The sequence below is a fragment of the Colius striatus genome, chromosome 14 (genome assembly GCF_028858725.1).
Source record: "Colius striatus isolate bColStr4 chromosome 14, bColStr4.1.hap1, whole genome shotgun sequence".
NCBI lineage: Eukaryota > Metazoa > Chordata > Aves > Coliiformes > Coliidae > Colius > Colius striatus.
In genome coordinates, this window is record NC_084772.1 from 19,483,530 (window position 1) to 19,627,708 (window position 144,179).

The window sequence follows — 144,179 nt, forward strand, 5'->3', positions numbered from 1 at the left end:
ATGTGAGAAACCTTGGCAGTAAAAATGCTTCCTCCAATAACACCTTCAAGCCTGGCATTGCTTAATGGGCTGTGAAATCACATGCAAGCAGCTGCTTCTTACCATTACAGAGGACATGTTACTCCTCTTAGCCAGTTGTAGTACAGAGACCACAAAATAAGAAAAAAGCAAATCAAGGCTGAAATGTGACATTTCCGCCTCCACGCACAGGAAACGAGAATAGTTTGGTAGTGCTGGCATGAAAAGGACTGATCTCAGCTTTATCATCTTGGGAAAGTAATAAACACCCATATTAGAAGAGCTGTAGGTCACTTCATCCTTCCTGCACACCCTCTGTGGTCTTCCTGTTCCCTGCCTCCTGCCATCCCACAGAGGAGGTTGAATAACACGAAGGATGTACTGTGTTACATGCCTGCACAGGCCAGAAGGTTGCTGAGACCTGGAGCTTGTTTTCTCCACAGTACAGTCAAAAGAGGCAGTCTGTGCTCCAAAAAGCTCTTTAACCCAAAGGAGCACTTCAAATAAGTGCTTGTTCCTGGTAGAGAAGTGCCAGCTGGAGGATATGGACTAACCAAGGAGAGCACAGTTCCCTGGGCAGGGTGTAAGTGTGTGTAACTGCAATAAGAGCAGCTCCAACTGTCCTTTGTGTCAGCTAGAGCAGAACAACCCTTAGACATGACCTAGGACATGCTCAACAAGTGCATAGGACAGAATCCCAGAATAAGGGGTAAATGATCCACTAGATAACTTTCAAGCTTAAGACAATGGAATTTTTTCAAGTGACACCTGACAGAGGAGAGGCTGCCTGAGGACCAAGCTCAGCATTCTGTTTCCATGTCATATTCATACCTGAAAAAATAAAGAGCAGGTATGGAGCTGAGATTTTAATTTTGGCAATCAAGATACCAGGGATGTAAGAGCTCAGATTTGAGCCTTCCATTTCATTCCCAAAGGAAATATTCAATGCAAGTTATGCCAGTAGGATAACTCTGACACGTTATACTAGACCTTACAGAAGGGACATCATCTACTCTTCTTTTTGCCATCCCTGGGAGAAACTCCCAAATAGATCTGATCTCATGTTGTCATTCCTGGAATGCAAAAGTTTTTGGAGAAACTTCTTCTTTTACTGTGGTAGAGAAAAGGAATTGTGCATCCTGTGGCTGGCAAGAGAATGTCTGAAGTGGGCACCTCTGGAGACAGAAATCACCTATTCTTCCTTCTTCTGAAGCCAGAGATACTGTCTGTGGCATGACTGTGGTTTTGCTGCTCATCAGGGCCCATTAACAGCGATTCAGATTTCAGGAAAGGCAAGGCAAGAATTTCCTTCTCCTTATTGTTTGTTTTTCAGGATGGAAGTGAGTGTCTATGTGTCCTGCCTTACTTTATGGGTAACTTGTTTCCTAGAAGTGTTGAAATAGATGATCTGGAATAAACAGATCTTGGCTTTTGCCTCCTGCAGCTGGGAGGGATGGGAATTTTTCCCCTCCATTGATATTGCCTGGAACACACACCCTTATTCTGAATCAGTACCTTCAGGTTAAGAGGTCCAGATGCAGGTCAATATACTGGTCATAGCTAAAGAAACAAAAATCCTTTGCAAATATAGAGATCTAACTGGAAGTGGAGGATTTTGGAGACATTTAGCCAGCTCTGAAGATCTGGCCTGCAATATACTATTGGATGAATAGGTTCTTTTCACATTCTGTGCTTCAGCTGAAATTTGGTTACTTGTAATTTATAGGTCTTTGTTAATACTGGGAAAGAATGAGTGGGATTAAAGAGACTCAGATGTTTTTAAAGTAGCCTTTCAGTAAAACAGGTCAAGCAGCAGATGTAGCAATTGCAGCAAGCATACTCACTGTCCATAAGATGTTTGGAAATCCAACAAGAAAAAAAGAGGCTCCACAGTGTTTTTTGGGTGGGTCATTTTGTTTGTTATTTCTAAACATAGTGTTCTGGAGCCTAACACTTCCAGCCAGTCTTTCTTGTTTGTATCATTAGAGCAACAGCTAGTACAAACAGAAGATCACTGGTATCTTTGTAATTGGGAGCATGAAAGTTGATTCTTAGCTTCACAAAGCGTTAGGTGTGACCTTCTAAGAGCTTAAAGTGTCTGTTGCTTCTTCACAGTGAACAGGGGCATGTCCTGCAGGTCACAGTGTTGTTCTCTCCCTGTTGCCATTCTGTTAAACCCTGGTTACCTGAATGTTAGATTGACCAAAGACCTAATGAGACCTGCAGAAATACTCATGTTCCTTCAACAAGAGGAGCAATGGCAGTGTCAACCTCTGTTGATTGCATCTAGGTTCAGTTTGTTTTGCCGTGCTTCTGAGCAACAGTAACTCCTAATGGGGTTCTCATCTTCAGCACAGCAGGTCCCATCTGCAGCATCTTCCTGTCCAACTCAGCTTCTGATCCTGTTGGAAAACAGTTTGTTTGTCAGCAGGCTTTACAACAGGATGCTTCTGTCAGTAGTGATCTTCCAGGAATGTTGCTTGAAGAATATCCTGAAAAATATCAGTAAGTGGCAAAGTGCAGATGCTAATCATTTTCCCTCCTCACTGGAATGAACTGGATGAATTGGGAGTGGGTTTTGTCTAGAAAACTCATCCTCCCTTCCACCACTTCCTTCATATCTCCTTCTCTTGGACCAAACCTCATGGCAGGCGTGTCATAAACAGTTAAAACCAGCATGTCACTTTGCTTCATTATAGTTTGTTGTGGGATTATTTTATGTCCATCCATCTGAAAGCCATTGCAGTCAGACACCAAAATCATAACATTGCTTAATGTTTATTGAATGATTTGCTTCTGGCTTCTTGCCCATAATGCAGCAACTAAAAGTAAAAAATAGTATGCACTTAGCTTGCACTTTCCCCTCATGCTGACTCTCCCTTCTGTTTTATTTCAAGGTTGGGGGCTTTCTCTAGAAAGCAAGTTTGAGGAAAGTATATAATGAAAGCTTACATGGTAGTCCAGCTTTCCAGGATACAGTAGTGCTGTAGTTTATTCAGTTGTCAAGTGATTCCAGTTTGAAACTGCAGTTATGCTTCTAACTTCTAGGGCAGTCAAATTAAGTAGGAAAAATCATCCTCAAGGGCAGGGAGCTCTGTAGTTTTCTGAGAGATTTTAATGCTATTGTGCATGATGTGGGGTCTAAATAGTGTCAATAGGGAGTTTGTCTTTCCTTGTACCAGGTTTCTGCCAAGTGTGGGAGACATACTGAGCTCCCTGTTTTTCTATCTGTTGCACAGCTGGTGTCAGCCAAGCTAAGCTAGGGTGGAAGAATTAGTCCTATCTTACCACTCCTAAAGTGGTTTAATTAAACTTTACAGCTTCAAACCTCATGCTCAGCCACCAAAGAAGCCAAACTTTCTACCAATAAGTGTTCTTAGCTAAATATCTATGCCTGAGACCTTGAAAGTGCTTAAAAAATGGCAGTGTTGGTGAGCTGGAAGTTTTAAACTTAGTAACAGGATTATAAAAGAAGTCTGTCTCACCTGCAGGTATTTCTTGGTAGATCCAAATCTGTTCCATTGGCACTGGACTTTTTCAGATTAGTACAAGAAGTGACGCCAAATGGAACACAGGTGAGACATCCCCATTGACTGTGTGCCCAAACATTACAAGGGAAAAAGGGTACATCAGCCACGTGTTCCTTTCCAGAGAGGAGGAGGAGGACATCAGGAAGTGTCTCAACCCTTGCTAGGCTGCCAAATGATGGAAACTTGAAAGATTGCCAGAGAGAACTGGGATCAAAGGCATTAGTGTTCCATTTTTGGGGGATAAAACTACCTATCCTGTGAAAAAGAAGTGCTGTAGCTCGGTGATATATCTGTCTCTGAAAGATATTTGAGTTGAGTTCTTAAAATACTCCCTTAGTCAGTTTCTGATGACAGTTTCTGATGTTCTTTCAAGTGGTTCTTTTGAAGCTCTATTAGATAGAATGAGACAATTCACACTAGTCTTGGAAACTACCAAGGAAGCCCAGGCTGAGAAGCAAGAGGATGTAACTCAGAAGGGGCTTCTCCAACCACTGCAAATCTTAATGCAAATCTTACCTTTTTCTTTAAAAAAAAGGAATACATTGTTATTCTGGAAAATGATACAAAAGGATCCTGACAACGTGTGCTTACAAGAATGTACTTTGAAGAACAAGTTGTACTTTCACGCTGAAGCATTTCACTTTCACTGCAAAATATTTTGAAATGGAGCTTTCTTGCAGGAATATTTATCCAGCCTGTGTGGTTTAGGAGCACTGCAGAGGGTTTCAGGTGTTACCTCCCTCCCTCACAGGGACTTGGGATGATAAGCTGAATCTCAGTTTAGGCAGTTAGGGCTAAAGCCACAAAAGGAAACGGTTGCTCGATTGTGGCTTAGCTCAGCGTGTCTCAGTCCAAAGTATAGATCTTTAATCTCCCCTTGTTCAGCTTCTGCCCAGGTAGAAAGCCCCTAAAAGTCCACTGGCACCTCCATTTCCACAATGAGTATCCTGAGGCATTAGGATCTTCCCTTCTGGGACCCTGCCTGCTGATGTCTCTGGGCAAACTGCCTGTCACTGCCTTCAAGAGAGGTGAAAGCAGAAATACAGATATTCATCTCTCCTCATTTCCATCCTTAGACTTTGACATTCCTTCATGAAGCGTTTGGGTCCTCCTCTATTTGACCTGCCTTCTTCAGAGGCATCTGGCTACAAGGGGAGGGTGTTCCCAAGGCCTTTGTAGTCATCAAGCTCAGTCGTGGAAAGCTTACTGTGTGCTGAGCCAGAGAACAACCGTCAGCAGGACTGCACTGCCCAGCCAATGTGGAGACAAGAGCTGTCATCTGGGATCCAGCACACAATTAGCACAAGATACTGAAGTAATTCTTGGCTCAGGGATGAGAGAGTTGTCCCTGCCTCAAAGGTGAATCCTCTAACAAGGTAGCTCAGTGAATGCATAGGTGAGGCCTGGGATTTGGGTGAGGAGTCTGCCTCAGGGAATTTATCCAGCCATGGAGACTGGGAGCCAGCAACTGGAGCACCTAATTCCCTGAGAAGGCTGTGGCTGAAGGCATTCTTCTTCCCTCGGCATTTTCCCTTGGCCAGCAGCTCCCTGCTTCCCATGACAGCTATTTTGGAGCCCAGCCCCAGGTGTCTTGCTGTCTCCACAGACTGGAAAAGGAGCCTTGGCAGCTGCAGTCTGCTTTGCACCATAGGATGTCCTGTGTATTTTAAACACTGCCTGATTTACCTGAAGCTATGTATGACCTCTGGTCTTCAGCCTGTTTCTCAGCTGACCAGAGGAGCTCAGCTCCCTATTCATGAGTAAATTATTCTTGCCAACCTTTCCATCATCACAGAAAACTCTAAAGAGAGGACTTGCTGTTTTTCTCCCCACTCTTTATCCTATTAGTTTTTCAAGTACAGTGCAGTAAAAAGATCTGCTGTAATTACCTTTACAGCTAATGAGCTGTGAAGGGGTAAACTCTATAAAGCACAATAAGCTTAATAAGAGAAAATCTACTCCGAGTCTAGGTGATGTGTTCACAGCATCTAAGGGAAGAAAGACAATCCCAAGCAACTACATGACTAATTTGTCCTATGTCATTAGCTATGTTTTATCTCAGCAGGGAGAATGGAATTCACAGTGCTGCAGAGTGTTTTCCTAATAGCTCATGCTAAGAAAGAGGAATTTGTCTCTTGGTTGTGGAGAAAGTTAAAAGAAGATACCCAGCTTCCTGACTGGGACAGGAGGCTGATGTGTAGGGATTGCTACTACCTCTGTAATATACATCTTCAAAGTGGACTTAAGTCCTCTGCATTGGTGAAATGACACCTGTATTGCCATTACTGTTTCACTGGCTCCAGCTTTTTCTCCAGGGCTTCCATGAGGGACGTCATTCACTGCTGTGAAGTCCTCAAATGCTAGCAGGGCTTTGGCCTCAAATATTAGTGTGATTTATTGACTTTACTGCCCATGGAAGAGCTGTGAGAAGTTCCTGAAACATTGACCACTGGCCTCTGGCAGGATGTACTGGGGAAGGACCTTGCATATCTACCCTTCCTTACCCCACCATTAACTGGGGTAGAAAGGTGGGCACTGAGCTGGGTGAACCTCTGCTCCAATGCCAAAAGGCATTTCCCAGAAGCAGCAAACCAACATCTGACAGGCACTTCAACTGCAGCTCATCATGCTTTATTTTTCCCTTTGTTCTCTGGCTTTTACCCTTTGGTGACTTACCAGGCCACCCAAACCAGAAGAGATCCCCGGGTGCTCAGAGCAGGCACTTAGCAGCATCTTGTGCAGTAGCACATTATCAAGGGAAAGAAATGCTGTCCTTATTTCTGGGGAAAAGACCAGTAACAATTGTCAGAAGGTTTATTCAAACATGGCTGTTTATTTTTGCTGGAGATTGAGTTACCTTCCCTTATAGCAGTAATGTTTTTGGAATCCTCCTGAGTTAGCCTATCATAAATCACAGTTGTCTGAAGAAAAGGAGAGAAGCTTTTTGTCATTTTTCTATGCTTTTCCTCCATCAGGGAGTAAAGGAAATGCCCCAAGAAGAATAATTTATTATGGACTTGCTTTTGACACTGCTGGCAAGTCCTTGACATGTCAGCAAGGTAAATTACTGCCCTGTCTCTGAGCAGCTTTATTGTTTCTAATTGTAGGTTGGCAGGACCTCTACTATCAAACAACACAGAGAATAAAGAAAACAAGAAGAAAGGCTCCCAGCTGGATCTCAGTGAGGGTGGCAGGAGTGGAGGGAGAAGACCCCAGGTCCTGTTATGACTTCAAGCCATATTTTGTCCCAGCAGTTGCCAACAACCACATGGACAACATTTTCTTGCTGGTATTGTGGCTTCTTGCAAATAACGGGTTTGATTTCTCAGTGTGGGCAAACAACAATGCAAAGTTGCACCCAGGGCTCTCTAATTCTCTGTGAGAGGATGGCATTTGGGCTGAAGCACAGCAAAGGGACCTCAGGGAAGAGGAGACCAATGGTGAAGACTAAGACTTCAAAGAAGTTCTGAAATGGCTCTGACTCTTCCCATCCCCTTTTTTCAAGCAGCTTTTCATTGAGATTTGCTGCTGTGGGCTAAATTGCTTGGAAGTGTTTGGCTGATAGAACAGCTGGAACTGGTAATCTCCAGCATCTGACAGGCTCTGCTATGATGATTATTTTTTTTCTGCAATCACTCCTTGGTTTTGTTCATCAAACTCCAAAAAGCTTTTGCCCAAAAGTACCCAACTCTTTTTTGCATGATGATAAATATGTGCTGATAGATAAACTGAAGTTGCATAAGTAGGACAAGATCAGACAGTGCATCAGTAAGTGGGAAAAGGGAGAGTCAAAAAAGAGGGTGAAGTCCATGGAACTTGTGTGATTTAAAGTGTTTTTTCCTAGAGAAATTAGTCTTACAGTAGCCATCTCTTTAGCCCTGATCACTTCTTTAAGGATTGAGAAGGAATAGTCCTGGGAAATGTGACACAGCTGCAAAAGAGTTAACGCAGGGCAGCAGAAGTGGAGATATTTTTCAGGAAAAAAGACACCTTCCCAGCACTGATCACCATTAATGTGGTAGAAACAGCTTTACTTGAGAGCCTGACAGGCCACTCTGATGTAATTGAGCTAAAAAATAGTGAAGATTCAGTTTTTTCTGCTGGGTAATTTTGCTTCAGCTGCCTCTCTCTGAGCTCTCAACGTTATTAGACCTTTCTGAGTATCTTGGCATCAAGTGACATCCATCCATGAGAGTAATGTATATTGTCTTTTCCTGCAGTATCCAGGTAAACTTTGAATGCAGCCATACTGCAGAGCTGAGCAAACACTCCAGAAATAAACCCAGTATGGTTATTTTAGGCTTTGCAAGACAGGAAACAGGGAAAGTTTTCCTCATTTTCAGCCTCCATCTCTCCTCAGTGGGGTTTAGGATTTGCAAGAATGTGGAGGGTGTATATTTCAGCAAAAGCACTTCCCCAGATTAGATGATGCTCATTCTTTGGTCTCCTTTAAAAAATATTATAAGAAGACGTTTCATCAGACCATGAAACTCAGAATGTCAAATTAGAGCCTTACACAAATAATCCAGGTTTTAGGGATCTTGTCATGCTAAGTGGGGTTTTTTGGCATCGACTGGTTTTATTATGGATGGAGCCACAGCAGAACCACATTAGAAAAGGATATTGTTACAACACTTTCAGTATCAACAATGCTGCTTGGAAAGGAATAATGTGTTCCAGATGGCAATTAAGAACCTCTGTCCTTTTAAGAAGGCATGTTTTTTTCTTAGCTAGTTGATTAATTCTGATAAAATTTGGGATAACTTAGATTTCTGTCAAGCAGTAAACATGAAGATAATGTTACTCACAGAATGGGCAGTCTGAAAGGCTGTTTTTATTTAACTAAATTGTGTAGGTTTTCATCCTGCTTTTATTTCTTATGTCTCAAGTATGGTAGCTAATTTTTCCTCAGGAAAGAGAAGGTAGAGTACAGCTACTGCAGACATCAAAACTGATGGATGATATGCAGGGCTTTTCCATACCACTGTACAAGTAAGTGGGTTTAATAACATCCACTGATGTAATGGATGACATTTCGAGGTGCTTGAATGAAAAACTTCTCAATGTGTGATGCATATCACACCAAGACACATTTCTCACGAGGCCTGTGTGTAAGTCAGGCATCAAACCAAAGCTGAACTGTTTGAAATGAAATAAAAATGGTATTTTGGGCTTGCTGTAATGCTAAACACATCTGAGGGAAGACTGGGTGCTGTTAGATCTGTTACCTAAGTTACTGTGAGCTTACAGGGGCTTGGATTCCATAGACTAAATTGTCATGTCTCTGTATGCTCCCCCTTGGTCCTGGACCCCTGGTAACACTGATGGTCTGTATAACACTGATGAGGACACACTTAGTATCTCCCTTCCATCACTGATGTCCTTCTGTGCCAAATGATCCCACACACGAGGAAAGGCCACAGAAGGCTGATACTGTCCCTGCGTGGTACCAAGGAGCAGCAATGCAAGTAAAATATCACCTGAGCAGTCTTGCAAGGGACATCTTTTTAGTCCTCCTCTGTCTTTCTCTTGGGCAGGGATTTCAACTCATGGTTTCATGCCTGTCCCCAGGCACAGCAGAGTGAACAAAAGTTGTTGTGACGTGTCTCAGCTTTTTATTGTCTGTTCTTCTCCAGTTTTGCGGTGCCTGGGCTCTCCCAACTTCTCCTTAGGCCATTGCTTAGATCCTCTGAATCAGGTATTCACAGGCCCCCAGGGGCACTGGGAAATGTGAGCCATGGGGACAGCAGCAGGGTTTGGGCTGGGTGAATCTGGATGTCTCTTTTGCTGTGCACAGTCCGTGGTGACCTCTGCTGATAGAGCTGGATGTACATCCCTGATCCCTGCAGCTCCCTCTCCACCATTCCCAGCAGCACCCACCCATCTTTCCAGCCACTGCCTATTCTCTCTGAAGACTTCATTTTGCTTTTGTGTGTTTCTCCAGCAGGCATTAGTTAAGCTGCTTACTGAAAGGCTTTTGAAGTTGCCCTGCAGAGCTGGGGGCTGCTGAGCATAAGGCAATGGAAGGGTTTGAGGAAGTTTGTTAGCCCTGGGTGATCAGAATTCTGTTTCGTATTTGAAATAGATCTGCAGCCAGTTGGTTAACAAAATATTATGCTCAGGATAACTACCTGAGCCACCTTGCCAAGCCAAAGAGTCATAGTGAAGTTCCAGAAAAACCAGTATTAAATCCAAAGACATCAACATTAGTGAAGTAGGACTAAATTATCTCCAGCTGTCTCTGGCTCTTGCCTAAGGCACAGGAATAAGTAGCTCGCTTGAAAAGAAGTAAAGATGAAGGGTGCCTTAATGAAGACCATAACAAAGCTCGTACCTCAGGTCACATTCTTTTTTCCAGTCCTATCAGGTTCAGTCAATGACAATTTCTCAGCTCTGGTCACTTGTCTGCCAGTCACTTCACCAAAGCCAAATTTCCTTATCGGTCAGAACAATCAGTCTCACCTTTGGAGTATCACAGACACGAGCTGCTCCTGCTTCCAGGGGTGGCTTGTTGTAGGTAAGAAGCAGATATCTCTTGAACTTTATGTTGTTCTTGACTCAGGTGGTTTTAACTGTTAATTAAATGTTGAGCACAATCAGAGCTCACTGACCAGCATCACTGAGTGTGAGTCTTGAAATGTACCTGGAAAATGATGGCTAAACATTGGCCACTATTTAACTCTGTTAAACATGGTTTAGAATAACAATACATAAGCAAATTGAAAATCAGTCTTAGCCTAACCTGGATATTCAGAATCCTTCATTATGTCTTTCTGGTTAGTTCTTATGACAAAAGTGGTCTGAGAAGAAACAGGGTTTTCAGAGATGAGCTGCTTAGTGCTGTGACATGGAAGCTCTACTCTCACACATACCATCCTGATGCCACTGTTATTTTTAATCAGCATCTGTAGGTTCTCTGGAAAACTCTACTTGCTGTATGAATTTATGTAGATAAGTAACCACATTAAAAATTGCCTGTGTTTACTACTACTTCACTTATGATCAGAGACCTTTTTCTTTCTTTTGAATGCTTTGGGAAACCAAAAAGTGCAGCTATGTGCAATGCCTTGGGGCAAGAGCTATTTGAGAGGTGTTCCTTTTGAATGATGCCATGAGGAAAGTTAGGGAAAGCTTCCTAACTGTACATGGAGATAGCTGTTTATAAAAACTTTGGTAGGCTTCGTTGGGCAAAGTGGAGATGGGTATAATGAGGCATGGGAAACATAAATTCAGTTGGCTGGGATCGTGGGGTGAGTAATTATCCCTGTGGGAAGATAGCAGGTGGATTAGTTACCGGGCTGCATCTGCAATAAGGAACTAAAGGAAAACATCTGTTTCACATCACCCATTTCTTCTTTTCCAGGATACTCCTCCAATTTGATACTGCAACCTGGAGACAAGTCTTTAATGAGGCTGTGCAAACATCATGTGTTCCTCTGTGGAAAGAAGTGGAGATGGCCAGGAGCAACAGGACACAGTAAGTAACATCCGGAAACATCTCCTGACTCTCTCGGTTTATTTTCTATGAGATTCTACCTTGTTCCAACCCAAAATGTATCTGTTTCCAGTGACTTGAGAACAGTCCTATTAGAGGTGCAGAATATCAATGCAGGAGCCAGCTCTGCTAAGTAACTCATAATATCTCTGCTGCCATCTTGAGTAAGAGGAAAGTCTGAGCATGAGATCAATCTTTTTCTGTTTGACCAAGTGGCTTAAAGTCGATTTGGTTAAATTAGCCAGGCCAAACTGATATCTGGTGTGCAATGTGTTGTAAAGTCTCTGTTTGCAACAGGAAAGGTTACCATGTTCAGTAGAGCTCCAGGGTACCCATAGCTGATTCTCAGTGTCCTTTTGCAATGAAAACTGATAGCAAATGAAATGTAAGTGCTGCACTTTGCATGCTTTTTTTTGTGCCTGCCTCATGTATTGTTACAAGCACAATTTCTTTTGCTCTAGATGGATTTAATTGGGTTGGATTCTGTTCAAAATTGTGGTGAATTCAGAATAACTCTCCTTTAGGCAAGCTGATTTCAGTAGTGCTGCTGTAACTCTACATATGTATGTAAAACAATGTTTTCCCCCCTAGTTTTGGCAGTTTCTCACTGGGGTAAGCAAGCCAGCAGCCTGAATCAAGTTGTCGATAGATTATTATGATGTATAGAGATCTGGCTGCTAATGGAACATAGACTTCATTACTTAATTTATCCAGCTTGTGATTGTGGCTGAGAAAGCATTGCTTTCTCCCTCTTCTTGCCTGGGATTTCTTTTTCAGGCAGGGATTAGACTAAATTTCTGTTAAAAATATTAAATACCCTTGAGCAGAAGTGTGTGGTTTAGCAATGCATGTCAGAATGTCAGCTGCTGTGCATACAGCAAAGGTTGCTTGGTTTCTTAATATCTCAAACTCAACCCATCTATCAGTTATGTCAGTGTCCAACTGGAATAACTCAATTGATGGAGAAATGTATCTGACCCTCTTTATCATGACAAAAAGTAACAAACTGCACCCTTTCTTTAATTTAAAGTGCAATTAAATTGTCTCTTGGCATGAAGTGCTTAAGCAATATTAGAACTCTCTTTGCCTGATCTCTGTTTTACAGATTAAAATACAAATATTTCCAGTGCAATAAGAATTCGTTAAAGCAGGCTATGACCTGGGGAAATATGCTTTTTGGATGTGTTTCTGTCATCTCTCCTGGAAAAAAGAATGTAATTAAAGTTGCATATTCTTCTAAGGAGAAAAATGGACTAAAAGAACTATGTGCATCAACATAATATAGCAACTATGGAGTATAAATTGCTTACTGCTGTCAGACTGGTAATTCATGGGGGCCAGCGTAAATTAGAAGTTCTAACTGGAAGTTAGATAGTTCTAACTGGAAGCAGGCAGCATGTCCTGGAGAAAGATGAGATGATCTGTTTAATGAAATTGGTAAAACAGAGTTCTAGAGTGATAATTATCCTCTTTTATACACATCTTCTTTTATACACATCAATGACATTCTGTCTGAAATGGACTGATTTCAGTCCAGGGTGATGGTGTTCCACTTTAAGTTCATGGACAGTCTCTTGGCTCCTAAAATGTTGCTCAATAATTTTCAGTAGTTGCCACGGTATTTCTTCTTTTGCTTAAAGGAATCAGTGCTGGGGATCAGCTCTTTGGTGCCTCTTTCAGTTAAAATGATTAAATGTGTGATTAAACTCTCTCATGCACTGGGAGATCTGGATTTGGGTGCCTTTCATAACACAGTAGCATGATCCAGTGGGAAAAGACATGTATCTGGGACTGAAAAGACCTGGCCTCTCTTTTCAGCCTGGACAACAAATAGTGCTCTTCAGTATTCTTTCCAGTTTCTTATCTACTTTGTTTATAATAAGCAGGGACTGGTTTATACTGAATTTCTGAGCAGCACTTGGTCTAGAAGCATCCATCCTCAAAGTGCTGCTGGAATATAAATATGAGCAAGAAAAAGCCTTTTCCTTGTGCTAATATTTCATTGGTGTTTTTATGCAGAATTTTGGCCTGTAGCAAAGTAGAACTGTCAGGCAGCTTTTAACTGGGGAGGCCACACTGACCTATTCCAGCAAGAGACCACAGAATAACAAATCTATGTTATGCTCTAAACATAACTGAAATCAGAAATGAAGGTTGGGTTTGAGAGTTCCTGCAGAGTTTAAGGCTGGTTTTCCCCTGAAATATCTGGGGAAAAAACCCAACAACAAAACAAAACCCAAAAAGGAGGGTAGAGATCAGGTTATTCCACATGGCAGTGGAAAAGCAGCTGTAGTACTGGAAGTTTGAATTCATTACCTGGTATTGCACTTCAGCTGTGTCCCCACAGGAGAAGCAGATGACAGAGAAATTTGGTTCAAATCCACAAGGTCATTTTGATAAAATGAAGATTTTTGTGGTGTTTGTCAGTTAGTGTGTCCCTTTAGACTAGATTTAGGCTAGATCTTAGTTCTTTTAGAATCGATATAGTCTTACTGAATGAACTAAGTGAATCAGATTATGGTGTGCAAAACCTTCTTGATTTCAGTGCTATTCCTTAATAAAAGGACTGGTTCTGTGTGACCTCTGGTCACATAAATTGGTACATGTCATAAAAATGCATGTCAGGTCTGTCCCCTGAGGCTGTGCCACTTACCACACATTTGGGTACTAAAAACTCTGCTTTGAGGGAGTTTTGACCACTGTGGCAACTCATGAATGACAAAAGAGGACTGTGTCATTGGCTAGTTATCTCCAGCTTCTGAACAATTCAGTCGATGTCACATACCCTTTAAGTTCTTAAATTGGCCTAATGAAAGACAGATGTGCAAAATATAGCCTATATGATGGATATAAGGAAAACATACTTATCCATGTGAGTGGCAAAGCCCACAACCACAAATACCTCTCCAGTTTGGTAGCCTCAAAAATGCATCCACAAATATTATTCATCTTAGTGGCCTGAGAAGATTTATCAGGGGTTGTAGCTTCCTGAAAACATCTGTAAAACTGAGGGGTTTGTATATATGTGTATTTGTCACTCAGTAAACAGTCACTTTCTTTTACTATACCCACTAGTCTAAGAGAGCAGCAATTATGAGTAAGACAGTCCAGAAAAGACTGAAGCCTTCAAAAATGGATCTATGGGGAAAATATAGGTGGATGTTTGTAATAATTTCTCAAATGTGAAGTCATAAAAAGCATCTTTCCAATGTGTCAATATGTTTACTTACCACTTTTTTTTTTGGTAGGAGAATCTTTTAGAAAGAAGATTCTCTCTGAATTTGCCCATAAAGCTTTTAAAATAGCTTCTCATTTTGGATGGGGAAGGCAGAATATATCCACCTACAGATGAATGTAGTAATCCTGAAACTCCAGGAGCTGAGGTGTCTGGTATTCATTGATTTTGGTGAACAATCACTTCTTGGTTTATGGATGTTGTCGAATCACCACCTTGTGTGATTTCCTCATGGTCACTAAGGCATTTTTAAGAGATATGCCTACTAGAAATAAGAAAAACAGGACTGATGGCTTGTCAGAGATGATAGGTACACTGGAGTGTGCTAAAGTCTGTAAGGGTACAACTTTGCACCCCAGTCAATACCAACATTTCTTCCCCATGTTCACAGAAACTGGAATGGCATTAATGATACTCAGAGCTTTGATCCATGAAGGAACCACGGGATAAGCTGCTGAGGGGCAGTGGCAGTGCTGGATGAAATATTGGCTGATGATTCTCATTTTCTATCTTGATGTCTAGATGAGATGCAAGTTTCATAATGACTGCTTCTGGGGGATATAGCTGTAGAATAGAGACAGGCAGTGGTTCCTGGGAACTGCTGGGGTTTTTTATCTCCTGTTTTCAAAACAGAGGTTGCCCCTATGCCTTGGTTCTCTAGACTAAACTAACTCTTCTTATTGACTTATGGCTTTGATGTTATTCATTAAGACTCACAGACATTGTCCCCAAAGCCTCATTAATTTGGATACAATAACCATTTCAAATAATCCATCATTTAAAAAATATATATAAATCAATCATTCTTTGGGTTTGTGCCAATTTCAGATTTCAAGTCTCTTTTATAAATGGAAGGTTTTTCTCCAGAGCACTCAACACATGTTGGCTGAAGATTTTTCTTTCTAATGCTGAGCTCCAGAAAGGTTTTGATGAGTGTGCAAGAGCTGCAAGATAAGTCATGCAAATATATAATAGATTATTGCAGCTAAAGTGGACTTGACCTCAATTTCTTTGTGCAGTGGTATGTCTTCTGTCCTATCTGAGCTTTTTGTACTTGCACTTGGTTAACTTAGAAGGTAACTCTGAAAGGAATAATTTGGAGGAACTTCACATTTATCCTGAACTATGAATTTATCTGAACAATGGCAAAGCTAGAAAATCTAGGGGATGAGAACAGAAATCAAAACTACCCAACAAAATACTGCACAGCCTTTGCTTTCAGCTCCTCTGATTACTGTAACACAGATGACGATTCATGTGACGTTTCATATGATCACAGGCAAAGGTCAACACATTCTTGATGATTGTCTGGAACTGAGACAAAATCTGTTGCTTTATCTCATGTAACAGCAATATAGTGTGAAGATAGAGATGAGAGTGGCTTACAACTGAAAAAAAAGGTAGATTTTGGTGACATTGGAATACTGACAGTGGTAAAACTGGACCTAGGTTTCACCACAGATGGCTTAAAATACAAAAGAAAGCCAAGGAATGAGGTAAATGCTGTTACATGCAGAACTTGGAGTTTATAAGATATGAGCCAAAATCTAAGTCCTGGCTTAACCTTTGGGAACGTGGGTGATTACATTTTTAAATGCCTGACCATGGCTTTGATAGAATGTCTTAACAAGAGTGCTTTAGATGATAGAAAACAGCTTATAACATAATACAGGCATCCCCTAAAATAGAAAGGACAACAGCAACGTAAAACTCTCATCATGCTTTCAGTGTGAAGTGAGAATTTACACTCCTAACCTCCCAAGTTGGATCTGGGTCTTGAATAGTGTTTCTGTCCTCTCTTCAGCTGAGCTAATGACAGATCTGAAGTGTCAACACCGCAACTGGAAAAGCCTGAAGCGGCAGGAATGTTGTTTGCGGGGGAGATGCGAGTCATAGCAAATACTCTTTTCAAGGTTGGTTACTCCTTCCTAATGGTGTGTCATTTTCAGCAAGAAAAGCCAAAAAATTGCCCCCAGGCAGCAGAATGATTGGGATGAGCAGCAGTGGGTGAGGTAATGCTGCTCTCCTCTCCCTGGCTCCCCTCTCCTCTCCTACTGCCAGCCCCGGTTCAAGCTGGTGTATTTGCTTTAGTCAGAGGTCTACATCACCTCTGACTGAGGAATCCAGCTTAATTCTTGATGTGACTTCACCTTCCAAAATAATTGCAGATTGAGTGTAAGTCACCTACAGGCCCCATGTGCTCTGGTTAGAGAGATCAGCATCACTGTGCGATTCATCACCGGCCCCTTGAAGACCTGTCATAGTCTGGGATGAATCACCCTCTGGACACAGGACAAGAGGAAACAGCCTCAAATTGTGCCAAGGGAGGTTTGAGTTGGATATTAGGAAAAATTTCTTCACTGAAGGGTTGTCAAGCCCTGGCACAGGCTGCCCAGGGAGGTGGTGGAGTCATCATCCCTGGAGGTATTTAAAAGATGCGTAGATGAGGTGCTGAGGGACATGGTTTAGGGGTGGACTTGGCAGTGTTAGGTTTATGGTTGGATTCAACAGTCTTAAAGCTCTTTTCCAACCTAAATAATTCTATAACATGGCAATTTTTGTTTTGCTGTCTGCAGAGATTCTGATGTTTCCAATGCAGATGTGAAACCTTAGTCTGGGATGGTGAATATTAGGAGAGCTGAGTTTCTCAGTATGTTAGACAGTAATCAGCAAGCGGTCTGCTTCAACCCTTTGTTTCTCTGGGGTAAATCTGCATATGGGCAACAAGGGCAATGAAGTGGATGAGTGAGGGAAGGATTCAAAGGTTGGATGCTTCTTGATTTTCTTCATATGTTTTGATTCTCTGAATAACATGCCTCAATGTGTGTTTTCTGCTTTCTATTCAGTATTGAATATGATGACAGTTTGGAGGAGTTTAGGCTGGATTGATCTAAGACACAGCAGAGCTTGGCCAAAACTCTTTAGATTGTTTGAATCTAGATTTTTCCATGTAAGCTCAGACTAGGAAAGACTCAAATGGAAAAGAAGTGGATCTCATCTTTGTAGGAAAGAAGTGGAAACAGAGCATTTCCCTGCCAGAGAGTGAAACATTGCAAAAATTCTCCCCTGTGAGGCACTGAAATAAGTTAATTGAAATAAATTGCATGTTAATTTTGATGAGTGAGCTGGAGCTTCACAAATGTATTGATGCTTTCATGAGCTGATGGTATCAGATGTGACCTAGTCCAAATCTCTTATCCTTTCAGAGAAAATGTGTTCCCCTGGTTTGATGGGTTTCTACCTAGGATACAACTCCTCTTAGCTATAGAAGGTAAAATAAAGCTGATTATGTCTTTTGCAATCTCAGTCACATGCACTGGGCAGAAAGCAAGTTGCGAAGGGTCTCAAATTTAAGCCAAGTCAGAAGCTGGTACCATGACTGAGGTTTGCAAACAAAAATCAGAACTAAAATGTTTTGTTTCTGTCCTTTCAGTACTTTTCATTTTGCCACTTATGAAAGATTTTAATTTTCCTCCCTTCTTCTGTGGCTTTCAAACTTCAATTAGAAATGAGAAATCATTTTGAAACCAACTCATATTCTTTTCCCCAAAAAGCATTTAATGAGGTTTGTTCCTCTTCTTTAACAATTCTTTCAAGTGTTGATCAGCTGATCTCCTTCAAGAAAGTAAAAGAAGCAAGGAGTTCTCTGAAATATCCCCAAGGAATACCCACTGGTAGAGGTATTTGTTGATGTGAGGAGAAATATGCTGTTTCAAAAATATTGCAGGCATTTCCTCTTTCTGAGAACTCACTGCTGCTGGTGGAAAACAATGACAAGACATTCAAAGTAGTGCACACAGACATCAGGTGTGTGCTGTGAAGGGGACAGGTTTGCAAAGGGCAGCAGACTCCAGGAGACTGGGAAATGAGGTTTTACTCACATTTTGCTCAAGGATTTATTTCTAAAACACCAATGACCTGTGGCTACATGAAGGTATCTTTGCAAATGCAGTTATTATTCCCAGTGGGAGCTCCCATTTCTCAACAGATCTGAAATTCAGGCTGTTTCATTATTACAAACCTAAATGAACCCTTAGTGCTTCTGAAATTCTGGCTTGGCCCAAATGCATGGTAAGCAAAAATGCAAGTTAAATGAACTCAGAAAGACCAAGCCATTAGGTTAACCTTTGGTCATCAGGAGAATGTAGAACACCTTAGATTTATTCCCTGACTCTAATTCAGGTTTCATCTGTGCTGAACAGTCAGTACATCAGTGAAATAAGTGGGAATTTCCTTAATTAACCAACCTGAAGTCATTGCTGGCAGTAGGGTCTTTGTGTGATTTGTCCTTGGCAATTTTGTAAAGACCAGAATCTGTCATTTAAACTTGATGGGGGAAAAAAAGGGGTTTTCTAGGGGGTTTTGTTGGATTTTTTTGGGTGCTTTTTAAACATATAGTGAGTTTAAACCAGACAAAATTAGTTGGCCTGATGGTTCTTGAAAACATGGATGCTACCCAAGCAATTTCTTAAACTATTTTTAGTTTATGAATAACCACTATGCAGAAAGAATGGGTGTTTGAGGAGATGCAGGTGGAAGAACAAGGAACTCCTTACTGTACTGTGAAGGTCACAGCTCTGGAAATGTGATATTTATTGTAATAACAGATACCTGAAAATGTCAGGAGAGATTTTGCTGCTAATTGTATCACAAATATCCTTCAGTGATATATACCATGAGGAACTGCATCCAGGAAAGGAGGGAACTGATTTAACAGACATCTGGTCTAGATGAATTTGTCATGTCTGCCATTGTAATTATGTGCTAATGATATGATTTCACACTGCTTATAAACTCAGGAGCATCCTGTTTCTAATTATACATCACCCAGAAAAAAGGCCTTACTGGCTTTTGTCTTTCAGTTACTGTTTTTATCCAGACAACCTCTCTCTAAGTGAATAACTTTACAGTTGCCATTGCTTCTGCTGCCTGAGAACCACCTGAACATTGGTGGGTGGATTGTTGCTCACTGATCCCTGCAAGGTCAAGAAAGAGTGTCATTATTGCTGCATTTCAAATGGAGAAAATCCTCAAAACAGTGGTAAGGGCTTTCAAGTGTGCTTCTGAGACTCGAAGAAGAAAACTTCTGTGCCAAAATACAGTTAGTGGCTTAAGTCTGCCTCATCATTTTGCATTGCAACAAGTATTTCCTCAGGTTTTAGTGTCTCAGAGAGCTCTCACGATGTGCAACATAGTGTTGCTTTAAAACCCAGTCTCCAGAGACTGATGTGCAGTTGCCATAGCTTGCAAACATCTTCTCCCATCATTTACCTTGCCAAAGAAATGTTGCTTCTAGTGGCTTGCTCATGGTACTTTGTGTTCTCTCTTAATCAATCAAAGAGTTCTTATCTGTTCTGCACTTCATCTTGTCTAACAATTATTCCCAAAGGCATCCAGATTTCATTTCTAGGAATAAGCTTTTTGTCTTATTGGGACCATGTGTTTGTCAGAGCTTGCCCTCCATCCTCCCTGCAGAATGGATAAGAAACCATACTGATTCATTCCCAGAGCATCATCTTTGAGCACTCCTCATATTTTTATTAAACAGAACTCTGGGGTTTTTTTCTTCCTTCTCCCCTGCACTCTCCAGCTATATCCAGCCTTGCTGAGTCAAAAAGGAATAGATGGAAAACGTATTCAACCCACTATTCTGGTGTTTAATATCTCTGAATCAATTTGGAGTAACCTTTACTTGCGGCCAGCACTTGGCTTATGCAAGGACCTGAGCAGCCCCATCATTTCTCTGCACTGAGAAAAGGTTAAAAACAAGTAGTGGAGGAAGATCAAAGCATAGATTTGGTCCCACCAGGTCTTGTGCCAAAAGCCAGAAGTTTCTCCCAGAGCCTCATGGACTCAGTGCAGTAGCCTCTGTTTGATCTGGTTGTCTCTTCTCACCACTGTCACATTGCTGGGAGTGCCACATCATCTGCAAGCAGACAGCAGATAGAGATGTAGCTGAAGTAGCTCCTCAAAAGCTGCCATGTCTCTGCCCCAAAAGGAGCTCAGGCCCTGGGAAAAGTGTCTCAGCAGAGAGCTGTTGGTCAACCCTACAGGTCTCTCCCTTACCATTGCCCTGCTCTGTGGAGGATTTGAGATTCCTCCTGTCCTCAAAACGCCTCTTGTGTGCTTGTCACATATTTCCACCAGAGATGACCAAGGCTGATGCATGTCCTGTGGACACCCTGGGAGATGCCAGCAAAAAGAATGAGGGAACTGCAGGTTTGCTGTCCTTTGGGGTGATCTCAAAGTACTTAGAGACAAACACCAGCCTTCTCCCAGCTGTCACCAGCCTGTTTCCCACATCAAAGGGAGCTTTTCAAGTGCTGAATTTTATATTTAACACTTGAGCTCAACTGGAGAGAGGTCTCTCCCTGGTCTGCTCTGTCAGGTTAAATCACTGTGAGGTAATGAAGAAACCAGCTAGAGATTTCTGGTTCCTGGCTGACACAAGTGTCCACTTCATTGCACTAATGAACAATGCTGAGTGGATGTGAGGTCACCTCATAGTGAACTAGATTCCTCCAGATGTTAATAAAACAACCTCAGCCTTGAAAAGATCACAGTTCAGTCACAGCTGTGACTCAGAAAGCAGCGTTAAGAAAGCAGGGAAAGGAAAAAGAAGAAACTGTTCAGCCCTCAACAAAGTTTTGTTACTCTTCAGGGCTGCTTTTCTGCTGCAGTGGTTTGGAACAGGGCGCTGACATCTGAAACAGATAGAAATGTTGCGTAGTCTCACTCCACCAGCACCTTCCATAACAAGTCAGCCCTGATTATCAATATGGGTGTGATGTTGAAATCTGGTCCTGAACTATGAGACTTGCTCTATAACCTTTTCTCATTCTCAACGCCCTTTTCTCATTTCCAGAATGAAAATCATCCAAGTGCACCCTCATCACCCAATTTCCTTTGGAAATACATCTTAACCCTCAATTTGGGCTGAGAGATTGAGAACATCAAAGGACCTTTAAAGCCAATACCAGGGCAGGAGTCCAAATTTCTGCTTTCTGGGCCACAATTGATCAAAAGCACAGTGAACACCAACATGACTAAAACCAGTGAGAAACCCATCCAAACCCCATTGGAACTGTAGGAAACTAAGAGCTCTTAGTGGGTACAGTAGCAGAGTGCTGAGAATCAGGCAGGATTGTGCCCATAGATCAGGTTCAAAAGGAAATGTGCCATATTAATGGGCATAATCAAGACTGACGTTGAGTAAGAGGCAAGAACGAGTAATCAGATGCTAACTTAGCTGATGCTGGCATTGCTGAAAGCCTAGGGGCAGAGTCCAAGGATAAAAGCATAACATCTTATCTAACCAAGGAGTCATTTGAGCACCAGTAGTTACAACATGTTCTTAAAAAGGGAAAGAAGGAAAAAAGAAAATATCTATGGCACATGAAATTATTTTATGCCCCAGAAATGATAAGAAAATAAAGCTAAGTGTTGCTGCACCCAATCTTTAGAGGAGAAAAGGCTATCTGGAGTTCACCCATTGCAATGTCCACTGTGAGTCCCCATGGTGTGGAAAAATACGTCAAATAATAACAGTAAAATGAGGATGAAATCAAAATCAGTGTATCTAAGACATTTCAAAACTTGGTTTTGGCAGATTTCTTGCTGTTTGGAGCCTGCTAGGATACACTGGGCCACCCTGCTCCTCGGTTCAGTGAGAGTTCAGGCGGTCTGGCAATCCTCTTCTTTTGGCCAATGCTCCTTTTCTGGCAACACATCTCCCTGTTTCTTAAGACTCTTCTTTCCCTCCAGATTCAACAGGATGTTGAACTGGATCTCACAGAACAGCTCATGGAAAGGAAAGGCCCTCTGACACAAAACAACGTCACTGGAGAGGGAACTGTAATGTCAGGGAAGGCATCTGGAAGATGAGACCAGGAATAAACTGAGCACTTCAAGCTCCGTGGCTTTGCATGGCTGTGTTTTATTTCCAGTCTTTTGCAGTAGAGCTCTTAACAAGGACAGAACTCCTGTGCAAAATTCAATCAATTGAGAAAAACAACCACAGTCCTGTGGGGGAAAACTGGAATTGTGATAATAACACAGGCCTTTCCCAGAAAAGCCAGGCATGGGTCAGTGTGACATGCAACACTACACATCTGTAAGGGAGTCTGGCCCCTTCCTTCCAGCCTTTTCCATTTTCATCATATGCCATTGCTTGAAACCTTTTGCCCTAACAACTCCCAACCACAACCGAGCTCTTTCTCAATGGGAGCTCTGGGAGACAGGGGCTGCTTGGAGTCAGAAAGAGGAAGACACAGGTGACAGGGACAATGGGTGGGAGAAGTCACCTCCTCTCTGCTTATGGGCCAGGTGAAACCCTGTGGACAGCTCTAACTAAGCCTCGTTTTCCCCTTCCAGCCAAGGTGCGATCCGGTGTGCAGCACTGTTGGTATCTTGATGGTCTTCATCCAGTGGTGACACTGACTCATTGTCTTCACCAGCTTCAGCTGACATCATTTGGTCTTTTTCCAAGAGCTGGTAGCCAGGAAGGTGACATTGGCACGGGTGTTATTTGACGTGCCCACTGCTTTGCCCTGGAAGAGCGGCTCATGCGTGTGGCTGCCTCCCCACAGCCCTTTTCAAAGTGTTTGCGCAGGAGCAGCCATAAAACGGGCTGTATTGACCCGAAGATGCAAGCCAAGCCGTTTGAGTCTAGGCCTTATCTACATCTCATTATCAGGGACCGAGAGAGAGCAAGAGCACAGATGCACCCCGGGAAGGGAGGAGACTGCGTGTGTGAGAGAGGGAATGGCTTCATCCCTCTGTCCTGGCACGGGGAGGGGACTGTGGGCAGAGCTGGGTAATGATTTGTCATCGCCAGGGCTGGGGTGTCTCTCTCTGCGGAGGAAGCCTTGGCCATGATTGACAGCAAGGCTGTTTTTTGCCGCTTCCCTTGCTGTTGACAAGTAATAATGAAGCTTTGTCAGTCCATCATGGACATGGATATGCCAGATTATGTCGACTCCTTGGACTCCTCTTATACCATGCTGGAATTCGACAACCTTCGGGTGCTCCCCAATAACACTGGTGAGCTTTCTGTTTGCTTCCTCTTCAATAACCTCCACTACTTTTGTTACAAAGCTGAACTCTCTAGGAGAGGCGGGTAGAAAGTGGGACAAAAGGTGGAAGGGGTAATACTTAAGCAGCTGACCCGTTAACTTCTGTTGCATCTGCAGATATGTTTGGGCTGTAATGAGACCCTTTCAGTTGTTGGTGCTCTTTCGGATTACTCTTTTCCTTGCTGGGCTTAGCATCAATGTCCTGAAGAGCCCACAACGTATCACAGGTGTTGGTAGAGCTCCTCATGGCATGCCATAGATTTATCCCTCAGTGTGACTTATGAAAGGAGTTATTACCAATATTTCTTCCTTAGAATGTGTGTTTCATTCCCATATATGACACAGGTTCATATTTAATCCTTGGGGAAAAAACGCTGTCTCAAAAAACACTTGTCAATTACTCAGACAATGCACCATGTGTCAAATTTAACTTGTTCCCAGCTACTTAGATTAAGAATTAATACCCCAATTTTTATTTGGCTGCTAGAAGAAAGAAAAAGATGGACTAAAAGCCTTTACAGCACACAAAGAAGGTGGCTGCTCAGCACGTTTATATGCAAAGACTTCCGCTTTGCTCACAGAGGTGAAGCGTACGGCACGATGTTTAGGTTTGAGTGGTCAAAAGTACTCAGGCATAAGACAAGCACTACTCTGTGAAATTAACTGCTCACTCTGGGAAAAATCCAGGACAGTTTAGTCATACAGCATGAGACCAATCGTGTAGCTGAATGAGATTCAAGAGCCATTGGAGAGTTTGGGCAGCGTGTAATGTAATTCGTTAAGAAGCTTAGTGAAATTGGGATGGGGTTTTCAGAGCCTTGTGTTTGCTCATTAGCTGTCCCATCAAAAGAAAACAGAGTTTCAGCAGGGCTATCATCTACAATATGGATTTATTTGGCTTATTGTGAGACATGATGGGATGTCAGGCTGCGAGTAACACGAAAAGGCCCAAAGAAACTTGGATTTAAAGTTGACTTCAGAAAATCCCTGCCTGTCCCCAAATGAATGATTTCCAACATATTCTTTTTACCAGCTCCAGATAGACTAGATCTTAGTTCTTATTCTTGCAGAAAGGTTTCCATCCGCCTTCCTACTCCAAAAATGTTATTTAACACAGATGTTTCTCCTTGTCATTTGCTGATGAACACTAAGATACTTTTTACTGTTTAGAGTGGTGCAAATTTCCTCAAAATCCTGTATCATTTTGAATATTGACGACCAAAAGCTCTCTGGGGCTCTCTGTTGTTTCATGCAGTGTAACTGACAGGTTGGGGTATTTTTTTTCCTGAAGTTTATCTAGATCAGTATTGTGTTATTTGTCTAGCTGTTAATGAGTAACAGGTTCTCTCAGGAACTAGCTGTTTTGAAATTAGCTTGTTTGTCTTGGGTAAGTGTCCTCTTCTACAATTTGTAACAATAACTTTGAAAAAGACCTGAAATGTCCATGCATGGGAGTGTATTGCTACCCAGCTCAGTTCAGCTCCCATAGGTAACTCAACAGTTGACACAGGTACTCTGTAGTTTCAGAAGTATCTTTTAAATTGTCAGAATCAAGAAAGAATCTCCTTTCAGGTATTAAAAAAACATCTACATTATCTTAAGCCAAATCTTTGCCATTACACAAGATTTATCTGTATTATTCTCCCTTCTAAACCTAATAGTTTCATCTTCTATAAACATGAACAGCAAGGGGGGCAATATTTATCTTAATGGCCCCAGGACTGTTTCTCACATTCAGAACAACTTTTAACTAAGGCCATGCTTTGAAACCAACAGTTTTCTTCTTTGGAAAATGATTTGATTAAGGTTTTGGGTTAATGACATGGAGCAACTCTGGTGCTAAGCTTCCTGCTCCAGGAAACTGCTCTGAGTTTTGCCTAGACATGGATTTTGGATTTTCAACCTTCAAGCAGCCCATAACTTGCCAAATATTTTAAGACTAATTCAAAATAAAGAATAGAATCCGTTATGGAAGTGGAGGGGGAGTATTTTTAAGCAGAAAGAATGGCAAAAGGAAATGAACCAACAAACCAAAAGAGCTAATCCTGCCTTTCCTTTATAAAATACATGTTGCAACTGCAGAAATGTTCCCATTCTGTACAAATTTGCTTCCTTTACCTTGGCTGGCATTGCAGGCCATATTCTCACTTGGTTTTTATGGGCTGTTAATACTCGTTTCCTCACGCTCTTGTCAGAGTTGTCATTTTGCTTAAAATATGAAGCATCATTGAAATATTGCACTAATTCTTTAGTCGAGTCTCGGTGAGCACTTTCTCCCACGGTGGTGCTCATTTTCGTGTCTCAGCACTCAAACACCACTCTGATCCTCAGTACAAGGTTGACAAAACACCTTTTCCAGCTCTGCTGCAGCCTGACCCAATTCAGACCATGAAAAAGCCATTAAAGATATTTTGACTATGCCCTGACCATCCCTCAAGCATATAAGGAACTCTGGCCTTTCTGGCTGGCCTCTTTGTAATTGTTACTGTAGGATTTGGGAATGTTAAATCAAAGCCATGGTTTATATCTCAAAAACTCCTCCTCTATTTGCTAAAAGTTGATGTAGAAAGCAGCTGACCTGCACATGGTCAGGGCTTTAGTGCTAGCCACTCTCCAGCCCTACATTTGTATGCATAGGTTTCGCAATGCTGGCTTTGGCCACCGAGTTTGACTCTCTGTGTGTGCCTCAAACACACACTTAGGATCTCTTTACATCCTAGCCCAGCACATGTAACTTTGGGATTTGTTAGCATGCAGCAAGACTGGCTTGGATTTCTGGGTAGATAAAAGTTAAAGCCATCCTGGAAAGCATTGCAAGGCAATTCTTTTCCATCCAATGTGCATCTAGAAGAGCTGCAGCCAGCAATATAACTGAAAGGAAAAGCAGTAAAAGAGATCTGCAGTGGTTAGGTATCATGCAGAGCTCCATCTCTGAATGAAAGCCAGATACCATTCCCTGACAGCATCCTCACTCAAACCATCCTCATGGTCATTTCTCATCCCTGTAAAACTTGGCATCTTCATTTCAGGCCTTGTGGGTAATGACTAACATACAGAGGCAGCAGGTAACAAAAATTTGTATGCATTTCAGTTGCAGGCTTGGTTGGCCCCATGCTGAGGAAGTCACTGGGATACTCTCATCAGTATTAGGTGGGCTGTAATTCCCAATCTGCAAGCTCCTTATGTGTAACTCACAAAAGATGGTTGAAACTTGAGATTTTTCTGCCAGTGAATGTCAGGGAAACTCCTAGTGAGGAGTCTGGTCACAGCCATGACTCTTCAGCTCAGCACAGGACCTACAGATGGTCAAGATGAGTTATGGTCTCTTCTTGGAGAACACCATCAGTTTTATCTCTCCAGTAGAATATTCAGAGTACCCGTGGCACAGCTCAGTAACTGATCAGTTACACCACGGTGCTGAGTGTCTATAACCAATACATATCTCTAAACATCTCTGTCCAGTGTGGTGAGGACACTTTCAGTTGTGAGGCAGCTGGACTCTGACCAGATCCATCCTACTAGCCCTCGAGCCCATCTCAGTGCAGCGTTGAGCTCCAGGTAGCAACCCCTGCAGAGAGGCACAGCATGTTCAGTGAAGCTCTGAGCAGATTGTATCACCTTGTGTCTGAAGTGAACAGTCTCTAGTTTTTCAGCTGACTTCACAGGCAGGGATCAGCCCAGGGAAACCCCAGACATTCCCCAAATGTTGGGTAGGTTTGAAAGCCACATTGAAACAGCCTTCTGATGCACGCTACATCCATTCTGCCTTTGCTCTTTGAGCAAATTCTCATTTGGGACTAATCATTAGTTGGCAACAGGATTTTGTAATTTAAAGTTCTGATTGTAATTTACATGTGTGCACTGGCTTGGGACTTCCCTTTATTTATTTTAGTTTCTATTCATCTTGCACCAAGATGAAAAGGACACGTGGCTGCCTGAGAGGAACTAAGCATTGAGCTGTGTATCTGCCCTAGCATCGAGACACCCAACTCAGCTGTGGCCCATGGGCTTGTCTGTGCTGGCAAGGGCAAAATTTGCTTTGCTAATTCTCACATGCTCAGTGCTGATGGTCCTTTCTCCAGTAATAATTGGTTTAAGGCCAGATTATTAATTTGTTCCTTATATCAGCACGCAGCTCTTCACATGTCCTACTCACATAAAGGGAAACAAAGTCTTCTCTGGTGAATAAATACTTTCCAGCATCAGGAACATTTGCAATCTGGACCCAGTTGAAGGATGAACGGTCCATTGGAGATTGGAACCGTGTGACCTTGGCTTGAGTCCTCTGAAGTCAGTAGAGAAAATAAGAGTGGAGTGAAGAGAAATTTGGCCGCCTTATCTTTATTTTTGTTGTGCAACTTTTTAAATGGAATCCATTTGTTTATGGTCATGAGTTCCTTCAAAACAATAGATGGAGCAACAGATGTATGAATGTTTAGCAGTATAATTACCCTTGAAGGAATATGGTAGCACAGTTCATTTAATACTGAGTTATAGAGAGAAAGAAAATGAAGAATCAATGTAAAAACCCATTTAAATCAATGTAAACTACCATTAAGCCCCTTTGACACAGACGGTGTTCCCAAAGGACCCAAGTGCCCCTTATTGACAAATGTCAGAGCTGGGAGCAACATGCATGGATTTTGGGAACAGGTAAACCTCAGTTCATGTCATTATGACCCCAGAATGGTTTTGATGCTGTCATTCTTTCTGTCATGTTACACCCACCTTGCTACAACCTACTTGCTTATTCATCCCTACATTAGAAGGTGAAATATAGATCAAAAGGGGATTTGGAAGGGGTGAAAGGAAGTCTGACCTTTGCAGCTGTGAAATCTTAGCTAAAAATGTCTTAGGCTTAGCCTTAGGTAAAAAACTTTCCAGGTTTTGAAAAAACTAAAGCTTTACTGGCTTTTATTTTCCACTTTTGATTACAATGTTCATTGCAGAGCAAATATTTTCACTGTGATTCTTTTTCTGTGTATCCAGGTACAAAAATAGCCTTCTTGCTCTCTCTCTGTGTATATACATGTTGTGTGTGGATTACCCAAAGCTATTTTTATGCATTATGCTTTAGAAAACTTTCTCTAGACTGTCCAGATCAGATGCCAGCTCCTCTCCTTTGGGTAGTGTTCTCTGTGATGTGTCATCGCTCAATAAAACAGCAGCTGAGCTTTTCTCATCACTGCCTGTCTCTTCCAAGAGCTAGGACGTATCTTGTGCCAGAGCCTTTGCTGAGGTCACTGTAGCACGAGATTGACACCCCTGGAGTGAAGAACGTGCTCCCAGAGAAGAGATAAATTCATAAAGCTGTCCTGCAGTGAGTACCCAGGTCAGGACAGGCTGCACAAACATTCCTTCTCTCAGCAAGATGTAAACACTGTCATCTGCTTCTTCTCAAGTGTCTTTTTTTTTCTCCCCTCCCCAAGCTGTGCCTCAAATGAGGAGGATTAAGAGGGCAGCAAGTCTGGTGGTTAAGGCTGAGGGAGAAGTTTAAAGGGGAGTTTTCCCACAGTGTATACACAGGCCAGGCAGGGGCAGAGCTATTCCTGCCCCAAATGAGAGGGTGCTAACAGAGGACATGACAGAGAGCATTCATATGACCTAATTTTAGGTCCCTAATTTAGAAGTGATCTTCCTGCACCTCTCTATTGCTTTCCAGTGGAAAGCAATGAGCCTCTTCAGAGGGCAATTCAGAGCAGGACCAGATTTGAGAGAACTAAAGCAACTCCTGGGAGAGCTGCTGTCTCTGTCTTCCGGCTGCAGAGGAGCTCTCAAGAGCAGCCTTTTATCTCCAAAACCTCTGTCATGTGCATGAAGTAGTTCATCCTTCCTGCTTTTGCTGTCTTTTCTCCACTTTCTCCTTAATCAAATTAATGATATTTTTTCAACTGTCTTCTGTGGGCACCAGCTTGGAACCATGTTCTCCAGCTGTCTAACTGGGGAGGTGGCTCCCCATCCCTCAGAAGCATGCATCTGACATCCAGGCAAAGTTTCTCTGCAGTTGTCAAGAAAAGAACTGATAATTGTTTAATTCTCATGAGCATGTTGGGTTACACAGGTTGAAATCTCTCTGTTCACTGAAGGAAAGGGAAATAGCAGTATCAGAAGCAAAGCAACTGAGTTAGTCTTGGTTGAGGTCGACAAGATCATGGTCATCAATCTGGAGGCTTTACTCACTGCAGATACTGTGTGTACACACGTGTGTGGGGCTGGGACAGGGCATGCTTTGCTTCAGAAAAGCAGTTTGCTGCCAGCTGGCTCTGCTTTCCATCACAGAGGGGTCTAATGGTCCCAGCTCTCTGCCCACAGAGGCCATCGCTGTTGAATCAGCAAACACCAACCTGCTCAGCAACGGCATCAGCTCCCTCTGCTCCATCTGTGGGGACAGGGCCACCGGCAAACACTACGGGGCATCCAGCTGTGACGGCTGCAAAGGCTTCTTCAGGAGGAGTGTCCGTAAGAACCACGTCTATTCCTGCAGGTACCTGTCCCTTCTGCAACAAATACATTCCATTTATTGACGCTACAAATAATTTTGGGTGAAGATCAGGTGGGATAATGAAGCCCCTACCCCAAATGCTCAATTACTGTGCCCTGCAGGCTAACAGTAATACTGCAGTTTAGTTTGTGGCTGGAAGATAGGGAGCTAAGGAATAAGTGAGGTCCTATCTCATCTTGGACCCTTGACACCTTTTGTGACACTGAGCAATCCATTTCATGAGTTCACCATCACTGCTTTCCCCACAGTGTGAATCAAAGGGAACTTATTGATCTGAGGTTTGCCTGGGGTGTATAATACGTCAGCAAATACAACTTTTGGGTGTGGAGTGACACTGCAACTTTACTGCAGCCCAGCAAGAGAAAGCCAAGGTGGCAAAGGACCAAAGGATCCAGAGATTTCACCTCAGACTCGGTGTTTCTTGATTTTCCTGGTAAAAGGCAATAAGAATCCAAGAAAGCTGCCAGCTCCAAAGCCTCCCCCTCCCCACAGTGTAATCTCCATTTTTGTTTGAAATCATTAAGCTGTGTACACTGACGTATCACTGAGGATGTTAGAGTCATTCTGAGAACCTAGCATGGACCAGTTGATGATTCACATCCACTTTGGCAGGCAGGTATGTCTTTGAGAGAAGTTTTTTTACCAGGAGGAGGCTATAAATTCTACAGCAGCTATCTTGGTTGATCTTAGAAAACTGGTGCTAATTTTAGCACAGGAGGAAGATGAAAAAACAAAACCTGAATATGCTCAAGCCCTTCATCTCTATTAAAACCTGGAAGTTTTCTTTCTGTTACATAGCTTTTCCTTCTTTAAGGGTGTTCCAAATTCTTGTGATGTGACTCACTCTGTTTGTTCAAAATGCTCCTGAGGTCCTTATCGCTCCAAGACACACCAGCCATGAAAGATCCCCAAGGTGACAGCAGTGTCAACCTGCTCAGTGCCCATCCCAGGAACTGGGGGATCTCTGAGGGAGGATGCAACAACTGCTACTGATGTCTTTGAAATTTCAGCTATGGGACTCCTGGGAGCAGAATTGTTGCCCCTACCCAGGAATCCTTGAATCTCTGTGATATTTGGCAGCCTGGGGAAGATCCACAGCATCCAATCCAAGCGAATGGCAAATGCTTGCTTGTCTGCAGATCCTTATTTGGTGAGCCACGCTGTATTCAGCCCAGCTCAGAGCTCTGTTGTTTATCAGAGACAAGAATTCCTTGGAAAGCCTTTGGGTCTTTATACCTTTGGCTTTTTACCAATCTGGGGAAGTGCCTCAGCTTTTATAACCTGATGATGGTCCCAAAGCAACCCACACCGTCTCCTTTTTGTGTGGCAGATTCACACCCACCATGGCAAAGGCCGCCAAGTCTACATAGGCCACTCCTTGGAACAGTACATAGGTTCCTCAATCACCTATTGACATGAACAGGAATTAGGAGGCCACATGCCTCAAAACTAGACTGAAGACACAAAAGAATTTGTGGTCCATAGTGTAATCACGCTACACAAAGCTGGGCAGTGTTAACAAATGGGATCAAATGAGTCCCAATGCCAAACACCCTATAACTGACTGAAAGTGGGAGATGGAGTTCCTGCACTGCCAGGCACTGTCATAACTTGAGTCACACTCATGCTTTCACAGCCAAAACCATCACAGTCCTCGTGAGGTGGGTGGTCTGGAATCGCTGTGCTCCCAGATGGCAGGAATGGTGGTGGGGAAGATGAGGAACCTGGCCAAGCCAACGTTGATTCTATCTATTTCTTGCGAACCTTTGGCTTTTCTCTGGGTTCAGGCAATGCACAGCTCAATGAGGTGTTGGGCTATATTTGGGGCTGCTCAGGGGGAATGGAGTGCAGACCCCTGACTGATCGCTCTGTTTTATTTGCCATGTCCTCCCAGGTTCAGCCGACAGTGTGTGATAGACAAAGACAAGAGGAACCAGTGCAGGTACTGCAGGCTGAAGAAGTGCTTCAGAGCTGGCATGAAGAAAGAAGGTAGGTGCAAAGAGACATTTTAAAACTGCCTGCTACTGGTTCTATCCCTACCCTCAGTGCAGAGCATGGTGGAGAGTGATTGCAGCCCTGGCCAGGGGAGATGATGCTCATGTGTCACTGTCAGAGGTTTCTTGTTGTTGAAGCTGAAAGTCCCATTTCATGTTTCATCTGATGAGGATTTAAATCAGAGCACTTGCAGTATTCACTCATCCTGGGAGGCTTGTCTCTTTGGGATATTTTTGTACTGGGAAGCGGGTGTGCTTCCTCAAGCTTTTAGTCTCTAATCATTTCACAACAGGAATTCCCTTGCTGGTGTGACCCATAATCCTTCCTTTGCTGGTGTGACTCCTAATCCCAGCTGTGCCAATCCCAGTGAGGGATTGACCTGCCCTCCCCAGTCCCATAAACACCAACAGCTGACTGCTGCACAGCAGCATTTGGTGGTTAGAATCATAGAATGGTAGGGGTTGGAAGGAACCATTAGAGATCATCTAGTCCAATCTCCCCTGCCTTCGTTGACTTGGTTGATGTTCATGTAACTTGGTGCAACCCTTAGGGCAAGGTATAACCTAAACATGAACATGGTGCCTTATGGTGTGAGAGAGGCTCCTCTATGGCACAGGGCACACAGAGGCAAGTGACTCCTGTGTCCCCTGCACTGAGACCTGAGTTATTCAAACCCTTTGGTAGTGCAGTCCTCATAGTGCAGTCTAGAGCTGCTATTAGCGCTAGGGCTGAAGGGCTGATCCAACACTGACTGAAGCCTTTTGGGGCACTTCACATTGGCTGTATTAAGAGAGAGATGGAGCACTGTAGATCAATGGGTACCAGTGACCACCAGCAAGTGCCTTTTCAACACACTAAAGACAACAGTGAGTGTTACAGTGTCTAATGCTAAGCAAGAGAAAAACCCAGCTTGTGTTAATCTACGCCTTACCTCCCTACAGCCAGCTTCCTTGGGAAAGTCTGGGACCTCTCACAGCACTTCTGATCTCTGCTCATTTGGTGTTTACATAATGAGAGAGCAGGGATGATACTATTTCACTCACTTTAAGCTCTCTGAGCAGAGACTCTCTTTGTACACTGAGTGCTCAGCTGGTGCCCAGCTCACAACAGATGGTACACCTGCAGATGTGCAGGTAGCTGGGTGATGGTTTCAACACTCTTCACCCATCCTTTGTGCTGTTTCCCAGCCCACTGGAAGATAAATTGAAGAGAGTTAGAAAGCAACTCCAGAGTTTCTTTCCACATCACCGAGTTAAACAGCCCCTACCCAAGAGGTGAAGTCATGGTCCCATTGAAATCAAGGGGAAATTTGCCACTGATTTCTGGTAATTCGTAAGATTTCACTGCTGGTGAAAAAGTCTTTCCAGCCCTCTGACCGTATGTTTCCCTGTAGTAAAGGGATGTCTTCAAATTTGGCATAAGCCACGGATGTGGCAAAAATGCCTTCTGGTTTAATTTAGAAGGAATGGAGTAAATAGAGCAGATGGAAAAAAATAGCCTTCACATCAACAAAAGCCAAACCAAAGCTGATCTGGGGATGAAACCAATTGTTGAAGCCCCTCAGCTTGGAAAGGCTGAAATCTTGTTATGGACTCCATTCTCTGAGCTGAAGCACAATCTTTATGGGCTTTATGGTAAAAGTTATAAAACCTTGGCTCATGTCTCCATTATTGATTGCAGCTCGATAGAAGATGACTCATTTCAAGTTCCACATAGTCACATTCCTTGAAGCTTTGTTTTATGAGTGCAGTCAGGTTGTGTTCTCACAGACTGCTCATGTGTTCGGGAAGGAAGGTTTTAAAGCACCTTGAGTAACTGCTTTGCAGAAATTAGCTTAGCTGACCAGAGCTATATCCAAAGCATGTGTGCAGAACTGGGAAAGAAGTTTTCTTGCACAATTGTGTCCACACAAAAGAACACAGTTATTTGCTTTAGGGTGGTTCTAGATTAATATTAAACAGTATTGCGAAGCGTTAGGGGAAAAGGAGAAGTCATGTCTTGGGGTAGAGCTGTATGACAATGACACCAATGTTTGTGCACAGTTTTTTGATGGCATGCACTAATTCATGTTGGGAGGCCACAGCTGTGACCTCCACACTCAGTGTGTCCCGTTGTCCCAGCACTGGCACGCAAGAGTTTGGCACCTTCTTTCTCTGGCACACGGCTTTTCAGCCAACCCCTATAACAACAATCAGACTTTCCAGGGTGTGGTAATAGTGTTGTTTATTCACAGTAGAGGGGAAGAAGCTGGAAACCATCCTTTTCCCAGCCTGTCTGTGACAATACACCTGGGGTGGGGTTAGAAGGGCCGTGTCACCCTCACACACTCCCCACCGCTGGCACCTCAGTCACTCACTGCTCATCGAGTGTCTGTGCAGTATTGGAAAACTTGCTCTTGCCCTAAATGTGCTCATCTCAGAAAAACTAACTGATAAACCAGAATTTGGGATCCAGAGTGATTCTTTTTTCCCAGTCTTTCTGTGCTGTAAGATGTGACACGGCACATTTGGAACCTACTTCCCCTCTCTTCCTCCCCTGTTGGAAACAACTCTAGTGCTTATGAGATCCTGTATTGCCTGGCCTGGTAGAAAATTTGTGCCTAAAGAAGAAACCATATGATGGAAATGCAGGAGGTAGCTTTAAACTGGCTGTCTGTAGTGGCAGCAGTGTCAGGGCAGGGCTGAGAGTGTCAGCATGGGCTGGTCCTGGGAGCACAGTGAAGCTGGGCTATAGGTTCATTATGGGTTTTGGGCAACTGGGAAAAGAGTGTTTTGAAAAGCATCAGTATGGTCCTTTAGATTATTTGTACAGCCTGAACTAGATCCTGCATTCAGAAAGGACCAGGACTGTCCTACTCATAAGCCCTGTGCCTCCAGGCTTGTGCGTTAAGGTGGGATCCAGGCTCCATCAGTACCAGGGAGAGAAAGAATGGGCCAAAACTTGTGTCTTGTGGAAAATTCAGCCCCTAGATCTCCTAGAAACTAGCTCATTCAGAAACACTCTCATCCCAATTACATTTTTGGTATCAGTAATTTACTTTAATAACTGCAAGCAAACAATCATTCAAGCTGGGAGGAGGAGAGGAAAAGTCTTGCTTGAGCACAACCCCCTTCTCATCTCCAGAAAGGCCACCATGATAAGGATTTCAGACTTTTACTGGAGATTCACTCTGTTATTCTTGTTTTGTGGTTAAGGCTGGGGCTGTACCACAGGTTGGTCTGGGTGTTTTGGGGATTTTCTGGTTGTTCTCTCTGATTTTCTCTCTTTGCATAGCAGAGGGCTCAATTTCTGCTGTTTTGCACAGTGCTACCAGACAGGTTTATGACCACGACAGCATCAGGGGATGAGGACTGCACCAGATACTTAAACATCCAAAGAAAACAGCAGCATACTATTTGTAGCATCTTACTGAGCCCATGTTTAACCTTGATAAATTAGCAGGGTGTGATTTTTTTCTTAAGTGAGCTAGGTCATCCACTCACATGGAGTTGAGTGTCTGAAAACCTGGGAACCTTTTGAAATGCCAGCACTGCACTGTCAGGATTCAGCCTGATGGTGAAAAAAAGAGAGAGGTTAATATTTAACCTCTCATCTCCTTTAAAGTATTATATGAATGTACCTGAACTCCTTTACTTTTACACAGAACTAGAAAGAATTATTGTATCACATCCACAACAGAGTGTGAGGGTTTGAGGCTCTTGTATATTTACTTTTGTTAAATTGGGCAGGTTTATAGGACAGTTTTATTGGTGTTCACAGGACCTCTACCTTGTTTTGCACCTTTTCTTTGCTCATGTCTTCTGCCAGCTTTTAGAAGGCTGAGGCTGCAGTTTATTGCAGACAGATGGAAAAGTTGAAGGATCTTCTCCACTTGGTGACAGTCATAAATCAGAAGAGGATCCTGTGAAAGGATTAAATGTGCACATGCCATTGGGACTTGTTTGCAAATAAAATACACCACGTGTGCAGCATCAGAGGCAGCTTGAGGGAAAGAACAGTGATTTATGCATCTAAATTGATGAGGCAGAAGGGGTAAATCTATCAGTGGAGACAGAAACACTATGAGAGCTGGTGAATGCCAGCACTGTGCACTCACACCTCTCTCCTCCTTCTTTCTCTTGATGCCATGAAATCTTACGTTTCCAACTCCACCAGTGTGAAATGAGGATGGTTTTAGTGGAATAATGATGGAAATGGTAACTCCCACATAGGCAGGGCTTTAACCTTTGCAGCTACTGTGGAAAATTACTGGTTTTCTGCTGTCCCCTTCCACTCAATGCCTGTGCCTGTATTTACTGCACTCCCCAGAGGTTCCTCATCACGGGCTCTGGACCGATGTGGCAAGGCAGCAAGGACAAAATGTTTGGGAAACACGGGATTGTTGCAATCCCACAAACACACTGCTGTTTGCTCAAGAGTTGCCACACGTGCCCTGCAGCTTGCCCAGCCACCAGCATCCTTGATGCAGCCACAGCAGAAGGGCCCAGCCTTGTTCTGAGGAACAGAAACCCTCTGATGGCTCCTCTAGGTCAGATGGAGAATGTGTTTGTTTTCCCATCCGCTTCCCACAGTCGGGACATGCCGTAGCTGTGGACAATTCCCTCGAGGGAGATGCAAGCATCATCTCACCCTTTCCTTTTTCCCTGGGGGAAAGCCCTGGTCAAGGCCACGCTGTTCCTGGCCAGCAGCTTCGTGGGGACTCGCTCCCACTGACGTCCCCTGCTCCTGGGCAGCAGTGGCCCTTCCCGGGGTTTATGTGCCTTGGGAACTGGAGTGCTATGCAGAGGACAGGATTAGAGGAAAAAATAGGCCAGGCATATACTAGAAATAATAGTCCCTGGGATACAGTGGGATCCAGCAGTGGGATTTTAGTCTTTCCTGTGTGTTTGTTGAGTTTCATTTGACTCAACAGCACGTCTGAGCCCCAGCACTCTCGCTGCCAGCACACCCCTCGAGCACTCCCAGTGCCTCACCACAAGTGACCTATCCCTTCCCTTTTACAAGCACAATAAATATAGCAATATAATTACCACACAGTAATAGATTAATTTTGTGGCAGGTAAAACATTAACTCCCTTTTGTATCTAATTCCATCACAACTTGGGTACTTTCAGAGATAACACCCAAATCACCTTGAGAAAGTCAGTCTGTACCATCCACTTACACTTGAAGATTGAGCTTATCAGAGCATGAGGGAAGCACTCAAGTATGTGCCATAAAAGGACCGGGGAGAAAACCAGGCTGAGACTTCTTAAAGGAGTCTGTCATTGAGGACTGGGCTCAGGTCTGCCTGGGTCTGTAGGACTTACATAAAAAAAGATGTGGAACTTGGTTGGAAAGGTAAATTTGTACCTTTTCTTGTAAATGGGGGGAAAATTACATGGGGGAGCATCTGACAAATTGATACCTCAAATACTGTGATCAGTGTTAGGCCCCTCACTGCAAGAAAGACATTGGGGTGCTTGAGCATGTCCAGAGCCGGGCACTGAGCTGGGGAAGGGGCTGGAGCACAAGGGTGCTGGGGAGGGGCTGAGGGAATGGGGATGTTGAGCCTGGAGAAGAGGAGGCTGAGGGGAGACAGGAGCCCTCTCTGACACTCCCTGACAGTAGCCTGCAGGGAGCTGGGGGTCAGTTTCTGCCCCCTAAGTGACAGGACAAGAGGAAACAGTCTCAAATTGCACCAGGTGGGGTTTAGATTGTAGCTGAGGAAGAACTTCATGGAGAGCGTTGTTAAGACGCTAGCACAGGGAGATGGGGGAGTGCCCAGCCCTGGAGGGATCTGAGCCATGGAGCTGAGGTGCTCAGGGCCATGGGTTAGTGGTGGGCTGGGCAGGGTGAGGCCAGGGCTGGGACTCCAGGAGCTTCACAGTCTTCCAACTGAAATGATTCTGTGACTCTATATGACTCTGTATGAAACCAGGCATAGCAGGTTGGGTGGGGACTTTCCAAGGACATCAGTGATGACATGGATTCAGGTGGGCTTGTTTTTACTCAGTATTGGATGCTGCTGTTCAACTTTCTGGTGCACCAAAAAACCCATGAAGGATTAATCTGTTAATCTACTAGCCATAGATTATGGTTCCTATGACTACCTTTACCTTTAGGCTGGTGGGGATCCCGGTTGAACAGCCCCTCCCTTCACCCCCCATGCATTTGGAGTAATGTATGCTGCTGTCTAAGGTGGGTTAGCAGAGCTTCATAAGGGCTGTAGTTGTTTTTTTTCTCTAAATTGGTGTTTAATTGCCCCTATGCAGTATCCATAGGCTGCAAAGGCTCCAATAGTATGAATGTGTGTTGCATCTTTTACAACTCATTGTACCACTCCAACCCCTTGCAGCCATCCAGGCAAGGCTGGCTCTGAGATGCAAAAGGCCAGACCCTAGCAGATCTCCCCAGGCACACCCAGCTCAGCACCAACTGACAGCAAGGCTGAGCCCCAAATCCTGGAAAATAAATACTACGCTCCTGCTGATAACAGGAGATATTGACTTTTTGTCACTGGTGCTTGTTTTCTGCCCTTTCACTTTGTTGGCTTCTCATCAGAGGCTGATTAGGAAACCAGATCAGTGGTTGGACCCAAGCTGACAAAAACCCCACCTTCCCACCCTGTGTGCCAAATGGTGCCTGGGTCTCTTCCTCTGCATGATTTCAGACAGATGGAGCCCGTGCAAGTGATGCTTCACGTGATGCAAGGCCCAGCAGTGAGGCAAATTCTCCTAAGAGGGATGGCAAAATAATTTTGCTGACTCTATAAAAACAATGTTTCTGGAAAAATCTTCTGCAGTGGCCACTTTTGAGACAAAACCACACAGTTCCACACCGAAGGGGTTAAAGCACAGAGCGAATCGCTCTCTGGCAGCTTGGCTGAGCCATTCCCTCTAAACAAAATGAAAAGGAGCCTGGAATTGCTGTATGAAGGAGGAGGGATGTGTTACATTATCACCACATGCTAAATCTTCCTGCTTCCCTTAAAGGACCTGACAATTGCCTTTCCAAGCTGTACTAGTCCAGACACATGAGCTGTCAGGAAAATGCTGAGTCTGCATTCAGGCTCCTTCCTCCAGCCCCGTGTGGGCTTGTTTGTTGCTGGATGGAGACAGTAGGGCTTGGAGGAGAAGCTGATGCTGAAAACAAGCTTGGACTAAGTCTAAATGCTGCTTTTTTTTTCTCTGGTGCTGTTTGATTTGATGGCTGCAGTGGAGGCAAGTCGGTTCTTGGAGCCTGTGTTGCAAAAATGAGCTGCCAATGTGCAGTAAATCCCTGATGTTGAACATGCAGAGCTGATGGAGCATGGGGCTAGATGTAGCTTGTGCTTCAAGGAAAAAAAGCTGGTTTAAAGGGTGGAATGGACCTCAAAAAACAATGTTTTGTTGTGGGTTTTCTGTTCAAATTCACTATGGCAGGTATGGCATGGCCATACCTTTCTGCTTACAGAAAGCCCAGGGCTGATCTTCACTCTGTTATTAACAGTTCAGGACACCGTGAGTTGATTAGCAGCAGTGATTTTTAAAGGGTGCCAGCAGAGCTGGAGACAAAGCCTGGCCTGGCTTGTTCCCTCAGCTGTGTGCTGGTGTTGCTGTCAGGGTTACAGGCTCACTGAAACCACAGCACAAAAGGCAAGGCTGAGGGGATGGTTTTAAGGAGGTATTGGTGAATTTAAGCTTCCTTTCTCTGGAGCTTCTTTAATGAGATGAATCTTCCTGCTCCCTGTGAGTAGTGGAAATGTCTCCTGGAGACCAGCACCTGTCATGCCTTAGGGACAGGGAATATTTCAAGGTTGCTTTGAGGTGGTATCAGAGGGTGCTTTTGCCAGTGCTGTTATAAGACGAGATGCAGCCTCAAAAGCATCCCCGCTGTATCAGGAGCTCAGGAAAGAGGTCGTCCATGCAGGCATGGCACAAAGGCTATCAGAGCAGTGTGAGTGCATTGCCAAGTGAAAAGGGTTGACACCAAATCCCCAAACTCCATATGAGCATCAAACCCAGTGGGACCATTTCACATCCCTCAAGAGCTGCTTTGACTGCCAAATGGCCTTATCTTCCTCTGTTGCTCCTGTGCTTGGTGTTCTCTCTCTCTCTGATGGCCTTTTCCTCTTGCTAAGGCCTGTTTAATCTTATCCCAACATCCAAGACTGGAGAGTCTCACAGGCTCTAAAGCCCCATCCACTCTTGTTTGGGGCCCACAAGTAACCACAGCCATGGGTTGGTTGTGTGGGAAGTGTCATGCTGATGCCACGTTGCTCACTCTCATTTCAGCTGTGCAGAACGAACGTGACAGGATCAGCATTCGCAGGAGCAGCTACGAGGACAACGGCTCGCTCTCCATCAACGTGCTGACTCAGGCTGAGGCCATGGCACAGCAGGTATGAAATGTGGGGACAGGACAGCCCTCCAAATGAATGCATGACCTTCAGCTTTTCCATATGAGGTTATGAACTTGCTAAACCAGCCAGGGCTGGAGCTTTTCCTGCCCTTGAATGGCTCCTGCACAAAGCCACAGGGGAAAAAAACAACACATTAGAGGTATCCAAAAGCAGACAGCAAAAATCCTTGGTGTGTTATCAAGACAACATGTCCTGCAAGGAGCAGATGCAGTCATAGAATCATCATACAATCATTACAGTTGGAAAAGACCTTTAAGATCATCGAGTCCAACCACTAACCTCCCACTGCCAAGCCCATCACTAACCTAAACCATACCCCTCAGTACTTCATCTACATGTCTTTTGAATATCTCTAAGGATGGTGATTTCACCACCTCCCTGGGCAGCCTGTTCCAATGCTTAATAACCTTCTCAGTGAAAAAGTTCTTCCTAAAGTCTTTGCTGTGGGACATACAAAGCTGAGGGATGTTACAGACCCTGGATCCTCAGCCTATATTGTTGCTGCACTCCTACACATTCATTGCATGTCACGCAGAAGTTTATCTCTCCTTGCTGCACACTCTGTCCTGCCCAGAACACAATGTCCCCATCATGCTTTACAACTTTTCTTGTAACTTCTTTACTAGGTGCAACAGTTTTAGGGGAGAAAACTAAAGGTAATGAGACTGCTGTGGTTCAGCTAAAAGCAATTGCCTCCTTATTTCATGTTCCACAATGAATTTCACCCTGCACGTCCTTTAAATTCTTATGCAAATAGCCTTTCTCCACTGAAACATATGGTCCAGATGTTGCATATCCCATGCAGCGAAGTTTCCACTTCCCTTCCAAATATTATGATGCTTTAACCCTCTCATGCAGCTCTTTGGAGATACAAATGGACGTTTCATGTCTCAGAGAGTAACTTGGGGGAGAAAGACTGGATGTGTTTAATGCATTTGGCTGGCTTAAGTGATCGATGGGAAGCTGAGACCCAGTGCTGGTGGCTACTGCTGGGAATAGGGATATTAACCAGATTCTGTCCTGAGCCAGCCTGGAGTGTGGGGAAGGAGGTGGAGGAGGGAGGGGGGTGTCTGTTGGGACCGAGCACCACCTCGTGGAGGCTTCACCACGGGCTGTGCATTGGTCATTTGCAGGGCAAATAAGTGTGTAACCACAACAGCAAATGTCTTATCAATGACCTGAGGGGGTTAAAGTCTGCAAAGCCTCCCTGTGTTGTCAAAGAATCGTTGCAATCGAGGGTGGCAAAACAGCACAGATCTGACTGTTTCTCTTTCAGTACTCATCACTCAGTCCAGTGCACAGTGCAGACATTGCCATGAAAAAGGTTGCAACCATCAACGATGTGTGTGAATCCATGAAACAGCAGCTTCTGGTGCTGGTTGAATGGGCAAAATACATCCCAGCGTTTTGTGAGCTCCCACTTGATGACCAGGTAAAATGCAAATGTCTCTTCCCTGAAAACTCACTGCTGCTGCTGGGAAGTTCCAGCCATACCTTTCAGCAGGAGAATCTGACATTAACATATAGATCACTCTATGCAGAGCAGTAAATTAGCAGTAAGGAAAGAATAATAAAGGACAAGGAATCAATTAAAAAAGAGTAGCCAAAGCCCCCAAAATACAGAGGAGCTGGTCACTCCAGTCTGCACAAGGACCCAGTCAAAAAAGGCTGATTTTCCCTTTATTAGGAATAGTTGAACATAAAAGCCATTTCTTTCCCAAGAACTCCAGTTACTCCAAGAGCAAAGATAAACTAACAATTTCTAGCATTTTATCTGTAGATCTGACACATCTAAGCAAACATCAGAAATCTAAACAGCAACAGCTCATCATTGTGTTCTCTGCTTTTCTAATGCAATATTCTTTCTCCCTTCTGTGCCATCTCCAGGTTGCCTTGCTCAGAGCCCATGCAGGGGAACACCTGCTCCTCGGGGTAGCCAAGAGATCCATACCATACACCGATTTCCTTCTATTAGGTGAGGTTGTGAAACACCTTCCTGCTCTTATAATTCCCACACCCAAGTCATTGCCAAGTTGTCCTGCCTGCCTGAAATCCTCTCTGTGCTCCTGGGCACGGTCTGTACATCTGCCTTGGGACTAAGTGCTTGAGAGGTGTAAAAAGGAGCAAGCAAATTCACTTTTACAACTGCTCCCTTACTGCATTGAAATTGTGGGTGAGGAACTCCCCAATATTTAAACAGCAGGTTTTTGGATATCAGTGCTCAAAAACTCAGCAGAAAGGTCCATTCAAAAACATGGTGCAAATAGATATTTCCTTTTCATGTAGCTCCCTGCCACCAAACACAAGGGTGGGATTACTCTGGGTAAAAGGAGAACACTGACTTCTCAGTCGTGAGTCTGAGTATGAAGCTGCACTGGTACTATCTGGCAACGTGCCTTGGGGTGTCTCCTGTATGAGATCCTGTCTGCAAAGGTAGAGAAAAAAATCTGATGGTGTATTTCTCTTGTGTCCCCAGGGAATGACTTCATCATCCCAATGCACTGCCCAGAACTGGAAATCGCTCGTGTGGCCACCAGAATCTTGGATGAGCTGGTGAAGCCCTTGAGGGACATCCAGATTGATGACAATGAGTATGCTTGCCTTAAAGCCATCATCTTCTTTGATCCAGGTAAGCTTCCTTCCTGATTGCCAAGCATGGAGCTTGCAAAGGAGGCTCTCCAATAACCAGGAAAACCCCTTGGCAGCAGCTCTACGTTTCACCCTGCCTCTGCTGTAATGAGCAACACTGAACAGGACAGCAAGGACATGTTAGAAGTGACTTATTCCTGAACATTTTACACTTTATCAAGTACTAGCTCCAACTAGACTCATGCAGAAATGCAGACCCTAGAGGAGCTTTGCTGCTTTTGCAGCTTGGCTTCAGGAGACCCATCAGCCTGAAATGAAGCAGATACATATATGCTTGTATTGAATTATGCACAAGCAAAATGAATCAACTGAGCAGCAGTGTGGAGCATCCATTGGAGTTCAGAAAGCAGCATTAAAAACCACAGAGAGCTGTTCAGTGTACCAGAAATACCAAGGATGCCTGTTAATGGATCTTGCTGGCAGTCAGTACTGGCTGAGGGCAGGGCTGATTGGCACAGGGTGGGGAGCAGGGAAAAAACACAGAGGCAAACAAAAGCTTGTTTTGAACCTTTGCTGCATTCTCATTCCAAAAACATAGAGGTTTCTGTCTCAGCCCCACAAAGCCCCATTTCTACATGCCTACAGCACACACACTACCTCCTCTCAGTATAATACTTCAATATATCTTGCCCTGTAGCTTGCAGAAGAGGTGGGGGAACAATCTCAAGTTCAAAACAATGCCCTTCTGGTTTTGGCATCTATTAGCACAGAGAAATTAGAGTGTTTTCCATTAGCTATTTCTTTTTTTGCTGTGCTCACTGATTTGAAATCAAGATACAAGGATTTAACAAATGTCATGAACTTTGGCTCCCCAAGGAGCCTGCTGTAAACCTGAGTAAGGGTGGTATCATCAAACTCAGCTGCACAAATTACCTTCTTGGCTGATGAGTATCTCAGTGAAGCTTTAGATCATTGTGACAGTGAGACACTGTCATTTCATCTAAAAGGAAAAACCTGGAGCTCTGCAAAGTGAAATTCATTCCTGCTAACAAGCAAGCATGTTTTTAGAGTGATGTGCTGACACACAATCAGTTGCTAACCACTTTACCTAATCTCTTGGCATAATCATCCCTAAAATGTGGTGTTTATGGATTCTTTGTAGACACAGAAGGAAATGGACCAGTGAGATAGAAACATCAGTTTTAGCAGGAGAGGCAGGAGTGGAAAGCTGTAAATCCTGGTACTTACTGCAAGATATAGACACAAAACCTGAGTGGATTTAGTGTCAGTACTTGAGGCTCAAAGTTTTCAGGGAAAAATTCTGGGCCACTTCCTTGGAAGGACAAGTATGGTTCAACTTCTAAATCCTTCCTCTTCACTAATGGCAGTAGCCAGACACAGCCATCTGAGGCAAGCTCTCATTTTCTTAGTTTCCCCTCAAATTCCCCTTACTGTTTTCCTGTTCCATGTAATGTATGAAATAATGGCAACCCCATGCTAATCTCTCAGATAAACTTGGAGACTGACAGATCCTTTTCAGGGGATCTCTGCCACCTCATCCTTTTCCCTCTACAGACCCTGACAGACAAGGCAACACTTTGTGGTTACACAGGTGTCCCCTGCCCACAGGGCAAGGATGGCAAGCTCAGAAAGCACAGCAAAATAGCATTTGATTTTTACACAATAATGATATTATAAGAATTGGAGATGTATTTTATATGGAGCCTTAATCAGGATAAAAATGTAGGTTTTCTGGTTTAGCAGGCAATGAGGAACTTTAGTGGAAGAGGAGCAACTACTACACAATATTAGTACTGTAGCTACTCATTATTAATTGAATTAACAGTTTAAACCCAGCTTAATGGTTCCTTATTTCATAGAGAACGATGTCACTTACCCATATCAACGACAGGAGGTGATTCTCTTTCACTCAGCTCCAAAGGGTGACCTTGAGGGACATCCCTGCTCAAGGGAGAGACTTCCAGACACACTCCAAAGAATCTGGTTTCTAGCAGCAATGTTATCTTGGAGATGTCAGCTTCACAGATCACTGGCTCAGGAAATTTCTTATCTTCCCCAGTTATTCGTGGAGACAGTTAAGTCAGGCTGCTCTGTGATGGCCTTTGCCACTGAAAAACAGCGTGACCTTCAGCTTGTATCTTTTCACTTGGCAGAGTGCCTGGCTATAACAGGTCAGCAATTAACTTCCTTGGGGTTTTTTCTAACTCTTCCAGACTGCAAAGGCCTGAGTGAGCCCGGGAAGGTGAAGAACATGCGCTTCCAGGTCCAGGTCAACCTCGAGGACTACATCAACGATCGCCAGTACGACTCCCGAGGCCGCTTCAGCGACATCCTCCTCCTGCTGCCCCCGCTGCAGAGCATCACCTGGCAGATGATAGAGCAAGTCCAGTTCATCAAGCTCTTTGGTGTGGCCAGAATTGACAGCTTGCTGCAGGAGATGCTGCTGGGAGGTAGGAACCCTGCTGAGAAAAGCTGGTTTATTTCAAAGCTGTTGCAGGGTGTTTGGGTTTTCTGCCCTTCTCTGGCGGATGTATAGTATAAAGAACTTGGTCTGAGGAGGAGGGAAGTGAAGGCTCAGGTTGGATTGTAGCTTGAACATGGATCATTCTCACTTCAGTCCAATCCTCAAGCCATTTCTCTTCAGCCTATCTCTGAAAATCTGGCCCAGGAGCAGTTTGATAGAAGTGGGGCTACATTCTGTGGTGCTTCACATCAGTGAGGCTCTTGGCTTTCAGGCACCATACCACACTGGTGCAGTCTGCAAGAAGGCAACGCGTTTTCTGTTAGCAACATGGAAAAGTTGTAACTATATGGGAAACCTTGGCAAGAGCAGGAATTGGGGGATGCACACACAGATGAAGGCTGAGAGCAAAGAGGGATGCCAGAGCAGGAAGGAAGCAAAGATGAGCCAGAACATTAACCTTCACCCACAAAAGGTCTTCCCCATTCTCTGACTTCTCAGTAACTATGCAAAGAATGATGTCTTCTCCCACTTCCACTGCAGGAAGCACTATTGATCTGCAATACCAGTCAGGACCTCCCAACCTCAACATGGAACCACTGCCAGGACATGTCCTCCCGAGCACCATGAGCTCTGTGATTCACCCTGCTCCAGACCGTATGTGACTGGTTTTATGCTATTAGTATCAGCACAAGGAGGAGAGTGAATAGAGGAAGCAGTTAAGGGAAAGACCTTTAAGTTTGTTTATATGTTTAAGCCTCCCTTGCTGCCTCCTTTACCTGCTTCCAAAGAGAAGCTGAGATTTTCATGCTAGCATGAAATAGAAGGATTTTGAGATGCTACTAAACATCACAAGACTGGAAAAAAGAGAACTCAGGATTGGTGCCAGTGTGTTTCTATGAATGTGGGCAGCCCTGGGAAATACCACAAAGCAGCACACATGGTTATTAGTGGCAAGTCTTGTTTGCTTTCAAACACAACACAATGTGACCTGAAATCAAGGCTATCCTCAGCCTCTCTGGGCACTGCTGTAGGCAATGGCTCTTTGTTAAGGCATCAGTAGCAAACAGACCGTGCTATTAAAAACCAAAAGTAGGATGTGAGTTGCAATTTAACAGCCAACTGCCATGTAATCACAATGTCTTGCACACACATGCCAGTCACCATCATTTACCTCTGGTGGCATATTTTGCTGCTTCTCAGCCATATAAATGTCACCATCACATATTTTACCTTGTTTTTTCTTTGTTTTTTAAGCTACCTTTCAGCAAGGGAGATCAGAGAGGTGCTGTGCTCTGTCAGTGTAGCAGGCAGCATGTTGAGCTCTCCTCTTAACAAGGAGAGGAAGGACTGAAAAGCAGTTGGGGGCATTGCCCAAGTGCAAGCATTGGTACTCACCAGTCTACCCTCTGCCTCATCACAAACAGGAAGGAAGAACATGCTGGAAAATAGCTGCATTTGGAACGGATGCCCCTGCCCCATCCCCCTGAGCTCCTGCTCCTTGGTTCACCAGACAGTTTGCTGCTTTTATTTGGGCACTGCTCCATTAAATAGTGTCCAGGTCCATGTTAATTCTGTTTCTTTTCTCTCTCACAGCATCTCCTGAAACATCCCTTCCATCTCCTTCTACAAGCACAGGCAGTGAAGACTATAAACTAGGCTCTAGTGCAGGACCCAACGCCGTAGCACATCTCTTGCCTCAGACAGTGATACCAAAGCAGGAGATTTTATAGGGAGAGGTGGCAGGAGAAGCTGGGAGCAATGTGAAAACCGTGCTGAAAGTGAAAACAGGCCCTTTCTCTTTGCAGAGGCAAAGCACAGCAATCCCCTGCCTGTAGCTGGATCTATCAGCCACACTCTTTCCCGTCCGTGAGTCAAGCACCAGGTACCAGACTGCAGCAGGAGCCTCACCACGTGTCTTCCCACCACCATCACCCTCATTTCACAGCTGCTTGGGGCTAATGCCCTAAGCAGGAGGACTGAGACTGTAAGCTCTTCGAAGCAGGGCTTCTGATTGCACATGTTATCCCCCAGCTGGGTGTGATCACAACACTCTGGCTGCTGTCTTTGTACAACCAAAGGCCTTGACACAGCTCCTGGTAATCCTTAATAACTACAGCATGTATTCAATTGGCAGTAGGAAAAGGTCTATTCCCACCAAACATTTTATTACACTCCCATTTCTCCTGCTGCACGTTGAGCTTCAGGATGGATGTCCTCATAACTCTTGGCAGCTCAATGCCTTCTTATTTCACACAGATGTGTCTTGTTCCACATAGAGCAGTTAACATAAAGCTGGTCAGTTATTATTTGTGACCACAAGTGCCAACATTTAGCTCTTTTCCATAATTTCCAGTATATCTAGAGTCCAGTTACAAGGCAGCTGATGCATCCTCTCCTTTGTGTGCACATCTAACACAGCTCCAAGGTGGCAGTGAGGATCTCCACATCAGACCATGGCTGCTGGGTCTGGTAAAACCCACAACTGGCAGGAACAAGAAGTTGTTGATTCCTCAAATCTGTTTTTACCTTCTGAAAACATATCTGGAACAAGCAACAGTTGTTAAAAAAAAACAGGCCAAGGCCAAAACCCCCCTTTTGCCAGTAGAGAAAAGACTTTGCTGCAGTTTTATATAGCTTTGTCATGTTTGCAGCCTAAACTTCAGAGCTCTAAATATACAAAAAAAGGAAGAGGCAAGTCTCCTGTGAGGCATGGATTTTAGAACAGTGTATTTAAACCAGAAAGTGCTTTTGTACTTAATGTAAAACTTAATCAGAAGGTGCCCAACGATTCACTGTGGTACCTCTATGTAAAGGGATTCCAGTAGGTGACTGACTACAGAGCCTCCAGCGTCCCCAAAGCATGGTTGCCATGGTACAGTGTTGGTTCTGGATAAACTGAACCTCATCAGAGTGCTTGGACTTGCACCAAACTTCTGTCCATCTGCATACAAGTCCAGGGTCTTCCATCAGCCAGGGCCTGAGGGAAGAGCTCCTGATCCTGCCACAGCCCCTGTGCACCTGCACTGATGGCAGAAGGCAGGTGACGTGGCCCAGCTCTGGCTTTGGGAAGCTTCTGTGAGCTCCTTGGCTGGAGGACAGCCCGAACTGCAATTGTATCCACCAACAAAGAAGTTGAGAAGAGCATCGAGCCTGCCTCAAATGGGGAATACTTTGAGCTCAGGCTGCCTTTCTTTTGGTGGCGAGATATTTTAGAGTTGCCACTCTGCAGGACGAGAGAGAGACCTGAAAACCGTCGCAGCCTGGGTTGAATTTCACCTAGGATCACAATGGTTTCTTTTTCTACTGTCTCTGATGAATTTGATCTGACATTATATGCTGATAACTTTGATTTGAGAGAGCTATATCTGGAAACCAGGTTCCACTGCAAGCATTCCTGCTTGAGATGCAGCTGTACTTGCCCAACATTGCTTCCAGTTCCTCCATGGTGTAGAATACATGACTTCTCTGGAAATTAAATGTACATTTATAGTCAGTAAATGGTAAGAAAATAAATCTATGGGGGAAATAAATTCCATATTCTCATACTTCATATGGACAGTCTGCCTTTTTTCCTTAATTCCAAACCAAGTTTTCAAGTTTCTCTGGCGATTTCTCCATGTCAAACACCTTTGGGATTTTCATCTTAGGGATTTGTTCTTCATGAGAATCAGCTAATGGCTCAGCTTTCATTGGAGACTAAGAATTAATCTATTCTCTGACAGAAGAAAATAAAATTGGCCAGGAACAAGCTGATATTAGACTCAGCCTCAGGTTCAGCAAGTCTGGGGGAAGAATCATTTACTGTCTTACAAGGGGGCTGTATCAAGGCCCAGACAGATTCACAACAAAAATGTCTTTTTGGCTTCCCCATGTCAACCCTATTGAAATCAAAACAATATTCTTATGCAAACATACCTTGGGAGTGACTATTTTATTAGATTGCTGCTCTCTTGGCATCATGACTTTAACAAAAGAGGTTCAAAGGCATCACTTAGAAATATTTGAGTAGTGTGGCCAGATTCCAGCTGCTTTGTCAGAACATGAATCCTGCATCTCAGGTAAACACATCTTATCTATTTCTTTCAGTCATCCATTTCAATGCCAATCACAACAGTGGGCTCTATTAATGCTGAATCTGGGTCTTATTTTAACTTTACCCTGAACTACAATATTGAGAGACTGCAGAAATATTTTGGAGGTGTGAAGCTCCATTTATGCAATTAAGGAAGTTAAGGCTGTGAGTACTTTCATCAAGAAGCACCAATCCATATTCAACCAAAAGGAAAGCACAGGAATGGAACTCTTACTCTGGTCAGAGGATCAACACTTGAAAAAACGCTGGTGCAAATAATTTTACTGTTATTAACAGATGCCTGAATCATTTGACAGTCTGATTTCTGCATTTCAAACCCTCTTACACCACTTTCTTTCTCCAGTAGGATTGAATACATCCACATATAACACAGTGCCAATAGAAAGAAGTGAGAACCACCACAGAAACACAACACTTATGTGCACAGATAGGCAGCAAGAAGCCCACAAACTAATTCCTCATGCCTGCTGGTGGCTAAGACCTCAGAGAGGCTTCATGAAACAACATGACACTGCTATTAGAAATTAAACAAGAGAATAGTAAGGAGCCAAATTAGCAGGAGCCATCTGCAGAGACATCTGTTCCATTTGGAGAGTAAAAAAAGCTCTCCCCTAAAATACAGGTAAACACAGCACACAAATATAATCAAACCATGAACCTGCTGCAAAATAGAAGAAGCAGTGGCACAAATTGATATGAATGCATGTGGAGCTGCTCTCTCCACAGGAACAGCTGTGTGCAAAGGTATGATACTATACTCTGGAAAGGTACCATGTTTTAGAATTATTGCCAATGGGAAATCAAACTGCTTTCAGTCTCTCCAACCTTCAGTGCCTTTGTAAAACCTTGTTTCCTCCTTGCTAAAGGACTAGTGGAAACAGTCCCAATTTATGCAGAGAAACTGGGGTGTCCAAACCCATGTTTTATACAAATACCCTGAAAGTGTGAAGCCTGAGATCCCCTGGTAGGAGTATTCAAACAGGAAGCTTTCACCATGTGTTTCTCCCCTTGCCTCAGACAAACATACCAAGAAAAGCATTTGCACAGGAGGATGCAGAAAAGGAAGAGAAGAGATGTGCAGTTACACCTTAAAACCATTAATAAGCAGAGCAGCATCTTTCATTTGGAGCAATCTCACCTCTTACTTGATACACATGTACATATAAATCACATGCCAAAGGGTGCAAGACCATCAACCCTGCAAGTTGTAACCTAAATATGTGCAAGTATGCACACACGTGCCAAAAAAAGTGACAGATGGAGCAGAAGTTAATCAACTAAGACTTCAATTCATTACTTTATTTCTGGTTTTTTTTTACATTAAAAAAATTACAACGTAACAAGGGTCTGAAAAGCCAAGTAAACCTGATTCCACACACTTGCTCAGTCACAGGGTTCAACTGCTTGAAGTGATGTTTTCTGATTTTCATCAGGATATTTTATTAAACAATATACACATTAAGAGCCTCATGACAAAGCCAGACATCTTTTTCCCCTCCCCTCAGTCTTTAAGATGTGCCACTGACACCGGATATGCAAAGATTTCTGTGGATCTTCCAACACTCCCTTCAGTTACACGTGACATAGTTTTGTTTATCTGACTGCAATTTCACTGGCTGTGTCCACCTACAAATTGCCAAGTGCTAAACTTCATCTCCACCAAGCAAAGAGAACATATTACATAGCATTGCACAGTTTTGTTCACAGGGCCTCAGATAATAAATGGATCCCTTGGTAATTTCCCCCACCCAATGATATAAAACCTGACGAAGCCGGAATGAAGATGCCACAAAGAGCCACAAAGAAATAGAGAACTCATTGGCAAAAAGAAAATATAGCTCCTGTAGTACATAAACTTGATAATGCAAGATTCTTCAGCACATTGAACTGCTTGAGGTGGGAGAGATCATCAGTGCCACTGGCAAAGTAAAAGCAAGAACAGGATGATTTTAAGGCAAGTCCCAGAACAGGGAGCTATTTACTTTCTAGGCACGATTTCAAGCTATGCATCAAGGCTCCTGCTTTATCCTTTGTATTGTCAGTAATTTATAGAACAGATTAACAATAATATAAAAAATAGTCTAAATGTAACTTTTAAAGAATCCACTTTTAGCTGAATTTCAGTGCTTACAGCTTGTATTTCATTACTTGCAGATTTAGAAATGTTTCTTAGCACTACTGTTGTTTGTCAGGCCCACATAAAGCAGTTCTAGATCAATATTGCTCTCATGTCTCAAAAGTAGTGTTTGGAAAATGATGAAATTCAAAAGAATTCCTTCTGTTGCAGGTCTTTCTACATTTAAGATATGTTGTACTTGAGAAAAAGGCAACCTCTCCTCATCCCTCTGACGCCTTTGTTCAAGGGATCATTAATAGCTTTCCTTCTATAGCAAGTCTATACAATGAAAGAAATACAAAAAGGGGGCAGAACTAGACTCTGCAAAGACAACCGTTTTCACTTCTAAGCTCCAATCTGCAGTACATTCATTTTAATTGCACACAGGAGGATACAGTCACTGGTCCCACTCATCCCTGCAGAGGACTAGATAACAACCCTCAAACACTGTCATGGTTTAACAAGGAACAGCTTTTGCTTGGTAAGAGGAGGAGGGGGTTGCATTGAAGACCCGGTTCCTGGGTTCAGACCCACCTCCAACCCAGCTGGGCCCATCTGGCGCCTCTGCCATCACTATTTAGGGACAGGAATTTGAAGTGCTTGAGGGAGGTGTGAGAGTGATACAAGGTGGAAGCGACCACGTAGACCCCACAGTCAGAGAAGGAGGAAGGAAGGAGGAGCACCAGACCAGAGACCCCTCTGCAAGCCGTGGTGAGAACACAGGCTGTACCCCTGCAACCCAGGGAGGGCCAGGGCAGGACTGAGAGCCACCAGCAGCTCCATGTGAGTGCACCTGGACGGGCAAGGGACTGCGTGAGGAGGCGCCATGGCACAGGCCGTGCTGCAGCCTGCGGGCCCAGAGCAGCCCCACACGAGAGGCAGAGAGGAGCTGCAGCCTTTGGGATAAATACATGTCAAAGCAGCCTGGGCAGGGCTGTGTGTGTGTGAGGGACCCCATGGACGTGCAGGGAGGACAGATGCAGAGCCACTTACCCAACAGAGAGACAAACGGCAGAAGCTCTCCCTGCCCTTTGGCAAGCCTCAGGTCTTTGGTACTTGAGGCTGATCGTGGTCTTTTGTTCCCTGATGGGCCTAAACCAGGACACTTACACTGAAGTTCCTCTACAATCAATGCAGTAAGGATAAGAGATGCAGACCTGAGGGCAGAATCTGACCCACAGCCAGTGGTGTTTACTCATGACTTAGAACATGCCTAAAAATGCCATCAATACTGCCAAACACAAGACACGCTTTTGTGAGCCTGGGAAGACATTTGGCAGGGGTGTAACAGTGCCTCTGATGTGTTACGCTGTTGTGTGCACCAGTCCTTTGAATCGCTTGCATATGAGGAACGTGTGCCTGAAGTGGGACACAAGAGTACAGCTCTGTTTAGTAGGATAAGCTGAAACAGAAATTAAAACTGAACAAACCACTATTCCCTGAAAACTGGATTGAGAAGGCTAAGTCTCACTTGAGATCAACTTTCACCATAATGCTCCTCCTTATGATTGACAACTGCACCTAAGTATATGCTTTTTATAAAAACACACTTCCCAAACATTTCTCAAATAAAAAAGGTTTAACAAAAAGGGATAATTAATCTCAAAATAAATTACAGTAGCATGATGAGATCAACTTTCACCACAATGCTCCTTCCTATGATTGACAATTGCACCCAAGTATATGCTTCTTATAAAAACACACAGGTAATTCCCCAAACTTTTATCAAATAAAAAGGGTTTAAAAAAAAAAAGGATAATTAATCTCAAAATAAATTACAGTAGCATGACAACATTTGGCTTCTTTAGTGTGACCATGGGCTTTTCCTTTGTTATCTTGCAGTTAAGACCATTACAGATCCAGTCGCGTCTCCGAAAGTTAATGAGATGTCTGTGACAATAAACGTATAAAACTCTGCTTGCTACAAGCAAATGTCTGATATCAGTTTCACCTGGTCACAGATTATAAGTAAGACAGCCTTCTCTGGCCCCAAATAAATATTATATAGTATTCTTGCAAGTTCCAACATCATTAGACTCAAACAGAAAACTCAGGTCCTCCTTTCTTTGCTCTCAGTACAAGTCGCCTGATTCGAAACCCTGCAAAAGGATTGATCCACAGGAGTGAAGGCTGACCCCCGAAAACAGATTTCATTCCTTCCCAGCGTAGTCTCCGCTCCCATGTTGGCTTTTCACTCTTCAGTCTTTCAATCTCCTGCATGTAAACAGACAGGCAGTGACACACTGGAAAGCCCAAAGTTTAGTGATGTCTGACAGCAGTTATCAGAAGTGATGACTATTTTTCATTCTTGTAACAGAAAGCTAATGAGCTGATTTAGCTTCACCCTGGTATCTATTTAGTAAGGAAGAAATAATGGCTGATTCAGCCCTGTGGGTACAGGGCAGAGACTTGGAACACAAAATGTGTACGAGAAGGTTGTTCTACCTTTGCCTCTTCCTTCCTCAAACTAAAAGATAAAATGACCAATAAAGCTGATGTTGGAGGATTTGCAGGTAACAAACCAAGGCTAGAAGTTGTTTACTCAGTTAATGGAACCAAACAATAAGGCTTCCAAGAAGGTTCTTGGAATTACTGCCATTACTGAAGCAAGGCTTACTCTCCCAGATGCATTATTTTGATGATCATTTTTTGTCCTCCTCATTAACAAAGGCTGGAACATTTTTTCACAGCTACTCTTCAGAACAGAAGTGCACTTTTAAACAGCCTCACACACCAAAATTCTGAACAGCCACAAGATTCAAATTCCTTATGTTTCCAGTCAATTATTCATCACAAAAAAGTCCTCTCAAACCTTAACACTGCACACCTAAGGGCAAGGGAGCTTAAGGTCCAAACTATGGTTATACTTAATAAAGAGTATCAAAGTAGAGGAAAGTGTGAAAGTTTGACAGTTACTTCCAGTGTAAACCTGAGAAAAGCAGACACTTCTCATGACACATCAGCAGTCTGGGATAGCTGAGAAGCAAAAAGTCCAAACTGAAGTAAGAAGCTGTGCAATCTCTGTCACTGAACACCTAATTATATAATTTCTGTCAGAAAAGCAAGTAATGCAAGAAGCTCTGTTAGAAAGCAAAGACCACAAAAGTCCATCAAATCCTTAGAACCTCAGGAAGTAAAAAATTATGAGCTATTTCAGCTTTGGGGGTTCCTCCAAAATAAGAGCCTCCCCTCATGCAAATAAACCAATATCTGATCATGTTATAGCATAGAAAAGTAAAGGCCTTTACCGTTTCATCATTGCATATTGAGTGGATTTGGGTGCCAAACATGACTGCAGTGAAAGTGAGAAACAGAAAACCCTCAAGGCACAAGAAGATCATCAGGATCACAGTTACAGGTGGGGAGAAGTCACTGCATTCTGTGAAAACAATGTATGTAGTTAGCATAAATATCTATAGAGCACGTTCATGCTGACACATTCACTCTTCAACAACCAGTAATAAAAGCCAAATACTTGACACTGGAAGCAATGTTTCACAGATGAAACAAACTTCTAATTTCTAGCAGGGCAGTAGCTTTATTTGCTGCAAGTCAGAGCTCTAAACAAACAACTAAGGGAGTTCAGGAAATTTATTTTCTACAGGAGCTTCACAGTTGGCTCCAGTAATAGAATGAGGGTGGAACTGGAATGAAGCTTCAGCTGTCATTCACAGAGCTGTGGAGGGGGACACAAAGCCCAGCTGGCAGCTTCAGGTGATACAGTGCTAAGGTGCAGGTAGTAAATTTTTACTTTGTGGAAAGGGAGTGAGAATGCCTCTGACAGCCACAGCTCTTACAGTGAATGACTAAAGGAAGGGGGAAGGGAAGAAATAAGGAGAGAGAGATGGGTAAAAAGGTGTGAAATATTTTGAAGACCTTACTTTAAAAAGATCAAAGAACTGTAATATTTCATACATGGGGTTAAACAGGTGGAATGTTATGATTTTTCCTTCATATCTGCTAGATTATGACAGTGAAAGTTAAGTATTTGCTTACCAGTCCACTGCCCTCGGACACAGGAGAAAAACTGAAACCCACACAGTATGAGCGCATGAGCTGAAATGAGGGCTATATACATCTGCAAGTAAGAGAGAGTGCTTAACTTTTGACTGCTGCCATGTCAAAGCAGACATTCGTTTCAGCCAGCCTTCAACACTGCACAGCAAATACACTTTCCTATTTCATTGTTTTAAATTCAGTACAATGATGTAAAGCCACACTCTACTTAAGCTTAAATCTAAAGCCATTAAGCAACAATGGAAGGTTAAGGATTAGCTCCCTAAATCACATTTCACTAATTGTTACTACATAGAACACGGCAAAATTAAGGCAGCTTAAAATAATAGCACTTTGGAAGATTAAAATGAGCATAAGTAGAAACATCTTCTAGTTTGGTATCTTGCATAGAAGGAAAAAAAAGGGACTGGAACATCTTGCATACGAGGAAAGGCTGCAGGAACTGGGGCTATTTAGTCTGGAGGAGACTGAGGGGAGATCTTAGTAACATTTACAAATATCTAAAGGGTGGGTGTCAGGAGGTTGGGACATCCCTTTTTTCTATAGTAGCTAGCAACAGGACAAGGGGTGATGGGATGAAGCTGGAACACAAGAAGTTCCACTTAAACATAAGAAAAAAGTATTTCCCTGTGAGGTGAGGGAGCCCTGGCACAGGCTGCCCAGAGGGGTTGTGGAGGCTCCTATCTTGGAGGTCTTCAAGACCCGCCTGGACATGTTCCTATGTGACCTTATCTAGGTGAACCTGCTTCTGCAGGGGGGTTGGACTGGATGATCTCTAAAGGTCCCTTCCAACACCTACCATTCTATGATTCTATGCAATAACTGTGCCCAGAAGCCATTACTCACCACTAAGCACAACCAAAGTTGTTTTAACCAAGGGAGATTCAGACTGAGACCTAGTGTTGTTGATATTCACTTACCGTAAACAGAACAAAAAACCTCTGATTTTTCTCCCCCACACAGTTGTTCACCCACGGGCAGTGGTGATCCATCTTTCGAATGCATCGTTTGCAAATGCTGAAGGGAAGGAAAAGAGATTTCTGTTGAGAAACAATATGTGGCATTTCCATGTAGAAAACATGAGCATTCGGTGGCCGTAAGACAAGGTGCTGAAATCTTTCCTGACAAACTGCAGACAGTGATTTAGTTGCATTTATTTGAAGAGACTATTTGCTCACTTACAACTCAGCTACTGGTTGTTAGAAAACCAACTGGGTACGTAAGATATTCCCCATATAGAAGCAATATTAACAGGAGAGTTGCTGCATATTCAAGCACATAATCAAGCAAATCCAGTAACTTGTTTTAGATGCACTACTGAATGAGCAAAGCTCCAGCTCTTCCTACATTCAGTATTTTAAAAGCCTTTCCCTTCTGGAGAAGGTTTTCTTAAGACAAAGTAATTGCTTCAAGTTTGTAGACTTTTAAGTTGTAAATTTAGTTTGTGAATTGGAAATAAAACAGAAATTCACATCTTCAAGAGTGAAATGATCATTCTTGAGGTTTCACCTGGCCATAACGTTCTAAACATAGGCAATCAAAATCTCAACTGAGGAACAGCTTACAGTGTCCCACCTCACTTCCTCAATGTAAACTGAAAATATTGAAACTATAAGCAGCACACCTTCTTTGCCCACTTGTTAATGAATACTTAAACACTACTGCTCTTTGCTAGCTCTGCCCAGTTTTCAGTCAAGGTGATTTCCAGAAAGAAAAGTCAAATATTTCAGTACCAGAGAAATGGTACAGTACCAGAGAGCTCATTTCCCTTATATTCAGCTCCATCTGTAGCCAAAGACTAACAGTTCAAACACTAACAGTTATACAAGAGAAAGACATCACTTGCAACTTGTGTTGAAGATCATCTGTAAATCAATTGCTTAAGTAATGCTGATATTTTGTTTTCCTAGATTTATAGTTAAGACAGCCACATACTCAAAATGTTCCAGATTTTCCTGCAGAATGTTAAAAAAACCAAGCACTCATTTCAGCAGTTACAAAGCCAAATGAGTCTAAAAAAAAATGCAGGCACTGTTATTCAAAATTCTTTGGTTTTAAACATATGCTTATTTAAGTATGGTATCTATGAGTGCTGCAGTGACAAGCCACAAAGCAAAGCTAGATGATTGTCACTGAGGTGAGGAAAGGAGTGTCTGTGGGGATGAAAATCAATGTTTCAAGGCATAAATTATGCATGATGAGGTAATTCAGTAAGGGGCAGAACATACTCCTGTGCAGGTTATATGAGAGAATCCCAAATCTCTCACTGCTCTTCTGAAGCATCTTTTGCCCTGAGCTATCATAACCCAGCCCCTACATTCTCACTGCCTCTGGTTTTATGGCCATTAAGGATGATTCACTCTCTGATGCAAATTACTTTTTAAATAGTGCCAGTTACACACGAAAATCCCAATACCATAACTAAACACCACAAGCATTCTCTAGCACAGAAGAAATAGGTATCACTCAAGAGAACACATTCAGAAGGCTTTCCAAAAGATTCTCATTTCACAGCCCACTGCCTGCAAGTTCAGCCTCTCTTTAATTTCCCAAGCTCTGTGGAAAGGTGAGCTGACTCCAGTTACCACGACCATACACCCTCCTAATGTAACACAGTGTCACTCTGAAAAGAATATTAACGTGCAGTACTGAGTAAAATCACATCCAGATTCAATCATGCCAAACACTGGAGGATGTGAGGTGGGCAGGATTCACTTTTGCTCATTCAGTATTTCTCACAAGCCCACACAGAGCTCTCCAAGACATCAGCTGTCTGGAACCCTGCCTTTCTTTCTAATCTCACACGATTCAAGGAATGCTTCCAGACAAGAAACTTGCAGCAATACTTAGAACAGTGGCTCTGCCTTCTTCCTACCTCCAGCACTTGTATTCTATCCCTTCCCCTGTCCAACCACAGATATTTATGTAGCAAGAGTTTGGGGAAGTCACTCCTTAGGCACAACACGGGTCATTTTACTGCAACTTACAAGGGGAAGGAGCGATATGATAAGGAGATCCAGTAGCTGGGGACAAAGCAAGGTCTTCTCCAGCTCAGCACTGCTGTTGAATGCAGGTGCAATTATAGTTTTGAAAGAATGGTAACATTCAGAAAGAGACAGCTGATGGTCTATACAACAGAAATTCATAGGAAGACTGAAGCAAACATCTCAGTGATTTGATTCCCCACACACAAACACAGGCACTCAGAACAGGCTGGAAAATGACAGCTATGCTCCTTCAGGAAAATGAAATAGCATTCACTCAGGATAAGTCTCTTATGCTGAAAATGGTAACTGCTTAGTAAAATCTCAGTTTAATGTACTTCTCTGAGGCCAAACATTCAGCTCTAAATACAAGTTTCTTTTTCCCATCACTAGTATGTATTATGAAACCATTTTTTCTTCCTTAAAAGAACTTCTGTTGCAGTGTTGCACAACAATTTTTCATAACTACATCATTAAGAGTCTCTTCTGTTAATAATTTACAACTCAAACATGCAGTGTGGCTTTGAGTGTATTTCCCAACAGGAGTCAACTTCAATTTCCATTTTCAAGTCTCTTCTATCAGCAAATTGCCACTTTGACTACTTGGGGCTAAGACCATCCTTTTAATGTCCTTGGAATGTGTTTGTAAGCCAATAAAAAGTTTGGCAGTATAATCAAAGCTTCCCCCCCTGCATTTGGTAGATTTCTACAGTGCTCAATCTATGGCAAAGAATCAGATTCTGGTGGATGGTTTCCAGCCAGTTTACCTGTCTGTGCAGTATGTATTTGACATTGAAGAAATATTCTTAAGTAAAACAAAGGATTTTTTGGTGAAGTTAACAATAAGGACTAGTAGCATGTATTGCATGGGTAACAGAAACAAAGACAATTAAACCAGACAGCCAGTTGTTGAGAAAAACATTGACAGTAGGCTTACAAAAGGATAGCACATACATTTTTAGGCTCTGGCTTGGTCTTTCAGATGTTCTAAAGCCAGTTACACAGCTTTTTTGCTCATATGCAGAGTTCAACATAACAAGTCCTCATTTAGGGCTAATTCCACTACTTCCAAATCAGTATATCCTATTAGGACTGGAGATGTCCACTTTACACAGGTACCTGCAAAGTCTCTATAGGAACCTGCCTAAATCTGAGATGGCAAAACCTGCCAAGATCCAGCCTGCACTCAGCAGAGGCTCTCAGGTGTCCCTTTGCTGCAGCCCACGAACACAATGCCAGGACATCTGAACTACACAAAGTTGTTCTGGATCCCCAGAGACAAACAACTTATACTCTGCCACAAGAAAGTAGCTGCCCTGCCTCCATCCTCAGGTCCACCAAGCCCTCAGCCTGGTCATGGTCACATAACACTACCAGAGCAATAAAGACAGTCAGAAGCAAACTCCTCGCTCACGAAGGCAGGCCTGTACCTGCATCCATGCAAAAGCTAACCTACACCACAGATAAATGAAGACAATCCTATACGTGACTATTTATACGTGAAACTTTCTCCTTCACACTCCAGATAGAAAAACCCACTCACATCTGAGAGAAGAACAAGATCTCAGTACTGAGGCTGAGTATTTATAATGCAAACAGCTTCTCAGCCATAACTTTCACACAGTGACACACACTGAGATATTTAACTTAGAAACCACAAATTTACACAATAATTTGAGAGTCCTGACAAGACTTCAGTCTATTCTTTTGAAGGGCACTCAGAGACTTAAATGCAATACACCACACAATTCAGTACACATCACTGCTCACACCTAGAGAGAGAAACATTTCCATACTTATATAAGCCTTAATTATGCAGGCATATCTATTTTCAACTCTCACACAATAAACATTACAAATGCATAGCCACAGAGCCTGAAAACTAAAAAGAAAAATGGATCCATTTACACTCTCTTCCATAGGGTGGTTAGTTGAAATTATCATCACTTCTGGCCTCATTAAAATGAATCTTCAATAAACAGAAGTGCATTCAACCAATTATGCAGACAACTTTGGGAAAAGAACCTGCCACTTCATATGGAACTTCAAAGGACACATTACAAAGAACAGAAGACACAAAGTGATAGTTTAAAACTAAGCTGTATACTCTTAATTTAAGATTGCAGGAGTCATTTCGTATGTCAGCTTCTATCAGAAGTTTCCTTGAGGCTTTTCCCGTTGTCCTGAATTAGCAACAGCACAGCACAATAATTAGAATGATGCACAGGAAAAAATAAGACAGTGTTGAAGACATCACAGTTATGATTATTTTTAAGAACTCCAGAGCCTCTTAGTTCTTTCCTCTCGTGCACATTCATTTTTGGCCATAGTATATTATATTCAAGCAATACTCTCCAATGTATGAATTTGAAAGTTTATTGTACACCAACAGAAACTTGTGGGGAAACAGTTACCACATAAATATCAAGAACATCATTCCAAGAGCCAATATCCACAACTGCTTTAAAGAAAATCATGACATACCTGCAATGGTGTGCACGTTCAGGTTTGATACTACAGCACTTTGGACATTTGTAGATCACTTCTCCTGGTTTCAGTTGCAAATTATCCATGTATTCCTTAGTGGCATTTCCTTTGGGTACAGCCCCCTGAAATCATTTCAGTTAAAAGACAGAAAGCTTCTTAAATGGTATGAGAGCATTCAAAAATACATTTTACAGGCTTTGTACCAGTCATCTCTGGATAATTGCTGAAATAAGTTCATTTATTCAAAGATAGTAAGCCATAAGCCAGAACCATTTATAAATGAATAAATTACCTCTGCCTGACCTCAAATTCAGTTTCATTTCAGCAAGACTCAGCTATGGTCAAGTATTAGCATAATTGTGATAGAACCTACTGTCACCAGCATGCATAAAATGAAGAGGAACTAATTTCTATGTGCAGATACGAGCACTACAGGTACAATACCTGCTGAAAAGTTACTTTGAATAAGCACTACTAAAAGAGAGTTGATTTTTACAGTAGCTGGTGTTAATTGTTGTGCCATTCTATTATTAAACTAAGCCATCCACAAAAGTTAAATCAGTAATGACTTAAACATGTTATTTCAACTCTATGAATCCAAGATTTATCCATCTGTCCCATGTACACAAGTTTTTGAGAATCAACAATCATCCCTTTTCCCCTTATACTCAAGCTTTTAGCTTGGATGCTGGTCAGAGTGAACCATCATTGGCTTCTTTGTTCTCCATCTAGTATCATTTGCTGCCTTCTGGTACTGGTAAAGTTTGTGTAGCTACATGGCAAACAGTGAAAGGAACTGATCCAGAAGAAAAATAACTCATCAAGAAAAGAAATTACTTTTTAGTGATTAGTTCTCTGAGCTGTTCACCACAGAGCCCCATTAGCAGCTGCTTCCACACAAGGAGGAAGAGGACCAACAGACAGGAAGAGCAAGCAGGACTGCTGCTTCTTGTAACAATATTAATCTAGAGCCACAAGAGATCAGAATCTGACTTCTAATTAGTAAGAAGAAAATAGCGGACAGTAGCACTATCACCTTGCTGATTTACAGAGTTAAAGGCCTATCTGTGTCAGGAAGTGATTGTGAAATAAACCACGATGAGAAATGAAAGTGCAATGGCCTCTGTGTACCAACCCCTCCAGGCCAGCACTTCCTTCACACAGGGATAGCCTTCTCCAGGTCGGCTTAAGTCATCTGCAACACTCTATGACTGCTTTTAATTAAAAAAACAGCCCACTGGCAATATCATCACTTTACACAGACAACACAGAAGGTTTTGGGAGAGAATTAAGAAACCAGCAAGCATTTCAGACTCAATTACATTTCCCTACTTAGGCTGAAAGTTTTTGTTGGTTATGGGCTGGAATAACAACCTTTCTTTGTATTGCAAAAGACACAGCCCAAGTTCTGTCACAAGTGAACTCTTTAGCTAAGTGACACTTCAAACTTCAGACAGCTGGCCTTTGCAGCTGAGAGTTTCTTAAACACCCAGGTCATATTGCTGAAGTGTATTTTGCAATATAAATTCTGGGACTGAAATTAAAATGTCAGTGTAGATGAAAAAGTGTCATCTTGTTCAAGGTACATTTATGCTTATAAAACACACCTTGCATTCACCTTTTACTAAGGATGACAACTTCTGGCCATGCTTTTAGCATTTTGCTGATAAAACTACATTCTACTTCCAAAACATCTTTCATAGTCTCCAACAGCCACCAGTTCCTTTCAATGAAAAGTCTGGTTTTATGGTTATAAGACTAAATTTAATTCACATATGTTTTGAAGCAGTTTATTCCTTTTTTACTTCAGTGTTAGTTTCTATCACACAGTTGTGTCTTCCATTCTCAGAGTCATCATGAATAGAGCAGAGAAAAAAACCAGTAATGATTCATCTCAATTTCTATCTTGTTTTATCCATAAAGAATAACACAGGTCTAAGAAAGACACACAGCTTTACCAGGATGTATTTTTAAGCAATCTGTCCTTAAACCATTAACTTTCTTAGCTGTCCCAGTCTGTAGAAGTCGTAACACTTCAGCACTGGGTGTGTCAGAAGTAAATCAAAGACCTAGAAAATCATTAACTACAGCACTCTGCTGGCTTTCTGAACACTCCCATAACTTCTATATACACTGGTACAGCCTCAAAAAACCTGTAGAAAACAGTTGTTTTTCCCCTCACCCCTCTCTACCAAGATTTATTCCCTTAAAAAAGTAACAGATTTTAGCACAATATAATCTCTTGAACTCTTGAAGGGTAAAAGCCCTAAGAAATGAGTCCTTCCAAGACCTCTCACACCTACGCTGCTCCAATGTCAGTTCGATGTACATCTACCTTCTCACTGACTCCAAATACCTAAACATAACAATGTCTGAATCACATAGGACAGCACTTCTTACTTTATGCCAATACACGACTGAGGTTTTGCAGCATGTCTACCTCTAAAAGTTCCCTCGTGCCATAAATGGAAGAAAAATTTCAAACAATGGAACAGTATGAAGTTACAACTTCTTAGGAAGTTTTGAAAAATATATCTGACCAAAAAACACAAGAATGAAAAATGAGGACAGAAAAGACTCTGGATAAGCTTAATTAGCTTATTCAGAACTTGGGTTAATATTTTATGAACTATATTTCTCATGAGCCCACCCCTCCCTGCTCCTGAAGTCAAAAAGTATTTAAGGTTTCTTTGATAGAACACCAGGAAAAGTACAGATATCATCCTTTCACCTTGAGGGGTTTGAATCTAACGCCGCTTTTCCTAGCAGGAGAAGTGACAACACTTCTCCAAGTTTCTCTGCAGAAGAGAAGGTACACGAGAGAACAATCCAAGGTCAAGGAACGCTCGCATACTTACTGGATCAGTTAGCATAGTTCTCAGGTGCGATGACAAAGCTAGTACTGCCAAGCAGTTAAAGAGAACACCGTTGATCACAGAGTACCAAAAGTCTTTGGAAGGCAGCAACATGACAAAAGTCACTACGAAGTCTGCATAGACAACCAGAAGCCATGTCATTATAGCACAGACCATACCGCAGCCATCCCGGATGAACCAAACCCTCTCTGCCATGTCGGCCTCTGAGGAAGAGGAGTCGTAGCTGTCATTTTCAGCAAGAAGTGGGTGGTGCTCAACATCACGGAATCTGTGCCCTGATGACTGCATGGTTTTTTGGCCTTGCCCTGCAGGAAGCAAAAGGTATCATTATTATGTATGATCAGACTGGAAATACAAGTGGCTCTAGTTTTTTATTTCTGTAGGATAAAACATATCCAAGTTCAAAACTGATTACTTTTTTTAAATTGAAATCTGAGCAATTCTATGACTACATGAAGATGAAATATTTCTGTAATCAAAAGACAGGTTTCACCAACAATTTTGTAAGTCATTTACTAAGGCTTACAGTCCCATAAATGTTATTTTTTTATCATCATATTGGGTTTGAATGTCAAGGTTTTGGTAGCCAGAGTTGCTACGGTGGTGGCTTCTGCGAGCAGCTGCTAGAAGCTTCCTCCATGTCTGAGACAGTCAATTCAGGTGAACCCATCGCTGGCCAAGGCTCAGCCCATCACTGACTGTGGTTAAAATATTTCAGAAAAGGGAAAAAAAATAACTGCTCATCTACAATTGCAACCAGAGAGAATACATGAAAGAAAGCTCTGCAGACACGAAGGCTGGTGAAAGAGGGGAGGAGATGCTCCAGGCACCAAAGCAGAGATTCCCCTGCAGCTTGTGGTGCAGCTGATGGTGAGGCCCTGCCCCTGCAACCACGGAAGCTATGATGGGGCAGATAACCACCTGCATCCCAGGAAGGACCCCATGCTGGAGCAGATGGATGCATCAAAAGGAGGCTGTGACCCCATGGGGAACCCATGCTGGAGCAGTCAGTCTGTTTCTGAAGGACTGCACCCCATGGAAGGGACCCACGTTGGAGCAGGTCATGGAGAACTGCATCTCATGGGAAGGATGTGTGTTGGAGAAGTTCATGCAGAACTGTCTCCTCTGGGAGGGACCCCACACTGGAGCAGGGGAAGAGTGTGAGGAGTCTTTCCCCTGACGAGGAAGGAGAGGCAGAAACAAAGTGTGATGAACTGACCACAACCCCCATTCCCCATCACCCTGCGTCACTGAAGGCAATAAGGTAGAGAAAATCAGGACTGAGGTTAAGCCCAGGAAGAAGGAAGGGGTGAGGGTGTGCTAAGATTTAGTTTCTATTTCCCAGTATCCTACTCTAATTTGACTGGTAATAAATTAACTTCCCCAAGTTGAACTTGTTTTGCCCATGATGGTAATTGCTGAATGACCTTCCTCTCCTTGTCTTGACCCACGAGCCTGGCATTATATTTTCTCTTCCCTGTCTGGCTCAGGAGGGGAGTGATAAAGTGGCTTTGGTGGGCACCTGGTGCCCAGCCAGGGTCAAGCCACCACAATCATAAAACTCCAATGCTTGACAAAGGGATTTTAGAATGGTTTTATTTCCAGCTGTGACCATAAAACATTCTTCTTGTTTTGTTTTTTTTATCTCAAGTTAAAATGGCAAAATCTTCATTAAATTACAGTTCATGTCTTGGAGAAAAAAGCAAATTATGGCACCAGACTATCGATTTTTCAAACTGGTCCAGCAATCCAGGCAATAGCAGATGGAAAAAACAGAATGGAAATAAAGCTGTTCTAATACATTGTTCACAACAACACAGCAAGTCAGAAAGCAGCTAAATTTGTTGACAAAAGTGCTATTCTGTTGGAAAAACCCACAAACCTGTTACAAGCATACATTGGATAACTTACAAAATGGTCTCAGATCAGCCCAAACTTAAACAAATGGTAGTGGTTAAATGAGTATGGCAATAGATTACACAGGTCAGATTTTCAAAGAACACAAATTAATTTCATGAAAACTTTTCTAGGGCTTTGTTGCTGTTCCAACCTGAAACAAAAACAAGGTGAAGCCTTAATAGCTTTCATGAAAACAAAAATATTTTCCAAACATCTGTAACAAACAAGGATATGCCATGGTAGAACTGAAGTGCCATCAATAAACAGAAGATGAATCAAAGCTTAAACATTATGCATCAAGAATTCTGTGTTCTAAAAATCATATTGATTCATGCTCTTAAAGGCCACAGCTGAGAAACTTAAAAGCATTTATATTGATTTATGACAGCCACACAGAAGTCTCCATTTTTGACCCTTATCAACGGTAAGCTAGATATGACTGATAGGCATTATGGCACTTAAATATGGGATCCCTTACTTAGTCAAAAAAAGCCAAAGTGACCATTACCAGGTAAAGAGACTCTCACTGAGATAGTTTCCAAATGAAGTTATGTATTTCTAAAGCCTTTAAAATATTTCCAGTCCTATCTACCAGGAATAATAATAAACAAACACATTCTGCCCCACAAATCTTAATGCTAGAACTCGGTAGGAATAATCTAAGAGACTGGAAATGAAAACAAGTATATGCAGACTGGAGTGCAGAGATCCAAAAGCAACTTAAAACAGCTAGCTGAGATACTCATAGCACACGGTTAAGTAGCACTTTGGGACATCAGCCACACTATGTGGTCAAGAATTGAAAAACAACTGAAATCTACCTACATGATTAGCAGTGGTACATCAAGAACTAGGAAAATCAGCTATTCTTTCATTAAAAAATGGGCATACACAACTTAAGAAATGTTATTGTCTAACTTCTTCCTCTCTCAAAAAGATCTACAAAAAAAGTATGTACAACAAATATTCAACTAATCCTTGAAGTATATGAAGAGCTGACAAGCCAAGTAAAATTCACACACGCAAAAAATGCCCAACAACTGCTCCAAAGAGCCAGACTTCTAAGGAGATAAGTGGCAGTACTGCAGAAACAGTCAAATACAGTGCATTCACGCATTAGTATTTTGTCAAAATATTTTTGCACTAGCACATTCTGCTTTTGTTAACTCAAATTTAGGGTAAATACAATCAAATTTGCAATGGCAAATGTTTGCTTTTTCCACTTTTCAGTACTGTTTTTCCCCCAAATATTATCTTTTTGATTTAAAAAGTCAATACATAAGTAATTTGGAATATTTTTTCAAAGAGAATGTCTTTTTTTCTCCCTTTACCAAAGGACTGTTTAGAACTCCCACTCCTTTGAGACCTCCTGCTGCAAAGATGTCTTGAAGTGTTCGAAAGGAATCAATAAATCAAAACCAGCCTCTCAATTCTGAAACTTTCTGTAGAACACAAATTTGGAATTCCTATCAGATAAGGTGCAATACTTCAGAAGAAGAAATCTACAATTATTTTTTCAATCAAAGCAAGTTTTCAGTTGCTTAAATCAACAAGTTACCTTAAATCAGAACAGACATCAAGACTACGGAAGAAAATGAAAATCAATATTTGTGGATGTCATGACAAACTTGAATTTTAGATCAACCCTGCAAACAACTCTTTTAGCATATAAATGAAATGGTATAAAACTACTGCATTCATCCTGTTTAACTGTTTAATAACCAAGAAATTTTTAGCACAACAGGAAAAAAAAAAGCACATACCTCACAAATGTTTTGTATGTTATTCTGACATCATGTCCCTCCTTTGGGCTATCCTAGGCTATTCACATAGTCATATCTGATGTAAATCTGAAAAGACATCATCAACAAACTGATTAGTAAAGCGTTCTTGCTTCATCAAGAAAATAGTGTTAAGCAGAAATAATATACATAGCTAGTGGTACTTTAGAATACACTGCATATGCTTAAAGCAAAAAAGCTTCTGATGAAGAGAAATATGCTTTTACATTAAGCTATAAAAGAACAAACTAAAAAACTCTAAAGACTGACTCAAGCAACATTACACCTGTCATCTTCACTGTTTTTTTTAAGGTGAGATGGATATTCAGATTTTAGCATTACAAATTAATGTATCCAAAGACCTACTTTTTTTTTTCCTCTTTACCATTCCTTGATGATTAAGAGAGAGTAAGCAAAAAATAAGAATCTTACTTGATTATCTTCTAAAGCAAGTTTTTTGGTAGCAGGTTATTAACAATAAGTATATATGACTACTATTATTTTTATAATTCTAATATAACAAGCTATGGGAAATTTAAAATAAAGAAGCTATTAATTCTAGAATCTGTACCCAAAACAAAATGTCCCACAACTATGCCAAAGGGAATAGAAAGTTCTCCTTGATACAATTATATCATATGTGCAAACAATTACCATGTAGTCGGTGGTAATACAAATTGGTATAAGGACTGAAATGCTAAGCATAACCTATTCTAATCACACTCAATTTGACAACACAAACATTCCACAATCTCGAATCACATTCCTTTCTTTTCACAAGGACATAAGAATCAAATCGATCCAATCAGATTGTATGAAGTGAGCAGCTGCAGTTTTAGAAGTGCAGAAAATTTCTTTTCCATAATGAAAGAAAAGGAGGAACTTACTTTATTTTATAAAACCAGGTACTTCAAGGCTTGAAAATGTCAGCAGTAAATTTTAGGAAATCACCACATGGCATTTACACAGGACTGCAGCACAAAATCTCACGTTAGATTTCAGTTTGGGGAAGAGAAGAGGTATGAGTCTGAATTTCTGTTTGCAAAAGTTTGTGACCACGTGCATGCTGCACAGAAAGAGCTGCCATGCTGGTTTCTGGTAAATTAAGTTGGGACTCCTGCTCTGTGCAACAACATTGACTGCCACTGCCACTCTCTCACCCAGTCCTACTGCTGTGAACTGTAACATGTCTGACAAATAAACTCCCAAAATGTGACCAAGGAAGATTTTTTCTTAACAGTACAGGATAAAATTACTGGCTTGGAGTAGGAACTTCAAAGTTGTGTCTGATTAAAGTTGGCTAAAGAAGTATCTAGGTTTATTTCTTCATTTGTTTTACTTCCTGGTATTTAAAATAAGTTTTGTGACACAGAAGCTTCACTCTTATTTGGGAGGTTAATTTAAATTAATATATTTTGAGAGTAATGTAAAGACTCTGACATTCAACAACTATAAAAATGTGAAGCCACTTACTTGTAAAGTAGCTTGTTCGAAAAAATATTCCAAATATATTACTGATGGAGTTCTTCAGTACACATCTTGGAATTGTCCCAGTTCGAGGGGAATTGTACTAATGCAGACTTCCCCTGAAAAAGGAGAACCCTCTTATTTAAACAAGTTCATGTATTTTATTGCAAGCCTAAAAGGTAATGCAAATGGTTATCATGCACATATAACTGCATGACACCGCTGATTGCTTCCTGTTTCGCTTTATAAATAACCCTCTATACTTTTGTTAAACAAGTTTTCACAATATTATGAAATCCACAATCATTAAGTTGTCATTGACATGGCATTTTTAGAAACAGAAATACACAAGAAGACAGGCTGAGCACATCACATTCATTTGCAATGTCACCCACCCATTCTCTGAGCTGAAGATGACAAGCATTAGAAGAAGACATGCTAAGCCTCTGCAGGTGAAATTTTAAAATCAGAGTAATCACTTGAAATTGTTAACAGACAACTTATTGACAAGACAGGGGGATGATTTTTTTCAGCCATTTCCCTAACACTAAACACACCTCTGTGCAGAATTTCAGTGTTTACCATAGCCTCATCAGTTACTGGTTTATGTGAAGTACCACCATAGTTCAGTTTTTGTGACAATAATAGATTTAGTCATCCTCATGTGCTTTCTCCCTCCCCTGCTCCTGCACATTATTCTTCTCTCCAGCTGCCTACACCATTACCCCCCACCTTGGTCCCCTTCAAGGGGAAGAAGATCAATGTTTGAAAAGCACTTGGATATTATGAAGAGCTAAGTATCCCCACTGAGATGCTCACAGCTTTCCTCTAAACTGTTAATTTATTTGCTTCAATGCCTGTCCTAATCAAATTTACACTGAGTCTTTGTTATACATATAAAGCACAAACCTCCAGGACAAAGCATTACATTTCAACCCCTAATATACCAAGCAACAGTTTTTAGCTTGACCATTTGAAAATCTTTATCTCACATTAGCAGATTAAACTAAACTACTAAAGTTTCATGCACAATGCCATCTGTTTGCAGAGGTGATTATCATAGAATCAAAGAATCTTAAGGATTAGAAGGGACCTCGAAAGCTCATATAGTCCAACCCCCTGCCAGAGCAGGACCACCTAGAGTAGGTCACATAGGAATACTAATGTGATGTTGTTCTACTTTTAGGTGTTATTTGAATTTCTTAGGTTGAGAATGTCTCATCTGACCTGCAGCTCATTGTTAGTGAAACCTGAGCCTACAACACACATACATTATTGAATTTAAAAAGAATAAATAAACCACTTTTGAAGAAGATACATTACAAACTCATCATCACTGGCAAGATGGTCTGGGAAAATGACTCGATCTCAAAGGTCTTTTCCAACAGTAATGACTCTATGTTTCTAAGATATTTTTATTTTTCCACTGGAGCTAGAGAAGACCCACTGCAACAGCAAATCTCCTTTCTGTAAGTTCACTGGAAGAAGGTTACTCAGGGCATTAGGAAGATGAATGATATAATACAGCTATTGTATTATGAGGCCCCTGCACTGTCAATTAAGTTTTAAAAAGGGCCCTTCAGGGTTAATTACCATCCTTTTCCCTGCTATTTTCTGAGGAAGAAATGAAAAATGCTGTTGTAGGGAAAAAAATATTTGTTAAAAAAACCCAGATCAACAGATAAGAATTTATATTTAAGCTAAAAATCTATCAGATGTCAAAGCCTAAATCTTTTTCCTTCACGCTATCCAACAGACAGTTCCTATGGTTCTTTGTATCTCAGTTACAACGTAAACAGAATGCCTTTATTTCAACATTTCTGATTGTGCACTGCTAAATCAATAGTTGTAGGGACACTAACAGATACTGCACACTGGAATAATAATCCTGCAGTGCTTACACATGATAGATTTAAATCCTACCTAGAAACCACAGCATCGGTGGCAAATAAAGATCACAGAACTGCAGTCTCATTACAAGGTGACAAGATAAACACTAACTTTGATAACTGCTAAAATTTCAAGTAAACCAAGTGGACACACCTACTACTGCATCCTACTCCATGCAAAGACATTTAATAAGTAAACTGTGGCTTGTTTCAACTTCTCAATGACTTGTGTAGCTAACAACCTTACAGCAAACAAATTAAGCTACTCCAATAACTACATCAACCAGTGAAACAAACCCCTTTAGCTCAGCCCCAGCAGTCACCTCACTCTGAACTAGGAGCCCTCTGCCAGGGCTTCAAGGCTCATCTTTCTCAGCAACCAGAACATGTGGAAGAATGGCTACAGTAGTAAGTATTCAAAGGAACCAAATCATCAGCTACAGTCTCAATTTAGCACTGACAGGCTCAACTTTCTATCTGTAATTACGGAGAGATGTGCCAAATTTCAAGAATCTGGGACATATGTAACACAGTGCACACAATTCTGAAAAAGAGCAGCTGAAATAGCTTGTGATGGCAACTCATGATACAAACCTAAGTGCTATAATCAACTTATCTCCAAATCCATCCCGTATCCTTAGTTTATACAGAATATAGCTCATCATCTCTCTAAATTCTTGTTGCTTTTGCTCTAACTTAATATATTTTGCTCTAACTTAATATATTTTGTGCCATATTTATCTCATGAGTTTCCTGTTTATGCCTTGTAGTCCTGACCCATGTCTGCTGTGCTGCAAGCACACAGGGATACTTTACAGGGGAAACAGGGAACTAATGTGATGCTATTCATATGCATCCCAATCTTCAGTAAGTACATATTGAACACTTCAAGCCATTGCAGTGATTCTCCTTTTGCCACCACTTACTCTACAGCATGTGCCAGGCCACAGAAAAACACTGGAATTGTTTCTTTTCAGCTCTGAAGAGGGGATAAGCTTCTTCAAAATACTCTCAGAAAAGAGAGTACATGGAAGAAGTACTTAAGCATAAGTAGGGATGTCTAACTGGGAAGCTGGTCATCTAATTATTCATGTCTTTATGCCAGTAGCATCTTTATAAACATCATCAAAACCCAGCAATGAGAATTCAGGGTAAAACAAGTTATGCAAAATAAAAGGAAAAAAAACCAAACCCATGCATGTGTTTAGAACACATATTTACAGAAGACATTAAAGGGTTTTGCTATCAGCAATAAACCTGATAGATTTGTGATACACAAGTCACCTTTCCACAAGCCGCAAAAATAACATCTGAGACATTCAGCAAGGTATCATTTCAATGACAAATTTTTCTCCCATAGATGTGGAAAATAAAGAAAATAGATTTCAGGAGACCTTGCCCAGCAAATATATCCATCATCTGATACACAAACAGTTCATCGAGATCCAATAGCAAGGACAGAACACTTCTGTCCTTTACACAACCTTTACTTGAGAGAAGGGCACAAATACAGTCTATGGCTGGGCTTTGTACCTTACCTCTCTTGGAACAGGGCCACAAAAATCAAAACCAGATTAGACTCCAGAAAGTTATATCCTTAAACAACTATCAGCATTGTCACAAGGAAATTAAAAGTTCTATTCCTTTGCCAACAGCAATTATATTCATCACATTCTACTTCAGAGTATGATGTTTTAATTCCAATTTTTGCATTCTTCAATATACACTATATCCTCCTGCTCAACTGGAGGGAGCCTGAATCTCACATTTACCGATTGCACTCAGTGTGTCAGGCTTGAGGTCAGGCTGGCAAGCAAGTTTTACTGTCAGTTATACCCACATTAACACCTCATCCTTCCTTCTAGGTCCCTCAAAAAATAATGTAATCAAAGCTGATCCATTTTCTCTAGTAATTTTCAATACTGATTAATGGAGTGTTAAAGCCTTTACTGCAGTGGTTCCTCACTTATACCAAAACTCACACAAAGCCCCACATTTCCTATATATTCTTCATCTTTGGTCTTTCAACTGCTGCACAATGCCACCAGTTTATTTTCCTTAAAAGTATGTCTTCATAAAAGGAATAAAAACCAAATCTGTCAGACATATATGATACTAGCTAGAGCAAAACCAAAAATGATGCTGAGATGAAAAGTATTATCAATTCCTTTCTGCCACAAAGACCTTTCAGCTATTCAGCTCTAATCTAAAACTGCTAACATTTTAGTTTTCATCTAGTATGTCTCTGCTTATCTGTAAAGTTTCAAAGTCAGAGAGCATCCACTTCAAAAGATCTAATTTAAGTCCGCTAGTGTGAACAGTCACAATGACTTCAACCTAATTATGTCTTCAGCAAAGCAAACAGTTCCCTTACTGTAATTCAGCATCCTGATACCAGTATCTAACTATATATATGTGGTGTAGAAAATAACACATGATTCCCCATTCTTTTTTCTATAGCACAGATCACATACATGCTGTGCTGTACAAATCCACTCTCATTTTTCAGAGTGCCAACTACCTGCATTCCCAGACCCTGCAAGTGTTATTCTATCCTCCTGGAAATAAGGAAAACTAGCACCACATAAATCAGCAGAACTCCCAGAGCAAGTGCTAGGGCATTACGGAAAAGCATGCTGTATCAAATGGTTGCAGCTCTCTTCCCTCTCAAGCTTCCCACGGCGGCAGCTGGGATTCTACAACACAACTGAGCTGGGGGACAGGGACACTTCCATCACTTGTTTCCATGGCTGCTGACACATGATTGTAAGCTTTTCTTTAAATAATCCGAAAAGAGGCTGAAGCAACAGCCAGGAACCAGCAACACTCCATTAAGAACTGACATCAATCACCGTCAGGGACGGAGCCTGACGGGGCACCCAGCCCTCACCCCCAGGACAGGAACCTGATCCTCGCTTAACCTTCACCGCTCGCCCTTCGCCGAGGCTTCACCGGAGCACCGCGCTCCTTCCTTCCCAAGCCTAAGCCTCTGCGAGGGCCGGGGCGGGGAGCGCAGAGAAGGCCCGCGGCAGCGGGCTCCCTCCGGGGAACCGTCTCTGTGAGGAAGGTGGCCCGGGGAGTGAACGGGAGCACATTTACCTCAGCGGCGGCGGCCCCGCTGCCCTCAGAGCTGCGGCTGGCGCCGTGCCGGTGGGGCGAGCCGGGGCCGAGCCCCCGCCGCTGAACCGCCGTCGTCGCCGCCACCGTGCCCCGTGTCACCGGGCGCTCCGCGGAGCCGACGACTCCCGGAAGCGGGAAGGGCAGAGCCTCAGGAGGCGGAAGCCCGGGCGCCGCGCAGTGCGCAGGCGCGGAAGCGGGCGGGGCTGCCCCCTGGCCGGAATGCGCAGGCGCCTACGGGAGGGGGATGGTGGGGGGGCGCTGGCCGCTGCGCGCATGCGCGGCCCGAGCGGGACGGCCTTGGCGGCGGCTGTCCGGCAGGAGGGAGGTGCGCCGGCGGCGCCGCCGGGGGGCGCTGTGCAGTGCCGCGCACACAGGTACAGGGTGCGCGCCTCCATCCCCTACGTGTACAAGGCACCTGGGAAGCTCATCCTGTGCAACCCCTGCCAGAGCAGGGCCACCTAGAGCACGTCACACGGGACCTCGTCCAGCTGGGTTTGGAACGTGTCCAGAGAGGGAGACTCCACAGCCCATCTGGGCAGCCCCTGACAGGGCTCCCTCACTCTCACACTGAAGAAGTTTTTCCTTGTTTCTTTGGAGCCTCTTCTGTTCCACCTTGTACCCGTTGCCCCTTGTCCTATCATTGTCCATCGCTGAGAACAGCCTGGAGCCACCCTCCTGTCACCCAGCCTTTACATATTTGTAAACATTAATGAGCTCACCCCTCAGTCTTCTCCAACCCTCAGCCTTTCATCACAAGGGAGATGCTCCACTCCATCATCCCTGTGGCCCTGCGCTGGACTCTCTCCAGCAGCTCCCTGCTTTAGTGAACTGAGGGGCCCAGAACTGGACACAATATTCCAGATCCAGTCTAACACCCCTTCTAACACAGCCCAGGATGCCATTGGCGTTCTTGGCCAGGAGGGAACATTGCTGGCTAATGGTCATCCCGCTGTCCACCAGGACCCCCGGGTCCTTTTCATCACCAGTAGCGTTGTAGTCCAGCAACAGGACATCTGCCTGCACATGCAATAACTGCATACAGATCCTGTGGGTTTTACTTCTTTCATGAGCAGTTTCTGTTTTATCTCTACGTTTGTTTTCGTGATGATACTTCATTATGGCCCCTCATTACTTCACGGAATCTGAGCAGGGTGATTTGGCACCTAAGTCAAGAGACTGTTCTGTAGCTGTTTACTAAATTGGGTCAACCCATGGCTTCAACACCAGCAGTTAAATGAGATAGATTGTTTTATATGGAAATACTATTGCACAACATCCAGAATTTTCCACCATGTATTAGGAAATATATATGCTCAGTAGCTTTAAAACTCAGGTGCAAAATAGCAACCCTTGCAGTATGTGAGGACACATTTAAAACACATCAAGATGAAAAAGCTGAAGAGTGACAAACAGAAATTTCCACAGCTGAGGCATGCTCCTGCACCCTTTATTTTTGTTGTAGCATGACCACCCTCTAGTGGGACACAGGCCGCAGGTGCTTAAAGGGTTGTGTGTGCTGATCACTGCAAGAATTAACAGCTGCCCACATGTCCTTGTATATTTCTACTATTTGGGGGTGGGTCTTTTTGGCATTTCCTTCTACTTCTGTGCTGAAAAATATTTCAGGGACTTCAGAGGAAAGGGACTTCAGAAATACTTGGGATTGTGTGTAGTCTTCTATCACTCAGGAGCTGGGTTTCACATCCTAAAAGAAATTGACACCACTGTCTCTGCTATTCAAATTAAAGTATGGAAACGTCTATACACACAAGATCAGAAGAGCTAGTCTTTTTCTACAGCTTTCTTCTTCTTCCATACTTTCATTTAATATAACTAATACACTCTTTATCCAGGAATAAAAATATAATGAAGAAAAGCTTTATTTACTTGGGTACATACTTACAGGAACATGATGCTTAATTATAGTGACCTTAACCCCTGAGAAAAATGAAAGCCATTTCATTTCCTTACACTTCCTGGCGCTTTTATTTCAGAATGGCTGAGATATGAGTTACCCAGAAGTGACCAAAAGTTAGGTATCATGTTGGGATTTTTTAGCAGTTATCTACTAGACAGGCCTCTGCATGTTATAATGCCCAGGAGGCTGTATGCTTGAGCAGTTGCTACACATGCTTTAGCAGTGACAGCTTCTAATTCAGTGGAAGTTTTGCAATCGATTTCAGTGGAACTGATGTTTAGTCTCATTTGCACGGTGTAACTAGTGCCTTTGTCCACTGGATGGTGCATCACTTATTGCTGCAGCCCTGGGGCAGCCCGGTGTTAGTGACACTGACCCTGTGACATTGGCAAAAGGTGTAGCAAGGAGAGAAAATGTATAGACAAGACAGAAATCTGAGAATTTTTTAAAGAAACATCACATATAATTACATATAACTTAAATACAAGCTGAAAACAGGAAATTCTCTCCCAGATCTGAGCTTTCCTTAAGTACAGGCATGTCTGGGTCTCACACTGCAGGTGTGAGTTTAGCCATTTTTTTCGGGACATGGTTCTGAAAATCCAGTTACATTTGCAGCTCTCTGAGGACACAAGGCCATGATGTTTTGTTTTGGTTTGTTTTTTTCCTTGGCTTTGATTTCTGCTCAAACACTGCTAGAGAGACCAGGTAGCTTTGCACAGCAAATACAGTCAGCACTCATCACTGCAAAGATCTTGAGAACCAGTTGGACCTTGGAGCTATGCTTTGATCTGATTTTGCAGGTCCTTTATTTTTGAGGATGAAAAAAGAATTTTTTTCTGATGGAATACAGCCTTAATATAACAATTTTCTTTGCCAGGCAGCTGGGTTTAAAAGAGCCAGTGCTGGTTAAATATTTCACTACGCTATGAGAAGTTGGATGGCCAATCCTGCAGATGCTTAAGAGCAAGTTAGCAAATTTATGCTAACCTGAAATTCTTCAATTCAGCTTTCTTTGTTCTCTATATTTTTACATCTGTTATTATATCATTATCTATTTTTATAACTCTTCTCTGCATGCATCAGTTGCAGGTTCCTTACATCAGCAAACAAATCAGCTGAATATTTTCCTCCCCACCTTATTTGCTAAGCATGTAGAGCAGATCTTAGACTTGTTTTAATATGCACAGCATTGTTTTTTGCCACGCCAAAAACATTACCAGACATGTCAGGACTTCAGGTTCTTCTGCAAGCCCTGCTGGTTTGGAACTCATTTCCACAGCAAACAATAATGCCAAGATAAATTGTTTGCCAGAGATAACTTCAAGCCCTCAAACAAATTACCTAAGAAATGTTGAAACATAATGCTGCACAAAGCAAATTGTTTCACTGCTTCCTGTCATTATAGGAAGGAACAGAGCTTATCTCTGTTATGGATTCCACAGGGATGGCCACAGTACCTTCACTTGTGTTCTTTAGGCTATGGGAGTTTATGACAGCTTCACATATCAGAGGAAGGTATGAAATCTTCATGCAAATCATTCCTGTAAGGGCTCCAGCAGTTTGGCAAAGGGCAGTGAAACTGCTCATGGATTGCAGTAGGAAAAAAAGGAAGAGTTTACAAGGATCCATCCTCTGCTGTGAGCCTTTACATCTCAGGCAGACAGGACTGACTATGCACATGTTCGTAAAGTCACAAAGGTGGATCTTTCTGTGGCTCTTTCCCCATTGAATGTTGCTTTGTGTCAATACTGTGTTTAAATTTTAACTAAAAGCTGTTTTTCTTACTCCCTTGGCAGCCTTTCTCTGGGCTGAAGCACATCTGCTGTGCTGCAGGTGCGGGGTGATAATATTGTGATGCATCTTCTATTTTTACACTATTTCCAGTCCCTCCGGGATACAATCTGAAGTAAGAAAATAACCTTAGTATCTCTCTGTCTCTCTGCTTACTCTGTGTGGTTAACTTTAAGATGTATCCCTTGAATATTATTCAAAGAAAAGGCAATTTACAGACATAAAATTCTGAACCTCATTGTCTTAATCTCTGGTGCCTTCTGCTTTTGACTTCCTGCCCTTCTGCTTTTGGTTCGATGTGGTCCATGGATGGTGATAAAGGAGTACAGAGCAGTTGTGTCTGGTCTCAGAAAAAAGGAACTGTGTAAAAATAAGGAAGCTTTTCAAGAAGGTAAAAGGAACATCCAAGACATGGAAAACTCTTGAAGAATAGCTAGAAATGCAGTCACAGAGGCAGAGGTAAGAGCACATCAGTATTAGAACAGACTATATAAAGAGCAAAAAGGAGGTTGTTAAAATCAAGTTGCATTCAGAGAAGAAAATTGAAAGAAACATAAGCACCAATCTGTTAAACACAAACCACAGCAGAAGCAGTTACAAACTCCAATTTAGGCCCGACGTAGACAAGGCATTAAAACGTACAATAAATGCTGTTGTGAGTAAGAAGAAGTCTGCTGAAAAGCCTGTAGAGCTAGCTGGGAGTCAAAACATCCAGGAGACAAAAGAAAGTGCACATTCCTGTGTGACCTGATCTAGGTAGACCTGTTTTGGCAAGGGGTTGGACCAGAAGATCTCTAAAGGTCCCTTCCAACCCCTACCATTCTATGATTCTATGATTCCGAGAGCCTCATCTTTCTCCAAAGCGAGATCAGCTATTGCTTCAGCTGCTCCTGAGAGAGGCTGGGTTTATTTTAGTGCAGGGAAATGAGACTCAGTGCTTGTTAATTTGAAAAGGAATAGAAATATCTATTGTGCAGCCAGCCAAACGCCTTCAAAAGTACAGCTTCTAGAAATGATACCTAGAATGGATGCTGAAGGGATGCCCGTTTGGATGTCTTGGATGAACTGGGAGCAACTGAAGGTCCCTCTTACCCTGAGAGCCCTCAAAACACAAGGTCGGGAATCTACAACAGGAATTCCGATCCGAATGGAAGAGCTGGGAACATCCACCACCTGCAGCCTCGGGGAGGAGCCGCTGCTGCAGCCCTCACACCCCGCGGCGGCCCCGGGGGAAGCCCCCCGACCACCTCTCCTGCACCACAACACTGAACCCGGAGGATTCCCTTGGAAACTTGGCCGTGCCTCTCCAGGGGCACTGCTCGGAACTTCCCTTTGGGAGCTTCCTTGCGCCGAGATGGCCACACAAAAATAAAATCATAACAATTAAAAAAAGGAGCAAATGCGGCTTCCCAGCGTGACCTCAGCGCGCTGGCAGGCGGGACAAACCCCTCACGGAAATGCTCGCCACCAGCCCCGGGACAGGGCGACGAGCGGCCCCGAGGCGGAGTTTGGCAGCGGTCCGCAGCCAGCGCCCGGCCCGCTCCGCTCCGCGCCCCGCTCCGCGCCCCGCTCCGCGCCGTGCCCCGCTCCGCGCCCCGCCCCGCTCCGCTGCGCTCCGCTCGGCCGCGATGCTGGGGCTGCTGGCGCTGCTGGTGCTGCTGGCGCTGCTCGGGGCGCGGCGAGCGGCTGCCCCCGGCGCCTGGGCCCCGCTGAAGCGCTGCACCCTCGCTTGCCTCCTGCTCTTCCACGGCGCCTGGAGGCAACGGGCGGCCGGAGGAGGTTCCGCGGAGCCGCGGCAGCCGCGGCCGCTCCGCCCCGACCCCCACGTGAGTGTCCCGACACCCCCCCTGGCACCCCCAAGCCTGAGATTGCCTTCCCCGGGACTCCCTTCAGCGATATCCCCTTCCCTGGCACCCCTACCTCCCCCATCTCCCTGCACCCACGGCACCCCTCGGTTCTCCTTGGTACCCTGTCCTCAGCATCCTCACCCTCCAATCTCTGAACTCCCATCTTCCGGGACCCACTTTCCCCCACATCTCCTTGGACCCTACCCCACGTCCATCTGCAGTACCCACATCGCTCAGGAATCTGCACAGCATCCCCTGTGCCCCAGCAAGTTGCATCTCCCTGGGAGCTGCATCCCTCAGATATCCCCATTTCCTGCATCCTGGTCCTTAGCACCAATCTGCTACCCAACCCCAGAAGCCTTGGGACCCACATCCTTCCCCCTTTTCCTCAACACATCCCACGGATGACAGCTTGAGGATATCAGTTTGACTGTCCCATGCAGGGAGAAGGGTTACCTCTAATCAGACCAACTGATGCCAAAGGGAAAAAGCAGCTGTGCTACTGGGACACAGAAACCTTTTATTTTAGCCCATTTAGTGAACTGAATCTAATTTTCCATGTGTACTCATCTGGTTAATAAATAATAAACCCTCTATCTACAACTTGTACTTTGCCTGTGTTCATGTACCATCCTATCAAATACTCTCTGTGGCTAACAGAGAGATTTGAGTGGGCTTTACTGTATTCTTTGGTGAGAGGAAGAAGCAGAAAGACTGGTGAGACAGGGTTTCACTTGGTTTTCCTTGCATTGTCAAGATTCAGCTTGCAGATCACAGCTGAATCCCAAGTAACTTCTGTGAAAAATCATCATCTTGCTAACATTCCTGAGGCCTTCTGGGAATCTTTAAGTCATATTATTTAACAAATGCATTGAGGCTTCTGCTTAGCCTTTCAAAAAAGAAGCTGCTCTCTCTATCTTTGCCCATCTACTAATTAAGCTGCTGCTTGGAGCATTTTAAAATGTTTTGCCAATCTTGACCAGATTTGATAAGGCAGGAGTGACACCATCTTCCAAATGAAACTGACATCCAGAGTGGTTTGAGATACAGCCAAGGGCTCTGTGCTTTCCTCTCTGCTCCTCCAAGGAGCAACACTGAAGCAACACTTACCACTGAGGTCTAAAAATGGATCTGGAAAATACTTCCAGAAATGATGTCTCTCTATTTTTGCATTGGGATCCAGAGGGCTCACTCTGTGTGTGTTTCCAGACTCTGTGCCCTCAAGATCCCCCCTTGTGTAAGGGCAGTAATCATCTGATTTTAACATTTTGGGGGCATTTTACAGTGGATAATTTTTCCAAAGCAGAACTTACTCAATGCCCAAAAATGCCTTCACAAATCTCAATTTCCACCTTCCAGCTTGTGAAACTTCACTTTGAGTGAGTTCTGCACAAATACCTGAAACTGTGCTTCTGAATTTCAACTTGTGGACTTTTGTACCTAATAATTTCTGAGATTTCCAATGTAAACTGGCCCTGCTCCAGCCCAGCTGCTCAGCATGTTAGTCAGGTGCTGAGTGTCCTATAATTTACTTTATTTTTGTTCATTTTTCCTTTTTAGTTCTTATGTTTCCCCTAAGTGTGAGTTGTCCTATGTCCAGTTGGGAGCTAGATGGGGAAACAACATGTCTGTGGCTCAGTTTCCTCCTCACAGACACTCTTTTTAAGGACATGTTTCATAAGGATTTTGGTCAAGGGAACTTCTCTTTGCAAAATACTCATCTTAAATTGGGATAATATTTGAGCTTGTCCGTGGCTATCATGCAATAATCATATCCCTTCCCTAAAATTGCTTCTCGTCTACTCCCTGTCTGCTTTCTGTGTAAGCCCTGAAGAGGAAACAGGAAGATAAGAGAGGAAAACTGGGTTTGTGCCAGTGGATGATGTCATGAGCCATTTTCAGAGCATATGGGCAGTCCTGTCTCATGAATGACCCGTCACTGCTGCTAGCAAAGCTCTCTAGCTGTTCCCTGAGCTGCCTGCTATTCAATATGAAAAGTGAAAGTAAAACTTGATCCCTGAGAAGAAAATTAAGGAAAACAAAGAATTACTCCCCTTCTTCCCCTCCTTTCTTACCTCAGGCTGGAGTTGAAATCCGATTTCCCTTTCCTTAGGCGCTTGATTCCGTTTACTTCACCGGCTTTGCAGAGACCAACAAGACCTTTGTGATTGCTCGTCTTGCCAAACGTCCCGGTGGGGTCTGTGAGATGTGGCTCTTCCTGAGGGTGGATGGAATAGGGGAGTTGGAAGTAAGTGGTGGACGTGAGATGACATTCAAGAGAGGTGTTTAACTCCTGTCTTGAACCCATGTTAGGATCCCAAGCCAATAAGACATCAGTGCTGTGTCTAAACACAGTGGAAGAACTGACCAGATTACTGGTTATGAGTAGTTTTTTTTTGAGTAGGTATCTGCCATTCACTCCCTTTTGCCCAGAATGTGCACAAAACATAGTATATTTTCTAAAAATGTCTTGGTAAGTCTCCCAAAAGAGCTGGAGCAATCAGCCTTCTGATAAACTGTAAACACATGGTTAGTAAGTTGTGCTGAACGGTTATGGTTGATTTTTTTTCCCACTTTTTTAAAGAGTGAATGCTATGAAAAACATGTAGAATTGCCTCTTTAAAAGAGAAAGGAAAACTTTTAGGGAGTGCCATATACATCTGTTTTGTTCTTGATAAAAAGAAAATGGTATTGATACATTTTGCCTGTGGATTTGCTTCCTTCTTTTTTTATATGTAGTAAAGGAGAGAAAATGTGGCATAAATCCCTTTGCACTCAACAATATATTCACAACTTTGTTTTGTCAAGCAGCCATGACCAGAAAGAGCAGGAGGCAGAAAAAATGAAAAAGAAAATATAAGATTGATGTGGATGATTTTGTTTTCTAGTAATATTTATATAATGGTACTACTTTGTGGCTTTGTTACTTAGAACTGCCAGCCAAGAACAGCCAAGCCAACTTCTTAAGTCCTTCCCTACAGCAACAGACCTAAGCTTTCTTGTAGAAAGGTGACAGCTTTAGGAAACAAGACATGTTTTTCAAAGAGTTTTGGGAGCTTGTATGCATTAGAAATTAAAATAATTTCAGAGCTTCATCAAATTCAGTCTAAAAATATATTTACCCTCAAAGCCCTGCATGGGCTTGGCTGTGAGCTCAGCAGAGTCACCAATATAAGGAGCTGAGCTCTTGCACTGACCTTCTTCATGAGGAATTCATTTGTATTATCTGAAACAATAATGTGCTATAACTCAGGTGTTAAGATGCAATTTTCCCCCTCTAATAACCAGATTACCAGAAAGCAGAACTGAAAAGCCAGTTCAACCACACATGCTTGCTGCAGAAGACCATTAGAGCAGAATTCACCCACGTTGCATCCTCACAGTTGAACTGAGCAAATGTTTTCCTGAAATGTCTTTTTAGCACCCACAACATCCAAACATGATGGTGAATGATGCATCTGAAGAGATCTGGAGTGGAGGAGGGCTCACTATTGAATACTTAGAGCCCCAAACACGCTGGAAAATAAGCTTCAACGGATTACTCAGGTATTGCAGCACCCTTTAGTTTCTTTTTGAACACTATCTGGAAACATATTTAACTGATTTGAACCAAAAGCTATTTAGTAACTACAGCATGCACTGATTTTTATGGAATGAAAGTACAGCTGGTAATATACAGCGTTATATTCTGCTTCAGCACACAAGATTCTGTGATTCTGTGTGATTCTTCTGCAGTGTCTTTGCTTCCAAACATACAAGAAACACTTTGCTCTTTGTTTAGGAGTGATAGAAAACTAAAGTGCTTTGCCTTCCAGAAAAGGACCCTACAGACAGCAGTGGAGTGAAGAGGAAGGCGAGCTTGTACCAGTCAAATTCTCTCTCCAGTAAGAGTGTTTCACATTTACTTTGGGATCTATAGAGTGAGTTCATGGTCAGAGATTTGGCTGCTGTTTTCAAAGGGTCGAGTGCACAAAGTAACACGATGCCCTTGCCTCTGCTTTCTTTTTGTGTTTATGGACTCTGTCTGATAAAAAGTGATTTCCTGTCAAAGAAGTGCAGCGTTTCTGGGGTAAGGCTGCAGCTCTACTTTTGAGCAAACTATGTGAGAGGAAGCAGGCTGCTTTTGCTGGCAGCTCTGCTCTGCCAGCTTCCCTTCCTGGATAATCTGTTGTCTCTTGCAGGCCATTGTTGCTCTTCCCAGTTTCCTTTTGTTTGCTTCCTTGGAAAGCAGTAATGCATTTAAAATGCTGAAAATCAGAATTCTCCAACAATGATAACATACAAAGATTACTCCTGTCACAGTAGCAAGTGCACAACTTGGCCTAGTATAACCTGAAGGCTAATAATGTCTTTTCTTTTTGTCCCTGCTTTTCCTAGTTGGGAGAACTTCACAGAAGTCTTTAACTTTAGTGTCGACAGTCACCCCAGCACATTTGCACGTGCTTTTGCCCAGGAACCGTGGACCATCGAGTTCTTCCAGAGAGTCAAAAAGTGAGATGGTGATTAAGTTCTTCTAGGGTTAATACTAATTTTTCCACAGATCATTTCAGAACCCGTCATGGGTTGTTGTAGATGATTTTAGAGGGCAAGCTTAATTTGAAGTGAGCTAATAAAGGATGTGGCTCCTGCCAGGTGTCTCCTGATTTCATTTCCATGCCAGACCTGGCAACCTCTAAGGGTGATCCTGCACACAGATGAGGTCTTCCTGATGTGTGGGTAGAGGGACTTGCCTACTGTTTTGGTCTGGTAAAAACTTAAGCATTAGGAGTATTTCTTATTCTGTCTTTTTTCATTGCTAACAACCTGTTTTAGGCCACCCCCAAAGTCAATGGGTGCAGATATATGTAAGCAAAGGATCTAATGTAATAATGTGAAACGAGGGCTAAGAGTGGTGAATTCATTACCACACAAGCTTTAGAGACCTGAAAATACAGGAATAAAACATGACTGTCAATAGTGAGTGGTATAAATGCAAGCAGGAAATAGATACACCAATAATGTGTTGTCTTTGGGGATACCTGCTGACCTCTGAGCAGCAAACCGGTGCTACTACAGCATTTTTTTCAAAGAAAGGGCATTTTTATAGTCTGTCAGGGTGGGAATTTGTTGCTGTTTCATTCTCAAATGTCTCACAGACATTATGTAGCAATAACTGGAAAATGTAAAAGTGGTTGCTAATGTGTAAAACCTGGCACAGCCGTGATCCAGATGCTCTGAAATCTCTCCTTCATTTTGGGATATAAACCTATCAGATTGCTATTGGGGCCAATTTTGCCTTATTGATTTTGCCTGTCAATTCACTCTTTAATTTCTCCCAGACAAAGGCAACAACATTTCCGACATGAGCAGTGGGGCCAGTCTGTTGGGGAAATTGAAATAAAGAATCATGAGAAGACGAAGCTTTGTCTCAAAGGCGTCCGGAGCCATTCTTACGGTAACAGCACCAGGGACAGGTCACTCACTGGGCTGCCTTCACTATGACTGGTACTGGCAGGACAGCAGGACTAAGGATTATCTTGAAAAAGAACCAGTTTCATGACTGGGCATGAAGTTAAAGCATATCACAGAGTCTTAAGGGTTGGAAGGGAGCTCAAAAGCTCATCCAGTGCAACCCCCCTGCCAGAGCAGCACCACCTAGAGTAGGGCACACAGGAACTCATCCAGCTGGCTTTGGGATGTCTCCAGAGAAGGAGACTCCACAGCCCATCTGGGCAGCCCCTTCCAGTGCTCACTCACCCTCACACTGAAGAAGTTTCTCCCTATATTCCATTGGAACCTCTTCTATTCCACCTTGTACCTGTTGCCCCGTGTGCTCTCATTGGCCATCAGTACTTGGAAAGCAGTAACATATTCAAAATGCTGAAAATCAGAATTCTCCAACAATGATAGAATACAAAGATTACCCCTGTCAAAGTAGCAAGTGCACGACTTGGCCTAGTATGACCTGAAAGCTAATGTCTATTACTAGACATCACTGGCTCCATCCTCCTGACACCCACCCTTTACATATTTGTAAGCATTAATGAGTCTCCTCATTCTCCTCAGTCTCCTCCAATTTCACAGGAAAATACCATTATTGTGATGGGGATGTGCATGTGCTTACCATGTTTCCAATTACTGGATATTTATTTATCCAAAGTTAATGTCAAGTCAGGTACTCTTAGTTCTTATTTTCCAGCAATGGTGAACTTCAGGTTGGGTAATTTTGTTGTTTTTTGCAGGTATCCGGGACTGGTCTGAGATTTACCGTTATGTCATGCTTTTGGCACACTTTGAGGTAGGCATTAACATGCTGATACGTTGCTTTACCATGAAAATGGAGATTCCTGAGCTTGTCAGGTGTATTGAAATAACCAGAGGAAGGCATGGGGAGCATGCAGGGTGTGCAATCAGAAGTGCTAACTGATGCCTTCAGGAGCACGGATCAGAGTTGGGAGAAGCTCTCAAAAGCACAACCATGTGTGTAAAAACTGAGAATTTGCTACACTGATTGGACCAGAAGTTGTTTTAGTAACTTTAAACTGTCTGGTTTAGCTTTTTTAAGAAAAAAAAGTAGATAGGCAGCTTTACAGGACAAATTCTCAGCTGCCACAAATACCCAGCAGTCAGTGGAGCTGATGCAGTGCTGATTCACACTAATTGAGGGCCTGAAGTATTTGAAGGCATCCTAAGCCTTGATGACAGCAGTCAGCAAATATTTCTGCCTGGGCTGAGCTCTAATTCTCTGCTTTGCCATTTTAGCTGTGCTGGAGGAGTCAGCGCTGTGGCTGCTGGGAGCACACAGCCTGGGGAAATGCTGAGTGCTGGCCTTACAAGCTGGCATGCAACCTGAACAGATGCTCCTGAAAAGGCATTTCCTTTGCCAAGGCAGGCGTGAAGAAATCTAAGCTCTCTATTATAGGCAGAATTACAGGAGTTGAGACCGAAATCAGAATAAAAGTTCTTTTCCCAGCCAGCACAAATACACACTTTGTAAAATCCCATGTATGTGCCCAACTGGTAGCTGCTGTGATTTAACATATGCCCATATACCTTTTAATAAGACTGTTCTTTTGCACTGCAATATGTATAATCAGGTATAATCAACCTCTTCATCATTGTTCAGAACTCAAAATGACTGCTACTTCTCCCCTCCTAATTAAAAGCCATCTGACTGTTAAGAAGGAATTAAAGTTTATTGCCAATTGGAGCCTTGAGTCCTCATACCCCAGTGTCAGTGCATTTATAACATCAGAGTGTAGGCTTCTATTTGCCTCAGAGCAGCCCAAGTGGAGCATGAAGGGATTCAGACTCAAGGATGGAAGAGAACTTTAAAAAGCTGTGAGATTCCAGTTCCTTCTTATATAACATTTTCCCTGTGTGCTGCTCTCAGGCATAGAAAAGTCAAGAAGAGATGTTGAGTCAAAGGATGTGTTGTTTCCCTCCTCTTCTTATGTTCACTTTCTGTTGTGGACTTTCTCTTGTCCTTTAGCTGTCCTTAATGAGTTTGATTTATATTCATGAACTCTCCTTTGCAGACAGATTTTCACAGAAGGTGTGTTGAGAGGATTTGAAAGTATAAAGTCACAGCATACTGCATAACCTGAGTTATATGCAGTGTCTTCTTGGTTAAGTCAGTGTATGACCCACAGAAATGAGTCCACACTAATGAGACTGCTTTTCTTTATTGCCCTCTTACAGGATGGGACAGCAGCACATTTAACAGTTATTAATATGCCAGCTACCACAACTAAGTAAGTAACCAAGGAAATGTATGCTGCTAAAAATATACAGAAGTGGTAGAAGTTGCTCTGCAGGACACCTATATGCACATTCTTGCTTTGAAACTGTACAGATTGATTTCCATCCACACCCTCTTGCTTCCCACTCCCTCTGTCCAATTTTCCATTTGCAATTAGTCACAAAGACAGCCTTTACCTTCAAGTACTTCCCATCCTTTCAATTACTGTTTGGCTGATACCTGCTTGTCTTACTGTCTGGATGATTTCGAGGTACAAATTGAGCACTTGCAGCTATTTGAGGACATGTGTCCATCTGTAGTCAGCATTCATGGCCCTGGGAACAAGTGGGACCAAGTGACCTGCCCACCACAGTCCATCCTGCAAGGCCTATCTTTCTTGCATGAGTGTCTTCCTCACTCAGCATTTGCAGTATCCTACAATAGGACTGTTTCTGTTCCTGCTGGCTTCCAGGGATGAAGGCCATGCTCAGCACTGAGCTCCCCTGGAAGGCCAATTGGATTTTGATTAAGCCTCAGATCTTCTCCATTTGCTTCCTCTTCAGCCTCACTGTAGGTTATGTCTTTTTCTCTGATGGGAGGAAGGCTGGCATTGAGTGGTCCAACGCCTCACTGGCTGAGATGGCTGATGATGGTGTTATCAAAGATGAATATGGAGTCAGTTTTACTGCTGGTAAGCTAAATGTAGCCCAACTGTATCTGCCTTCAGCTTTTTGGCATACAGTTAGTTAATTTAGAAGAAGCTATTCAGTGAAATTCCATGTGGTCCTTAGAGCAAATTTGAAAGCTAAATGCATTATATTACACCCTGAGAAATGTCCTTTTGTGCTTAACTAAAGTCTTATGTGTAGTGTGTCACCAGTAAGTGGTGTGTGTCCACTCACACAGGACCACAGGCAGCTCTGTCAGAGGGAGAGTTGCACCTTCCATTTGTGGTGATTCTTGCTAGTTCTAATCTGAATAAGTGATGTGATTGTCACTTTTTTGCATGCTAAAATGTATGTTAAGAGGTGGATTCATCTGCTCTGGAAATACGGCTTGATCAAAGATTTCACTTCATTTACAAAGCAGCCAGGAAGACTCTTCCTCTTTAGAAAAGCATAAGAAGAAACTATATGCAAACATAATAGATCTTGGCATTTTTTGAGATAAAATACTGCTGAGGGTTGGAGACATTCTTTCCTTTTTATTCCTATCAAAGGTGGCAAGTTCTTTGATGTCTCTGCAGCGCTGGATAAGCAGGCTTGCCCCGTGGTGTACAACGGCCTGACTGGAAGAGGTGTTTTCCATGAGTGCATTGCAGATTTCCAGCTGAATGAGTTAACACAAGGCTGGGGCTTGGTTGAATTTTATTACAGGTAAAATAATAACAAACAAGAAGAGGTAAAGAATTCCCACCAACCTATATTGACCTTTGTAGCTACAGCTCCATAGGTGTTTGAAACATAAATGCACAGATTTTTCAGTCTAACTTAAATACTGTTTGTTTAGTCCATTATATCTTTATTAAATTCACAAACACTTTATATATTCTTGAAAAAGAATGATTTTGCAAGTGCTTCATACATGCAGACAAGCCCTGGGCACTTGTTTGTTATGAAGATTTCTATAAGATTTTATATAGGTCTCCATATAGGTTTATGAGTGGGTGGATGGTCCATTCTGGAGACTTGTCTTATTCAGGCAATCTGCCACATTCTAAAAATAATAAGTCCTCTACCCTAAATAGCAGGCTAACTGTTACAGGGGGAAATTTGCTCATACAAGTGTTTGTCAGGCTAGAGCACAGAATAGATAAATGTATTTTCTGGGGGAAAGCATTCGATCGACAATGTGCTTCTCAGTGAAGTGCTGTTTCTCCTGCCACATGGTTGCACAGGCTTTTATTGGAGCCTTTTCCCTATTGAGTCTTTTAGGGAGAAAAAAAAAAGGTCAAGCTTGGGTGTTTACATTTATTTTGCTTTTTAAAATAAACTAATTCTTGGCTGTCAGAAGAAGTGCTGTAGATGACTTTCAGGAGATTGAGAGCTCAGCTTCTTCTGGAAACCAGCCACATTTAAAGCATGTAAAATAGGCTGCTGAACTGCCAAATGCCTGCTAGTTGAACTCAAAAACCTTGGCCTGTAGCTTTTGCCAGGTACCTGCTCCACTCCCTTCCCTGTCTGTCAGAACCTGCATGGTGAAGGAAATGACCCAGCCTGGAAAATCTCTGCAAAGGCCCAAACGAATCACCTTCTACAAGTCCAGACAGTCCTGGATGTTTCTAGATCCACCCTAGGAAGGCTTAACTTGAGAATGCTGACAAAATTCCTGTAGGCTCCCATCTCATATCTGCTTCCAAATCAAAACCATTTCAAAAATTAAAGAGTGAGTGTCTGGTTCTTCCCCCTTGCCACAGGAACCAACTCAGCATCTCTGCACTTCTTACAGGGATGAAGCTGCCCAGCTGGTTCCGAATTTGCAGCTTGGTTCAAAAGTTGAAGGACTTGACCTTTCCTCCTGATGCCTTGCAACCAACAGCAAGCCCTTGGAAGCATTTGAAAGCTTGTCCCAGCAACGTTAGCAAGCAGCAGCTTTCAAAAAAATAACAGTTATTCTCTGCAAAATACACAATTTTGAGTGTGGGACTCATTGTCCCAGGATGCTGCAGAGGTCCAGAGTAGGAAAGGATTTGGAGAGAAGTGAAATACATTTGTAGTTGTGTAGCTCTTTGCTAACCATGGTGGTCTGGAGGTAGTTTAGAGAAAACCACTGAAGAGCTGGTTGCAGGAGGAGTGCAGTAGGAGGCATTGCTCTATGCCCTGTCTCTTCATATATTTCTTAAACTGCCAGCTACTCCCCACCATGAAGACCAGGACACTGGGCTCCCTGGATCTCTGACCCAATTTAGCAGTTCCTCTGTTCTTTCAGATGTGTTTTTAAAATAAAAGCTCTGTCTTTCTGAACTCTCTGGTTGTTATAATCATTAAAACATGGGAAAAAGCTATTACAGGAAACTACACTGATTCGATTGTCTTGTCTATAACTGTATGAGAGCAGAAGGGGAAGAAGTAGAAGGAAGCACATCTAAATGAGGTGTCCTCTAGGAACAGCATTAGTGGCCAATGAAATAAGTGCTACAGACACATTTTTCCCTTGTCTGAAAGAAATCCAGGGTCTGGTAGTTCAATTTAGTAGATGACCTGAATTTCTCATCATTCACTTGAACTTAGTCACCTTATGAATTGCAAGAGCTGTGTTACTCACTGAGAGCTGCTGGATCAATGTAGCCCTACAGGCTATTCCCCATCTAGATGCAACTTGCCAATAAGTATTGAAAATTAAACACATTTGTGTCAAGATATGTCAAGAAAAAAAATAGTCATGTGGAAGATCTGGAATGAAGGAATTAAGGAATGGTGTCTCATTCTCTATACCAGGCAGCAATGTTATGCCACTTCTGGGAACATCAGAAGGATTTGTTGTAATTCCTCCACTCCATTTAAGAAAAAAGTGAAATTTGGGCCCCTTTCCTTTCCTTTCCTTTCCTTTCCTTTCCTTTCCTTTCCTTTCCTTTCCCTTTCCTTTCCTTTCCTTTCCTTTCCTTTCCTTTCCTTTCCTTTCCTTTCCTTTCCTTTCCTTTCCTTTCCTTTCCTTTCCTTTCCTTTCCTTTCCTTTCCTTTCCTTTCCTTTCCTTTCCTTTCCTTTCCTTTCCTTTCCTTTCCTTTCCTTTCCTTTCCTTTCCTTTCCTTTCCCTCACCTTCCCCATTTCCCTTCTCTCTCATCTCTTCTTACATTGACACCTGAAAATTTAATAGACCTTAAAGAATAATTTCTGCTATCTGAGCTAGTTCTTACACATATTACCATAACAGTGTTATATGCAGATTTGTTGAACAAATGTGGAATTATTCAGCCTATCTCTATCATGAGAGTGACTGCATGTTAAAATTTGGGGTGGATTACTCAGCAAGGCTGGGATGATACAAGCAACAGCCTGATCTGATATATCAGGCCAGTTTTATCAGTAGGCTCTTCTGCAGCTGTGCAGTAGGGCAAAGAGATTCTCACTCCCTAGTTTCTAACGTTGTCCTTGTTCTGCATTGGTGCCTGTGAGCTGTGCACAACTGAACACGTGGATGTGTGGTGCAAGAGCTGAGCCCCTCCTCGCACCCCAAGCTATCAGCTGTGTGAAGCAGACTTAGGATCACATTTCTTTTGGGATAGTCATTGATTCAGAGCTTTGGGGTTTAGCTGGACTTCTAGAAATACTTCTCTAGTTACAGTGGTATTAAGCAGTGCATTCTTGTGGGTCTTGCACAAACTTAAAGATGTCTTAAATCTGTCGGGGTGCTGGTAGTCTGAATGCACTGGAACAGGGAGCTTCTAAATTACTTGAGATGATGGTATTCTGACAGGAGGGAAGGCCTCACACTTCTTTTTACACATAAGAAATCAATTAAATAGGTAATTTTAGAAAGGTTAGGAAAAGAACTGCTATACATCACAGTTTGTTCCTACTAAGTATGGGGCGTGTTTTGCTATGATCTCAGGAACATCTGTTCCTTTCTTCTGTGGAGCTTTTGTCATATCCTTCCTTTTTCTTTAAAACATTAACATTCAGAAGGAGGAATACAAGCACATAATCAAGCAGGGTCTTTGTAGACATTGGAGAATGTAGATAAAGAGAAAAGCTGTTAATTAATACTCTGGAATGAGAGTTTGAGAAATTGCTGTAAAAAAAAGAGAAATCCCTGTCCAGGCTACAAACTAAAAATCCATCCCATCAAGGAAGACATTGGTCTGGTTGTGTCTGACTGGCAGAAACTGGGCCACAACTAGGGATGCTGTGAGGCAAATGGTGGATATCTGGATATCTCCCCCACATCATCTCTAATGTTCATGTTCCTGCAGTGGAGGAGACGGAGGAGGATGACACAGCCTCCATCGCTCTCCATTTGTGCTCTTGTTTCTTTTGGTACCAGCGGACAGAGAATTCGAGCACTCCTGAGTTCAGTTTGGAAAAGTTCAGGCAGGGTACAGAAAATGATTAATAAAGTTTAGAGCTGGCAGGTTTATTTGCCAGGTGATGAACTACTGGTACGATATTTCAGCTTGAAGGGCTGAAAAATTGACTGTCAGGGGTTTTCTCCTTGGATTTCAAATTAGTTTATAGTGAGCTTGTGTCCAGGACACATGGAATAACTTATTTAATTTAAAATAAATCTACCAAGCCCCACGCTTTGACCATATGAAGTGGTCCTTCTCCTGTGGCTCCTTTCTCAGTGGAAAAAATCCATCTTGGGAAATGCTTCTGCAGCCCAAAAGCATTAATTCTGAGTGAAAAAAAAAAATAAAGAAGGCAGTAAATGGAGGTAAGTCTCAGCCAGAAGTGAAATGTAGCATATGATCCGCTCTCGTCCGGCATGAAGAGAGGCAGCTGGAGCCTTGTAGGGATGAGCTACTTTCCAGCATCTGCGTTTTGCACGTCTGGGAGGAACTGAACACCTGTAATTCCTGCTGCTGTCAATGGGCCAGCGCCTGACACGGCAAAATACTTGCACAAAATACTTGCACGTCCCACTGGAGCTCACATGCATGTTGAATTTCAAGATTCAGGCACTTGTAAAGAGGTCATTTAAAGGCTGTCAGCCACAAGCTAAGCATTTCTCATCAATTTGGCCTTGGCTACTGATGTCCAGAACAGTAAATATTTTACTAGGCTTATTTATTCGCCTTCCTTTTGTAATCTTTCATGTATTGATGGTATAGATATAAAGGCCATTTTCAGTGACACTGTATTTCACTGACAGAAAGAAAGGGTGGGGGGAAAGGTCTTTTTTCTGTTTGGATTTATGTCCTAGCTTTACAGTTGGTGAAGCAAAGTGTAGCCCAGGGAGTTCTTTATCAAAAAAAGCACTATGTGGTCAAATTATCTCTGTGAAGTAACCAATTATTTCAAAAATAGGCTTTTCCCTCCATAGGAAGGAGCTCAGCAGCCAAATGACTCAAAGACATTCCAGACAAAAAGACTGATAACCACCCACTCCCTTCTCTTATTTACCGGAACCCTGACTGCCTCACGCTCCCTCTTGGTTGCCATAAAAAGACACATCAGTCTTTCTCCATCCAAAATTGCTCCTCCCTAAACTGTGGCTTTTTTATTGTTGCTGCTCTCCCAACAGACTCAGAGCTCAGGTGTCTGAAGCAGGGCTTCCAGAGGGATCTGTTCTGGGGGTAGCTTTTTGGGCCCTCCCCCCATTTTGAGGTGTTTTCCTTTCCTAGTTGAGGCTGTAATTAGTTACAACGTTGATTTTTGCTTTTATTCAGCATAACATAAAAAAGCCACTTTACTAAAAACACAGTGCAAGTGAAGTTCATTCTAATCTGGCCATAAAATTTTATGAGGGATGTAAATCAAAGGGAGGAGTGGCAGCTAATGCTCTGGAACAGTTGAGCCCCGTTCAAGCTTTCTCAATAGAGTTAAATCCCTGCAGGAGCAATTAGCCTAACAAGCTGTTTGGTCCACGTATAAATAACGTCACCGATGGAGACGTCTGGAGGTGTCTGCTCTCTGCACAAGAGACTTCCCAAATATGCTGAGTGGTGAATGGCTTCTCTTTCCTAATCCACAGCAGAAAGAGGAGATACATATCTGACATGTCCCTGCAGCTTTGCTCGCATATTTATCATGTTTTCTAGGAAAGGGACAGAGGGAAAGTAGAAGTGCCATGTTCTGGAGTGTCCTCTTACATGGCTTGGTAGCTGTGCATGGGACAGCATGTCTGAAGTGCTCACTCCAAATGCTTTGGTCAAACTAAATGGCCCTGTGCACAAAAATCCTGGGAATGGTTCGTGGAGGAAGTCCTTGAAACATCCCCTGGCACATCTGAGACTGATGAGTGACTTCTGGTTGTTATGGGTGTTAGAAATGTCCATTAGATGCCATTTGAGCAAGAAGGTGTTGACTGGGGTGAAGGTCTGAGTGCTGCCCGTGGCTGTGCCAACCTTGGAGCTCTGGGGCATGGGGGAGTAAAGTTTTACCTCCAGCAACTGGGGCAGGAACATGAGCAGTGTCATTGTTGAAGGCATGACAGCAAGCACAGCACTGTGCTGACGTGAGCCAATATTCTCTACATATCTGTGAACAGAGTGAAAAATGACCATGAGGACGTCTGGGAGCCAACTTATATCTTTGCACAGGACAAAAATGCTATTCATATTTTTTTCTCTACTGTTAAGGCCATGAAAATAATAACTATTCAGGCAAGGAGACAATGATGTTTTTTCACTCCTATTTCCCCTTGGGAATTGTGGGGTTTATTCCTGATGCAAAATGACCCAAATTGTGCACAGTTAATACTTTTTGTTTGACTATTTGAACCTTCTTTTTGGATGAAGCATGGGAAATACCACCGTTTGTTGCTTCTATTGTCAATCCTAAGTGTCTTTTGAGTAAGGGCTGACTAATTTGTTGATAAAAGATTGAAAGTTAATTACAGATCCCCAAGATTTAAGAATATTTAATAGCATTTTGCAGAGGTGAAGAGTGGGAAAATCTCTGAGGTTACACAATGTGTTGTGCTAATTGTCTTTACTAAAGCATCCAGATCTCAATGTTTCCTTCCCCAGTCTCATTTCTGCTGTTTTTTCAAGGCATATGGGCTTCTACTACATGTTTATAAGCTGATAAAACCATAATTCCAGGAATGTTTTCCTTCCTCTATTAGATTAACAAAATAAGTGACTTTTCAGATACAGCCCTGTTTACCATACTCTCCACACCGAAACAATAGTTGTGAAGAAATGTCATAACCCATGGAGAGGTGAGATAATAAGAGTCACTCGGTGTAAACACTGATGTAAGATGTATCTGTGCATCTCTGTGCTGATGAGAAATACTCTGCTCTCCTCTTGTGACCCCTGGTATCGCACTGCTGGTTTGCTGGGCTGGCAACTCTCAACTGTGACAGGAGTGGTGACATAATGGTTGTCCAAATATCTAAGAGTAAGCCCCACCAGACATGACAGAGTCCTCCTGCAGCCACTGTTTTGCAATTCATAATTAAACACGTCAGGCAGCTATCTGACGATATGGAGTTTGACTCCCACTAAAACAAAGCAGTCACACAGAATGCTTTTCATAGTGAAGGAGTATTTTAAAGGATGTCTAAAGAGATTTTCCCAAAGCCATAAATACCCTCCTCTTGATCTGTCGTACACGTAGAAGAGCGTGTGTTGTGTGAGGCTTTCAGAACAAACACTGGCATAGAGAAGCTTTGGGGTTGGAGGAAGAGCCTTGAGCTATCGAGACAATTATGCCGAACTCCTAAAATACATAAAGCATTTCATCAGGGGAGATCAAAGTGTCTTTAATGGGAAGGAAGAGCTATGGTCTGGCTTTAACCCATGGGAAAACTCTGGGGAAGAAGTTGTCTGGCCAATTCTATAGCTGCATTCTTTAAATGTTAACCCATGAGTTTACTTTGCATTCATTGCAGCTTCCCATACCCCCTCGCAGCCCCTTGTGAGCCCTGCTCAGACCTACAGCAGCCTTTACATGTCTTGGGGTGGGTCATGAAGCCAGAAAGATGAAGAATAGGGGAAAAGTGTGCAAAACTAACAAAATGCAGTCAAATCCATGAACAAAACAAGGTAGCACCTGCTGTAGATATCTGATGTGTGTTGCATCGGGTAAATGCTGTGCAGTGTCCCAATAACAGAGTTATATCTGTCATTGCAAAGAAAGGCACAATATTTTTGCAGTTTCTGTGTTATATGTTAGCAGTTGGGGGTGTTGCTTTGGACTGTGAAGAACCCAATGACTACAAAGAATCTTCAGTTTTAATTCACATTTTGAATATACAATGTTGATAATACCAAGGATTCAAACCACTGCTGCTCTTTGGGTTTCTTTGTAGTGACTGGATCAGGTCAAGCAGCACAGTTAATAATATCTGGCTATTTAATGAGGCACCTTATTCCTGAATAATGTGGTATTCTAGTAAAGATGGAAAAGCATTGAAATTAGTGATGAATCTCCCAGTTGTCCCTCACCTTAGTGAAATGTAGACAAAACATGCCATAAACATTATTTCCAGGTTTTTACATTTGTCTCAGAGAAAAGGACGTAGTGGCAAAGCATGCAAATCAAGCCCAGCTCTGTAGGCATGGAATGATGCTTGCAAGAAGTCTCAAAATCTGCATTCACACTTATGATCTCCAAAATACAGCAGTTTCCCATGGGCAAGCCAGTCCTAATACAATCAGAATGCTAAACATTAATGCTGTCGGAAGTGGTTATGGAGTTTGGTTTCAGCTCTTGTTTGCTGGCTTTGACCAACATTAAACCCTTCAAAGGCTCATGTAACATCTAGGAAATGCTGAAGCTCTACTGGTATTTGAGGCTTTTCTGCAACTGGTATAAGCTGGATGCTGAAGATTCTTTTCTAACCACTTCTTTCTCTCTCTGGCTTTCTCAGCTTCACCAATGAGCTGTGATTCTCTACCTTCTTTTACAAGGACTTGTCTGACTGTCTCAAGGAAAGAAAATAAAATCATTACATGGAGCTTCTTTTCTTCATTTATTTGGTTTAAATCCTTCCTCACTCACACTTGACATTTCATGTGAATATTTTTTGTTACCATTAGTTAGCAATATTTTGTAGCAAATTATACCATTCATGGCACTTGATTAACAGAGAACTTGGGTAGTTTTGTGAAAGTACATGGACAGGAGCAAGAAAGCACCTGGATGTGTTCATTGCCTTCCACGTTAACTGGAGCTGCATTGTCACAGCACAATCACTCCTGGTGGAAACTTTCTCTGCAGCTATCAGTGATGCAGTCCCAGAGGAAAACACCTCCCTGATCTCCTCTGCTTGCTTTACATTGCTGCTTTCTTCTTTCATGATCTCAGGATGGTTTTGCTGTCTCTCCTCCTTCAGTCTGCTGGGACTTGCACTTCCAATTTGTCTTCTCAAACGACTCCGGAGGGTGTTTCCGGGAGGACCTTGTCTCTTCAATTTGTTTCCCCTGTCTGATTCACAGAGCCTGATCTTGTTTGATCTCCCAGGGCTGGCGTTTCCAGCAGCTCCCTGGGGCTCCATGAAAGGGGAGTAAGGAAGAGGAGTTCACATGTGCTACACAGAAATCTCCATATTTTAAAGGGTATCCTGTATCCCCACTGGAGCATTTTTAATGGTCCACAAATCAGAAAGAAAGAAACAAGGAGAAACAAAGAAAGAAAGTTGAAAACCACACTTAAGGCATTCATTGTTCAAAGGCCAGATCTTCTGGGGGTCACCATCTTCACGGAGGCTCCACGGGGCTGTGATCTGAGGAAGTCTGTGCTGGGATCTGACTCTGAAACCCCCCTCGCCCAGGGCTGGGTGGGGATGCAGCTCTCAGGCCCCCAGTGTTTATCTTTCAGAGATACATTTCCATTTTTGGTAAAGGAAGCAAGCAAAAATATTTCTAAGGGAGAATTTACAAAGGTATTAGCTATGGAGATTTATGCCTTGCTTATGACGGCCAATGGGGATTTGGTGAAATATGTGTTAGAAGAGGTAAAGTCTTACTTTATTCCTCTTTAAAACTTTTAAATGAGAATTTTTCTCTCCTCGTGGCATCTTTGATGAGATTTAACAGTTACCAAGGCTGACCAAGACAAAATTGGTTGCTGGGATTTTCAGAAGTGCTTAGTAAAACCAGCATTAACTCAGTGTGTAGCAGCTTCTGCTTTCCCCTCCTGTTCTCCACTCATACCCTCTGCAAATCCCAATCACTGTGACAAACACAGAAAAATGAGGAACTCCGAAAGCAGTCTTCAAGTGTGCTGTTTAGTGTGTGTCTCCTGCTTTGTTTTTTGGCCACAATGTGGTAAGAGGTCTTGCCAGGTGCTGAGGATGCTCCAGCTCTTCAGCAAGATGTATTTTGTGAGAATGATACATAGAGACTAGATTTAATTTCACCTGTACTCAGAAGAGCAGTATCTGTGTCTGAAGAAATAACATCCCATAGGAGGTAAGTGATAGGACTGGCCAACAATTTGCAACTTGTTGTTTAGGCAAACAGAAGGAAACACAATCTTTTCTCATGAAATTATGAGAACAGATTCTCCAAATGTGTCCAATGTCACCTATAAATACTTTCAGAATGTGTTTGTCCTACAGTCTTCTTGGAATGGGATCCACATATAAAAGTATTTGTGCTGTAAACATCAGATAATTCTTCTGCTTCCTGGTTGGTAGCTGACTACATTGGATTTCTGAATTGAAAATCAAGATGTACTCTATAACTGCTCAGCAGGAATGGAACAAATATTTGTAAAGGGGTCAGAATCGATATCAACGTTTCAATAGGAGAGTTGTGCAAACCCTTAAAAATGTTGACAGTCTAGAAGGGTCAACAACTTGTAGGGAATTCCCATTATTTCATCAGGGAAATTGCTCAAGTAAGCACCCATTTACCAAAGCAGCACCTTTTGCAAGTATCCTCCAGCCTTTAACAGCTCTCCAGTTGAAACTCTTAAAAAAGGACTTGTCACGTTTCCTATGCTCCCCTCAGCTTGCAGTGCCAGCATTGCCACCATTGACTGACCAGTTTTTTGGTACTAGGTAAGATGTTTTCTCAAGGAAGAACACTCTTTCCCTTGTTTATCTATGGGATAAGCAGGCAATGCTTGCTCTCTGCCTTGGCTGCTCTCAGAATCCACAGGCTAATGCATATTTTGGTTGCCTAGGAAGAGCATGGACCCAACACCTTGCTGCCACAACTTCTTTCTCCCCTTTGGAGGCACCACCACTACTGCAGACACTATCCATCCTCCTTCTCCTTCTGGCTGAGGAAAGCCAAAATGTTCCTGATCCAGAGGGGGAACACATGGGAGTCTCCATGAGCTGGTGAGAGAAGACAAGCATCCAAACATCCATCACCTTTCAAAACAGGAGCAAAGGAATACACTGAAATATGCTGTGATTATACAGGGCTCTAGAGACCTCTCGTGGACAAACACATTTTGTTTCCTTCCCTTCACATGTCTGCATTTGAGATAGGTTGCGTTTATTTCTCAGTCTGGTATTATTGGAGGTCTATGATGATGCAAAAGCTGATTCAGCTCCTATGGCAATCATCAAATAAATAACATTTTGAATGCTTTTAAACCTACTTTCAATATATATGTTTGAATGTGTTTTTTATCTACCTTCTCACTTTGCCTTGTTCTGCAATTTATTGCTATGTTACTATGTTTGTATTCTGAAGAGGCATATGGCAGTGGAAATCATTCACATTCACAGAGCTGCCTTATTGCTCTTGACCAAAATGGGGTTGTTTTTTCTTAACATTTTAACTTGTCAGCAACAAAGATTCTACAGGAGGAAGAATTAAACCAGCAACACTAAATTAAATTCCTGTGTATTTGTTGTTGTCCACAAATCATTTGGATTGTAGTATTTTTTCTCCTCCTAAAAACCTACCAAGATTTTTTTTGACCCTCCATTTTTTATTGTCCATTTTTCCCTCTGTCACACAGCGGAAAAATTCCATCAACCAGAGAAACCTGAGAGTTGCTGAGCATTTCTGAGGCTGGCAGGAGATGTTCAGTGGTTGAAAACCAACACTTTTAAACAAGAAATAAACCAGTGATTGACAATTTATTTACTGATGAAAAAAGATCAGGTTATTTTTTCCCTAAGAAATGTGTCAACCTGGTCAGGCCCAGGCCTGGAGAGGTGCCTCCAATGAAATGAGTGTTATACCAAAATCCACATGTCTGTATTCGTCTGCCAGTGTAGGGATAAATTGCTTTTTCTCCAGAGATCATTCGATTTTTTCCACTCTCTGCCTCATTTTGCAGCTCCATCCTTTCCTCACTTGGGTGAATTATTGGTGACCCTTGATGTTTTCGCTTAACGAAAAGCAGAAGGAGAAAAGGCTGTTTTGTTTCGTTACCCTGGCTTTGCATGAAAGTGCTGTAAAAGCAAAGGCAGACAAAAAGTTTTCTATGAAGGAGATATAATTACAGAGTGCTCTCAGTTCTCAGTGCTTATCTCCATGTGAGCAATGGAGTGTTTATCTCCAATGTGAGCAGCCCATTGCGTGGAAGTCAAAGGCAAGGTAATTTTTCTTTTTAATATTGCAATAACTCTGAGCTATTTTAAGAGAAAAGCTGTCAACAATGTTGGACAGAAAACTCCATTTCAAAAAGAAATTAAAATCTTGGCAGGAAGGGCCTGATTTCACAGGAGAATTTTGATGCACCAGAGAGCTGAAAACTGACCGAGTGGGACACATTTCAGATGAATATGCCTTGATTTTTCCCAGGGGAAAAACACATATTGGGTGCTTCCATTTGAATTCTTTCCTGCTATTTTTCTGCAGGGAAAAGGGCCTGAAAATATTATTTTTTATCATTATCCTTGTGGCTTTGGTTGTAGGTACAAAAGGGAATGAGGGAATTGGGAAGGAGAAAGCTGTTGAGTTTAGGAGATAGCTCTCCTTTTCCCAAACTGTGCTAGGAATGCTCTAAGCAGATTTTAAGTGGATTTTAAAGTGGATTTTAGAGGAAATTTCCCCTCAAAATAAACAGAGGTTTGCTCTACTCAGATCCTACACCTGTGTCATTTTAGCATCACTTTTTTCATTTATTCCTGTCCTTGTGCTGACTGTAAACCAGCCTATTCTTGAAATCAATTTCTCAGTGCTTTCCAGACACCAGGGAAGGATTGGAGCAGCGTGGGAGTGATTTTTTTTAAATACATTTCCTCTGGTTTTTCTCCCTTTCATTGCAATCCTGAATATCAACTGTATCCAGGCCAACTATGGACCTGGAATGCCACCTTCTTGCCCCATTTTGCTCTCTATCTTTGCCTAAGGCTTCCTCATTTCAGTTTAACAAACCACCAAGAAGTTGTGAGTCTGGTTATTGTTTTTTTGTGGTACATCTTATCGGACAATTAGTGTTTTAATTGAAATGTACAAGTGCCTATCTCTCCGTTCACAGTTATTCTACCCGATAGAAACCAATTGTTTGGTTACAGACTTCATGAATCAATGTTATCACGACTCCTGAAGTATCTTATTTGCTTTGTGATAGGAATGTTTAGCGTATTTTTAAATCCTATTTTCTTGGGTTTTACTTTTATGTGCCATGAAAACCAGAGTGATCTCAGCAGGCTATTTTCCTGTTGTTAAGCCCTGAACCCTAATCTGAAGGAAACAAACCCAGCTCCTCTTATTTTCAAACAGATAAGATTTGCGAGGCTATTAATCACAGGTTCAAATGGCTCCACTGGGAATTGAAAATGATATACAGTTTTATATAAAACTTGTCAACATTTATTACAGAGACGGACCATCCGTCCAGTGGGAGCCTTAGAAAGTCATTATGTGTCTGGTGCATGATAAAGAGCGATTTAACTGCATAAACAGCCATGACATCATGCTGAACTCACATGTTCTTTCATCTGCCCCTAAATGATACCGTTTCTTTTTGGCTATTGCCCTGAGCTTTGATTTTGGATGGGGGAGTTCTTTCTCCTTCCATGTATCATTTAATCTATTTGTCCCTTTCTTTTTTTACAGAACAAATCACTGGTGTTCATTTTATTTTTTACAAAGAGCTTTCTGGCTGGATTCAGAGGATTAGCTCCTGGGCAGGTGTAAATCAACGTTATCCCACAGAGGCTGGCTTCCATCAGACAAGAGTTTACCTTGTGGTGTTTAATCTTAGTGAATATGTACATTGGAAAACATGAAATTATGTCCTCCTCGTGTTTATGTCACAGAAACAGATCCTGGTAGGTGCAGAACACATCAAATGAATTTTAAGATGACTTTATTTCCTTTCTCAGTGTTGCTTCTCAGACATTAAACCTGTTTCATTTGAGAACTGATACATGTTCTATGTGACCTGATCTAGGTGGACCTGCTTCTGCAAGGGGGTTGGGCTAGGTGATCTCTATAGGTCCCTTCCAACCCCTACCATTCTATAATTCTATGATTATATGATTTAATGATTAGGTGTACCCAATCCACTGGTTATGCTGACAATTAATGACCCTGATAACATGAAAAGATTAATTTCTTCTTTGCTGTAGACACCATAAGCCCTACAAGTGCCCAACAGTCTTTAGCTGGAAGAGCTTTCATCATGTAGCGTAACATCACCATTACTATGACAAAGTAGTTTAAAGCCCTCATAAATTTCCCATCACAATCTTCCAGTGACCATTCAGTGCTGAAGTAAACTACAAACACTGCTTGAAAAGGATGATATAGACATACATTTATAGATATGTGTAGGTGCAGAAGTACTTTGCAGTAGCTCGTGAAAGGACTCCTTGCATGGATGCCATGGTGCAATTACAGCTGCCATGGGACACCACAGATGCTCTCCTCATTTATTGCCAAGGATTGTACTGGAATAGCTGGTGATAAGATCACAGTATACAATAAACCTCCAGAATCCCTTCCAAGGGATAAGAGATGGGAAGTGAAGTGTTTTAAGTTCAGCCAGATTGCTGTCCTAGGCTGGGGTGAAAAAAGAACAAGTCATGAAACTGGTATTTGGAGAAGTCTCTGAACTGTGTAAAATTGTGTTTGCCACTGAGAAATTAATTTATGTGGAGACTAATAAATACAGCTTTTTGCAACTGGTGGTGTTGCAGCCTTGGATTGGCGTCCCTGGGGCTGAGAATACCAAAGGGCAAAGATGTGTCAGAAACAGAGCGGTGAAACTGAGATAAGAGTCTTGCAGAATGACAAAGATTTCTCCTGTTCCTTTCTGTGATTCCTCACTCCAAAAGGAAAATGTGCAAGAAGACTGCTATAGAACTGATGGATTTTCCCTCACTCTCATACAGAAAGGTTGTTGCTAGAACAGAGAGGAAGAGCAGTGTGTCTTACAGCAGAGATGGCAGGGTGGTTTTTTGCAAATTCACAAAGGAAAAATAGTAAGTTTTGGGGTTTTTTAAATCCCCTGCTAAAAGAAATTAGTCTCTTCTGACCACTGTCCATTTTCCCCTTATGTTGTACGCTTATTAAACATATTTAAATTACTGTTTGAAGCTCCTGTACTTCACTTGCATCCCTGCTAGAATTTGTGCCACTTCTAAGTAGAAACTTCTTCAGAAATCATCCTGATCATCCTTCAGAGTAAAGGATAGTGTCCATTTCCCATTTATTTCCAGGAGAAAATAAAGTGTTTTCCATTGCTCTCTGGATCTGATCAACATCTAGCCCCTCTTCCCTGCAGGAATGCTCTTAGAAGGTTGACTATAAATCTGGCAGAAAATACCCTCAGTCTTTAAAAAGATCAGAAGGTCAATAAAAATAACACAAGGAGAGGAAAGAAGATCTCATTGGAAATGGGATTTCTATGGGACTTTTCTCTTTTTTCCAAGAGATTGGTGCTCAGTCCTCTGAGATTGCAGTCACAGAGTCCTTGGGCTGTGACATGGTGTAGTTAGCCATAACTATGTCAGCTTTGAACTGGTCACTAGCTAAACCCCAGAATATGTACCCCACATCTTAGAAGAGTCTCAAAGCCCATCCTGAGCTTTACTTGCTGTAGCTAAGTCTAGCTGAACTCCAGATGTAATATACTACTGCAAAACACTGACAGCAGAGTAGCCCTTCCCTGCAATGTGGAAAGTCAGTGTCGATCATCCTCCCTGCAGCAATCAGCTGAGTTTTTCCTGTTGTTGAAGTATTATGTTTGTTCTTGTTTGGAAGAATACATTTTCATGATCTGGTTGCTTGTGACATCCATGGTGGTCACAAGTAGCTGAAATGGCTGTGTCTGAGGATAACATTTCTTGGGAACAGGAGGGATTTACATCAGTCAAACATCTACAACTGAGTTTTATCAAAATCCACATACTGTGTTTAAAGAGAAAAATAGGTATGTGGGAAGAGACATTTTGCTGAGTCTTTCTCTGTCAGTGTTTTAGTCTCACTGTAGGTATTTTCCCCTGAAATGTGCATATAATTTTGAATTTAAAGATCTCTCTTTTATTTTAACACAAAAGATGACTTGGTTATTGGCTAAAGTTGATGCTGTAAAATGCTGCACTCTGGTAGAAAAAAGCTCACTGTTTATGCAATTCTAAATTCTTCCTTTTTAAAATAAAATTTACAGCCTCCTGAAATGGCTTGCACAGACCTCCCAGGCTTTGATTTCTTGCAGAGTTTTTGAAATGCATATTAACCCCGAGACTGGCAACAGACTGAAATAATTACACTCAATGGTAGGTGTTAATGCCTTTGACATTGCCTGCCAGTTGTCTTCATGCTTGTGAGAAATTTATGTACCAACTGCCCAGCATTTTACTGCCAGACTGTATTCTTTCCATTCCTCTTAGGGATTACTCTCCATGCCATGAATCTGCTTGTTCATTTATCATAGAAATTCTTCAAGTCAGTTTTATTTCAGAGAAGAAAACAAGGTATGGGCTACAAATTGCTCCAACTGTGGTGAGGTTTTTGGAGAAGGTTAATGCACAGCACTGGGTACCCTACCTGGACATGCTGCTGCCTTGTGCATTTGCTGTGTATTGATTGTGAGACAGAGGAATAGCTGGTGCTGTACCTTCAGAAGACGTGTTGAAAAGCAGCCTTCAGATGTGCTGAGACGTGGATTTGAGAGGATGTCTAACAGCAGCAGTTTGGTAAACCTCCACCTTGGTCTTTGACTTGGCCAGGGAAGATGGTGTCACTGGTTTTCTATTCCTCTGGGTTAAATATTAGTTGTGCCACTGCAAAACCCTAATGGAGATGAGAAAATTCTCAGCTATGGTGACACTTGGTTTGTCTCCCAGCTGGAGCTCACAGTCAGCACACTTGGAGCTTCAGCTCTTCTGACTTCATTGTATGAAATCCATTCCTTCTCTCCCCAAACCCTATCTCCTCCACCCCAATTTCACACTTTACAGTGTGATAATGCACGTGTTATCTCAGTGTTTAAAATCAGGTGATTGGCCTTCAGTAGCCAAGTCACCTCACTTGGAGAAGTCAGTTTGATGACATTTTATGTTTCATTCTTATTCCAAAAGAGTTGAAAAAAATGCTTTTTAGTCCATGAAAACCATCATCGAGGTGTGGCAGCATCTGCCACTCCCTGTGCCAGAGCTGCAGAGTGCAGCATGAGGCACTGATATCTCTGCAGGAAACACTGATTTGTGCTGGGAAATTGGATCTGCTTTTATTTTCCAGGCAGTTGTGGAAGAGGATGGTTCTCTACGTTGTGGTGATGAGTACAGCAATTTTCCTATAAGATTCTCACATATTAATCTCTTCTGGGTGAAGCTGAGGAGACTGTGAGAAGATTTAAACATCTAAACAATGATAATTATCTGCAGCCAACACACTGGTCCGTTTATACTGATGCTCAAAGCAAAAGCATTGAGTGAGAACTGAGTGACAAGTAGCAAAGAAAGAGGCATGGAGAAGGAGGAGCAACATCTCCACACCTTCTGTACTTATGAGAAGGGTGTATGTCCCATAAAGCAGCATCTGCAGCCCATATTTATTGCCCTGGCGTGTGTGTGGATGTGCTCTCCAGGAGCCTGCTTGGCCTCAGGACAGCTGTGTGCAGCCTACAGGGCTGGGAAATAAATCCAGCAGGACTGAGCATTTGTCACCTTCCACGAGTGTTTCACCAACTGCCTTGTGAAGGCCGTGAAGGACACGTTCTGCTCTCCAGGGATACACTGGTTCTCTTCTCTTTTTTTCCTGTATAGGGACTGGTTTAGTCATCCCAGGATTTAGTTATTTCAATGTGTGCTGCTCATATACCATAGGTAACCCAAACAATCTTTTTGTAGACGATTCCCAGAACTTTAGATTCATTTGAAGTCCAAAAAAATTCACAAGTGTTTCATAGGTCTTGCTTTTAAAACCATCAGAAGTAAGGAAAGGGAAGGTCAATGGAAAGCTATTTTCCTCTTGGGCCAGGGAACTTTGAAGAGTTTTTCTAAAACATTAGAGTTCTTTAATAATGTTTTCAGCTACACTCCATCAAATAGTGTGGCTAAACAGGGGAATGGCCAGACCTTTGAACTATTTTTGTGGCTCCTCATCACTCATTTCTGCACAGGACTCTCTCATAACAATGATCCCAAATAGAAAGGCAGGAGACATATTTAATACATGAGCAGTGTTTCCTGCCAGACCTCAGCTGATCTCAAAGAAACTGTAAATGATCTTACAGAGAGGCACAACCATGGGTTGCATTGCAGTCACTTTATTTTCATTAATACCTTAGTTGGGTGTAAACCCTGAGGAGGTCTTTTGGCTTAGACCTCTGTGGAGGATGTCACACAGATGAAACCTCCCTATGGGTTGAAAGAGACCCTATGAACCAAAAGCTATGGGATTTATGTTAAAAAAAATGAGAACTATCCTCAGACTCATTTATCTCCCCTTGCAGTGAAAGTACCACAGGGATTTGGTTCCTTTGAAGTCTGAGTTAAGAGAGGAGCAGGAAGGTCGGTATCTGGGGGAAGGCATTGATCCAAAGAGCAGTCTCTCTTGGATTAAGAACAAAATGGCAATGGATGAACTGGTAAGAAGCAGCTCTTTATAGACATGGGGCCCACAGGGTGGTCACATAGAACTGAGAGGTCTCCAGACCTCCCATCTTGTTGTGCTGGAAGCTCATGTAGAAATACACGATGTTCCAGTGTCCACCTTCTGACAACTTAGCATCAGACTACCTGTAAGCCTTCCTGGAAGGAGATTTAAATATTAATGAGCCTCTAGCTGAATTTCTAACCCTCATCCTGAGGTTGTGAGACTTCTGTTCCTTTTTGGGCATGTGGCAGATGAAAGGTGCCTACGACCATGCTGAGGGCAGGGCGGGTTGCGACTGGATGCTTCAGCTCCGGTTGTTGGCTGGGGGTGTGAGAATGTGTCTCTCTGTTTAATAGAAGACAATCAGCTCTTGTGGGAAGTGGTCTAGCAGGGCTCAGCTGAAAGCAGCAGTCGGCACCGCCGTGGTATATTTCCTCTTGCAGATTAAAAGCCCTTTCTATAACCTCACCAACACCCCCGGCCAAAAGCATTGTTTTACACAGGGCTGTAGATGCTGCCCATTAAACAGCAATTAGTCTGTGTTGGATGCATAACCCTCTCTCTCTCCCAGATGGCTAGTTATTAAGATATTTATGGTTAATATGAATTTCCCCCGGCCATAAATCACCAGCCTTTATACCTGCAGGGAAGTCATGGCAATCAGCGACCCCGCTCAGTCAGTTCAGGCAATGAGCGCTGTCTTGTAAAATAAAGATTGTAACAACTTATCATCATCATAAAAACAACAGGAGAGGGAAAAATCCCAGTGCTGGTATCTGATAACGTGCTGTAATCAAGAGCTCGCATATCCTCTTCAAGGAGGCTGGTAAATGGAAAGTTACACACATTCATTTGTCACTCGAGGACTTCTGGACAGGGAGCCAAAGGCTGTTGCAATTAGATGGGTGGGAGGATGAAGGGGCAGTAACGTGGACAGCTCATAGGGGGCCCCATGTGCTGGCAGGCAGGGGCTGCACCTCACCCAGCACAGGGAAACATTGGGTTTTAAGCAACTCTGATGGGAAAAGGGGAACCACCTTCTGAGACATGCTACCATAGGTGCTACAAGCTAAAGATATTCCCAAGTCAAGGTTATCCTAAGATACATGCACATTTTCTGTGCAGTTTCTATGCTTGAAAACCAGGGTTATAGGTATATCTCAAAAGAAACCTTCCTCAGCAGCATTAGGTATGCACATAGCACGTTGCTTTTCTCTCAGGATTGGCATTTGGGTGTAGAGTGGTTATGTGCAATGTGAAAGTGTGTGGAGTGCTTCTGCCTTTGGGGCTGATCTCGTTTTTACCCTGTGATTCTGGTGTTACCAGAAAGTCACGTTCATATCAACACCGATGGGTTCTAAGCACAGATCTCCAAACCAGGGAAACCATGCTACCTTGCCTCTTCTTTATATATTTTTTAACATATCTGGGAAATGTTAAGTCTGAAGTAACTTTCTTTGAAGTGCCTCAGCTGACAGGGGATGGCAGGAGATGACACATCCTCCTCTGCATGTATGTAGCTCCCAAGCAGGCTGTTTTCCCCCCATATATAAGACATTGCTGGTCCCACTCATGTTGCTGCTTCAAGCCTCATTGCCTTGTCTCTGGTCCTTCCTTACAGATGTTTCCTTTTGTCTTAAAAAAAACAATGCACAACATCATGCCTCCTCAGCATTGCTGAAGACAACTAACCACCCTTCTGTTCCCCATTACTCTTTGCTCCATCTTCCTGCATTTTGCAGGGGAAAATTCAGAGCTGCCCAATAACTTTGCTGTATTACTAAAGGCTTTGGATAGACACCAGTGGGTTTAATCCCTTGCAACAGCCCACTAGCACTAGTGTATTTTCCCCCAGTGTCACTTTACAGCTGCTTTAGTACTGTCTGAGCATCATACCCTGATTAGAGAGTTAATACAATAATGAAAGGGTAGAAAAAGCAGCTTTCAGGGTCTGGTGTCGAGCACACGGGAGTTACCAAAACACATTGTCAGTAGATGGCACTATTTTATACTCTATGAGGACACAGTACAGGTAGGGAGGGAGCGGCAAAGCTCAGGAGCTGATGCACACACAGATTTCCTCTTCCTCACTCAATGCAAAAGCTCTCCAAGATCAGTGCAGAAGAGGTGAGAGGTTTCCTCTTCCCTTTGTTAGTACCGAGCCTTTTGCAAAGGTTAAGGTTTGAGGATGATCTCTATCACTTCTGGTTCTTGGGATGATAAGCCCCCATTGCTATGTGAAGGCAGAGATGTGTTTGCATGCCTATTAAACTTCTCTAGCTAAACCTGCTCAGAAAACATTCAGATTGCTGCAAACGGCTGCTGACAGTCTCATTTGCTCCCAGAAACTCGCTAAAAGTGAGCTGAAAGGGGTGACATTTTTATTCCTCTGAGTTGCTCGTGGAGTGACTGAGAACAGCTTTATTTTTTTTTCAGTTGGGCAGGATTTAAAGTTCTCTCTAATATGAAACGGCTCTGGGTGGTTTATACCTTGGCATAAACTATTCTGTGGTTAATACTGTGCTATAACCTCGCTTGGGCAAACTGGAGTGGGGAGGAAAGGTGGAAACTGGGGCAAAATGTGAGTTTCCTGGTGCCCACTGTAAAGCAGAGAAAACATCAATCTGTTTCCTCAGCCTAATTCTTTCACCCACTGCTGGGATAATCCTGGAACTATCTACCCAGTGACTCTGGGTGGAGGCTGAGGTTTGGGAGCAGAGTTTGGCTGCTGTCTGTCTGTTTGTCTGTCCACAGGAGCCACTGCCACTGCGGTGATGCTGGACACAGCCAAGCGGTGCCACGGCTGTGTGGCCACAGCCACCCCAGGGACCCACTCTGCTGTTTGTTGCCGTTTCTCTGGAGTTGGACAGGGTTTATTTTGGAGGCTTGAAAGGTCAGAGAGTTCAAAGTTCAAAAATGCTCGTCAGAATTAACATGCATTTTGCCTTTAAGTTGAAAAAAGATAAGGAATTTGTCCTTCACTGCTAAATCCCTTATATTAGGAATTCCTGTCATCCTCTGACACTGACATTTATATTCCCTTTAGTAACTGATTTTTTTTCTCTTTCCCCAAAGCCTCCCTTGTTCTGGTTTTTGCTGTTTATTACTTTTTATTTGTCAGAGAACAGTTGTCATTCCACTGGTGTGCTACTCCATCCCTTCATGTATATATGTATATGTATATAATTCTCTCTTTCTGTAGCAAAAACAAATAAAAGACATGCCTGGTGAGCAGTAAAACCTCCTGGTCTTTGCTAAAGCTGGTCAGCAGAAAGACTAAACCGTGCCCATTTACACCCAAGCAATTTCCCCCTCTCTGCCCTCCTGCCTGCTGCCTTTCCGTTGCTGATGCAATGCGAGATTTGTATAAAATCCTGACTACTATACTGTTTTTATCTTGGGGAACATCTAAATCACTTAGAAGTCTGTTGGCTGAACTCAATAAATAAATAGCAGAAAGCTCACTAGTAGCAGTGAGTTATGGCTGTTCTGTCACTGCTGTGTGGGGTTGTATACAGCAGCTGCACGAACAGCAACCCCTCTATTAGCATATGTTTCTTTTAATCCAATTCAGAAGAATTAAAGCAGTGTTCCCCTCTTTGGGGAGCGCGGTGTTTTATAAACTGTCCAGATTAAGTTCTGCCCAGGCAGCGTTTTGCTGCTGGTAAATGGTCACAAAGGTTTGCCCACCGTCCCCTCTCGCTGTGAGCAGAGACGATGCTCAGAACTAATCACAACGTGCAGCCTCACTTTGAGTGGATGGAGAAAAGCCTCTGCTGTAGTGAAAATCTCCAAGGAGCTGACAAAGCCTAAAGTGAACCAGAAAGTAAACAATGCCCTCTCTTGCCAAGAAAGTGACCCAGCTTCATGAGAAAAGGGAAGTCATGTCTGAAGCTCTGTATTTCTTTCCATGTCTCTGTACGTGTGTGTACAGCCATATAGATGCAAATGTTGGTACAGATGTCATTAAATCTGTAGCACAGAGTGAGGGTAATACATATATATGCTCTCTCTGATGACACACACAATGATATCATATAAAACCATGTATGATCTCCATTCTAGCACATCCACTTTACATGTTAGCTCTGTCACCTTTACAAGTCACTCTGCACATGACTATATATGACAGGGCTCTGGTGCAATGTGTGGCTGAATAATGGGTCAAAATTACACATGGTATCTGTGATCTAAGGAAACAACTCTCATTTCTCACCTGTCTTCTCTACACTGGTTAGAAAAATCTAATTGCAAGTTATCTATACTTTGAACATACTTTCTGTGCCATTGAACAGTAATGGCTCAGGGTTTTTAAATAATCTAATTTCTTGCCATGCAAAAAGCATCCTAAGATACAGAATAGTATCATTCTCTTTTTTTAATCCAGGCTACCAGCATGGCTTGGTCCTGTTCTCAACTTTTGACAAAGCTTACAGCTTTAGGTTCATTTTAGGTTGGTTTTTTTTTAATTATTACAACCTCATAAAGTATTTACAATATTTCATTGTAATTTAAACCCAGAGCACTGAGAGAAAATGCTTTAAATAAAAATGCCCATCATTTTCCTCTTCCCTTGTCACTGTCTGAAAACCTTATCAGAGATTCCTCATTACTTTAATGGTATAGGATTAAGGGTACTGAAGAAACATTTAGGGTAATGCAAATCACTTTGATTTCATTGTATAATGTAACAGCACTTCTCTTTGATTTACTACTTGGTTGTTTGAAATAGTCTATGGTATTTATCAATCTTGGAGGAAACTGTTTCCTTGAACAATTAACTACTCAAACTAAAGCTGCATTCAGTCTTTTACTGGTTTTTTTCCTCCCTTTTTCAGAGCATTTGTGAATGAGAAATAAGGAACCCTCCACTGGATCCTACCTTGGTGTTTAGGCATGGTTTAGACATTCAGAATTGTTGAGACATTTTCCCACTTTTTGAAGGTTAAAATTCACTGTTTGTTATGAAGTTGGGTTTACTTTTATGTTTTCAGTAGTTTGCAACTGTTCATTTCGATTTTCATCCTTCATTTGGTTTTCCAGTTCCTCATTGGCTGCATGGATTTCTCAGTTTCCTCGCTGAGAGGGTGTTTCTCAAGTAAAAAAAGAGAACATTTTGAAATAAACCACTCACATTCAAACAGAACAATAACTGACTACTGACTACTGACTACTACAATGCTCGTACAATAGAACTGAGCATTCAAAAAACTCAAAAATCACTCAGATAAAAAATCACCCTTTAAAAAAATGCTGCAAATTTCATAGCATTTCATTTTCATCTTTCAGCTCTTCTTATTCATTAGCTACTGAAGAAAGAGTCCTTTCTCCATCGAATCCAGCAGTTTCTGTGGGAGGATGCTCTGCCTCGAGGGGAGTACGGTGGTATAAAACCAAAAAGAGGTGGTTTCTTGGCTTGTATTTCTGACAGCTCAACCCTTGGCACCCTGTTCTCTCTGTAAAGCACTTTCTTTCACTTGGGATTCAGACTCCTCTGTGGTTTGAAGTGATGCTGCTGCATGACCTGGGTGTTATGAAGGCTGAAGCCACCCCGAGTTCATGGGTAGTTCAGTGCATGTGGCAGCATGCAGAGCTTCAAACAAATTGTTGGCATCGTGTCTGAAATGTTTCGGAGTTTCCCCAGTGCAGCAAACTCCTTTGAGCAATTTAATAATTGAGGATTAAAACAATGTATCTGTGGTTTTGCCTTTACTAGGATGAGATGAATATGTAGCTGGGATATCCTTTTGATGATTTTTTCCCATGGTATGCACCAACCAGGTAGTATTCATTGTCAGTTTGGAACGCCTCTGTGCAAGCACAGACTCACTTGAGGTTCAGCTCTTTGCAGCAGAATGATCAGGAATTGGCTGTGACTTAATTGTGGTTGCAGAAAATGAATACTATGGGATATATCCACCTTTCAAGGGTTGATCAGCACATCATCTCTGGAACTGGAGATGACTAAGTAGATGGGAAAAGAGTGCCAAGAGGTCCAGGCATGCCTCTGAAGCCTGGGAAGTGATGAATACTGACAATAAGTCAGGTGTTACCTAACAGGCACAAGAAATTTGGTATGGAGGAGAGAGTTCTGGACATGACTCTCTTCCTAGCCCATTTCCTTAGTGCACAAGCTCATGTTGTAGTTCCTCCACATCCATATTGAGTGGGGAAGGCATCCATCATGCAGTTGTGCTTTTAGTCCTGTAAACTGACAGATAGGTGTACTTTGTGACTCAATTTGAAACACTGGTGTGATTAAAAGACAACTGCTTATACTGATTTGACAGCCTGTCACCTGGCAAGGATGCTGCAAGAAACAACCATCCAATGCTTGGAAGCAGCTATCTGCAAAAAGGCATCACAGGCATCTCATGAAAAGTTTTTCCCTTGGAACATAAGGAATATAGAACACAATCTTATATTCAGCAAGACCACTGTCAAAAGCACAAAAACAATGTAAGAGCTCACACCCTACACCAAGCTTTGTAAGACCTGGAAATATTTAATCCCCTGTCTGTTGTCTGGAAGTCTCTTCACTAAATTGACTGACCTCAGATTAGTGACTGTTAGTTTCTAGATACTTGCTTTATACATTTTTAACAGCTTCTTTTTAATGTCCCTGATCTTGTACAGAGACAAGCAGCATAGGAACCACAATATATCATGTGCTGTGTTACACCAGCAGTAGAATCCTATAGTGCTGTTGGGAGATAGAAATATACTGAATAACTTAAGGAATCACAGGGTAATTTTGCAGTGTAATTAGTGCTTCCAAACCCCCGTCCCAATATCTTTTTTTTTGGGGGGGGAGGGTGGTGTGCAGGAGGAGGGAGAGATTTCCAGCTAATTCTTTCCATCTGGGCTTCATTTACGGATTATGTGGGGAAAGGGGAGATTAATACATGGGAGGAATGAGCACACATTAATTTGCCATCTAGGGAAGTAAACAGGAAGGCCAACGTGTTGTGCTTTAATGTGTGCTTATTGGTTTAGTGAGGAAAGAGGAGTTGACACCATGAGTCTTATGCTGAAAATAGTTTATCAAATTATTATTATAAAGAAAATGTCTGGCCAAAGCTTTTCCAGAAAGGGGGAAAAAAACCCCATTGTCCTTGGATACAAGAGCAGCTGATAGGAGGGAATAAAATCCTTTGAATTAATTTGGCAAGAAAATCTCACTTGTCTGAGATTATTTCACTTGAAGTTTCATTTCTTTTTTATTTTATTTGAATTGAGCATGCAAATGAAACCCCTGTTCAACCTTTGAGCATCTGCTGCTGCTCCTTTTAAAGTTCAGTAACTGTCCTCAAGAACAGACAGTGCTTTTTAAACGTAAGTTTAAGAATAATCCTTTTGTACTGTGATGGCTGAGTGAAGGAGGGATGATTTTCTCCCCTGGCCTTTTTGTTTCACATGTATTCATTAAGAATGGCCCAGACCACCTAGATGAGGATTAACCCAGAGGTCTCCCCGCTTTGCTCCCAGGTGATGGGATCCCATCTCTTTCCACAATTTCAGTCCCTGAAATACCTAACTCTGTCTTTTCTCATTTCTCTGGAGATGTGGAAGCACTCTGAGTAGTTAAACAGAGATGACACTGATTCTTCCTTCTCAAGACCACTAGCTTAACTCCCATCTTCCTTTCCTGTGGCAGGAGCTGGCTGCTCCAGCCCTTCTCCCTCGTAACTGCAACCAAAATGCCATGAGGCAGTTTCCCATCACCTGCACATGCAGGATGGCAGCAACACCCCATGACAGGGCAGGAATGGAGGCTCAGCAAGATCCTACTGAAGCATCACACCCCTGAAAAATTGTGGAGAGGGTCCCATGGGGCTGGCAGTGTTTCATTTTCCTTAGGCTAAAAGAGCCTGCATCAGGCTGCATTTGCTCACAGAAAATCCAAAGCATGATTTTTGCCTGTCAGGGCAGTGTGGTAACACTGGGGTTCCTACATGCTCCCAAGGAGGAATACTGGAGTCTCTGTCGATGATTCTTTCAATCCAGACATGTTTATTTGCTGTTCCTGATTCAAGATAGAGATCAAGGCTGCAGATAATAGATGTGAAGCCCTGGCATTCATAGTTCTATGAAAAGTTCATTTGAGAAATTAGTGCAGGTTGCTTTTGTGACTGGCTGCAGAAATAACACAGTCTTTCCTCATTTCAACCCATCTATCCAGCTCTTGGGATCTGCTGTGGACATGGGCATTCCCTTCAGCAAAGCTTTGCAGGGCAGGATTCTCCTCTCACTGGAATCAAGCACCCTTTTTTCATTCCCGTGCACCCTACATCTCTCCTGCCCCAGGAATCTGCTCTTGGGATCTGTTTGGTGGTAGTACAGCATGAATTTCAGTTTTAAGGAATGTATGAGGCTCCTCAAGACTGCTCCAATCTAGAAGACAACTTATTTAAACCTCAACAGTGTCTTTCTCTGCCCATATCCCATAATTAACCTCAATATTAATACTTTTCAAGTACATGTGTATGTATGTATGTACTCATCTCCTATTAATTGTAGGGGTTTATAACTTTCCATTCCTGTCTAATGGCTTTTTACAGGCAATGTAATTACCAGTTCTTTTTATTGCTATTATAATGATTCAAACATGCATAGTCCAGCTAAAGAAATGGCTGCTGTAAAATTTTGTATATATCTTCTGCATATATAATATATATATTTTATATATATAGCTTTAAATTAATCATTTTTTATGGGGGTACTTGGGAAAGAAATTAATCAGAAACTGAGGCCAAGCAGATTAGGGGTTATTGCAGCTCTGTAACTCTGAACAGTGACTTGATGGATTTAAAATTAAAATGAAAAAAAAAAAAAAAGCCAGCAAATTATCCTGGCTTAAAAGTTGGAAAACCATCCTGCCTTCTTGTGCTCTGCAGTTTTAGCCATCTGAGACTGTAAACTCCAACTTAGAGCATTTTAGTGGGGAAGACTGATGAACTCGGACCAAAGAGTTGTCTGGGAACTTGGCTCTCCTCATTTCCTGGGGTGCTACTCAGTGTCCCAGTGTGGTGTCCTCTGGACCTCAGCAGCACCTCAAACCAGGAGGAGTGGCATAGATCTCCATTTTTCAGATGGTTGCTAACTAAATCTGCAGCAGGATATCAAAGTTTAGCAATAAGCCCTCTAAATCTCAGGGATGCTAAACTATTCCTTCCTCATCTCTTCAAATGGGACATAATGTTGTTCCCCTTTAATTTCTTTTGAGCTCTTTGTGCAGAAAAGCAAGGAGATACCATTATGTCTGTGATGCCCTGTAAGATCCAGCACCTGTCTGTACCTTGTCTTGGTGAAAGCTAATCCTGGTGGCAAGTCAGTGGGTGCCAAGGGCTTCCTGCACCGCCTGTGGTCGCAATGGGCTGGGCAAGTGTTAATTAGTCCTTCATTCCTTTGGAAGAACGTTTTCCAAGACTCATTTTACATGCTTCAAATCAAAGCACAGAGAGTTTCCTTTGTATGCTTTGGTAAATGTTTTCTTATTATTTATTTTACTGCAGTGTTGAGAGGTCTTAGGAGAGGTTGGAGTCCTGTTGCAATAGATGCTGTACAAAACCTCTCTGAAGAGCTGATCATTTAAACAACTAAGGCAAAAATCAGAGATACAAAAATACTCCATAAATACTCCACATGTTGCCAAAAAAGTAGGGAAACTGGGAGCAGCTCTCCTTCCCCCTTGCTTTGATCACCCAAAGGTCCAACTAAAGACAAGACTCAGCTGCCACAGGTGTAGCTGTGGCCAAAATCTGTCTTATCTGCCAACTTTGAAACTGCCTTGGGATCTTCTCTGGAGAAAACAAGGTCTTGCAATGTTGTACAGCAGGTTGAAATTCAGGAGCTGCAGAGAAAGAGCATATTGGCATGTAACAGAAAGAGAAATGATTTACAGCAACCTGGGAACCACCCTGCTCATCTCATTCCTCTGTATCTAATTCTGGAAAATTAACTATGAGATTACACTTTTTATTCATTTTATGGGTTTTTTCAACCTTTGGAGAAGTAGGAAAGGGTTTCTATACATCCAATGAACAGTCTCTAAATCATTTCTTGCCCAAAGGCAGCTGCCTGTCCCACGTCCAAACATGCCTTGGTTGGCCACACACTACTTTCTCTCACACAGACAAGCAAATAAAGTCACTCAGCCCTCACTGGGGATTTGGTCTTCATAAAGGAGCACGAGGTCATTTATAATAACTAGCAGGGGCTGACCCACATGCAATATGTGAAATCCCAGTGCAAACATACATCTGGCTATCCTGATTTTTAAATGATGTATTTTCTTCCTTTCCCCCAACGTTGTCTGTTATCCTGACCAGTGTGGACAAGACAAATGGCACCACTCACCAACGAGTGTCTGTCAGTGGACAGAAGCAGTAAAGAAGGCTACAAATGTCTTCTCAGAAGTCACTGTTGACCTCACTACTAACACAGACATTTCTGATTCAAGAGGCGACTCCTCCTGTGCTCTGTGCATTCCTAATTCCTGTATTTGCTTGGTTATTTTTCTTTATTTCCTTGCTCTTTTTTTCACTTAACTTCTTCCACCAGCAATGGCCATCACTCATTGGGTCACCCCAAGTCATCCTGAATCGGAGCATTGGCAGCACTTCACTTATTAGTCAGCCAGCTCATGGGATCCTGGCAACCTTTTTCTCTCTATAAGGACAGGGTCCAAGCTGCTCTTTGATGTTGTCAAGCCATGACTTCCACCAGTCTCCCTGCTGATTTCTTTGCTCTTTCTCCCTGGGAGTAGAAAGCCACAGGGAAGCATTTAGTGTTGTATCAGGCACCACGCCAATATAGTTTCAGTCTTTGTTACTGTGTGGAGCAGACAGCCTGTCCAGTCCTGGATCTATATGAAGGATGCTTTCATCTTATAAGAATGCTGTACATTTCTGTCGTTCAGGTTCTTCCACCTATGGAGCCTATCCAGGCACCCTCTGTAACAGCCAATCCTCCTGAAATCCAGAGGAATAACAAAAACCTAAATCAAACACAGAGATCAAAGTTTGCTCAGCATTTGTTTTATGGATTCAGAAACATAGAAGACAAGGTGAAATCCGCATTTCTGATGGGATTTTGATTTATTTCTATTCCATTTGCCTCCTAAGGCTTGAAATATGTGGACAAAAAGAAGTCATTCGCCATCTCTGAAGCAAAGCGGGTGAAATTCTGGCCCCTGTTAAAGTCAATGGCAAAACTCCCGTGGACTATGGTGTGGCCAGCATTTCACCCCAGGATTTCTCATCTTGCTTTATTTTATTGACCTTTCTCTTGAATACTAGCAAAATGCAAATATTTTTTTCTAGCACAAGTCTTTGTACTCTATGAACTCTGCTGGATCCAAAGCACTTCATATGTATATAAGAAAAACAGTTAAAAATGAAAGAGAGCAGTTCACTGTACAAATAATTATCTCCATAATCTGTAAAAAATGGCCATGTTCAAAAAGAGATACTGGTTTCAATGGTCAGAATAAATAAAACAGGCTCAAGGTCAACTTTTGCACCACAAAGAGAATTCTTAAGCTTGCATGGTACAGATCACACTTCTTGGGAGTGCAGGTTGCATCTGAGGTCACCTCGACATGGCTCCGTGGTGGCCATGCAATCACAGACATTTTAATATCATTTAACATTACACTGATCTACAAAGCCTAAGAAACCCAATGGCTCTAATGTGAAAAAATGTGAGATGCTCCCATTCTTTTGGCATTATTCTGGCTAACTGCTCACCATGGAAAAAAATGATTGGGGTTTTTATGTGTGTGTGTGTGGGCTCAGTCTCAACATGGAATGAATAAAAATTGTTGATTTCAAAGACAAAGAATAGGCCTCTTTGTTTTCTCCCAAAGACTTGTCTCATCCTTAAAATGCTTTAGGGTAATCGCCTCTGTGTTGTGACTGGGAAAGCAGGTAGCATCACTATTAATGAAACTATTCTGTCATTTTGTGGAGAAATGAGAATTTTCAAAGGTGATTTTCACAATAACATCACTTTTCTTGTAGTACCCATCCCTTGCCCTCCAAACCCAGAGCTTCATCACAAACCTTTCAGTCAGCATTGCTCATAATAGTAAAGGGCTATCATGGACCAGAGATTTAGACAGTGACCTTCCAGCACCATCTCAGTTATTTGCAGATGATTTGCACAGACAGTCCTCAAAACAGTATAAAGGTGTGACCCTCACCAAAAATATACTGATTTTACTACAAATAGAGGCACAAGAAGTGAGAAGCCAAGTAAAAGTAGTCATGGTGGAGAGAAAGCAGAACTCTTGACTCCCAATGTGGACACAGTATTATAATAAACACTTTGGTGTGATACAGAAATGTGAAATGATATGATTCAATTCTTTGGAAAGCTTGCTATCACTCCCAGTCTTCCAGTGCAGAACAAGAACAGAAGGCTTCTTGTTCCAGCCTTCACCTTCATATGCTGTCTCTGTGCTTTTTAGCATCCTTAAATCCATGGACAACCTCACTTTTGCAGGCTGTAAAATTGAAGGGCCATCTTGTGTGGTGCTGCTCTGAGAGCTTTCCTTTATAACCAAATGAGAACAAGGTTAAGTTTTAAGTGCTTTAGGCTTACATTTTCTCTCCTCTCATTTATTTTTGTTTCAGAATGTGCCTTTTTACTAAAAAATAAACCACAACAAAGAAATTTCTATCATCTCTTGGGCCATATTCTGATGCCTCGTGGACCACCAGTGGTTTGCAGACCACAGACTGAGTAATGGTGCACGAGAGCACATTTCATACTAAGTCCTCTGTTCTGACTCCTTCTGCCAAAGTAGCTCTGTTCACACTAGCGTGTTCTCCCATGCTTTGTCAGACCCAATTCAGCGTGATTTGAGTTATGAAGCTTCCACCATGTCTTTGGGGAAAATTATTTCACTGTCTACCAGGTCTCTTGGGCCAGAATGTGGATTCATGAAGCCTGTGGTGTGTATTTAGCAGAAGAGCACTTTGAAATTAATAAGGTTGAGGAAATGAGGCCAAAATTCTGTCCTCAACCTCACCGGTGTGGTGCTTGTTAGAGTGCAGAGGAGGCAGCTGAATGACAAGGAGTGGAGAATGGGGAGCTGGTGCATCACTGAATTTTGTGGCTGTGGGGAAATCCTTTCACTTTAATCATCTCAACTGGGAAACTGAGTAAACCATCAAACTCGTGCTACAAAGCCGGCTCCCGTAGTTAAGTCGGTGTTATCACTTACATAAATAACAAACAAATCATATGGTTTGGGCTCTGTTTCCTGGCTGGAAGGAGAGTGAAGACTGATCACTCACATGAAGCAAATTTTATACCCATTTTGCTTCATAACAAGTGCTGTATTGCACTTGTGAACATGGGTTAACAATATTGTTCTTTCTGAAAACTTTAGCACTCACTGAAATGTTTCAGACAAACATCCTATGAAGACTTAGTGGCCTCAGCTTGTTTGACTTGGAATCAGACTTGATTTCTAATTAGTCAATCTTCAGCAGTCTGTCAGAATATGCAGTGAGCTGCCAATTTTCACACCTTAGCCCCAAAAAAGATCCCAATAAAATCTGAAGAAAAATGGCCCGTCAGTTCTCCTGTGAGGAAATTCCCTGTACGTTCAAGGTTCTTCTCCATTCACACACATACATACATGCCTATATTTATACCTACCTACACACTCATACATGACCACCACCCAAATCTTAATGCATACAAGCTGAGAGAGTCCAGAGGAAGAACATTTTCTTAATTTCCCACAATTTTCCATAGAAAAGGAAAGTTCCATGTACTTAAACAAGCCTCGACCATTAAAAAAAAGCCAACGTTAACCAGCATTTTAGCTGTTTAAATCAAAACACATGCACTGATGTTTTTATAACAAATATCTATGGGGAAATGAAAAAAAAAAATAAGAGTGGATAAAACATGCTGAAATATAAGCCATTGAACAGCTGTTTAGGTCAAGCATAGAAGTGGTATAAGTAGCAGAGCTCAACGGAGTTGAAACCGCTCCCATCACTATTGTAAAGGTCTTTGAAAGATTCCATTGCAAGTCCCAAATGGATCCATGGTATTCTCCTTGCAAATTTCATTCATTTAGATTCATTATTAATCATTTTCCACAGCCCTCAAATCTCAGATGTGGGTGGCTTCCAGGGGGACACCAAGTTAGAATGGCTTCCAATGAGAAAAGAAGAAAAGCTTCATCATTTTCAATCCTTTCTCTGGGTTTTATTTGGGTTTCTCTTTACTATACATTTCATGTTTGATTTTCTTCACTTTTAAATTGCTGTTTCTCTTCATGATTTGATTTCAGAGCTTTCATTTGCAAATGTAGAACAAACTACACTTCAGCATCTTGCTCAGAGGAGTGACTGAGTGTTTGGCTCTATCGTAAGTGTAAATAATTTGGCTCAGATCCAACTCAGAGAGAATCCTCAAAGGCATTGAGTGTATCATGGACATCATGTGTTGTCGTCTTCTACAAATGTACCTAAGAAGCAGCAATCTTTACTCACCTGTAGATAAGTTACCTTTGTTACCCAAAGGATCATGACTATAGCTTAGTTCCTTTTATAACTCTCTGACCCTTCTTTGAAGATGTTGTTTGGAGAGGTAACTTATTCATAGAATCATAAAATGCGGGGGGTTGGAAGAGACTTTTAGAGATCATCTAGTCCAATCTCCCTGCTGAAGCAGGTCCCACCTAGATCAGGTCACACAGGAACATGTCCAGGCAGGTTTGGAAACCTCCCAAGAAGGAGCCTCCCTGGGCAGCCTGGGCCAGGGCTCCCTCACCTCAACAGTGAAAGTGTTTCTCCTTATGTTTAAATGGATTTTTTTGTGTTCCAACTTCTTTCCATTAACCCTTGTCCTACATACAACAGAAAAAAAGTGCTGCCCCAACCTCCTGACATTCACCATTTAGATATTTCTAAATATTAATGAGCTCCCGCCTCAGTCTCCTCTTCTCCAGCCCCAGGTCCCACAGCCTTTCCTCATAAGGAAGATGCACCAGTCATCTGATCATCTTGGTGGTCCTGCACTGGCCTCGCTCCAGCAGTTCCCTGTCCCTCTTGAGGTGGGGAGCCCAGAACTGGACACAAGAGTCCAGATGAGGCCTCACCAGGGCAGAGTAGACGAGGAGAATCTCCTTTGACCTGCTGCCCCACTCTTTTTGATGCATCCCAGGATGCCATTGGCTTCTTGCCCATGAGGGCACATGGAGACGAGAAAAACTGAAAGCTCATTAAAATGAAGTTCAAAGCAGATCTCACTGTCCTTATTCCTCAAGTGGTTAACTTTCATGGAGGTTATTCCTCTACCTTCATCCCTGAGGATCAGAAGGAGTTAATATGTTGTTTTACAGAAAATAGCAGAAATGGAGGTGAAACAGCAAAATGTGTGCTCTTGATGATGTTGGCAGACCAAGAGTTGTCTCCATCTAAATTTTTGCTTGTGCTTCACATTTCCAAGTAGGTTCTGTCTTCTTTTTTCACTCTAATAGTGTTCAGATGCAAGGGGAAATACCGTTCAGTGTCGGCCGCAGTGGTTGTACAGTTTGAAGCCTGCTTGATGCTTTGCCTATAAACCGCCTTGTGGAGACTTTTTGACACTTAATCAGTCTGGTACGAGCAAGGGTAGTGGGTTTTAGTCCTGAAGACCTTTTTCAGCTGTTACAGAGTCCTTAACTCAGGCAAATTCCAACTGACTTCAAGAGAAATTTTGAACAATTAAAGTCTAGGTGTGAACTCTTAGATTTGGCCAATACTAATAAAATTAGAGAAATGTGACCTGCTTCCTCAGCTAATAGTTTCCTTAAAGGCGCTACCACATGCTGCCACATTCCTCTAATCTCTCTCTCAGCAGCCCAAACCCAGCTCCCCTTGCTGCAGTGCCTGCTTCCATAGATGTCAACGTCAACCCTGTCTGCTAGGGATTATTTGTGTTCCTAAGCAAGCGTTCAGCCCATAAATCATGAAAAGAAAGGCTCTTCTTTAAGCTTTCATTTTCAAATTCCTCTTTAGGAAGGTTTTTGCTCATACCACGATCCATTAACTAAGCCATATGTAGCATCCTCCATCCAGAACCATTCCACTCCCCAAAACACAACTGCTAGGGAGAAATGGATATCTGGATCTGTTCTTGTTTTCCTTTCTGGCTGTTTATTTAACACCGGAAAGATTATTGAAGATGTTATCTCAGAGAGAGTTCACTGGGGCTTTTTTCTGTGATGGTATTATTGCAAGAGCAGTCAGACAGCTCTTATCTTCAGCTAACAAAGGTGAGCTGAGCAGCCAAGACTGAGCAAATGTGCATTGACCATCATTTCATTTGAGATTTTATTGGTTTAAGTAAATATTTTGTTTCTCACAGCTTTTTCTCAGTTTGCCATACTTTCCCTGTCTGAAAACTACAGAGGCTGCATTTTCAGAAAGGACTATTTAGGTGTCTGTCTCAGTTCTTGACAGCTACTAACACCCATGTCACAGTGTATAACCCAGAAAATACTGCATGTTCCCTGTGAAAGCCACATGAAGTACTTGCTGGGAGAAGAGCAGATTCTTTATAAATTGATAGAAATACCCAGGTGGGATTAAGCCATGAATTACAATCCAGGCTCCTGCAGAAAACAGTCTTTCTGCACTTCCAGTCTCCATGGAGACCCCTGCCTGTTTGTGGAGAGGAAAAATTGCATTTCCAGTTGCAGATCTGGGCCATTTGTACTCGTTTGAATCTGCCAGGGCTGCCATGGATTTGTAGGCATTTTTGGTGTTCACAGCTCCCTGGTACAGCCATTCTGACACTTCAGCAAGGGATGAATCCATGCAGTGAGGAAACGTGGGATTATTCTTATTAATGCCATATAAAAAATGTACAAATATCACACAGACTTTCAGAAAGGCCTTAAAATCACCTTTTGGGCAGATGAAGTTTAATTCTACTCTTTTTTTTTCCTGCATTTTTAATAGACTGGGGATAAATTTCATGGTCTGTTGGTAATTTGTGTGCATTGTTACCACTCAATGACCGTATTCTTTCTGCTGACCTCACTTGAACTCATTTCCCTCGAGTCCATGGCAAGTACAGGAGGCAAGGGCTTGGTTAACTGCAGTGAGTCTTTGGTGGGAATACACCTTTGGACCACCCAGGAAGGGCAGTGAGCCGTAGCACTGCTCGTGTCTGGAGCACACCTGCGCTCCTTGAACCATGTTGGCTTCCCCTCCATTTCTAGTCTCATTCAGACCCGCTGTACTCTGAATGGTTCAGCACACAGGCACCTCAGAGACCTCACCTCTTTCTCCCTCCCTTTTTCTTCTCTCAAAATCGACTGCACTGTCAGACCTGACTGTATTTGACTTTAACTGAGAGCAACTGAGTGCAGCTGGTGTGAATGCAGCAGGCTTTGCTAGAAGCTATGGGAAGTCCCATGCCAATTTGCATCCTCTAAGAGCCTGGCCCAGGATGTTTTCTATTTTAATTTTTATGTCTGCACCTAGTGTTCCAGTTGGATGTGTTTTAAAGTAAACAGAGTTGATAAATAAAAACTTGTGCATTTCCCTGTCATCTCAGAGTATTTCTGTTCCTCCCTCCTTGCCTCCTCCTCTCCCAGCCTTTTCCTGCTTGCACAGATACAGCAATTAAATATTCAGCCAGCATGCCAATTTCTTCTTGCTTGGTTTATTCATCCTGAATTCTGGGTTTTGAATGGACTTTTAAAAAGAAATAGTGCCAGAGTGAGGAATTTAGGCTCTTTGGTGAAAAACTCCTTATGCAGGACTTTTCACCCCAAATTAGTTGTCAATCATCAGCAATCGAGTACGTTTTATTCAGACCTTGGGCTTTACCAGAGCCAAAACGCAGAAGCTTAACAAGAAGAATGGGAACAGTAACATCCAGTCAACCAGCAGCTGGCAAATAACCTCATGATTTCTTCTGGATCTGGATGGTGGAAACAACAGGGGAGCATGCCCACATTCCAGGTGAAGGAGGGGGTGGTAGTGGATCTGTCTTCTCCATCAGTTCTTGTGGTGCTCACCTTCCCTGGCCTTCTGCAGCACCAGCTCTGCACTGTACATTTAAGCACTTCTCCAAATCTGTGACTTGAAGAGAATTTGCCAGAGTTTGAAGCACCAGCCTTTGATCCTAGTAACCAAGTCTTTATTTCTTTAAGATGGCAATTCACTGAAATCAGTAATGGAAAGATTTTTAATTTAATGGGCCCTTAAGCAATTGAAAAGCCCTGTTGGATTTATTTTTTTACATATAAATCCCATCCTTTTCCCACTTTGTGAAACCTCTTTCTGTTTGTCCTTCTCATTAATGACCTCAGAAATAAATGCTGGGGCTTGTGACTTGGGAAGCATATGGATTTTACAGTCCACACGAACTGAAAGACGAGGCATTCATCTGCACAGACTGTTCCTGTTTGTTTATTGTCCCAGCAATGGGACTTCTTGGCTCAGCAGCCATTGGAGCACAGGTTCCAGGCTCTTAGCTTTTCAGGCTCTTGCTGTGTGTCCCAGCTGCATTAAGACCCTGGCAGGTCTAATTCTTCTCCAATGGCCACCTTCCTTCACTTAAAACAAGCCTGGAGATCGTCAGGCCTTGGTTCACTTCCAAAGTCTATTAATTAAACCTACAGGGCTTAGCTCTCGTAACACACAAGGAGCCTGACTCTGCAAGCCCTACACAGCTGCTCTGCCTATTGCAAATGCAGAGCACATGCCAGTCTTACTTCTCTGTGTGGGAAATAAGGGACTATTCCCAGCCCAGAGGGAATAAAAAAAAAAAGTTATTTTTTTTAAAAGAAGGTTTCATTGAGAGTATGTTTCCTGGCTATGAAGAAATTATTCTTACACAAAAATTGTGTTTGTGTCCAAACTGAGCTGTGGAAAGGGTGGGATGAGAAAGAAGCTTGCCTCAAAGGCTTCCTGAGTAAAGGGAGACTTTCTCACACCCTGACATCTGCTGCCCAGAGTCAATCCGTGCCTGCCCATACCCAGAGAGAGTTCTTGTGATGGGAGAGACTGAGGGAGGAACCGACAGGAACTCATTGCCTAAAGTGGCCCTTTTGATGCAACGTGTCACAGCTCAAACGCGAGACATCCCAAAGCCAGCAGGAAACCTCTGCAGGCTTCTGAGCTTCTCTGCCCACTTCTCCAGAGCTTTTTGTAGCTATATTTCAATGTCTTTTTCAGATGCATGGGAAAATAAGAGAGAGATTCAGGCTTTGCATTGTGTCTTCTGTGAAGGAAAGAGGTCATTGTGAGGCAGTGCAGAAGAGCTGCAGGTTTCTGCTGAATGATGACTGAGTAAAACAATCTCCTACCAGGGTCCTCACTCCTCTGAGGAGTCTTCATCTTTGCTAATGAAAGCAAACAACTCCTGCCTTGGTGTCTTCTTTGTATTTTCATCTTTTGAGCCGTGTACACAACTCTTCTGTTTATTCTGTTTCTTTGTCTGGGGCTTTTCTGAGTCCCCACGCTTCCAGTCATTCTTTGGTCAGATGATGATTAAAGTACTCAGGTATCAACCCACTTGTAGCTGTTTAATGTTTTCTGGCATCTCCTCAGGGGTCTATGGCCCTGACAGCTACTCCCAGAGGATATGAGTCGCTCACAGGTTCTGCATCAGATCTGGCAGCCCCTTGTAGGTGTCTCAGATACTTGAGGATGTCTCAAGACAATATATTCAAGTCAAAAAAGACTATGGCTAGATCAAGGGCAATCCTTCATTGCCCTACATGACAATGCCCATTGACTAACTATTCAATGTCCACAATTCCTTGCAAGCCTTGTAAGTCTTTCCAGTCTGCTTGGCCCCAAAGGCTGGAAGCTCCCATCATGAGCAACAGTTGACTGAATGAAAAAAGGGAGTGAGGCAGGTACAACTGTATCCCACCACTGCTGGATACAGGCAAGGTGATTGTCAGCCTTTGCCCAGGTAGAACCCACAAATGACTGGGGAGGACAGAAAGCAGAGGGGAGCAAATACACAGAAAGCTATTTGTTTGGAAATTGGTACACACATTGACCAAAAATATCTTGCAGCATCCACTCAGCCCTAATAGGAACTCACACGTTCCTTGAAATGAGCTATTCATTATACAGCAGCTAGTAAAAACCAACAGATTTTCCCCACAACCCCCCCAACCCTTAAACATATGATTTTTAGCTCCAACAAGCACTCTACAAAGTTCACGTGGAGAAACTTCACCGAGGGCAGTGAGAAGGGCTGTCGGCAGTGTGCAGGGATGGGGCACTTGCTCAGGGCTCGGCAGCCCGGGTGCAAACCTGTGTTCATGGGCCCCTTGTGCCTGGGAAGCCATGCCAAAGTCATGAGCTTTTATTAGCACTAACTTTCCATTTAGTCGGGAGGGACCTTTCCATTTGCTTCCCCGGCAGTATAGCACTGGCTCCACCTCAACATTTGCACCTTATAAAGTGTTGTCATGACCCGACTAGAGCAGTTTATACAAGGCCCTTCAAGATCCCCAGTAATGAAGAGTAAATAACCGAGGAAAGCTTTCTCTCACTTTGCAGCTTGCTTTCAGTCTCAAAAGAAATAAAACAACTTACTTAACAGCATTCTTTAATCTTTTGCACCAGTGGCCTCCTTTATAGGGTGTTATACAGAGCCAGTGTAAATCCAACCTCTGTAATGGGGTCAGTGTTTCTCAACAGGTGTTGGGTGGATACAGTGTAAGATCTATTTTTTCAATAAATGTCAAGCCAGAAAGCTTGCTGTTCATACACAGGCGACGTTAACATGTGGTTCTCTCACGCGCTCGCCCTCCCTCCCCTCCCCAGGACCCCCTTTCCCAATCATTTCTCTTTTTTTCCAGCAGCCCACCAAGGTCTCCATCTTAGTAAAAGCAAGCAGTGAATGCCCATTGCTCACTTATAGAAGCAAGAGTACAAGAGCTACTGTCCTGCTGTGATTTGGGTGTAACAGACCCCAAAAAGATAAGAGAAATCTTTCAGTTTCTGGAAAGAAATCCTTCCTCCTGTTCTCTTTCTACAAGGGGGCTGCAAAACACACTCGTGGTGCAGAGGAGGTACAGCAGCCAAAGTCGTTTGAAAAGACTCACTGTGCAGCTTGGGAGCAGCCTTGGGCCTGATCCTGAAGCTCTTGAATACTCCTTTACTAAGGCAAAACACTCTCTGGAGCCAACAGAAAGCTCACCTGAAAAAGGACGACATTAGTTAGCCCATGGCCATCAAGTTACAGCCTGAACTGAGTTTGTTGACCAACAGGTTTGTTTCAGCAAGGGCATAGTTCTGTGTCTCCTGTGCAATGGTCCAGGAAATGTTATTGCAACAGGCTTAGGAAATACACTTATTAGCTATGCTAACTCTCAGCTATACTAACTACAATTAACTCTCAGAGAGCAAGTTCTCTAAATAATACAAATTTCTTCTCATGCATATGGCTTTTATTATAAACAGTCTTCTTAAGTATTTGCATTTAATATAAGTAGAAATCTTTGCATGTGTCTTCTTTGGATCAATCTAATGTTCCTCAAGTGGTAACTGCAAGTTAATTAGTAATTAGGCAGCTCCTTTGAGGCTGCTTCTCCTCTCTGGTGCTAAAATCTACTGGAACCCTCATGCCCCAAACCATCTGCCCCTGTGAAGGATAGGTGCAGAGCAGGAAACCTTTGCAGTATTTATTTGTGGCTACAGCAGACTGTGCTGACTCCCTGCTTGCTTGTCCAAATACCATGTGGGAAATTAATGCAAAATATTTCCATAGGTATTCATTTTAATTTAAAGGGGTGGAATCACACTTTGCAATCATTTGGGTTTATTCAGCAAAGTATTTACTTATATACTTAACTTTAAGCATGCTCTTAAGTCCATCTCCTGTTCATCCACACATTTCAGCCTCTAAATAAACCCTGAAGCACTTTGCTTTATAAGGAACTAGAAGAATGGAAGTATACCAGGGAAACATCTGTGGAAAGCAATTTGCAAGGTATTATAGAAACTAGATCCTAAATTTGCAGGTTCAAATGGCATTACTAAGCTCTTTCAGAGTAAAATACTCTGTGGTCTGTCAAAACAGAGCAACAAAGTTCTAATTCCAACATTTCTGAACAAACTTAGGGCCTCTGAAATAAAATATCTGTATAGCTTGTCATCAAACAAAGCAGGAAGACAAATAGATTCAAGGGCATTGCAAGCTGCTCACATATGTTCCATGAGCCACTACAAAAACACATTTCAGGACATATTAGATATTTGTTGCTAATTTTTATCTGGTGGCACATAGGAAATAAAAAAATCTTTGTATCAGATTTGATTATGATGGAATTTTGTGGCCACCAATCCAGTTTTGTCTGGCTGGATGTTAGTCAGTTAAAAAAGAAAGAGTTTCTTTCTACTCTGTTTTTATCTGGTAAACCAGAAACCAACTTACTCATTATACATTCTGAAAGCAGCTTTAATAATCTGAGTAAAGTGCTGCAAACACTTACATATTTGGGTAGGAAGAATGAAAGTGGTGTGATGTAGAATCATGTGGTCTGGCTGAAAATGACATTTTCTTTTTTATTCTCTTTTCTAACACAATTTGAATAGTCAGTTTACCAAATGAACTGATATCTACCACTGGTTTTGCATTGGTGTTTCTCAATTCCAGCAGGTTTGGATTATGTGTCTGCTGTTTAGCTGAGAGAGTTGCAATAGAGCAGAATGTAGTTCAGGGATCAATACACTTTCTAACTGGCTGGGGAAAAAAAACCCCTCACATGGATGGAAGTACTTTTACAACACAAATAAACAAAACCAATGTTCTATGCTTCAGAAACATTGCACTCAAAATGTCTGTAGAAATTTAAAGGACCCACACCCTTAATGAAAAAAGAGACATTTCCCCTCAAACAACATTCTAGTCATGTTGGTGAGTTCTGTGCTTCTTCAATACTCACTTCTGATTTACAGAGAGAAGCAGGACACCAATGCTGTATGTGCCACCAACTTCACCTCTTTCTCAAAGCCAACTTAAGAAGCATTTTTGACAAAAAAATGGGATGTTTCACAGTCACAATTTCACCCCATACTAATGTTTAGGTCAAACCAATAGAATTTGACAGTGAAGTGTGTTGGTACTGTGGCTGTCCCAGTTAGACAAGGAGAAATTCATCCCAGAACAGCTAACAGAGGAAGTAAAACTAGTGAAGTGGTTGCAAAAGAGAAGGTAGGAGGTACATAACAGCTGTGGAATCACGTCCCATATTGGTAACTTCTAGAAGTATTTGGATGACATCAAAATCAGAAAGAGCCTTCTTTTAAATCCTTCCATGGTTGGGTAATGCTGAAAGTGGTTTATTACTAATGGAGGTACAGTAACTGACATTTGATGTCAGATGGGATTATGACGCTATATAGAGTGCTACTGAGAATATTTCCTTTTTCCTGATTAAATTAGATTTGATTGAAGAACTTTGTCTTCATCAGAAGACTCAGAGTTTCAAGACACATGAGAAAATACAAGGAAAATACAAGAATGTAGTTACTTCTAATTTTAAATTAAACGTTGATCATTTGGGATAATAATAACAACAACTCTGTAGTAGCAGACAGTTACTGGTTAGGGAGACGAGCTTAAAAACAAGGGCAAGAATAAAACGATCCTTTCCCTGGTTTGTCCTTCCAGATCCCAGCAGCTTAGGAACTAAGGAAATCAGACATTGCATTCAGACTCTCGTGTTTGGTAGCCACCAGTGAATTTATCCACCATTAATTTGTCTAATCCCTTCCTGAATGTATTCTTTTGGTCCCCCTGACATTCTATGCCAGAGATGCTGAATAAATATGATCTCTGGATATTTGTTCAAATTTTGCAAGCATAAAACAAACAGTACCATAGGATTAAGTCATGATTGTGCAACCTCAGCCCTCATGTATCTCAATGGGAGTTTTCAGCTGTGAGGTTTCATTTGCAGTTTAGCATTTCTGTAGTACAGGAGCTACATGTTTCTCTAAGTTTTGTTCAGCACTGTGGGAGCTAAAGGAAGAAAAATGGAGTTCATTTCTGTAAAGAATTTGGATTAGGGCACATTGTTATTCCTAGGACATGTTTGTATTTAAACAAAAAGAAGTCTGTTTTTCTAGAAATTACTCATGCATTTACAAACTTTTTCCACAAAAGCAGAATGCTACTATAAGTGCAAAAAAAAATGCAGAGTTACTAAGAAATGCCAGATCTTTCAGTTTGCATTGGAAATATTGAAGCAACTTTACAAGATTCTAATTAAAAACAAAAGCAAAAAGAGACACTTTTTGGGAAAACTCACTGAATTAAAGTCTTTAATTTTTGATTTAATGGGTTGGAAGAATATTTTCAGTAAGTAATGAGTAACTTTTGTTTCTTTACTTCCCAAGATAGATGAAACCTTTAGACAATATCATAGAAGGTTCTTTCAAGCAAGGAAGTTGCTCATGTTTTGAGGCAGCCTTTCAGTCAAGTGCAATAGCACCCCTGAAGTCAATAATTATACATCTTGCTCTTGTTATGTGCACGAGAGGTTTGGAGACTAAATTTGTTTATTCTCTAAACATAGGGTTTGAAGTGGATGTTAAACAGCCATGTTATATGAAGGATCTTTCCAGATTCAATATAGGTTATGTTAGTGAGCTCCCGAGTCAGAGGTGGCTTTAGTTTATTCATTTGATAACACTGTAGTTCATTCCCTTGTAGTACCTTGATCTGTAATTTAAGGTATACCATGTTATCTGTCATCATGACAGTAATGTCAAGCTCATAGTAATGCCATATCTTTTAACTCTCAGAAAATTATTCTCATTTTAGGGTTTGACTAAGGATCTGAAATGCTGTTATAAAATGTAATACCACAAGGAATTGTTTCAACATGTAAGACTAACTGCCAGATACAGATGGGAAGACAAACACTACTAGTAACAGTGACTAATGGTTACATTGAGATGCCATTACCAGTGGATACCTTTACCAGAAAACCACTAAAGTAAACACGTTTAAACTCTTTTTTTTGGCATATACTGATGATCTTCTGGAAGGGGAAACTGATAATCAGAATAAAACTTCAGCCACTGTGAGCTGACCCAAAGAAGGAGAGGGAATAAAAATCCTTAAGTTTGGAGATATCAGTTCCATTTCCTTGCTTGCTTTCATTCCAGAGTGATCTCTGATTATTAAAGGCTCTTATCAGGGCAATCAGCTTCAGCTAAGCTTTTGCTGATTTGTATTTACAGGATGTTTGAAAATTCTCTGCACCAGAAATGGAAAGATGATGTGAGCCTCACATTGCAAATAGGAGAGGAAAATCTTGAAGGGTCCAGAGCTAACCGGCTCACTGCATAGGGATAACATTCACTTATCTGGTAGGGATAGGAATGGAAAAATAGATGAATCTGCAAAGGAAGCTGCATTTTAGAGGTCAGCAAACACAGGGGTAAAGTGAGAACTGCCAAAAGTCAAGCTGAGTTAGACCTTGCAAAGGATATTAAAATAAACAACAGTTCTTTAACCAGAACAATAAAAAGAGAATCAGAAAATAAGACAAGGGTTTGCTACACAGTGAGAATGGAGATGAGATTAAAAGAAACTATGTATAACTTCCAAAATTAAATGAATGTATTTGCATGTGTTTTCAGTAAGGGTGTGTAGAACATGGGGCAAAGGCTGGGTGGCTCATGAATGGCTGTGAATGGAAGTTACCACACCTGAGGTGGGAAGAAAACTCAGAGGATTCAACATGCTGAAATCAGTGTACAGAGGGGAAAAAGAAATCACCCAGAATAACGGAAAATTTAGCACAGTGCATTACCCAGGGCAGAAATAAACATATCCAACTGGGATAACCTGAGAAAATACAGATACTCACAGCTGTTCTCAATAATCTGAAAAGCTTTAGGGGAAAACAAGAGAGAATAAGGGTGATTACAGACAGCAAGGTAAAGAAACAAAAAGATATGTGAGCTTACCTGAGGAAATGATGATATAAAGCCCTTCCCTGATCTTCTTGCATTCTCTAAACAGAGATTAAAAAAAACCCAACTCTGTAGAGTTTCAGAGAGTCTTTGTTTACAGTGAAAAAAAAGAGAGCTTGAACCAAATTGTAAACTAGTAAGAAATTTGCTAAACAGGAGGTGACCACATTGCCTGGAGCCATTGAATGGTTGGAGGTTATAGGCAATTCCTAAAGGTCCATCTTGAGAGCAATTTTAAGCGATGCTCCCAAGAACCATAGAACCAAAGTTCAGTCATGATTAGACAAAGAAGCAAAATTAAGCTTGGAGACCTAATCATTACAGAAGAAGCTCAACACAAAGAACTAGAGGACCTTGAAAGTCTAGGTAACATAAAGGATACTAGCTTTAAGACTGCAAGATACAAGGTTAAACAAATGAGAGCGAGAAGTTCTACAAGTCAGGATCTATTCTTATTAGTGAGGAAGGAGAAACCTGACATTTATACTCATTTTCAGTAAGACCATCAGCTGTGAGTGTTACTTGCTTTTTGAAAGAGGCAGGTGAATTGCTAATGAATGCATTGAGAGGAGGAAAATAGGAACATAATGATGAGAGAAACTTCTCCCCACCTGGGATACCATGTGCCTTCAGTTATCTGATCTGCACCTGCATGGATGCAGTGGGAAGGTAAGAGGATGTTAGGTGGCACAGGGACCTTGCTCTCTTTAGCTTAGAAAAGTAGAGATGAAGCAGGGACACAACTGTCTCCTGAGATTGGGAATGTCACACTGGTGAGAAGGGAGAACTCTCTGGATAAAGAACAATATTGGCATGCACTGCACATGCTGGCCAGAAAGGCATTTATGGGTTTAGAGGGAAAAGAAATGATCTAAAAATGTCTAGTTTGCTGAATTTGGTGGTCTCTTCAGACCAAGTCATTTCCATTGGCAGCAAGAGGCTCTGGAACAAACTTCCTGCAGAAGTAGCAGAATAAGGAGTAAAGTAATTAAAAAGAGGAAATAGACCCCAGAAGTTCTTTGCAGTTCCTTATTTCTGGACCAGTAATTTGAGGTTTTGTCCAGAGCTTATTAAATTGTGCAGAATTCTCCATCAAGGCCAGCATTTAATACCTGTCCATATAAGAGCCCCTGGGGATCAGGAGGTACTAAATATAGGTATTAAATAGTCTAGTGCTCTGTTACACTGCATTTCCATTCCACTTGAAACTTCTGAAGTCCTCTCCTTCCCTCCCTCCCAACCCTACTTTTCAAACAGACACTTTTAACAGAGCATCAGAACCGAGCCATAAACTAATATTCAGTTTCTAAGCCAGTTGGCAGAGATCATTGCCACCAAGCTGCTGACCAAACTGTGTAAAACACAGCGATGGTTACAGTTTCACAGAGCCACATCATTTTAGTCTCAAGCAAATATGACAAGGAAGGCTTTATCCTATTTAACCTTGAGTCACTATCAAGAGCTTATTTTTAATGTGTTTTTCTCTGTTTACTCCCTTTCCAAATGTCATCACCGACATTCAAGTAAGTTTTTAGAGCACTGACATGTGGAATAATAAAGAGAAGATCAGTTTTTAAACACAGGAAAGAATCTCTCTCCATTCATATGAAACATTTTCAAGTCCAATAAAACAGTTTACTTCTACCAACTTTGGTTTTGGTTTTTCCCAGTTTATGCTTTCTGAGCAGCCCCTTTCAGTGGTTTTTAAAGCTTGTCTTGTGAGCACTTTTCAATTGAGATAAAATCTGTTCAAAATCAAATGAATTATGAATAAGATCCGAGGAGCACAGGTTTAACTGGTCTTTCTTTGCAAGCTCTGTGCAAGCCAGGATACGGGATAGTCACTTCCTGACCTGAAAAAGCAATGAAACGCTGTCCCAGCATATGTAAACTTCAGTGCTCAGATATAATGAATTGCAGCCCAGTATTAAATCTGTGCAACTTCCCAAGCTCCAGATATGCTGACCCAGTCACGTGACCAATAAATAAAAATAAAAGGAAAGAAATATCTAACCAGGATTTCTCAAGAGAAAGCATCCAAGTGCTGTTTTAACTGTACAGACAGGGTACAAGGTGCCTCTTCGTGATTAAAATCTATAATTTATTCTCTCAGGCTAGACTCTGACTGACACAATACACCAGATTCCATCCAGAGCCTAAATTCATAAAATTTGAGACCCAGAGGGACCATTAGATCATCTAGCAACCAACCCAGACTCTTGCATTTCCCCCCGTTACTCCAATGTTGAGTCCTGAAACAAGTGTTCTGTTAAATCATATCTGTGCTCAAGGTATCCAGCCTCTGATATAAGACCATGAAGCTGGTTAGTGCAGGAGATAAAACTGCCCTTTAGACTTGAAGCTCTTGGACCAATAGCTTTCTGTTTTATGGGATGACAACCTTAACAAGCAAACCTCAGAGGTAACTGATGGGGAAATAGTGGTGGACTGCCTACACAAGCCCACGTATGCCAATCCTTGAGTCAAAGATATCTCTATATGGGCAGCATTGCTGTAAAGAGCTCCAAGTTGACCTGTAGCTGTGGGACCCCAAGAGCATCCTGATTCATCTCTGTCTAAGAAGAAAAAAAATGCTTAATGCAATGTGTGAAAACAAGGTCTCCACAGAAGAGGATGAAGGCTGCTTATTCTATGGGCATGCTTTGGGGAACATGCCTTGCATTCTGCAAGGGCAAGGGACATCATTAACCTTTTGGGTTATTGCTTTTTTTTAAAGAAATCTGCAATTAAGAGTATCACTCAACTTTCTGTTTTAAAACAGTGTGTTCTCATGAGAGCTCCACAGGTTGTTTGAAATCTGGGCCTCTTCCCAGTATTTTTCAGCCAGTTTCCTGAGCTTGCTGACAGAGCTGTCTGGACGGCCACTGGCTCACATTCCTCGCAGTCTCTGCTCCAAGCCAGCTTCTTTGGGCCCAATTTCAACAAATACAGACGGACCACCACAATCCAGAGCTCAACGTGGGACTGGCACCACATGCCTTTGAGATATTAACCATAAATCAGCTGTGGCGAGCAGAGGCAGATGTGGGCGTGAAGAGAACTGCCAGCTCTGTGCACTAAATATGGAGCTGAGGCGCGGGGAACGCCAAAGATCGCAGGTCTTTCTTTAATGCAAATTCAGCTGGAGGAGCAAGAACAGCAGCCAATTAAGCAGCTTTCAATAGAAAGCAGGCAAATTCTATTGAATTTGCAGCTGGGAGGCCTGGGTTCAAGTCAAGAGAAGGGACAATATTGCAATGCCTATTTGCTTTGCTGAAAGGAGTCAATTCTGTGTTATGAGAGCTCGTGCTGGGAAAGCATCACTGCTGGGGACCCTGGTAGCTCTGGAAGGGTTTCCTTGCCTCTTTCCTCTCAATTGGGAGAACAGTTACTTCTCTGAGGCCTCAAAGGAGGCAAAAAAGCAACCTGTTTTCAGAAACCTGCCTGAAGGGACATGGCTTTGTCAAGTATGATGTGAGACTAACAAGGAGGTGGAGCATAGCATCAATTTGATCATTCTATGGAGGCATGGACATGTTCCTATGTGACTTGATCTAGGTGAACCTGCTTGTGCAGGGGGGTTGGACTAGATGATCTCTGGAGATCCCTTCCAACCCTACCATTCTATGATTCTATGATTCATAGGATTTGTAGCCTGCACAGGGATAAACCCTGATTCCCAGGAGAAGCTGCAGCTGTCACACTGTGGACAGTTGAAGCTTTTGGGCACATGCTGTTGACTGTCCATCCTCATCACAAAAGCACTGAAGAGTCATTTGCCAATATAGCTTTGTGGCTCAGATGAACATGGTATTTCTGACACATCATTGACTTCATTTCCAAGTCCCTGCTGAATTTGTGAGCCTTATTTCCAGGGGTGTTTTGCTCACCTCTCACCCTTGCACACCTGTGGACACCAAGAGGACAAGCTGCCCTATGCCATCAAATATGGTACTCTATTAAACAGCTGGTGTGTCTCCCAATAAAATGCTGTATTAAATTGTGCCTAAATGTAGTGCAAAACCAAGATGTATTTCAAGGCTGCTTAATTATTAATTCATTTATTGACAGTGACAGCAATAGTAAAACCCATCATCTATGAAGACACATTTGTAAGTATTTATGTGAAGAAATACATCCATTTTATTTGTGTGAATAACTTCTCTCCAATGCCTCAGTCCTATTGAAGCTGACAGCTTTCTGACATGAGAAACCCGAGCCAAAACTTATGTGTAGGTATCAACAGGGCTTGGTCTGAGATGCTGCTGATGTCAATAAGGCTGTGAAAGACATTCTGGTTCCAAGATACTCCAGCTATGCTGGCTGGTCTCTATTTGATATCTCACCTGCCAGCTCCACCCTGTTTAAAAAAAATGTTAGGTGACAAAAGAAGATTAGAAACTGCTCCCATTCCCAGAGCCATAGCTAAAGCAGGGCAATGTTATGCTTTGAAAATGAAACAGTGTGTTTTATTCAGGAATAGGGACATTCCACCAGATTTTGTATGGGAAGTTTACACTGATTACAGACCAGAAACATCTTGTTAAAACCCCTGAACCAAAACAGGATAGAGTAGCCAGCAGCTGGCAGATTACAGAGGTGGACTCTCATGTTAGCATCTTATTACCATTACATCAGGTGGCTTATAAACACTTGAATTCTGACACACTCTCCTGAGTGCCACTGCAGGCTGACAGTGCTCCACAATCACATCTCCCTTGCTGGATTTCCCCTTGTAGGAAATTATGATTACTGCAAAAGAAGTCGTAGTCAGTTTGAAAGTGACCCGATTTTAGAAGAAATCTATCTGCACTCGTAGGACAGAGAGCACTCTTGCCTCCTGACAAACATTTCTGGTGTCTGGTGTCAAATGCATTGAAAAAGAATCACTGGTGGTGTCAGCTCAAATCTTTGTCAAGGCAGAAGTTGGCATCAGTACCGGTTTCTTCCAGAGATGGAAAGCTGAGACTCAAAGGAGTCAATGGGGAGCTGAATATAGATCCACCTTTTAACGACAAGATCAGTGGAAAGTGACCCCATCTTTTCTGCTTCTGAAACCTCACTTACTCCTGTGGGCACTTTGGCTGGAAGTAAACAAGTCCCTTCAGGCTCAGTTACCAAGCAGCAAATCTCATCTGTGAAAACTGTCCATCTTTATTAGAGAATTTCCCCAATTTTCCATCATATTTCTACATTATGGCATAGAGCTCAATGAGAAAGGAGAACTCATGTGGAACACATTTCCTTCTGTAGATAGAAATACTACAACATGAAAATGTTGTCTTTAATTTCTACAAAGGATTCCACTACTTCCTCACCCCTTTTTCTCTCAGGTCCAGAATAACTTCTCTGAAATATTCAATATGAAGAAGGAAATACTTTACAAGTGTTAAAACGGAGGTGCATTTGGAAACCCCTGCCTGTGATTATTCAAACACTTGCATAGTTCTGCAGTTTATATCTGTGAGGTTTCAATTCTCAGCAAGTGAGTAAAAAAACATCAGAGGCTTGACTTTCATATCTCTTAGCAAAATATTTCTTTTCTCTTTAAAGAAGATAGCAACAAAGATATTTGTCCTCAGGAGAGTAAACTTGGTGTATAGGATACACTCTGCTGTCTGGGAGGGTATTGCTATAGGTTAGGGTGTTTCTGAGCTGGCAGGCAGAATAAAGGCCACAGTCTTGAAGTGTGACAAACGGGGTTTATTTTAGATATACAAGTTTGGAGGGGTTTTCTGGTGTGGAAATAAGACAGTGGACAATATTTTTTTCCCAGTATCACTGCAAGCTTCATACATATCTATGTAATAAGAGCCAAATTCTGTAGCCAAGGATTAAACAATAAGAGAACAGGATGTTGCTAGGGCTCATTACCAAAGGTGAGCCTAGCAGTAGTATTTCTGAGGAATTAATTGTTTCCACTACTTTCATTTGCTCAGAGAAATTGCTTTGCATTCTCAGTGAGTTAAGACAAGAGTCTCTTTTTTTGTTGTTGTTTGAACTGGAAAAGAAGAAGGAGTGGAAGTGGCAGCTCCTTCTTTCCTTTTCACATAAGGGGACCAGGAATTTGAAGTTATTCCTACTGCAGTCCTGGGCTTGTACCTCCTTGCAGCCACTCTCACCAGCAGAATCACCATCTCATCTCTGTCCCATGAGCACAGTTACCCTCCTTTAACTTTTAGCATGTTCCCTGAACTAAAATTTCCTTCCAATAGCATATGTGTGACACAGGGAGTAAGATAAGACTTGTAATATATCTGTCTAATTTCTTTCCTTCCAGTGAAGATAAAGAGATACAGCTGAATTCTTTCCTCTCTCCCCTACCAGCAAAAAGGAAATCTTGGGAAAAAAACCTTTTGAAAAGATTATTTGTTGTTAGAGAGTTGCTGCAGCTTAGTTGAAGCTGGAAAGACAGGCAAAGTATCCCCATAAAAATAAAGTTTCTGATGTTTTAGCTTTAACCACTATGATCATAAAAATAAAACTACTTCCTTCAAGACAGAAAATAGAAGCATCTTCCCTTGTCAGAAAGAAAGCAAAGGAGAGTATATTTGTTATCTGCTTCCAGAGGGCCACTTATCAGCTAAACCTGGAGAAGGTACCTGACACTAACTTAAGGGCAATCTTGAACAAAAATCCTTTGCATTGACTAAGATATCCCTACAACAGCACGACTTCACAGCTCTTTTGTGCAGAGGCTGTAAAGACAAAACCTGAATCAATTTTTAATGAACTCATTAAAATCTGGGCAGCTGGAAATTGTGGAGAAAAGCCAGAAAGTGAAAGCCCTGGGTTTTTTTTTCCCTGTCCCCATGAATGCAGCTATGTGCAGGGGCCCACCTGCCCTTTCAGCAACGCATGTTGTGAACAGACTCTCACTGATGACATAAATTAGGATCAGTGATGGTATGAACTGCTGTGACATGGAAGAACCTTTGTTGCTAACAGGGTTGGATTTACCAATGGACCATTCTCTGGTGATGGACAGTCCTTTCCTTCCCATCTCAGGTATCTCCAGGTGTGAGCCTGACACAAGGTGGTGGGGGGGTGTCAGGAAGGGAGGCTTTCCACAAATAAAAGGCTCTTCCCAAGCCTCTGATTAAAAGTCACTGTGGTGGAGAATTAACAGGCTGTTGCAGTAGGAATAAAACAGATAGAGAAGCCTATAAGGTTATGTTAAACAAGGATGTCTGCTGAGCACCTTCCCCTGCCTCACCACTCTAGTATTTGGGGTAAACTGTAAGGAGTCTTAGAATTAGGGAGGCTTTAGTTTTGGCTGAATTTACAAATTCTTGCTGGATTTCTGCTCACAGCAAGCTTCACGGTTATGATCATTTTTAAAGCAATTCAAGATTGAAGTGCAAGATATTAGAGGAGTTTGACTGTATGATGGACCTTAGAAGGTAAGTTAGCCTCCCATGTAACTTTGGGAAAACCTTTCCTATAGCAGAGCTGCTTACAAGCTCTGAGTGTAACAGCTTTCTCTTTCAGTATAAGCTGAACCACGTCCCATTTTGCTCTCTGTTATAGTGTAGTTCGTGTTTTGAATATGTTTGTTTCTCCCCATTGCAGAACTGACATCTGTTAGCAGCAATCCTATGTAAAAGAAGTGAAGAATATTGTACCCTCCTGAAATTTTGGGTTTAGGTGTTTTTCTCTGCTCTGTACCAATACGAGAGCCCTGGATAGTTTGAGCCACTGCATTATTTCAAATCAAGCCATAAAGCATTTTGGATTAAAAAGGCTAAGCAGGGATTTATATTAGCACCATTTAGAAGCATTAGGGTGTGCCAAGAGATTATGAGATGCCAAAAAGTTACAAGCATTCAGTACAAAAACAAAACCTATGGGGATGCTGCTGAAAGTCAGGTTAAATATAGAAAACAGATTTGCTAGGAAACAGTATTCAACCAGAAAAATGAATGCAGTTTTTTGACAGGTCCATATAGAGACACACGTGCTACAAGAATTGTCATGCTAAATCAAAAGAGAAGCCAGTTTTTTGGAGGTTAATAAGGTCTCAGATTGTAACCAGTGTCAGGGATTTAACCATTGCATTTTAGTTCAATATTGGGCCAGTGTGACTGAGTTACTACTAACAACTGCTAATTAAAAACTTGGTTTGCGTCTTGTATCAGTAATAACTCCCATCCACTTTTTTAATCACCAGTTCCAGAGGCCAAACCTCTCCTTTTTCTCTTTTGGTTGAAGCTGTAGCAAATTCATTACCTCCTTTAATCCCATAAAAATCAACACCACAAAAAAGTATCTTCCTTTATCTGTGCTGATAGATCTCTCAGCTTGTAAATCAATGCTACCTGAAATCTTGCTTTTACTCTTTCCAGATTTTAACTCTTGCATTTATAAAGGACACTTTCCTTGAATGAGATTCCTTGATTTCTGGAGTTTTAAGTTTCCCTTTCCAATGTTTTCAGCTGCTGGTGGTTTTACTAGTAGGGGTAATGGATGCTAAATTTACCATGAGCACGATATTTCCAGTTTGAGCTGCCTTTTGATTAACTGGCACTCCAGTAATTCAAAATGCTCATGGCTGTTGCACCTAGCAGACCTTTGGCAGCTTGTGTTGGCTGCCCATTTTTCTTGGGAGCATTCATGGGGAAAGGAATTTTATGTTCACTAAAGCCCCTGATAGTGAAAAATCAAACACAGCTCAACACAAACCTCTCTGACAGGTCAAGAGGGCAACAAGGAAAGACCTGAAATGATCATCCTTCAGAAGGAGCTACATGTGAGTTGTAAATAAAGACCCTGTTTCTCTGCATCTCTGAACCTCACAATTCACAGACTGCTTGGAAATTGGGTGTCTTTTTTTTTTGTGCTTTTTTTTTTTTTACCCTAAACTTGAATAACCACTTTTAAATGTATGGTTGGAAAATCTGGCTTCTGCAGCAGACCTCACAGTCATTCTCCCAGTGAAATTCAATCCTCTTGGTTTATTTCATTTTATCTAAGACACCACTGAAGGAAAAATGGTTTTGGAGGAGATAAATCTCTTTCCATCCGTGTCTATGTTTTTTTTAACAGAAAATCTTGGGGGGTTTTCCTTTTTTTTTCACTGTCCTTCTCCATCTGTCATTCAGGTAGTCTGTTTTCTATTCTTTTTCCCCATTGAACACCAGGCAAAGGCCTGTTGCACGGAACAGGCCCCTGGATGTGTGATTTCCTACGGCTGCGACTGGGTGTCTTTCCATGCCGTATTTGATAAGTGATGCAGACAACCAGGAATGAGTTACTGAAAGTCTCTGTTTGCCCTTGTGCTAGGATTACAATCTGGGAGGTTTTTCAACAAGCATTCTCAGCCCCCATTTTTAATCAGTCTTTCACCCGGATAGGCCAAGAAAAAGTTGTAAAGTCAGAAGGAACGCTGGCATCTGCTCTGTGACTCAGAACAGAGCAGAGGTTGTCTCCCTTCCATTTTCTGCAAACTCCAGGTTTTTTTTTGTTGACCACACACAAATGGTTCTAATCAGCTTCCAAAAGGCTCTTGCTGGCTTTTTAAGATGTTTGCTCTTTGCATTCTTCTCTACATCCCCCTTTCCTCTCTCATCTGAAAGCAAAGAGGATGTTGAAAAAAAAGTGGATGATTTTTTTCTCGTCTTTTTTTTTGTCTTTCTGAGGGATTTTGGTTTTCCATTAGCTTAACACTTCTATTGAAGGGTGTTGTGCAATGAAAGTGCAACGGATATGGAAACCTCTTTATTATGCTTGGAATGTCAATTTGGACATTTGTTTTAGTTGGACCATGCAAAACCTGGTCATGGCAAGAACAAGCCAGCAGTTTGCTGCGCTAATGACCCTTCCTCTGCTAATGGGGTTCAGGCTGTCAAGCAGTGATGCATGTTCCTCCATCACAGGTGAATTCAGGTGCTTGTCCATCTGGGGCCAGCTGAGAGCTGACAATGCCCATGTCAATCAGCTACCCAAGAAGCATGATTGCTGATGCCTCTCCGAATGGAACATCCTTGAATCACACCATAAGAGGAAGCAGCTAAAGGCCTTTTTCACCTCTGATGACACTGTGCTGTTGATGATGCTGAGAAAAAATTGAAAGCTCCTCAGGAAAGAGAAACAGAAAGATGGTTGTTGACATGAAAGCTGTTGTGACTTCCCATAGGGAGAGAGCACACTGCTCACTGAGAAACAGAACAGAAGAATGAGAGAATACAATGCCCAACAACTGAATACCTGCCTTCCAAAAGATTCTTGTCTGCTGTAATATTGACAGTGAAATATATTCTTCTATATAAACAAAAATAACCCCCAAAAAATGAGCCCTTGGCACAGGCTAGTGAAATCACACGTTCTGAACAGGGCCAGACGAAGATGGAAAAATACTCAGTCTATTTTCCTAAAATCTACTATATTTCTCCACTCTCCTTCCCACCCCCCACCCTGGTGTGAATGTGAATGCACGATACTCAGATTTTGCAGGTGTGTTTCTGCAGCACACAATCATAATCTGAGTACAACCATCAGGCCCCTGAGTGCACTGACTTCTACAAAGTGAGGTCCAATGGATCTTGGTTTGGCTTGAGGAACGTGAGATGTTCCAACAGATTGATATGGCAAACAAGTAGAGAGGCTGAAGAGCAAATGGGTATAATTCACAGCCTTCAAAATGGAGGAGAAGAGGTAAAAGCAAAATATTTCTTCTGAGATTTCAAATAGGTATTATTTATCCACCAACAGATAAGCATTTGGCTTCTTCAGGTTATCTAAGCACCCTTATGACCAGGAAAATAATCAGCAAGAGACATATAATAAAGAAAACATTTGCTCTTATTTCTCCCTGCAAGTTTAAGAAATCTGGTTTATTCTATTCTTTTTCCTCAGGGCACAGATGAGTTTTAGTCAAAGTAACCATACCAACCAGGTAAAAGGTGTTCTCTATTAATCAGCTTCAGTAAACCCATCCTTCAGAGTTTTTCCCTTTGCACAGTTTTTTTCCATCTTTGATGGGACTTGGGATGGGTGAAAGATTAGTTGGCAGAATGGTGATGGGGCAAACTGCTGTCCACCCACCATTTGGACCCCTATGTAGCCCTGGGAGGGGGCAACAATCTCTGTCTCCATCATGTTTCTCCTCTTTTAGACACCCACATGATTTTAGCTTAGGTGGACTCAGGTCTGTGAAGCAACAGACAGGTGAAAAATAGAAATGGTGACATACCTGGGAATGACACAAAATTGTTTGATCAGATGAGCTAAGGTGTCTGAAACTGCTGGTGTGCACAGAATAACAGAAAACTGAAACTTTGCCCAAAAAAGCCTTAATATCTACATTCTATTTGCA

General features: G+C 42.3%; 3 protein-coding genes across 5 annotated transcripts; 2 read left to right on the forward strand and 1 right to left on the reverse strand.

Moving 5' to 3' along the window:
• The first annotated feature begins 23,205 nt into the window (after positions 1-23,205).
• LOC104560823 (hepatocyte nuclear factor 4-beta) lies at positions 23,206-48,761 on the forward strand. 2 transcript variants are annotated; one of them, XM_062007422.1, is made up of 11 exons: positions 23,206-23,320; positions 26,415-26,417; positions 29,665-29,836; positions 31,749-31,843; positions 40,105-40,211; positions 41,509-41,664; positions 42,120-42,207; positions 42,709-42,861; positions 45,056-45,292; positions 45,847-45,960; positions 46,900-48,761. In XM_062007422.1, exons 1-11 carry the CDS (start codon positions 23,206-23,208, stop codon positions 47,034-47,036), a joined length of 1,377 nt encoding a protein of 458 aa, XP_061863406.1. In that variant the 3' UTR covers positions 47,037-48,761. The 2 variants fall into 2 exon arrangements, with proteins under 2 accessions (XP_061863406.1, XP_010204596.1); XM_010206294.2 differs by lacking the exon at positions 26,415-26,417 and having other exon boundaries at positions 29,632-29,836.
• Positions 48,762-50,668: 1,907 nt separating this feature from the next.
• On the reverse strand, positions 50,669-74,161 carry ZDHHC7 (zinc finger DHHC-type palmitoyltransferase 7). 2 transcript variants are annotated; one of them, XM_062007284.1, is made up of 9 exons: positions 74,015-74,161; positions 69,033-69,145; positions 67,542-67,628; positions 63,862-64,184; positions 61,001-61,125; positions 56,453-56,549; positions 55,512-55,593; positions 54,764-54,894; positions 50,669-53,729 (listed from the first exon to the last, which is right to left on the reverse strand). In XM_062007284.1, exons 4-9 carry the CDS (start codon positions 64,165-64,167, stop codon positions 53,553-53,555), a joined length of 918 nt encoding a protein of 305 aa, XP_061863268.1. In that variant the 5' UTR covers positions 64,168-64,184; positions 67,542-67,628; positions 69,033-69,145; positions 74,015-74,161; the 3' UTR covers positions 50,669-53,552. The 2 variants fall into 2 exon arrangements, with proteins under 2 accessions (XP_061863268.1, XP_061863269.1); XM_062007285.1 differs by lacking the exon at positions 69,033-69,145.
• Positions 74,162-79,313: 5,152 nt separating this feature from the next.
• Positions 79,314-90,277, forward strand: LOC104559288 (uncharacterized). Its single transcript, XM_062007492.1, has 11 exons — positions 79,314-79,573; positions 81,708-81,842; positions 83,016-83,140; positions 83,410-83,478; positions 83,972-84,085; positions 84,913-85,028; positions 85,816-85,871; positions 87,275-87,327; positions 87,878-88,005; positions 88,534-88,690; positions 89,763-90,277. The coding sequence occupies exons 1-11, from the start codon at positions 79,376-79,378 to the stop codon at positions 89,833-89,835; spliced, it is 1,224 nt and encodes a 407-aa protein (XP_061863476.1). The 5' UTR covers positions 79,314-79,375; the 3' UTR covers positions 89,836-90,277.
• Positions 90,278-144,179: the final 53,902 nt, after the last annotated feature.

Coding starts and splice junctions, on each gene's coding strand:
- LOC104560823 (XM_010206294.2), top strand. CDS start 23,206: ATGAAGCTTTGTCAGTCCATCATGGACATGGATATGCCAGATTATGTC. Junction 29,837..31,748: donor AACCACGTCTATTCCTGCAG/GTACCTGTCCCT, acceptor ATGTCCTCCCAG/GTTCAGCCGACAGTGTGTGA. Junction 41,665..42,119: donor AGCTCCCACTTGATGACCAG/GTAAAATGCAAA, acceptor TGCCATCTCCAG/GTTGCCTTGCTCAGAGCCCA.
- ZDHHC7 (XM_062007285.1), bottom strand. CDS start 64,167: ATGCAGTCATCAGGGCACAGATTCCGTGATGTTGAGCACCACCCACTT. Junction 54,895..55,511: donor TGTCCGAGGGCAGTGGACTG/GTAAGCAAATAC, acceptor TTGTTTTCACAG/AATGCAGTGACTTCTCCCCA. Junction 53,730..54,763: donor CAATATGCAATGATGAAACG/GTAAAGGCCTTT, acceptor GTTTACATGCAG/GAGATTGAAAGACTGAAGAG.
- LOC104559288 (XM_062007492.1), top strand. CDS start 79,376: ATGCTGGGGCTGCTGGCGCTGCTGGTGCTGCTGGCGCTGCTCGGGGCG. Junction 83,141..83,409: donor AGCTTCAACGGATTACTCAG/GTATTGCAGCAC, acceptor TTTGCCTTCCAG/AAAAGGACCCTACAGACAGC. Junction 84,086..84,912: donor TTCTTCCAGAGAGTCAAAAA/GTGAGATGGTGA, acceptor AATTTCTCCCAG/ACAAAGGCAACAACATTTCC.